The sequence below is a fragment of the Aotus nancymaae genome, unplaced genomic scaffold (assembly GCF_030222135.1).
Source record: "Aotus nancymaae isolate 86718 unplaced genomic scaffold, 86718_ANA_hifiasm-v0.15.2.pri h1tg000046l, whole genome shotgun sequence".
In the NCBI taxonomy this organism is placed as follows: domain Eukaryota; kingdom Metazoa; phylum Chordata; class Mammalia; order Primates; family Aotidae; genus Aotus; species Aotus nancymaae.
This window is the reverse complement of record NW_026988460.1, coordinates 3,081,996-3,196,122: the sequence shown is the minus strand read 5'-3', so window position 1 is coordinate 3,196,122 and position 114,127 is coordinate 3,081,996. Positions and strand designations below refer to the sequence as shown.

Genomic DNA, 114,127 nt, shown 5'->3' with positions numbered 1-114,127 from the left:
GTCCTTGCGTCCTCTTTGTACAACACAGTTCAGTCATGTGTTGGGTCACCGCCTAGAGCAGCCCAAGATCTTGCCCGTCTAAAGGACTTTGCACTTTATTCCCTCTGCGTAGATTGCTGTTCCCTCCCTTTCTATGGTTGATTTCATCCATTAGGTGTTACCTCCTCAGAGAGGCTTTTCCTGACGTTCCTAACCAAGGTAGGTCTCCCTGTGATTCTCTGAAACACAGTGTTCATATCCTTTCACAGCATTTGATGCAGCCAGCAATTATTTATTTGTTTACATCACTGGAAAGTGACTTTATCTCAACCATTCTTGTAGTCCTAGTGCCTAGCACAGCGCGTGGCACAACCAGGTACTTGGCAAATACTGCGTAATAAATGAATGAGTGCAATGTGTCTTAAGCTCGCTGAGCCTGATCTGTAAAATGAGTGGCTTGCAGTAGCTCTGTGATTCTCACACTTAGTTACTCGTCAGAATCACCTGGAGAGCTTTCAACATCAACAACAAAAAAATACAGATTCCTGGGTCCAGTCCTGCATTGCTTCTGGGTGAGGTCCAAAGAGACAATATACTTAATGACTTCCCCTGAAGAATCTGATTCAAAGCCAGATGATCTGTGATGCCCTATCTGGCTCTAATATTCCATCAATTATCCTACAGCTAGCTACATTCTTTTGATATTATAGCTGGATTCTGATGTTAGAAGCTGTTGAGGTGGCAGCAGTGGAACATCATTAAGAGAAAGCATAACTAAATCTTCTCTGTGTCAAATGAGGCTAATTATACCAGCAAAACCCTCCCTGTCAGCATATGGATAAAATGCACAGTAGAAGCAGCTGGGAGAGATTTACCCACTTCCTACGCTCATTCAGCAAGATGCAAGTCAGATGAAGGAGTGCTCCTTACAGAAATTCCTAAATCAGCTTGATCATCAAAAGCATTTGATCACATTAAAACGAATGGAATTCATCAGAAAAGAATTTGAATCTAAAAGCTTACAAGCCACCCTTCAGATAATTTTCTTGGGGGAGCTTCATATTTATATGCAAATTGTGGTTTTCTATTTTCTTTATACACAATTCCATCTAAAAGTCTCTCAGTTTCTTTCTGTATAAGTAACAAGATTTTTGAAAGCTCTTTTGTTTATTGGCATTAATATAATGATTTCTATCATGAAAATGGTTTTTAAAATGTACATGTAAATGTACTACATTATGTAGACATTCCGCATTTTATTGCCTTTGTTTTTCTTTAAATGTTTCTGCAGTTATCTATGAGTTATGAGAATAATACTATTTAACATTTATTGAGGGTTTACTCTGCCATGTACCATCCTACTATATCTATAGATACCGATATAAATAAAACCTCATTTAATTTTCTCAATAATTGCATATGGTAGACACTATTATCAGATATGGGCTAAGTTGCTCAGTATCACTTAAGTTACTCAGGAATGGAGCTGACGCTGAAATCCAGGCAGACTGACTCCACAGCCCCCTCTTTTATATTTAGCTCTGTATTTCCCAAAGTATGAGTTATTTAAGGTTGAGGAATGTTGAGTTAAAAAAAATTGGTTTCTTTAGTGTAGGATTTCTCAGTTTCTCAAAGCTAATTGTGCTTTACAAATATCTAAACACAAATGCAGAATATAACATTTCCCAAGCCTCCCTGAACAAAACTTTTTTTTTTTTTTTTTTTTTTTTTTGGCGGGGACGGGGGTTAGGGAGCTGAGTCTCTTTAGATCATTGTTCGGCAAAGAAAAATCTATGAAATAATGGTCCACAACTCAGTGGTCTACAAAGTGGTCTATCTCCCTGCCCACCGAGGCTGAACTCTTCCCCTTTAATGGAGACTAAAAGGAAGACCCACCAGGGTGTGGTGGCTCACACCTGTAATCCCAGCACTTTGGGAGTCCAAGGCAGCAGATCACCTGAGGTCAGGGGTTCAAGACCAGACTGATCAACATGGCAAAACCCCATATCTACTAAAAATACAAAAATTAGCCAGGTGTGGTGTGCATGCCTGCAGTCTCAGCCACTGGGGAGGCTGAGGCACAAGAATCACTTGAACCCAGGAGGCGGAGGTTGCAGTGAGCCATGATTGCACCACTGCTCTCCAGCCTGGGTGATGAAGCCGAGACTTGGTCTCAAAAAAAAAAAAAAGATTTGTTAGGGGAGAGGCCAGGGATAAGTTGCCAGTACATACCTGTGTTCTTTGAAAATTCTCATTCAAGTAAATTGGAAATACCTTTCTGGGGCATTAATTACATATGAAAAGGCTTTCAACCTGGGAGTGCTCAAGATAAAACACTAGGGTAGGAAGAAAATATTAGAACTTCCATTTCAAACTCACATATGACTTGATTTTTTTCTTTTTCACAAATCTTAATAAAATATCCTTGGACAGATACAGAAGAAACCAAAAACCTTGGATACTTTTGGAGAAAGGAATGGGTTGTCTCAAGTTTCAAAGTTACATATATATGAAATGTTGGAATGGTAACATGTATATTTGTTTGTTTGTTTGAGATGGAGTCTTGCTGTGCCACCTAGGCTGGAGCACAGTGGTGTGATCTCGGCTCACTGCAACCTCTGCCTCCCAGATTCAAGTGATTGTCTGCCTCAGCCTCGTGAGTAGCTGGGACTACGGGTGCCTGCCACCATGCCTGGCTAATTTTTGTATTTTTGTAGAGATGGGGTTTGGGTATATTGGCCAGGCTGGTCTTGAACTCCTGACCTCAGGTGATCCACCTGCCTCAGCCTCCCAAAGTGCTGGGATTACAGGCGTGAGCCACCATGCCCTGCCAACATGTATATTATTTGTAAATATTTAATATACATAGATTGGAGACACATTCTAGTAGGTTGGTGCAAAAGTAATTGTGATTTTTGCTGTTACTTTTAACCTATACATATGAAAAACATTTAATTTTTTCATATTCTTCGGCCCAGCAATTTTGCTTTTTAGAATTTATTCAATTTAAGGAAATAAATTTGTGTACATACAACTATTTAGCTATAGGTATATTTATTAAAGAACTATTTGTGCTTGTGAGAATTGAATACATTCCAAATATCTGACAATTGAGGATTGGTTATATAAATTATAATTGGTTATATAAATTATCTATAAAGATGTGTGTGTATATATATATGCATCTATATAAAGAATCCTAACAGAGAGCAGTCAAAAATTATTTAGTAGTAGAATACATAGTTGCCTAGAAAAAATGAATCTTGAATTTGTCAGTCAAAAAAACAGATGAAAAAGATGATGAATTTGTAGGCCTGAAAGAAAGGACTAGAATGAAAAATCAAAATGTTAATAGTGGTAGCTTCACTGTGAGGTAAGGGGAAAATTTTATTCTCAGTCTTCCTATGTTATCCTAACTCTTGTACAATGAATGTATATTTCTGAATAAGAATATATTCATGGGCCAGGCATGGCGGCTCATGTCTGAAATCCTGGCACTTTGGGAAGCCGAGACAGGCGGATTGCTTGAACTCAGGAATTCGAGACCAGCCTGAGCGACATGGTGAAACCCTGTCTCTGCAAAAAATACAAAAATTAGCTGGGTGTAGTGGTGCATGCCTGTGGTCTCAGCTAGTCAGGAGGCTTGAGCCTGGGAAGCAGAGGTTGCAGTGAGCTGAGATCCACTGCACTCCAACCTGGGTGACAGAGCCAGACCCTGTCTCAAAAAAAAAATAAATATATATATATACACATATACACACATATATATATATACATGATAAAACATATATTCTTGTACCCTTTGTCACACAAATAATAGCATGCAATACACACTATTTTGTACCTTGCTATATTGTATAACCTTGTACACATGTTATTTTGCCCATGTAGGAGTATATCTGGAGGATACATTTCTCAAAGTGGAATTGCTGGGTCAAAGGAAATGAACATTTGTAATTTGGACAGATGTTCCATATTGCCCCTTCAGGGTTTGAAAAAAAATTTATTTATTTTTTTTTTTTGAGACAGATTCTTGCTCCATCGCCAGGCATCAGGCTGGAGTGTGGTGTCACGATCTCGGCTCACTGCAACTTCCACCTCTCAGGTTCAAGCAATTCTCCTGCCTCAGCCTCCTGAGTAGCTGGGACTACAGGTGCGTGCCACCACGCCCAACTAAGAAAAAAAAATTTTTCTTATGGTTTCTTCTAGTACCTTAGTAGTCTGGGTTTCTTTTTTAACATTTCACTTTAGATCCATTTTCATTGATCTTGGGTTAATGGATACTTAATAAGAAAAACAAATAATTTAAAATACTAAACTCCTCACTTATAGTGGAAATTCAAGTGCTGGTTGTCCCCATCTGTTAGATCACAGGATCTAGATGCAAATAGGACATCTTGCAAAGGTTCAGCTTACACAGAGGATGAATGACATAGCAAGACCTGTGCTCCACTGTGCACCACTTTATTTGCTTCCAGAGTCACCTTGTAGTGAAGAGGCAGTCCCTAAGAGCTTGATTTCTACCTTCAAGTGAATTCTTCACTTCAAAAGAACTCAGGTTTCTGGTTGGATTTCCCTTCCGAAATATTGTAAGTTGTTTTAATATTTAAATAAAAACAAGTGGGACCCCCTGGAGTATTGGGGCATGTAGGTATGAGCTGCATTAATTTGTGTATAGCAGTATAATATCATACACAAAGAGAATTAATTTTATTCTTGCAGAGATTCTGTAGTCTCTGTTAGTCTCTGGTGAACACAGCAGCTGTACTGAAATGTCAGATGGATTTGCACAGCTGACTCAAGTTGCCGAAAAGAGAGCAGCATAGTAGTTCCATAAATTGACCTCATCCAGCCAAGCCCTACTTAATATAGATCCAGCAAGAGCTTAGCTGCAATCACTCCTAGCTGCTCAGCAAACCACTGAGGTTCCTGGGAAAAAAAATATCTCAAGGGTGTGTTGACTTGGGACACTTGTTAACTGGGGGACCTTCTTAAGACTTTTTTTTCCTTTCTTTTAAAAAATCATCTTTGATTATTCTTATTTTCTAGTAAAAAAAAAAATATTCAGAAAAAATAATGTCAGAGCACAGCAGGAATTCAGATCAAGAAGAACTTCTCAATGAGGAGATTAACGAAGATGAAATCTTGGCCAACTTGTCTGCTGAAGAACTGAAAGAACTTCAGTCGGAAATGGAAGTCATGGCCCCTGACCCCAGCCTTCCTGTGGGAATGATTCAGAAAGATCAAACTGACAAGCCACCGACAGGAAACTTCAATCATAAATCTCTTGTTGATTATATGTATTGGGAAAAGGCATCCAGGCGCATGTTGGAAGACGAACGAGTTCCTGTCACCTTTGTGAAATCTGAGGTAACCAGAGATTTGTGTACAACAGAGAAATGGCTGCCTGGGATGGGCTGTTAGGTGTCCCTGTTGTAACTGTGATTTCTCAAGACTCCAGAGTTTGGTTCTGCTTTGTTTTGCCATGTCTAGATTAAACCATAATATTTAAACCTACTCCAGACTGAAACTTTCTGAAACACTTACATGTATATTTACAAGGGAAAAATTGGGTAGTTTCTTGCAAATGTCTCTCTTTAAAAATTGCTATTGGGTTTGCTGTGTCAGAAAGCCTGTGTTCTATAGCCACAATATTTAGTGGCTTAACTCATAAGCCAGAGGCAGTTGTCCTTAACTTTCTCTCTCTCTCTCTTTTTTTTTTTATTGCAGGCCCCTTTGAGAAAGTAATGACAGCTCTGTAGCCTCTCTCTCTGGCACATCCAAACATACACAATGTTTCACACACACTGTCAAATATTTCACAGTTCTTCTCTAGTCTGGCCACATACCCTGCAATTAAATCCAGTCGAATAACCAGATAATGGCTTACATTCTCACCATATATTGGCTGTCAGTGATGACATTTAGAAATTGATGGCTAATAAGTGGTTTTGAAGCTAGTTCTTTCTTTGCTTTCTAAAATCTAAAAGCTAGAATTGTTGATTCTGCAAACTTACTGTGCATGAGCATAACTTTTTTAAATGTTCCACTTGAAAATGACTTAACAAAAAGGACAGAGATGCCTCCTAGGTAAAGTCTCTTTAGGTTATGCCTGTTGATGAAGACGCATCTTGTCAAATTACTCTCACACTGGCTGTAATTAAGGAAAGTTGTCAATTTGTTTTACAGTCAGGAAAGTTTAAACATGTACTAAGATTGAAAAGAAACAGCTGGATTGGTCAGGTTAGAGTTCAAGGTACAATTTGCAGATGTTTTACAACTGGAGGTCAGTGGATTAAAAGCCAATTCTATGTGAATGCCAGTTTCAGGGGGTGAAAATGAGTACTTGCCACATTTTTTCCCTTCCTCCAATATAACCTGAACAGCTTGATGGTTGCCTCCCCCTTCTGGTCAAGATGAGAAATGCAGTGGTGAAGACTTCAGGTGGTTAAGGTGACTTGTCACTGTCTCTTCTGACCTATGTCATGAGCATAAAGCTTTTGCTCAGATAAACCTGTGTCTCAGCTTGCTGTACGAGCTTTCAAAAATGACACCTATGAAGCACACATATTGTATAGAAAAGTATTATAATTGATGTGCAATAATCTAATGAACATTATTGATAAAAGACCCATTTTATTTCCCAGATTAAACAATTATTTCTCAATGTCTGCATAATCCTGTTTTATTTTACAGCTTGCTCTGGTTCCTAGGCACTTCCTTTGAAAAGAAACTGGGGCTGTAAACTTGTCCCAGAATAGCCATGGCAGTTTTCAAAGAACTGAGGAAATCAAAATTGAGGTTTTAAATATATATACATATGTGTGTGTGTGTATCTATACATATTTAAACCAAGTTGAATAACCAGAATACATATATATATATATATATATATATATATATTCCAAAATGTCAAACTGATCTAATTTCCCATGCATTATGTTATGTTCTCAGAGGAAGTTTATGTACATTCTATACTAGATTAGTGGGCATTGTAGGACTGTTCATTTTAGGGCAATAATTTCTTTATTCTAATATTTTGTATTTATAATATTTATAATATATTGGAATAATAAGGAAATTATTGCCCTAACTCAGGACTGTTGAGTATAAGATGCCTATTTGGTATATACAAAATCAAAACTTTAATGTATCAATGAACAATTCTATCATGTTTTTGAAACAATTTTTAACTGCTTCTGGAATTAAACACCATTAAAAATATAGAATATTAAAATTATAAAGGTTTCATTTTAATATATGGGATGGGATAAACACAGCTATTTTAAAAAAGCATTTTTATTATCTCCACTAGCTGATGCTCTACTTCATATTCCTTCATCTGCTATGTATTCTAACCCTCATAAACCTCTCTTGTAGGAAAAGACTCAAGAGCATGAAGAAATAGACAAAGGTAATAAAAATATGGCCCAGTATTTAAAAGAAAAGCTCAATAGTGAAATAGTTGCAAATAAAAGAGAATCAAAGTGCAGCAGCAATGTCCAAGAAACAGATGATGAAGAAGATGATGATGAAGAAGAAGGTGATGATGATGACGACGACGATGAAGCAGAAGATGATGGTGAAGAGAGTGAAAAAACGAACAGAGAAGAGGAAGGCAAAGCAAAGGAACAAATTAGAAATTGTGAGAACAACTGCCAGCAGGTAACTGATAAAGCATTTGAAGAACAGAGAGACAGACCAGGGGCCCAAAATCAAAGTGAGAAAAAAATATCAAAATTAGATCCTAAGAAGTTAGCTCTAGATACCAGCTTTTTGAAGGTAAGTGCAAGGCCTTCAGGAAATCAGACAGACCTGGATGGAAGCTTGAGAAGAGTTAGACAAAATGATCCTGACATGAAGGAACTCAACCTGAACAACATTGAAAACATCCCCAAAGAAATGTTACTGGACTTTGCCAATGCAATGAAGAAAAACAAGCACATCAAAACATTCAGTTTAGCCAATGTGGGTGCAGATGAGAATGTAGCATTTGCCTTGGCTAACATGTTGCGTGAAAATAGAAGCATCACCACTCTCAACATCGAGTCCAATTTCATCACAGGTAAAGGGATTGTGGCCATCATGAGGTGTCTCCAGTTTAATGAGACACTAACAGAGCTTCGGTTTCACAATCAGAGGCACATGTTGGGTCATCATGCTGAAATGGAAATAGCCAGGCTTTTAAAGGCAAACAGCACTATCCTGAAGATGGGCTACCATTTTGAGCTTCCGGGTCCCAGAATGGTGGTCACTAATCTGCTTACCAGGAATCAAGATAAACAAAGGCAGAAAAGACAGGAGGAGCAGAAACAGCAGCAACTCAAGGAACAGAAGAAGCTGATAGCCATGTTAGAGAATGGGTTGGGGCTGCCCCCTGGGATGTGGGAGATGTTGGGAGGACCCATGCCAGATTCCAGAATGCAGGAGTTCTTCCAGCCACCGCCGCCTCGGCCTCCCAACCCCCAAAACGTCCCCTTTAGTCAACGCAGTGAAATGATGCAAAAGCCATCACAGGCCCCGAAGTACAGGACAGACCCTGACTCCTTCCGGGTGGTGAAGCTAAAGAGAATCCAGCGCAAATCTCGGATGCCAGAAGCCAGAGAATCACCCGAGAAAACCAACCTCAAAGATGTCATCAGAACGCTCAAGCCGGTGCCGAAAAACAGGCCACCCCCATTGGTGGAAATCACTCCCAGAGATCAGCTGCTAAACGACATTCGTCACAGCAATGTCGCTTATCTTAAACCTGTAAGTAGAAGGAGGGAGAAATGGTGACTGAGCACCCCCAATAGTAAATGCTTCCCAACTCTATTCCCTATTTGCTTTAACACAAGGGGATATCCATTAATTGGGACCAACTGGAAGAAGCCAGTGAGCATTACCAATAGAACTAAATTACTGTTATCCCTAAGGATGTACACCTATAGCACCCGTATATACGTACATCTGTATGACCTCTGTAACAAAATTAGCAGCTAACATTAGGGAGCATTTACTATAGGCTGGAGTCATTATATAAATTAACTCATGGAATCATCTTACCAACTCTATGAGGTAGGTGCTGTTATTCTCCTCATTTAATAAAAAGGAGACTGAGGCTTAGAGAATTTAATAACATGCGAAGGAGATACAGCTAAGAAATGGTAAAGCTGACATTGAAACCCAGTTCTGAGTCCAGAGTCAAGCTTTAATTCACCTGATTCTTTTGACCTCTTCAAGTGCATATTCAAAAGAACACCATTCCAACCACAATGGAGCTATCACTCAGAGATTCCCCAGGAACCTACAGTGAGGAATAAATAAGAATGAGGCCAAATTGGGCCAGTTGTTTGTAGACAATTGAATGCTTCCAAAATACTTAGAAACAGTTCTTTTTAGTAGGTGAGGAGAGACTGTCTGAAATTATATTTGTACTGCTCTCCTTTTAGGCAGATAAATGATGAACTTCAGGTTGGTGTCCGTGAATTCATGGAGTTTTAAAATCACTATTATTTCAGTTTAATATTTACCATGATTAACTATTACTGCTAAGTGGAGAAGTTCTTTTCCTTGCAATTTAAGTTGCAGAAATGAAAATGTTTTGGTCATTATTATGATGGCATTTATTGAGGTTGAAAGATGTGTTCAGTGGCCACAGGTGATTGATAATTAACTATATTATTTTAAAATCTCATGTAATAATGGCCACGAGATTACGTTGACAGAACAGTCAATATATAATTTTATTACACAGATACGTGTTTTTTTAAGACATGTTGAATTTTTATGCGCGCTTGCTGTTTTTCTCCTTTAAAGAGCTTTATATTCTGAAATAATTGCTAACTCTTTCACATATATACATATTATGGTCCTTATTTCCAACTCCTAGAATGGAGAATTATCAATAGCCCATTCTTCTAAGTCAAAGCTGACTTTCATCCATGATTTAGAGAGGCTCTGATTCTTCCTGGAGCAGTGGCCAGGGTGAGAATGCTAGAGGTCACATGAGGTCAGGCAACGGTTCTTTGCCTGCCCTTGGGCACATCATCAAGACTTTCTGCACCTGCTCTTCTCTGGACAGCTGGAACTCCCCTAGGAGTGAATTGGGGTGTCGTTTGAGAGAAGCTAGTTCTACCACTTTCCTGGTAACTAGTCATTGGCAAAGAAAATTCAAGCCACCTTGATGGTTGTGCAGTCAGAAAAGAACAGTCTAAAAAGAATGATGAGAGATCTTTTTAAAAACCTGTGTTAAAGGTGGCATGTAGGTTCAGAGTAGAAGAGTGATTGAAGTTCAAAAGAGTATCTGAACCAACTCCCTGACTTCTGAGTGCTCTGCTGAGCAAATCCATTTTCCCTGGGTCTATTCCATTCTATCCATTCACTTATGCGTTAATCTAACAAATGTATATGTCAGGCGTGATAAGAAGGATTGGGGATGTAGTGGTGAGTAAGTCAGGTTCAGTCTTGACCTCGCACAGAGCTTACAGTGTAGGTTTCATTTTTTTAGCCCCTTTTACTCAACTGAGAACACTGCAGTTTTGGGTCTAGACTCTAAAGAAAAAGACATTAAAATTAATTCATGATGACAATTGCAAGAATAAAACACCCCACCAAGCACTGCATTTTTTTCATATTTTAATCAATTTAAAACTGCTACTAATTTTAAGTGTGGTGGTGGTGGTGGTTTAAAAAAAAAATCTAAGACAAACATGCTACAAACTGAACTCTGACATGCTTTTTAAATGACAGTCTTCATATCATCTTCTACTTTGAAATGGCTTCATTTATTCTGAAGGATTGGCAATTTCTCCTGCCTTCAGTTGCCTGGCTTGGCCTGTGACAGGCATCTGTTTGCCTGTATCTCAGTTATGAAATGTCACACAACTTCACCTGTTTGGTCCTGGAAAACACTTTGGCAAGAAAAATAGGAAAATCCCTCATTGCACTAATGAAAATTTGCTTCACTAACACCAATTTGCTTCCCAGTGCTCTGTTTCTGTGCCTTTCTGCATGTACAATAAATTTCTGTTTTAAAGCCAAAACATAGTATAATCTTTGAAAAGATATTTTAATATTTTAATTTTTATTTTGAGGTCATTTTAGGTTTGCAGAAGGTCAAAAGTTGTACAGAAATTTCTTGCATACCCATCTCACTTTACTACATTTGCTTTATTTATCTTTCTTTAAAAGCTATTTTAAGAGGCAATACATCTGTGTGTGTAGTACCAAGAGCACACGACTCAGTGGAGGTAATGATAGTACGAATAGCTATGATGTGTTCACGCTTGGGTCTGCAGCCAACTATTGTGAAACACCACTGATTTTAAGATGGATTCCAATCTCAGAGCTGTTGAAATGTCCCAAAATATACATTTTGGACTTGAAATACAGTGAACGCTATGAATGGTAATGTCACAAAATCCCGGCAGAAAGGGATAAAACTATCAAATGAGATAAGACAATGATCACTTGATCACTTGATGGAGGTGAAATGAAGGGTTTTGGGGGTTTGGGACAGATGCCTTCCAAATCCCTGGATTTTCAAGAATGAGGTTAAAATTAAAACAATCTTGGTTTGTGTGTGTGTGTGTGTGTGTGTGTGTGTGTGTGTGTGTGTGTGATGTTCCTAACAAGAACATTGTTCAGAAACAAATTTTTTTCTTAGAAAAGTTTTCTTTGTTTGTGTTTTTGTTTTTGAGATGGGCTCTCACTCTATCACCCAGGCTGGAGTACAGTGGCTCAATTACAGCTCACAGCAGCCTCAACCTCCAGGGCTCAAGTGATCCTCCCACTTAAGACTCCCGAGTAGCTGGGACCCCAAATACATGCCACTACACCTGGCTAATTTTTTTTTCTTAATTTGTAGAGATGAGATCTCAGTATGTTGCCCAGGTCTCAAACTCTTGAGCTCAAGTGATCCTCTCTCTTCAGCCTCCCAAAGTGCTGGGATTACAGGTGTCAGCCACTGTGCCCAACAGAAAAATTTTTTAAATTGTGGTTACTGGCTGGGATCGGTGGTTCATGCCTGTAATCTCAACACTCTCGGGGGGCCGAGGCAGGAGGATTGCTTGAGCCCAGGAATTCAAGACCAACATGGGCAACAAAACCAAGTAAGATCCTGTTTCTACAAAAAAATTTTTAAAAGTTAGCTTGGTGTGATGGCATGAACCTGTGGTATCAGCTGCACAGGAGGCTGAGGCAGGAGGATCACTTGAGCCCAGGAAGTCAAGCCTGCAGTGAACCATATTTGTGCCAGTGCACTACAGCCTGGGCAACAGAGTGACACCCTGTGTCAAAAATAAAAGGTATTTTCCTCATAGATTTGGAAATAGCACATCTGAATGATTGGTTTGTATCTTAAAATTCTTTTTCAGACTGGGCATGGTGGCTCATGCCTGTAATCCCAGCACTTTGGGAGGCTGATTACTTGAGGCCAGGAGTTTGAGACCAGCCTGGCCAATGTGATGAAACACTGTCTCTACTAAAAATACAAAAATAGCCAGGTATGGTGGTGCTCACCTGTAATTCAGCTGCTCAGGAGACTGAGGTACAAGAATCACTAGAACCCGGGAGGCAGAATTTGCAGTGAGCAGAGATAGAGCCACTGCACTCCAGCCTGGGTGACAGAGCAAGGTCTCAAAAAAAAAAAAAATCTTTTAAAAATACATTTTGGCTGGGCGCGGTGGCTCACGCCTGTAATCCCAGCACTTTGGGAGGCCGAGGCGGGTGGATCATGAGGTCAAGAGATCGAGACCATCCTGGTCAACATGGTGAAACCCCGTCTCTACTAAAAATACAAAAAATTAGCTGGGTATGGTGGCGCATGCCTGTAATCCCAGCTACTCAGGAGGCTGAGGCAGGAGAATTGCCTGAACCCAGGAGGCGGAGTTTGCGGCGAGCCGAGATCGTGCAATTGCACTCCAGCCTGGGTAACAAGAGCGAAACTCAGTCTCAAAAATAAAATAAAATAAAATAAAAATACATTTTAATGCTTATTCTCTCCTCACCCCATGCTTCTGGCCTGGGATACCTGAAATGAAGTTGCTGGCAAAAAATAAAGGAAAACCCATATACTTGCTTTGCTCAAATGCTTCCTCCTCTAGGAAATTATCCATTCAATTCAGTTCATGAGAAATGTACTCTGTGAGCCAGGTACTGAAAACTGGTAAAGCACGAGGTCAGATCTGCAGGCCTGCATTATTTGGCTTGGGTATCACTGTGTAAGTTTTTGAATGTCACATGCAAAAAAATTCAGATTATCTGGTACCACTTGGAACATCAGATCTGGCCACACTGCCCTTGCATGGAAACAAATTGGCTGTCTCTGTGCATTGATTTCAACCTTGAGAATGCTCATGGACTCCCTTTTTTAATATTTTCTCTCTTTGTTTTTTTGTTTCTGTTCTGCTCACGGACTCTCTAGTTTTGCTCTTTTGCGCTTACTGCCTTGTGCCTGGCATGCTTTCCTCATTTACATGACTTATTTGGCTTCTGTAGAATTTTTTAGTTTGCTCCTGTTGTTTTTAGCTATGTTTTTAAAAATCTTTGTCTTATCTCACAAGCTGAATGTATTAGATAATGAGTAAATCACTTCCCTTTGAGCTAATAAGGCTGAGTCAGTATGATAGCACAAAGACATTGGGCTGGATAGGCCTATCCCTCCCTGACAAATGCGTGATATTCTTTCATCTTCAAAAATGTTGTGGTCTGCTCACTCCTACCATATCAAATGAGTATTTGTACTTTTCACTGAGATAAAATCCCATTTGCAGCAACTGTTTAATTCACCAAGGCCAGCTGCATTTTATATCATATCCAAGCTTCTGTGCCAATCACACAAGATAACTATTTTAACATTCAATTTCACTTAAGGCTTACTCATGTTTATCTGGACTGCTCCCATCCAGTTGACTAAAGCCATTGCTAGATTTTCCTTCAGAAAGACTTCAGTATAATACTCTGGGCAGCTTTAGTTCATCAAAAGACTCCATGACGCATTAGGAGTTGTTATGATTACAGAGTTGAAGTTTACAAACCCTTGAGCATTCAACTTCATCACTGGCCATTTCTTCTTTGCCACATTTATAGGATCTTCTTTCTCTTTAACCAGGTTCTCTAGATTCTTTTTGTAATTTTCTCCTCTTTCCTATCAGGTAATAGGAAATTCCTCTTTCTCTTGTCAGGTAATCTAGAACAATCCCCAAATCTTCCTTTCCCTGTAGATCACTCAGTGTTTTCTTAGCATATTCAATCTGTCCCCAAACCAAACTGCTCATTTTTAGGCCTAGGGGTTGTTTCTGGTTCCCAGTTTTCTGTCTTATCTCCATTTTGTCACGAATTTAGGTCTAAAACTCCGGAGTTATCTTCAACTCCTTTTTTTCCTTCCACCTCTCCTCCCCGTTTTTGGGGCTTCTGATAAAGAAACCAGGATGATCTGTAAGAGCCAAGGCCAAACATAGATCTAGTTTGGAAATGTTATGATTCTTATAAAGGGAGCCTCCACAGGAAAAAAGCAATGTAACATTTGAAGCTTATCCCACAAGAGCACATATAATCCAGGAATTATATAAACCAGAATTGCTTGCCCTTAATGTGTAGTGGGAAAAAATGTTTTTTGTATACTTTTCTAAAGTCCATATAGTGATTCTCAAATGTTATTGTGGATCAAAATCACCTAAAGGGTTACAGATTACTGAGCCCACCAACAGAGTCTCTGATTCAGTAGGTCATGGATGGGACCTAAGAATTTGCATTTCTGACAAATTCCCTGGTAATGCTGCTGCTGCTTATTCCAGAACCACATTTGACAATCACGACTCTGTGACATCCATGGTAAACCATGTCTGCTGCTGTCTTCCCTGAAGGGCCGTGCTTTCCTGCCTCCATAGCACCCTTTGCCTCAAATTACCTTTTCTCGTATCTCTATCTGTTAGAATCTCTCCAGTTTCCAAGGTTTGACTCAAATGCTATTTCTTACACGCGACAAAACATCAGGAGTGCTCTGCCTGTGTATTTCCATTACCCTTTGTCCACACCTCTTTTATAGCACCTCCCACATTCTTCTCCAGGTTCACAGCCCTTCTGCTCACAGTGTACTCTCCTACAGGATTCTGAGTTCTTCAAAGCAGGTCTTGTACATCTGTATCCTGGACACCCACTGAGGTGTTGGTCCAGAGTAGGAACTTAATACAGGCATGCCAAATTAAATAGCCTGTGCTGAAACCAATCTTCCTACCCTGCCCTGCCTCCCAGCCTCTGAGTGTATGCATATGTGACCACTGTGTAATGCTACACACACACACACACACACACAGTAAACATACTTTCTTTAGAAACTAATAAGTGAAGGGGAAAAAGGCTCCCTAACAATAACACAAGCTGATTATCTTTGTTTTATATTTTTATAACATATCTAGCTATTTTTATGATTTCTATCTTTTGTATTCTGCCTAGAAATGGCTTCTTCAGAAACAAAATATGTGCTTGTCTTTTCTTGCAGCTTTTATAGTTTTTGGTTTTCTAAAAATATTTGATATGGATAAATTAAAGGGTTAATTTTTAAAGTAGAAAGCAAAAAGGCTATTTTATTATTTCTTTTCCAAATAATTAACTAGTAATCATTTAGTGACTCATTTCTCTTTTCTCCAGTGATCTGAACTACCAGCTTGGTCATATTTTAAATATGTAAATATGTGTCTGGGTTTACTATGCTGGGTCAGCGCCACATTTTCTTTTAAAAATATTACATTGGGCTGGGCACGGTGGCTCACGCTTGTAATACCAGTACGTTGGGAGATCAAGGCAAGATGATCGCTTGAGGCCAGAAGGTCCTGGCTGAGTTGAGTTATCATTGCACCACTGCACTCCAGCTTGGTTAACAGAGTGAGATCCCCATCTCTCTAATTTTTAAAATTTTTTAATTTAAAATATTATTTTTCAACTCTTCTATGCATATAGAAGCAAATACAGGGAATTACTTATATAAAATGCTTCTTTCTCCATTCCACAATACAAAGAATGTACTGTTTTAACTACTTATTGCAGCTTTAAAGTTATTTTAAATACCTGGCTCATGGTTTCTCTTAACTACTGGTGTTCTCCGTGGGAGAGCCCTACTGGGGTGCAGTCACACCCCTCTCTTCTCAAAGCTTGGCACAAGGGAGGTAGAGGGTCAGAAGCACATGGAAGTCCCCTTGGCTTGAAGGCTGGCAGGCAGCAGCACATCAAAGGTCCTCTCTGGTGGGCAGGACGCTGGGAAAACATTCCTAGCCAAAGGTGGTGGGCTGAGAACTGGCTGCAACAGGAGCCATGGCAGATGACCGAAATGGTTCATCACACTGGCACGTGGACATGAGTAATATAGGTAGAAACATTCCTAGTCATTATTACACAAACTCTGAGTGTCCCCTGGGCATCTTCAGTGTCCTCTGGAAGATACGTGCACGATGGATGAGTCACTTTCCTAAGATATAATGCCACTTGAAAAAAAACTCGTCTTGCCTTTAAGGTTTTCCTATGAGGCAGAAGTATGAAGTGGGTTTGCAGTGTTGGACTTCTATTGTTCTTTTGTAATTTTTTGTTTTCTTTTTGTCCTGGGGGGTGCTTTCAAAAGCACATATATATGTGTGTGTGTGTGTGTGTGTGTGTGTGTGTGTGTATTTTTTGAGACAGAGTCTCACTCTGTCGCCCTGGCTAGAGTGTAGTGGCTCTATCCCAGCTCAAGACAACCTCCGCCTCCTGGGTTCAAGCAATTCTCCTGCCTCAGCCTCCCAAGTAGCTGGGACTACAGGCATGAATCACCATGCCCAGCTAATTTTTATATTTTCAGTAAAGACAGGGTTTCACCATGCTGGCCAGGCTTGTCTTGAACTCCTGATCTCCAGTGATCTGCCCGCCTCAGCCTCCCAAAGTGCTGGGATTACAGGCATGCGCCCAGACTTGTTATAAAACTCTTAAGAAAATCAGGCAGCTGAGCGCAGTGGCTCACACTTGTAATCCCAGTACTTTGGGAGGCAGAGATGGGCAGGTTGCCTGAGGTCAGGAGTTCAAGACAAGCCTGGCCAACATGATGAAACCCCTTTTTTACTGAAAATATAAAAATCAGCTGGGCCTGGTGGCACATACCTGTAGTCCCAGCTACTTGGTAGGCTGAGGCAGGAGAATTGCTTGAACCCAGGAGGTGGAGGTTGTCTTGAGCCAGTATCGAGCCACTGCACTCCAGCCTGAGGGACAGAGTGAGACTCTGTCTAAAGAAAAAAAAATCCCAACAAATGAGGTGAGTCTCATTTTGTTGTTCAAGCTGGTCTTGAACTCTTGGCCTCAAGTAATTCTCCTACCTCAGCTTCCTGAGCAGCCAGGATTACAGTTCTATACCATCATGCCTGGCTTTTTTTTTTTTTTTTTCATTTTTAAATATTTCTAACCATCAGATTCGGTGTGTGCTTCAAAGAGGAAAGACTTGTTTTAAAAAGAACATGTATTTTGCCAGTGTGGTGGCTCACGCCTGTAATCCAAGCACTTTGGGAGGCTGAGGCGAGTGGATCATTGAGGTCAGGAGTTCAAGACCAGCCTGACCAACACGGTGAAACACTGTCTCTATTAAAAACACAAAAATTAGCTGAGTGTGGTGGTGTGCACCTGTAATCCCAGCTACTTGGGAGACTGAGGCCAGAGAATCATTTGAACCCAGGAGGCAGAGGTTGCACTGAGCTGAGATCAGGCCATTGCACTCCAGCCTGGGTGACAGAGCGAGACTCTGTCTCAAAAATAAATAAAAATATAAACATATATTTTATATTCTTATAGTGATACTTTTACCAGCAGTATATAATAATGAGCACTGAAATCAGGCAGACCTGGTTCAAATCCTGCTTTGCCATTTTCTAGCCGTGTGATCTTAGGCAAGTTACTTTCCTCTCTGAGCCATTCCCCTCCTTACAAGGCTTTTGTAGGACGTAATGAGGTAATGTTTTAAAAATAAGTGTTAGGCCAGGGGCAGTGGCTCACGCCTGTAAATCCCAACACTTTGGGAGCCCAAGGCAGGTGAATCACTTGAGGCCAGGAGTTTGAGACCAGGCAGGTCAACATGGTAAAGCCCCATCTCTACTAAAAATAGAAAAATTAGCTGGGCATAGTGGCACATGCCTGTAATCTCAGCTACTTGGGAGGCTGAGGCAGGAGAATTGCTTGAACTTGGGAGGTGAAGGTTGCAGTGAGCCAAGATGGTGCCACTGCACTCCAGCCTAGGTAATAGAGCAAGACTCCATCTCAAAGAAAAAAAAAAGTGTTAACATAGGTTACTCACTTGTATAATAGCCTTATAAATTAGATACTGTTATTGTCATTTTACAGCTGAGAAAACTGATGCCCAACACCACATAGCTAGTACATGCTAGTGCCCGTCTTTGAACCCAGGCCAGCTTGGGCACCTGCCCTCTGATTTCCGTGATGTGCTTTGCCATGCACTCAAAGCCCTTGGAACAGTCCCTCACATTAGTAAATGTCCAATAAATGGTGGCTGTGTTATGATTGTTTTTTTAATCTTGACTTTGGGGGTGCTTTGGCCAGAATTTCAAATCTATTTTGTATCTTTTAAGGCATGTAAATTTTGTAATTTTTGCTGCAAAGCTCTTGAATTTCCAGGATTAATTTCCCCCTTTTCTTCAAATGTTTAAATCACAGGTGCAACTGCCAAAAGAACTCGCATAAGAGGCAGCAGCGTCATCTAGAAGAACAGGAAATGGAAATAATGACTTACGGATTACAGCATGGCGACTATGTCAGCAGCAATACTTTAGGATTCATGTGGCGGAACTGGGAACAATGCTACCATCTGATGGGGTATTTGTAAAAGGCAGAATGTTTGGGCCATGAAGAATTAGGGGCTGAAGAGGAAGGTGGAAGGAGATAAAATATAATATTCAGGCTGGGTGTGGTGGCTCACGCCTGTAATCCCAGCACTGTGGGAGGCCGAGGTGGGCGGATCACGAGGTCAGGAGCTTGAGACCATCGTGGCTAATATGGTGAAACCCTGTCTCTACTAAAAATACAAAAAATTAGCCAGGCATGGTGGCGGGTGCCTGTAGACCCAGTTACTCAGGAGGCTGAGGCAGGAGAATCGCTTGAACCTGGCTGGCAGAGGTTGCAGTGAGCCGAGATCATACCACTGCACTCCATCCTGTGCAAGAGAGCGAGATTCTGTCTCAAAAAAAAGAATATATATATATATACATATATATATATGTATTCAGAGGCAACATTTTCTACTTGCAATCAATTTGAGTGACTTAGGTGAAATTTAGAGTCATGTTTCCAGAAACAGTAGTTAAAAAAATTTTTTTTTTAAACAAACATTCGCTTTATTATTTTCTTCTGGAAAATAATAAATGTAACAGAAGTGTTAACTATGATATTCCCATTTTTTTCTCCTTCCATCTCTTCTGCTGTAATCCATCACATAGTATCTTAAAAGGAACAAACAATGTTTCATCCTATGAAAATGTGAAGGATGAATTGAGCTCCCGGCCCTTCTGATGCTTTGAAATGAGAGAATTGTTCCTTAGCGCTTCTCTGGAGAATCAGTGGAGCTTTTCAGTTTCCCACTCTGCCTGGCTTTCTCCCTCGGCGACTCCCTTGGTATTTTGGAGTATTCTTTCTATAGGAGTATCTTTGAGGAGCAGAACACATAAGCCACAGAATGTGGTGAAAACTAAGTGTCACTAGGAAAAGTAATGGGACATGTAAACCCTGCATATGTGAAAACTTCCTGGCAGCAAGTTTTCGTATATAGGGGGACAATGGGAGACAGCATGCTGTTTTTATAGGAAAAATGTTTTACATAATATAGTTAATGACAAGCTTTTGGTTTTGGCTAAACTCACACACATATACACACTCATATATCATTTACTCTAAGTCTAATTTGATTTTATCACTCTCAAACATCTTTTAAAAGAAACTTACTTACAGGATTAAACTTGAACTATTTATCCTATCCTTCAAGGTGCTCCATTGCCTGGCCCCAATTTACTAATCCTGTCTTATCTCCCACAAATCCTTTATACTCCTCTTGATGAAACATCCTTGTGCACACCCCCTGTGCCTTTGCTCGAATTAACCCTTCCATAAAACACCCCCCAAGAGACTTCCCTCCTCTCCATTAATCAAAGTCCTATCCAGTCTTCAATTCCCAGGTCAGGTCCTGTGTCCTCCATAAAATCTTTCCAGACAACTCCAATCTGTCCTCCTTCCAAGTTCCTAGAGGTGTTAATTATTCTAGTCACTAGGTGCATAGAATTTGAGATTTTTGTAATAGAAGTAGTGTGAACCCTAGAAATTAGATCAAGCTTTGGGCCGGGCGCAGTGGCTTACACCTGTAATCCCAGCACTTTGGGAGGCCAAGGCCAGAGGATCACCAGAGATCAGGAGTTTGAGACCAGCCTGACCAACATGGTGAAATGAAACCCTGTTTCTACTAAAAAAAAAAAAAAAAAAAAAAAAAATTAGCTGGGCATGGCAGCTCATGCCTGTAATTCCAGCTACTTGGCAGACTGAGGCAGGAGAATTGCCTGAACATGGGAGGTGGAGGTTGTGGTGAGCCGAGATTGTGCCATTGCACTCCAGCCTGTGCAACAAGAGCAAAACCCTGGCTCAAAAAAAAAAAAAAAAAAAAAAATTCTAGAAAGCCCCTATGCATTTGTTTGTATAGCCACAGTATTAATAAAGTCAGGAATTTCAAAAAGTGCTGAAAGAGGGTTTTTTTTTGAGACGGAGTTTCGCTCTTGATACCCAGGCTGGAGTGCAATGGCGCGATCTCGGCTCACCGCAACCTCCGCCTCCTGGGTTCAGGCAATTCTCCTGCCTCAGCCTCCTGAGTAGCTGGGATCACAGGCACGCGCCACCGTGCCCAGCTAATTTTTTGTATTAGTAGAGACGGGGTTTCACCATGTCGACCAGGATGGTCTCGATCTCTTGACCTCGTGATCCACCCGCCTCAGCCTCCCAAAGTGCTGGGATTACAGGCTTGAGCCACCGCGCCCGGCTGAAAGAGGGTTTTTATCTTAGATATACAAAAAGAAAAGATGATCCAATGTCATAGCTTATGGCCTCAATACACAGATTTTGCCAAAAGAGGTGAAAACAGTTCACAGTATGCTTTATCTACCACCTGACCCTAAAGATCTTAGTTGCAGATTTTAACTGTTTTTCAAATGTAATCATAATTTACCACATTTATATGTTACATTTTTCTATTACCCTTCCAGAATTGACCACTGGCCATTAGTAATTATGAGTATCTTTTTTTTTTTTATTAGTTTCTCTGTATACATATATTTCGTCATCAGAATTCACCTTGTAGAAAATGAAAGGGGCTAACGTATATAAAACTCATGTCAGGTTTAAAAATAGGACCCCACTAGAATTGTTTTATTCTGGCTGTAAGTTTAAAGTATTCAAGCTTTACTAAACAGTATTTGAAACAGCTAAAGTGTTTGCTATATAGTACGTCTTCACTGTTTATAGGGTCGTCGCCAAGTGTCTCAGATATTTAAGACAGATGTGTGTTAAATAAAGTCTCACCAAAAAAAACCTTTTTTAATCAATTTTATTCTTCATATTTGGGTAAGGGTACAGATGCTGGACCATGTCTGTAAAGTCATGGTGATATCACTGTGCTAAAGATGATGGCTATAGGTTGGCTGAGAATTTAAAATGCAAGAAAGATTAGAAGGAGCATATCACTGCTTCTTATTCTAGGACATACAAAGAGTTTCTTCAGTAAGTACCACTCCAGTTGACTTCACAATTTAATGCTACGGAAACCTAAATGTTTCCACTTCATCTATGAAATCATTCAATTGGCAGGCAAAACATTTTTTATAACCTATTTATAAAAACAGGAACGGACAAAAAGTAATAGAATGTATAAACTCATGCTATCGTAATTCTAATGTCTAGCTATAAAAGCATATGGTTGTGACAATTGCCATCTAAAATTTTTATGAGCTGCAGAAGCTGCATTCCATTTGCATTACCACTTTTTAAAGTCTTTTTGCTTGGTCATCGAAAGATGTTTTTCAAATTTCAAATGATCAGCCATTGTTGTCCTCCTCATACCCCTAAGGAATTAATAAAATGCACATTCATTTCCTTCTTTCTAAATGTTCCAGTTAAAAACTAAACAATAAAAAAAAAATGGGAAACATTATCTTGGACCTTTTTTGTTTTTTCATTGTAACAACAAAAAATGTGCAAGGTAAACAGAAATCAAGTTTGTTTTATTTTTTTGTCTGTTTTTTAACAGGTCTGTCCAGAATAATACAGGTTACAGAGCTGTAACCATCTTAAGGAAAGTGACATTAAGTTTGCAACAAATACCTGCTGGTGAAAACATATTACTACCATTTCAAAAATTTACAAAAATGTAACAAAATATCCTAGACAGCTATTTTTATATGTGTAAACAAAGTATAAACAACTGGTTTAACCAGTTTCCACTGCACATCAAACAGGGCAAAGTGATAGAGATCATCTGATTTTTAAAGAAGAAGAATAAAAACTAATTTATATTCCACACTTAAAATTCTAGGGGATAAGAAACAGGCTAACATGTGATGTCATCTACTTTAACAGCCTTTTCATTTACTCGTATTGTCTTGATACTTTGCAATGATTTTTTATTCCGGTAACAGTATTGTTGCTGTAAAGCCATAATTCTTTTATTTTTTTATTCCCTTAAAGAAATAGTGTGATCTATTTCCCATTAGATTTCATAAACACAATGAAATTTCAGACACAATAGGAGGGTGGTGGTTTTCTTTCCGTCTCTGAGGCCTCCCCTCTGAAACATCAGAGCTGATAATAGTTCGGCCTACACATGCATGCTCCCATAGATAATTGGGTGGTACGTGCACCTCCTATTTCAAAAATACAAGCAGAAAGTAGGTCTGGACAAGGGCAAACTGCAACTCAATTTCTGCTGCAACCCTATCTCAGGTAAGTTATGTTTATTCCTTCATTTTGTTGATATAGTCAGTGAATTTGTTGACGTTTTCTTCCTGCTGTTCTAGAGCATCCAGGACAATGCCCATCGGTGTCCTCTTCAAACCTATTCCTTCCATTTTATTCTCCAGTTTGTTCTTGAAGTTCCGAAGTCTCAACGATGCATGGATAAACATCACTGCAGAGAAGTGACACCTGGTTAACCCCAAAGCAACAACTCTCTTTTACCACATCAATATTACACTCCCTCTCTCCACATTTTCAGTCAACTGCCTGAGTTTACCGTCCAGTCTGCTTCTCTAATTGATCCAAGCTTTCAAATGGCTCCTTGGACTTTATATAAAGCTTGTCATCAAGTCAAACATAGTTTTTTGCCTCATTGAAGGAAAATGCTGTATTCAACAGGAATGACCATAATCTGGAAGCCACACCCTTTCCTTCACACACTGACACCATCATCACCTTGAAGATGTTACCTAAATGCCCTGAAATTCAAAGTGAAGCAATGTGATTCCATCCTACATGAAAATCAACTTACCGGAGGCTTTCCAGAAAAGAACTCTTGCTCAATTCAGGAATTATCTGTATCTTGTTCCCTGCAGGAGCATGTGAGTGAAGTGCACTTTTAAAGTGCCTCCCAGAAGCTTTTCCCCAAGTGTTGGGTATAGAATTCTAGATTTAAAAGTCTAAGGGTTTTATAGAGTTTATGTGGCCCACTGTTCCCCAAACTTGTTTGATTATTTTACCACAGATTCCCTGTTCCCTTTCCTGGACCTCCTCAACTTGAGCCTTAAAGAGACAGGCCTGGGAATCTGTATTTTAAACAGGTAATCCTCTCTCCATATGTGATCTATACCAGTGGTTTTACAACTTCCATGTGCATTCAGATCACCTGGAGAGCCTGCAATTTCATCATCTCCACCACCCCAAATTCAGACTGTTACAACTGAGGGAAGGCTCCAGAAATTCATTATTTTAATAATCACTCTGGATGATTCTGATGTACGTGGATCTTGGACCTTCATTTTGAAAAACACTGATGTGGATTCATCTGGAGGATATCAACCTAGACTGTCTATCAGAAATAGTTGAGGAGCTTTCTAAAAATATAACATTCTTGGGCACCACTGTTGATCCACAAAAGATATGGCTGGGAAATTTATATTTTAAAAAAGTATCCTGGATGATCTTCACAATTATCAGTTTGGGAATCACTTATCTAATCTCCTTATTTTAGAGATGAATGAACTACAGCCCATTTAGGATGACTGGTCCAAATCTGGTTTCCAGCAGTCTAAGAATAGAAATCAGGACTCTTGACTGTCTACCTCTGATACATTTCATTACACTGGCCTGTCACAGACTCTGATACGGAACGGTGTTGAAATTAGCAAGCTGTTTGATTAAATAGCATCATTGAAATACTAAGCCTATAGCACCTTCAGAAAACCTGAAGAAAATTTCAAAAAGTCTGAATTTGTTGGTTTAAATATTTTATCCAATATGGTGTGGGATGCATCCATGAATATTCTGGGCTTAATCTAACAAAGCCCTAAACAAGCAATTAATTTCATTTAATGGTATGAATGCACATGTAAAATGTTACTGAAAGTTAAAGGGATGTGCCTGTCACTTCATACACTAAAATTTTAATCAGATTTCTGCTGATTAGGCTGGGATTTTATTTCTTCTGTATTTTAGGCTTCAAGTGTTTGGAGTCTTAGTAAATAATGCATGTAAAACTTAGAGAATGTCTAGATCTCTTAACCAGAATCTGAGTATTTAGTATCTACATTTTGGGCCAATTGTTTCTATAGACTTACCAAACTCTTAACACTAGTTATGATCTCCTGAGCAAGTAGAGAATAGTTTACTTTCAAATAATAAATACATTAATTCCTGTGTCAGGACAATAGAAATGGCACTTAAAGATTGAGAATAGACTCTAGAATTATACAAATCTGGGGTCTAGTGCAGGTTATACCACATCCCTGCTGTATGACCTGGGATTTGTCTCTGTTCTATTTACTGTTGTGTCCCCATAAGAATGTATGACACGGCTGGGTGCATTGGCTCACGCCTGTAATCCCAGCACCTGGGGAGTCCAAGGCAGCTGGATCACTCGAGCTTGGGAGTTCAGGATCAGCCTGGGCAACATGGTGAAACCCATCTCTACCAAAAATACATAAAGTTAGCTGAGTGTGCACCTGTGGTCCCAGCTACTCAGGAGGCTGAGGTGGGAGGCTCACTTGAGCCCAGGAGGCGGAGATTGCAGTAAGCCGAGATCACACTGTAGCATGGGTGATAGAGTAGACCCCATCTCAAAAAAAGGAAAAAAAAATGTAAGACACATCCCAACAAATATTTGTGGAATTAATGAACTACAAGGCCTTGACTCTACTCAAAATACAAAAATTAGCCAGGTGTGGTGGCATACAGTGGCTCACACCTGTAGTCCCAGCTACTTGGGAGGCTGAGGCAGGAGAATCACTTGAACCTGGGAGGCAGAGGTTGCAGTGAGCTGATATTGGGCCACTGCACTCCAGCTTGGGCAACAGAGTAAGACTCTATCTCAAAAAAAAAAAAATAATAGGTTTTGGAATTCCCATTGGATAATTGCTATTAATTTTTTTATGATGTAAGAAAAAGAAAACTCAGGTTCACTTACACAGCAAAGGAAAAGTGATGCCAAACACAAAGACCATGACTCCTCCAAACATGGATATAAGGAAATAGCTCGCCAGCATGACCACCATAACGAACGTCGTGGGGTAGCGCTTCTTCATCCGGCGAAGGACGTCTTTATTGTGGGCTGCCCACACAAACCCTGTGAACACCAGAACCACCACGATTCCTCCCAGGATCATGTTGAAGGGACTCAGAAACCTGAAATACGGGAAGAAAAAATAAGGGGTGACTAGTTCAGCAACAGAAGCAGCAAAAGGAGAAGGACGAGAAAGACGAATAAAAACAATTACTGAGAATTTACTAATACTTTCTCTAAATTATCTCATTTAATTTCTCATAACCTTATGAAGGAGATACTATTAGTTCATTTCTCAAATAAAGAAACTAAGGCGGCCAGGCATGGTGGCTCATGCCTGTAATCCCAGCATTTTGGGAGGCCGAGGCGGGTGGATCACCAGGTCAGGAGTTCGAGACCAGCCTGGCCAACATGGTGAAACTCTGTCTCTACTAAAAATACAAAAATTAGCCAGATGTGGTGGCGCATGCCTATAGTCCCAGCTACTCAGGAGGCTGAGGCAGGAGAATCACTTGAACCCAGGAGGGGGAGGTTGCAACGAGCCGAGATGGCACCATTGCACTCCAGCATGGGCGACAGAGCAAGACTCCACCAAAAAAGGAAGAAAGAAGGAAGAAAAAGAAGGAAGGAAAAAAAAACTAAGGCACAGAGGTAAGAAAATGGTGGGGAAGGCCAGGAATGGTAGCTAACACCTGTAATCCCAGCACTTTGGGAGGCCAAGGTGGGAGGATCACCTGAGCCCACGAGTTCAAGACCAACCCAGGCAACATGGCAAAATCCCATCTCTACAAAAATACAAACATTGGCCAAGTGTGGTGACACATACCTATACTCCCAGCTGCTCAGAAGGCTGAGGTGGGAGGATTGCTTGAACTTGGGAGGTTGAGGCTGCAGTGAGCCAAGATTGCACCACTGCACTCCCGCCTAGGTGACAGAGTGAGACTTTGTCTCAAAAAAAAAAAAGGTGGACCTGAGATCACACCCAGGCATTTCCCTTCAAAGTAGTCCATATCTCATTAGAGGCCCACAGTTTTGAAAACTAAAACTCCTGAAGGGACTGTGTTTAGCTTCCACACATCCTGGGCTCTAGTACACAGCAGGTTGTGTTAAGGATTTATTTAAATCCTCATAGAAGTTCATAATGGATGAATGTAGACTGCAAGCCACATAATGGCCTCCATGGGCCAGATCCAGTCTATAATCACACTTTTGTCTGGCCTGTACAGTGTTTTTATAAACTTTTACTTTAAACTCATGTGTTAAAAAGTCCATAAAACTTGGGATTTCTTATTCTCCTAAAACAAGAAAATCTAACAGTGTTAGGCCCACTTTCCCACATGTCAACAGCTGGCTTGAATGCCTTTTCATTCAGACAGAATCAATGCTCTTCATTGAGCCCCAGTCCGCAACGCTCTCTACTGCATCATGGACACAGAGGCCCAAAGTGAGGGGCTACTAATCATCGTTTTTCTTTTTTTTTTTTCTTTGAGACATAATCTTGCTCCGTCACCCAGGCTGGAGTGCATTGGCATGATCTTGGCTAACCACAACCTCTGTCTCCTAGGTTCGAGCAATTCTCATGCCTCACCCTCCTGAGTAGCTGGGATTACAGGTGTATGCCACCACGCCTGGCTAATTTTTTGTATTTTAATAGAGATGGGGTTTTGCCATGTTGGCCAGGCTGGTCTTGAACTCCTGGCCTCAAGTGTTCTGCCCACCTTGGCCTCCCAAAGTGCTAGGATTATAGGCATGAACCACTGTACCCAGCCTAATCATTGTTTTTCTAATAGCTGGCCTGAATCGCTCTCTTACATAACCTGCCTGCATTTGAGTTTATGACTCCTCACATAGAGAGTTCATTATAAGTCTTTCAAAATGCCCAAAGTATCATTAGGAGATGAGTTATCAGTGCAGATTTTCAAGCACACAGTTCCAGGTTCATTCTTATATAACAAAGGTCTTTATTATGTGATAGCAATTACACTACTATTGATAATAGAGGAAACACATTATGGAGAAGAAATTTATACCAGGCGTGGTGGCTCATGCCTGAATAATCCTAGCACTTTGAAAGGCCTAGGCAGGTGGATCATCTGAGGTTAAGAGTTCAAGACCAGCTGGCCAACATGGTGAAACCCCACCTCTACTAAAAATGCAAAAATTAGCCGAGTATGGTGGTGGGTACCTGTAATCCCAGTTACTTGGGAGGCTCAAGCAGGAGAATCACTTGAACCTGGGAAGTGGAGGTTGCAGTGAGCCAAGATTCTGCCACTGCACTCCAGCCTGGGTGACAGAGTGAGACTCTGTCTCCAAAAAAAAAAAAGTTGAAATTTCTATAATTAGTATATTATTTCATAACCAGAAATAAAAATATAAAAAAGGAAATATAAAAATATAAAAGCAGCTGCTCTCCAACCCACAACCCCCACTTGGCACAGGCCGACCACAGAAGTCCATCTCTACTTGTCCCATCTCTCCGACAACATTAAAGGAATTTCAATTCATGAGCCACAGTGAAGCTGTTCCTTCTCCAATCCAAACCCTGGTTTTCTGCTCACCCTTCAGATCCTCTTGTGCCAGTCTGTACCACCCCAGTATCCCAAGCTTCCCCAATACCCAGCACACGTGCCATTCTGTCTGCCCTCTTCCCCTCCCTCTTGGTTCTGTTATCTGAGTCTACTTGGCCTCTCTTCACTTTCCTTTCTATTTTATTTTATCTGGATTATTCCCTATCTTTGGAGATAACCCCAGAATTGGTCTGGGAAAGACAAAAATTTCCTTATATGCCTGAGGAAAGAAAGAATTTGATAATTTTTTTTTTTTTAAACTACAATTCCCTTCAGCAGGTTGTAGTAAGTGGAGAGTGAATGAAGAGGACTTAAAACTCTTATAGATTAATACATCTAATCCCAGCACCACAAAAGATTCTAGGCCAGTGTAGTAGCTTACATCTGTAATCCCAGCACTTTGGGAAGCTGAGGTGGCAGGTGGATTGCTTGAGCCCAGGAGTTTGAGACCATCCTAGGCAACATGGTGAAACCCCATCTCTACCAAAAACAGAACCCCACAAAAATTAGCCAGGTGTGGTGGTGCACACCTGTAATACCCACTACTTGGGAAGGTGAGGTGGGAGGATCCTGAGCTCAGGAGGTCAGGGTGCAGTGAGCTGTGACTGTGCCACGACACTCTAGCTTGGGTAACAGAGTGAGATCCTGTCTCAATCAAAAAGAAAAAGATACTTAGAGAAATTGGGAAATTATACCAAATACTACATTACAGTAGGATGAGGAGTTTATTTCCATTTGCTTATTTTTATTTTCATATTTTTTTCAAATGTATTCCTTGTATTTGAAAAAAATATGAAAATAAATATATTCCTTGATGAATTCCTTGGTGTATTGATGTATTCCATGTATTCCTTGATGAATTAAAGAACATTTAAAAATGAACAAATGAAACTGGGGAAAGGCTTCTGAATGTAACAAACCCTTTTACAAAGCCTTGACTTTGACTTATAACCTACCCAAATGTTTCTTCTGAGCCGTAAAGAAAAGCAAAGATTGCTGGGCACTGTGGCTTACGCCTGTAATTCTACCACTTTGAGAGGCTGAGGTGGGCAGATCACCAGGTCAGGAGATTGAGACCATCCTAGCCAACATGGTGAAACCCTGTCTATACTAAAAATAGAAAAATTAGCTGGGCATAGTGGCGTGTGCCTGTAATCTCAGCTACTCAGGAGGCTGAGGCAGGAGACTCGCTTGAACCCAGGAGGCAGAGGCTGCAGTGAGCCAAGATTGCGCCACTGCACTCCAGCCTGGGTGACAGAGTGAGACTCCATCAAAAAAAAAAAAAAAAAAGGAAAAAGAAAGAAAAGATCAAATCAATCAACACAAATAACTCAAATGGAGGATTGAAATTTAAGGAAATTCCTTTGCATACTCTGCAAATAGGAGAGGGCTGGCTGGCAGCAAAGCATCAGAGGGCTCCTACTCAGTTCATTCTAAAATACTTATTAAAATCATGAAGTGAAGCATATAATACAATTCATGTCAAGCTTTTTCTACTTTCCTCTAGACAAGTAAAATAGATATTTAGGTTGAGTGCATAAATAAAGTCCAGGAAAAAGAACAATGAAAAATCCAGGGCTAACTCAATTCCAAATTTGCTTTTCACCTGTTCCTGTTGCTCATGTTCAAGGGAACAGAACAGAGCTTGGAGTCCTATAGCACTGGTTTTAGTTCACAACCTCCCCAGCAACAGTCTATAATTAGAAAGTAACCACGTTTCCAAGCTGGAAAGAACACTAACAAAGTTACTCTGAGCAGAAGTGATTTTTTTCTATGTTCTGATAAAATGCATACCACTCCAATGCTCTGGCACTTACCTGCACTTGGAGCAAAATAGACAGACACACACACACTCTAGAGATTAACAGAAATCCTCAGAAATTTGGAAACCAGTTCTTGCTTGAGATGCTTTAAAAACAGTTGGGCTGTTAATCACACCAATCACAACAAACCCCAAAAACTTTTAGATCAAAACTTTCCATTAATATGCCACTCATCTTTCATGTAGACAACTGGTTCTGGGCTCTGCTGGGTGGAGTTTCACTTACTGGTAGTCCTTGAGTGAAAAAGAGGGCCAGGCCTGGTGGCTCACACCTGTAATCCAGCATTTTGGGAGGCTGAGGTGGGCAGATCACCTGAGGCCAGGAGTTCGAGACCAGCCTGGCCAACATGACGAAACCTCATCTCTACCAAAAATATGAAAACTAGCTGAGCGTGGTGGTCCATGCCTGTAATCCCAGCTATTCGGGAGGCTGATACACAAGAATCATTTGAACCCAAGAGGCAGAGGTTGCAGTGAGCTGAGATTGTGCCACTGCACTCCAGCCTGGGAGACAGAGCAAGACTGTTTCAAAAGAAAAAAAAAAAACAACAACAAGAGACAGAGAAGAGAGAGAGAGAGAGGAGAGAGGAGAAAAGCAGAACATGTGATTTTCTGTCACATGGATATAGGTAGAAACAGGACCTAGTTTTGCAACAGGAAAATCATAATGTTTTTCCGCTGTGAGATTAAAAATATTTAATGCATATGTTTATATATTTAAAAAATGAACATGTATTACCCCATTCCAATAAATAACTAATAAATAGTTTCCTATAATAGTTACACATTCTAGGGTAGTCATTTATGGTTGTCAAAAGGTTTAGAATCCCATCACAGAAATTTTGTAGCAGTCTTCAAAGATGACTCAGTCTAGTCCAATTATACAGATAACGAAACTGAGGCCCAGAGAAGGGAAGAAACACATCCAAAGGGATCCAGGGGACAAACATGAAAACAAGGGTGCCAGTTGTGGCAGCAACTCACAGTAGAACTTATTCTGTATTGTTAACCAGCTTTAGGGACTTCCCCCACATTCTGAGTAACCCTATAACCAAGGATCATCCTGGGAAATCCCTCTACAATCTAAATTCTCTCTGAAACAAGGTGGCTATTAGTGGGTGTGGATACAGGTCCTAAACTTGCCAACGTGATTCAGTAGCTATCTGTATAGTTTTACCACAAGTTGTTGAAAGGGGAAAAAAAAATCTCACAAAATTTTAGAGCTAGGAAGGATCTTGCTAACCCACCTCACTTTACACATAAGCAAGCTAAGGAATATGCAAGTTAAGACATTTGTCCAAAACTACCAATTGCAAAGTTGGTAATAAAAGTTTGCCTTAACAGAAATCCCTAGATCAACTCAAGGGCACACTTGGTGACTCCTGTCATGCTGCAAGGCCAAAAAGAACCACCAAAGAGGCAGTACAATATTTCCTGAGAAGTGCAGGCAGCTTTGCACTAAGTTCCAATTTTTCTAACCGAAAAATCTATTTTTGCAGTGTGGTTCCCGACAAAGACTGACTCACCGAAAAGTGGGGAACAATTTACTCACAGTGGACTTCTCTAAATTGGTGATGTTTCTCTGTGTCCCTTAACCAGCGGGATCTCTGCAAATAGGAACCCGCCCAACCATTTTCTTGCTTCTCATTGTTCTTAGACTAAAAACAGAATTCTTTACACATTCTACAAGGTCTTGCAGGATCTGGCCCCTGCCTGCTTCTGCAGCCAGGGCCGCTGGATATAGTTATAGTTGTGGAGTTGGTGCCTGGCTGAGGGGGTAAGTGGGCCTGGAATCCAGGTCACGCACTCCACGACACAAGGCAAAAATTTGGCTTAGGCGGCATCTGCTAGGACAGGAAGAGGTGCCTTAGTAATTAGCATGAAGGAACTCTCAGGGCTAGCAACTGTCCTACCTGTCAGCTTTGCCACACCATCTCCTGATTCCACCTCCATCCACTCAGGGTTTCTATCTACCCTAGAACTCACCTTGCCTTTTGGCCATCTCAGGACGGGGTGAATCAGGCAAGAGGATAGTTTGTGCACAGACCTCACTCTACCCTCCTTCAGGTCACAGCTCAGTCAGCCTTTCCTCGGTCTCTCTGACCAGAGCACAGCTCCATATGCCTTTTCTTTTCTTTTCTTTTTTCAAAAAAGGTTCTTGCTCTGTCATTCCAGCTGGAGTGTGATGGCATGGTCATAGCTCACTGCAGCCTCTACCTTCCAGTCAAGTGCCCTTCCTCAGCCTCCCAAGTAGCTGAAACTACAGGTAAGTGTCAGCATGCCTGGCTAATTTTAAATTTTTTTTTTTTTTTTTGTAGAGATGAGATCTCACCATGTTGCCCGGGGTAGTCTCAAATTCCTGGCTCAAGTATTCCTCCTGCCTTGGCCTCCCAAAGTGCTGGGATTACAGGCATGAGCCACTGCGTCCAGCTAGCATGCATTTTTTTTGTTTTTGTTTTTGTTTTTTTGAGATGGAGTCTCAAAAAAAGCACTATCCCCATGGCAGTTTCATATTTATTTACATGTGTATTGGATGAATGTCTCTAGTCCCTACTAAAGATTACAGTCCATGAGAACAGGGACTATGATATTTTTTCCCCAGCGCCTAGCACAGTACCTGGCACAGAGTAGGTATTTTATAAATATTTGTTGAAAGGAAAAAAAAAGGTAAATAAGAATCTAGCACATTTTCACGTTATTTAAATACATTCAGCAACTTTCTATGGCCGTAAGTTAAGTGACCTGAGATGTATCTTGGATAAACCACTGTTAAAAGGTTTAGCATCTCATCACAGAGTATTGAGTATACAGCGTTAGTCTCACTGTATACTCAATATTACTTGGGGAAATAATTCCTTCACAGAGCTGTGATGAAAGAGACAAATGAAAAGGCAAAAGTGAGGAAAAATCATCTGAATTCCTACACACATGTAAGGGACAATTATTATGAAATGATAGAATGAAGCAGAAGGGCACTTTGGCTTGCTGGAAGGAGGAACCTTTGTAAGCTTTGCTGCTGGGGGGCCAAGAAGGACAGCAGGAATGGGATGGAAGGAGATTCACACCCCTGCAAAGCCTTCCCTGCGGGCTCCTCTTGCTTTCTGAGTCCTCAGGTAATTCCACAGACTTCTGTGACTGTTTTGGTTTCTCAACATGGCTTCTGTCCTCGCAAGTACTTTTTTTGTTTTGAGAGAGAGTCTCGCTCTGTTGCCCAGGCTGGAGTGCAGTGGTGCCATCTCAGCTCACTGCAACCACTGCCTCCCAGGTTCAAGCGATTTTCATGCCTCAGCCTCCCCAGTAGCTGGGATTACAGACATGCACCACCACACCCAGCTAATTTTTGTATTTTTAGGAGAGATAGAGTTTCACCATATTGGCCAGGCTGGTCTTGAACTCCTGACGTCAAGTGATCTACCCGGCTCGGCCTCTCAGAATGAAGAACTATTTTTGACTACAGGTATAAATGTGGGCTTTGGACACAAATCAGTCTTGAGTAAATGAGACCAGTGTCTCCTGGGCCTAAGGATCATGGAGTAAAGGAGACTGCACAGTAGGTAAAACTGAACGGGATCCTGTCTCTTTTGTCACGGAAAGGTCATAGTGAGATTTTCCTCACCAACTAAATTAGGAAGACCTAGAGGATTTATTGCATTCTTGCCATTTCCGAAATATTTACTGTCCTGTGTAATTTGGCACAAACTAAACACTCGCATCCAAACCAGCCATTGTCTTTTCAGCAGTTGGTATGCTAAAAGTGTTCACACGGGCCGGGCGCGGTGGCTCACGCCTGTAATCCCAGCACTTTGGGAGGCCGAGGCGGGTGGATCACGAGGTCAAGAGATCAAGACCATCCTGGTCAACACGGTGAAACCTCGTCTCTACTAAAAATACAAAAAATTAGCTGGGCACGGTGGTGCGTGCCTATAATCCCAGCTACTCAGGAGGCTGAGGCAGGAGAATTGCCTGAACCCAGGAGGTGGAGGTTGCCGTGAGCCGAGATCGTGCCATTGCACTCCAGCCTGGGTAACAAGAGCGAAACGCCGTCTCAAAAAAAAAAAAAAAAAAAAAAAAGTGTTCACACTAAGGCAAGCCTTAGGAACCTCCAGATTTTCTTATTTTGTTTTCAATAAACAACAGGTTGGACTTGGGTTACAAACCATAAATCTGACGCTTCCCACAGTGATGGAGCTTCAAATAATAGTTGTGTACAAAGCTCTGATTAGACTTCATGAAATCCTTTTTAACTTTTTATTATGGAGAACTTCTAACAATACGTAAGTAGAGAGAATGTATAATGAATCCTCACGTATACTCATCACTGCTTTCAACAATTAGCAACCTATGGTTACTCTTACAACCAATAATTTTAGGGGAACAAAAGTGGAAAAATACTCATTTACAATCTGTTCTTCCTGAATGATTTTAGTAAATTTAAAAAAAAAAAAAAAAAAAGTGAGGCTAGCTCACTACTGTAATCCCAGCACTTTGGGAGGCTGAGGTGGGCAGATCAGTTGAGGCCAGGAGTTCGAGACCAGCCTGGCCAAGCCTACAGGGCTTGAAACCCTGTATCTACTAAGAATACAAAAATTAGCCTGGCATGGTGGTACGTGCCTGTAATTCCAGCTACTCGGGAGGCTGAGGCAGGAGAATCACTTGAACCTGGGAAGTGGAGGTTGCAGTGAGCCATGATCCTGCTACGGCCTCCAGCTTGGGTGATGGAGCCAGACTATGTCTTAAGAAAGCAAAACAAACAAAGCTACTGAGAACTGTCACATGGCAAATTCTTACAGAGCTGTGGAGAGAAGACAGGGCCTGGACAAGTGCTAACGAACTCGGTAACACAGACTTCCTTCCCACAAGTTTCCTGTCTATTTATGCCTCACTAACCCCCAATTTCTGCCTTCTTTTTTGTTCCTCTGAGACAAGGAGAAGCTGCACCAAAGAGACATGAAGCAGATTAGAAGAAGCAGGGCTTTCTGCCTTCCAGGTGTCTCCTTTAGCAAATTGCATAATGAGAGGGAGGGCCAGGAAATCCTACCATACATATATCAATGATGAATGCTTGTAAACCTGAAGTTGTTAGCTTGAAGGTTTTGCCTAAAATTACAGGGCTTGAAGGCATTCTCAGAAACAGGAAGCCATGCTCATTTCAAGAGACAGAGGATGGTATTAAAGGTTAAGTTTTCTGAAGCTGAGCGATATGGATAGAATTCATTTGTCCAAAATAATAATAATAAATTTCCAATGTTGCCACTTAATTAGATATTAAGTGGGTAGGTCAAAAACAGGTCTTGACCTTTTTGAACTGGATTTCCTGTACAAAGCTCTCTGTCCCTAAGCTGAGTAAGAGCTTCTCCTCTCTAAGACAGGGGGCCAGGAATCCAAAATATACTCATTTATCTTACCTAGAATCATTGTAAATCCTTACCTAGGGAAAGGAAACAGAAACTACCAACCAAAGGCTGAAAGTGGCAGGAAACACTGAAAAAAGAAAAAAAAAGCCGGACGGGGAGGGGAGAAGAGAAGTTAAGATAAACAAAGTTACATAAATAGTGTCAAAGGTGTGTCAGGTGTAGCTCTCGCTTGTCATCCCAGCACTTTGGGAGGCCAAGGCAGGAGGATTGCTTGAGCCTAGGAGTTCAAGACCAGCCTGGGCAACATGGCAAAAACCCTTCTCTACAAAAAAAAAAAATACAAAAATTAGCCAGGCTGGTGGCACATGCCTATAGTCCTAGCTACTCAGGATGCTAAGGTGAGAGGTTGACCTGAGCCCAGGGAGGTAGAGGCTGTAGTAAGCCATGACTGTGCCACCACACTCCAGCCTGGGCAACAGAGTAAAACCCTGTCTCTAAAAAAATGTGTGTGCGTGTGTGTGTGTGTGTGTGTGTGTGTGTGTGTGTGTGTGTGTAGGTGTAGTGTCAGAGATTATTTAATGAAAACCAATTATTATTAAATATTTTTATTTATTTATTTATTTACACAGAGTCTCACTCTGTCACCCAGGCTGTAGTGCAGTGGCGTGATCTTGGCTCATTGCAACCTCCACCTCCCAGGCTCAAAAGATCCTCCCACCTGAGCCTCCTGAGTAGCTGGGACCACAGGTGCATGCCACCATGCCAGGCTAATTTCTTTGTATTTTTGGTAGGGATGGGGTTTCACCATTTGCCCAGTCTGGTCTTAAAATTCCTGACTTTTAGATTAAAATTTTACTGTGTGCTGACAGACCTCTTCAAGTTCTATATTCAGAAGAAACTCATAAGCCATCAGAGGAAGACAGACGCCCGCCTCAAGTGCAAATAAATGGGCAGGGAAGGCCAGGAGGATTCTGGGAGGATTTGTGAAGGCTAGTGGAGCTGTACTACTGACTGTATCCTCAGGGCCTAGACAGTTCTGGCACATGATAGGTGCTCAGTGTTTGTTCAACGGGGTAGAAGGATCCGAGCTGTGGGTTAATAAGTAAAATTTAATAAACCTTTCCACTGTCTACATACTCAATGCCTCCCCTATTCCCAACACCTGAGAGTTTTGGAATTTGGAGTCACAATGTACAGGGGAGATCAGGTAAGTCAGGTTAAGAAGGATGTGTTTATGTAGGTGTGTATTTCTGTACACTTGCTGTACTTGTATACAGATTAATTCTAAGGTGTTCAATGTGGTCTTGCTTCCTTTCCACGATGGCAGGAATCACAGTTGTCCTGTTCTTCACTATGTCCTAGCAGTGTCTGAGAAGTTGGTAAGTGATTCATATTCCTTGTCGATTGAATGACTGAAGCAACACAAATAACAGTAATGCTGTAGAACTGATGTTGAAGCTGACTAATCTCAAAAGCGTTTCCACAGGCTTCAGTATAAACACACTGCAATTTGTTCTGTCTGCAATCATTTTAATATATTCTGATCCAGAGCATCCCACAGCTGCCTTACTCTTTTTTTCCTCTACCAACTGGAAACTTGGTTCTTCATCCTTGTAGCATTTAAAGGTACAAACAATACGAACATTTCATAATACCAGATGCTGGGAGCCACAGGCCTAGAACATATTACAGAGCCACCAAGCCACACTCATTTGGAAAAGATTACACTAATGCTCTTTTCAAACAGAATTACCAGGCTTCCAGAAACTCCTTGCCATCTTGAGTAACTGAAAGCATAAAGTGGCAGCTGTCAGTTCCACCCTCCTGCAACACATCCACAGGCCAAACGATCAGGCCACATGGTGAGGAGTTAAGTTAACTGAGAAAACATGGGCTCATTCCTTTAGCAGCTACATGGTTCTGTCTAAGGGAGAGGCACAGATGTATGTACATGAGAATAAATGCATCTTCTCTTGCTGGAGAAGCAGCAGAGGCATTTTTATATGTTGCCAGTTCTGTGTGTGGTTGGTGATTCTGAGGGCACACCAGAAAATATGAGTTTTAATGGCAGAAAATAACTTTTTTTTCAGACAGGGTTTCACTGTGTTACCCAGGCTAGTCTTAAACTCCTGCTCTTAAGCAGTCCTCCATCTCTGCCTCCCATAGTGTTGGGATTACAGGTGTGAGCCACCACACCCAACCAGGAAAAGAACTTTTTAGAATAAGACAGCAATAGTATTACAAATGTTCTAAGAGTCAGGTGTATGCAGTTGAATTTAGTTAATCAAGAGCTTTAGAAAATTTGCAATATGGCTTAATGGAAAAAATATTTCACTTCCTAGTATTAGTAGCTTTAGTTCCAATTAGCCTGTGACCTCAAGGTTTTATATTTCAGAAAGTTAGGGGGTTCAATAGGATCGATGTTTCTCCCTGGCGTGTATATCACAATCACTTAGGAAGTTAGAAAAAAAGAAAAAAACCAGATGCCTGGACCCTGCCAAGAACTATACATTTTGAGTCACTGAAGGTGACACCTGGGCATATAGGTATATTTATTTAAATTTTGTCAGTGTTTCTTTTGAGCCAGACCAATCCAGTGCCTCTCAGATTTGAATGTACCTGTGAATCATCTGAGACTCTTGCTAAAATGTAGATTCTAACCCAGTAGGTCTGAAATGGGGCCTAAGTTGCTTCACTTTCGACAAGCTCTCAGGTAAAAGATGCTGCTGTTCCATGGCTCACACACTGAGTAGAGTTCTCCAGCTCAAATCATTTGGCATTCCATTAAGCACATAGAAATTCTCATCCATAACTAGAATGTATCACATGCTTAGTACTTAAATTGCAAGTTATTGCCTTTGCTTTTCACTTTGAAGATCAAGGTGGAGACTTCCATTGTGTGTGATGTGAAAAGAATATCTTAATGCCAAAACGTCTCACATCAAGGATGCAGAAGGTAAGCCACCGCAACTTCAATCTTAGACACTTTTCCTTCTTGATGTAAAGGATCCAAACACGCTTCCAGCAAAACACAAGTTTTCTAGCCTGCTATTCTTGCTACTCTTTGTAAATAATTCAGTCTCTTCTGATCAGAAGTTCAAACACAGATTTATCTCTATCCTAATCCCTCTTAATCTCCATCTTGGTATGGGCAGTTCTTTCCAGTGTTTTTGGATCTAGACAATATTTTCTATATTCTTCCCTTTCCTTTTCTGAAATCTTGAAGAGCAGGCCTCTGTACCCTCACCTAAGCCAGTTTTCAACATTGGAGAGCTGAGACTAGAGCCCTCCAACAGTGCCCTTGAGGCCCTCCTCACCAGCAGGGAATGGAACTATTGTTGAACACTCTTTTATCCAGGTCACATTTTCACATACACTTTACCAAGACATCCTGAGAAATTCTGAGAGAAGCCCGTGGAGGACCCAGATGAACAGCTTCCAGCACTGCCTTGACCTACCCATCTACTAGCACCACTGAAAGAGGATAGTTCTTTTTAGAATGAGAAGTGTTCCGGAATCAAGGAAGCTCCCTAACCCAGAAGATGTTTGGTTTCTTCCTCATGACTCATTGGAAGATGGAATAGTAGCTAAGAGCACAAGCCTAAGTTTGTGACTTTGGGTAAATCATTTAACCTCTCTGAGCCTCAGGTTTAATGACAAAAATAATAACAGGGTTTCTTAAATTGGATTCTATGACATAATGCAGGTAAAATACTTTGCAAAGTACCTGACACACAGAGCACTCAATACATCTTTATTTACATTATTATATTATAAAGAAAGAAAGGAGAGCAATTTATAGAAAAAACTACTGACTGTTTATAGTTGTATAGAAAACAGTTGAAGGTTATATGCCAAACTTTTACTGAAGTATGAAGGAAATTTCACATTCTATCCACATAATTTTCAAATCAACCTCTATTACTAGCCTATATCTTTCGTAAGTTTTTAAAAATCAGGGTAAGTTTTTAAAACTTCATGGCTACTTTTCACTTTTTCACTTCAAAAATTTCATTGACAACCAACAAGTCTTATTTGAAAGCAAATTAAGGAGGGCCAACACCCCTAAACTACCTGAGTTAGTGGCCTAAGGCACAATACTGACGGAGCTATTTTTAGTCAAAGGGCTGGCCCCTGGCCTTCACAGTGAAAAATGGATTCCACCAAAGGCAGCAAGGCTGCCTCAGCTTGCGCCTGGTCTGGCAGCACACATCTCTGAAAATAACCTTTTTTTTTTAAATTGGTCTGTGTCAAACTTTGCCCCACATCTAAGTTTTTTAAGTTAACCTTAAGAAAATACCTCCATAACTAGGTCACCAGATAAGATGCCTGTCTACTTCTTTGCAAAGAGAAAGAAAAGAAACAAACAAAAACCAAATAACTCATGCAAGCCTATTTACTATTTATTTTGTTTTAAAGACATGTTTGGCCAGGCTCGGTGGCCCCTGCCTGTAATCTCAGTGCTTTGGGAGGCCAAGGTGAGAAGATGGTTTGAGCCCAGGAGTCAAGACCAGCCTAGGCAACATAGTGAGACCCACATCTCTTTAAAAAAAAAAAAATAATAACCAGGTGTGGTGTCACGCACTTCTGGTCCCAGCTACTTGGGAGGCTGAGGTAGGTAGATTGCTTGAGCCCAGGAGGTTGTGGCTGTAGTGAGTTGTGATCGCACCACTGCACTCCAGCCTGAGCAACAGAAGGAGGTGTCTCAGTCTCAAAAAAATAAAAAAGAGAAAAGAAATGTTTTAGTGTTTCAGAAAGCAGCCTGAAGCACAGAGCTGAAGCAGCTGCCTCCGGCCCCGGATCTGCCCCGCCCTGCCCTGACTAATTTGTACGTTGGCTGCCACACTAGTTCACTCAGAGCCTGTGCCCTCTGTACACCAAGCCATTCCGAATGCAATTCCTTAAGCAATGCGGAAGAAGGATCTGTGCGATTGTCTATAGAGTCCCATATGTGGGCTTCCACCTCTGCATGGGGGTGACTGCTGTGAACCATACTTGGAAACTGTGAAGTCTCTCCCTGAAGTCCCCCTCTCCTCTGTGCTGTGTGTTTGCTCCTTTAGCTTCTCAACAACTGCCAGGAGCCCCTGGGCCAGAATTCAAGTCTGATTCATCTTGGTGTGCTTGGAGCTTGGCATGGGGCCAGGCACAGAGAGGTGGCTCAATGTATAAGCCAACTAGCAGCAAGCTGACTGAAGAAGCCACCCTGTTCACCCTTTCCCACACCCTTCAAGTGTAAATTTCTCCCTTTTTTCCCAAGCCAGCTTGCTCCTTCTTCCCTTTACCTCTGCCCTGAAATAGAAATGTCAGACATTTAAGGGCAAGTGAGTCCTTTATAAAGTCTGAGGGTGGCTTTTTCTTTAAAGATGTGTAGGAGATAATCAGCAAGATTGACAATATCACCATCCATCCTGCATAAGCAAAAGAAGCATTTCTTAAAGGGTGAACTCCAAGGAAAGGTGGTTTCTAGGAAAGCAGGTGTTTGTGCAATCTTAAGAAAGGATACTTTGTAAGTATCAGGTATTGAAAAGGCCTTCAGATACATTGAAACCCTAGGCTAGGAAGTCAAGACAGAGAAAGTGACCAGGCCTGGCCACTGCTGGAAGAAAATACCAGAGGGCCACGTTCCCAGTCATGGCAGCCTTCACCCTACAATGGGAGATGCGCCACCAGGAGACACCCACCCTTTTGATCCCAAGCTCAGCTTTACTGTACAGTGTGGCAGGCATGAGGCAGAGAAACCAACAAAGTGCATCGCCCCTTGGTTGCCCTTTCTGCACTACCCCGGGTCCACACCCTGCCGCCCTAGCTAGCCCCAGGGTAGGGTTACACCACTTTCCTCTTTCTTCTTATTTTTAAAAGACAAGGGCGCTACGAATATCTCCCCAGCAAGAGCCTGATCCTGGCACAGGATGACAAAAAAAAACAAAAACAAACAAACCCTCATTTTTCTTCCTTGCTTGGCAAATTTCCCTCCCCTTCCTCTTTTCCCTAGGGACCCCCTCAAGTCTCAGCCCTTGGCGCAGAAAAGGGGACTCCAGGTTACTGAGGCCTCGCCCTGCGAACAAGTTTCCACTGGCTTGGCCGCTTGCAGAATTGTCAGGGCAGGCGCTGAGCGTGGTCAGAGAGCGTTTCTACATCCCGGGATCTTGCAACCTGAGGCCCCTCCGTGCTCGCCCCGAATCGGTGTCCCGGGTGGGGAGACCCCACTTACCCCACGACGGAAATCATCATGGCAGCCACCACCAGGTAGTTGGTCTGGTAATAGAGCAGGTTGCTCACCACGCGGTTGTTCCATTTGGAAATGTCCCTGAAGTCCGGCCGGGCAAAGCGATCGGAGCCCGGGAAGAAATCGTCCCAGGCGCGGAGTGGGGCGATATTAACGTCCATGTTCTTAGCTTTGCGTTCTTCGCCTCCGGAATCTGGCGGCGGCGGCGGCGGCAACCGATCAGCTGAGCTGAGTCAACGAGGTGACAGCCGCTTCGTCTCGATCGGCTTTGCGGTTGGTAGGCAGCGGAGCAAAGGACATTGGGAGCGGGCGGGCGTGTTTGCCCTTCTTTACTTCTAGATTGGCTGTATAAGTGGTTAGGTACAGGAAAACAGGGACCTCGAGACAGGATAAGGGACTGAGTGCAGAATAGAGATGAAATGACAGAAAGCAAACAGCGGAAATCCCCTTTCTGAAGAGAGATGGCAGTGTCTTCTTTGACAATCTGAACACCAGCTGCCTCCTTTGAAATACCTTTTTTAAAGGTTTAACTTAGGAGTGTGTTCTCTGACTTAGAGAAAAATTTTGGCAGCTGTGCAGATGCCACTCTAAGTGAAATGAAATGGAAGGCTACTATAGTGTTACTGGATAACAAGCTGCTTTTGAAAACTACCTCTTACTAACCTCTGCACATCTGAATGCAATTCCCATGTTTTCTCTGTTTCACCATGAGTCACTATGTGTGAAATCAGATTGACAAAACGGGAAAGAAGGTCATGTAGAACAGAAAGGCTGGTTTGTTTTTTTCACTTCTCTTCTTTGTTCTTCATCTCTATTCTCTCAAGGCTGAATTGTTGGACTGCTGTGCCATTCTGATAAAGTGATAAAGTTGGCACGCTGGTCACTTTAGCCCTGAACTGGGCATGTTGCTTACATTTTAAAGCAAACAGTTGTCTGCAGTGAAATAGTTGTTCTACATTTAGCGTTTTGTGAGCAGAATATGCATTCCACTTCAAATGTTTTATTAGTTTTATTGAAAAATTTGGTGACAACTTGCACTGAGGGACCGCAGTATATTCATAGATAAGGTATCCCAGCCCTAAGAACTGGCAAGGGATGTATTCATTGTAAATTCTCTTCTAAGCTTTCAAAAGGTCATCTTTTTTCAGTTAAGGAGCTGATTGTTATAATGCATGAGAAAAAAGTATTTTGTTTAATTGTATAATGTAATAGGTAGAATTCTAAGATGAAGAATTCTGAGATAACAGTCTCTCTAAGCCCATAGTGGTTTAGACAAACTGAATTCACTCTACTCAGATAATTAATTTTCAAAAACTTGGAAAGTAATGAAATATACTAATGCAAAGTCTATAAAATATAATTTAATCTTCCTTGTTGATTCATAAGGCAGTTAAGGAGCTTACAGTGACTCTAAGAAATTACTACTACTGGTGTTTAAGAAAGTTTGGTGATTGCAAAGAATTAGTGCTAAGATATATCTTATGTGCTGCGTTTTAAATAAAGCTTAAAATGTGAAAATATTCCTGAATGCTCACATTCTCTTAATTCTGGAAAAATGGGATGGTGTGAAGTCAGAGAAAGCAAAATTAGAGTCCCAGCTCCTTCCTCTCTGACAGGTGACTTTGAAGAAATTACCTGATCTCTCCTAGCATCAGTTTCTTCATGTGTAAAGTGGGGATAATGGAACATCTGCCACAAAGGTGAGGATAAGTGAAGGAATGTATAGGAAGTGCTTAGTGTATAACAAATGTTCACAGTTATACGTTACTAGTATTGTCATTAATAATAGGCTAGCCCATGATTCATGTCTGCTATTAATAGTGCTTTAATCTGATTTGTTTTCTATGCTTTCATTATAAGCATCTACTGACTTTTCTCTACTTTGCTCCAATTTTATTGTTGTGGTCATATCTGGGTAGATATAATAGGAGGAGAAACGTTGAGAATATTCAGTACAATGCCAACAGGTATTTCAAGTTCTTTTTAGGCTCTAGGAAACCACAATGGGGTATTAAAAAAAAAAAAAAAAGAGGAGAAAGATGAAATCCTGCTCTGCCTTCAAAACTCCTGCAATCCAGTGGAAACACTAGTTAAATATGAGACAGTGAGAGGAGGGCTAAATGGAAATGCACTGAGCTACAGTGCACAGTTACAGGCAGTCAGAGAATGTGGAGGAATTCCCCAGGGCTTCAGAATGTCAAGAAGCAGCACTGTGGGCAAGCTGAATAAATCATCTTGGTCAAAATGAGAGTGGGAACTCCAGTGGGGCCCCACACTGTTAGTGAGATTTATGAGTATTAGAAGCTGTGATCAAGAACTTTATCTTCCAGCTGCTAAGAACTGCATGACCTAAAGCTGTCAAGAATATATTAGTAACAATATGATTACTCCTTGATCACAGGCAATTGATACCCAAGAAATAGTTATTTGTTTAAACCTTAAAAGGGGTTTAAAAAGAAAGAAATTCTAAAAAGACAGAGAAAGGTGTTTATAGTATGATTCCTTTCTCCCTCTCTCCCAAAATATTAACTCTGTTTCTCTCTTTGGGAGATTTTTTTTTTCTCTAAACATTTCTACCTTTGTTAAAAAAAATTTTTAACAGAAATGGACACATGACTCATTTCTTTATTCCAGTAACTGTTTGAAATGCTATAAGTAGCAACTCTTTGTTAGTGTTCATTCTGGGGAGGGAGAGGTCAGATTCACTGCAGAGGTCTTCCTGGAGCTTTAATTTATTACTATTTTTAGAGACAGGGTCTCACTCTGTTGCCCAGGCTGGTCTTAAACTCCTGGGCTCAAGCAGACCTCTCACTTCAGCCTCCTAAGTAGCTGGGTTAACAGGCATGGGAAACCAAGCCCCGCTTCATGGGGCTTTTATAATGGGACTGGTGTGTCTAGATAGGACCATTCAGACTATCTGTCTGTTTAAAAACTATAGCAGATAGTCTAATTGTTTATGGTACGTTCCATTTGAAGTAAAATAAATCTGTTGAAGGTTTTGCTTGCATGTCTCTGTTGCTATCATTACTGGCAAGGGCAGATGGCTATTTCTGATCCGTCAATCAATCTGAGCCAGCAAGAGTGCCTGGTGTCATTTATCAAAATACCACCATAGTGAGTCAGGGTGTTCTTCTCAAAGCAAGCAGATACAGGGCCAGATGCCTTTGCAGACTCCTTCATAAACTAGCTGTATTCTATCCCTAGGCCTCAGTTTCCTCCCCTGTGAAACGGGTGAGATTGGACTAGGTGGTCTCTAAGGTGCCTTTTGGTTTCACCATGTGAGAGGGCTACAATGCTCACTACCACTAATCAAAGGGTATCCAGTATTGTTGGGGGTTCAGGCTACAGGAGCCCATTTTGATAAGCACTGAGGTTAAATCCTCAGTGAAACCATCTGTGGAGTTGTCTGGTCAAGAAAAAGTGGTTTCATAGTTGATGCTGAGATACATGATGCAGAAGGAGGCTGGAATCTCTTGATACGGGCTGTGAACTTTATTCCCACACCCACTGCCTGGCACTAACTTTCAGCTCAATGAATGCTATTGAACTGAACCTAACTGGGGGGGCCATAAAGGACAAGCTTTCCTTAAGGTTCAATGAAAACTAGGACAAGAGGAGATTAAATTTCACAATGTAGTAATGGCAGCTCCATTTATGAGTCCCTATGAGGGTTTATGTACTTCATTTCAGTGGCTCTCAAACTTTACCAGCAGAGAACCACCCCAGGCTTTGCAGAAGGTTGAGGGTGGGGCCTGAAAATTTGTGTTAACAAAAAATTCCCAAGTGATGTTGATCAGAAACTGTATTCTGAGAGCCACTCTGGATTTTATTTATCAGTCTTACAAGGTGAATAGTGTTACGCCTATTTTATAAATGAAGACATAGAAATGTCTAAGGGTCTCATAGCTCATAACTGTGAAGGATTTAAAATCAGTTACTTTTGATTCCAAAGCTCATTCTTGTCCCACTCCATAAAACGAGATGTGTGTGTTTGTATATATAAATGCATTTTTGAACATGATCATTTCCGTCTATCCAGCCATCCAGACTCACATGTATATTTGTATTTTTGACTCTATAAGAAAATAGTTGAAACTTTTATCACTCTTTATCTTGAGGTAACAGGATTATGGGTGTTCTAAATTATTCTTTGATTTTTGTCCTTTATACTTTCTTCTTTGCATCTAAATATAAACATTTATCACAGAAAAAAGGTTTTTTTTTTTTTTTTTTTTTTTTTGAGACGGAGTTTCGCTCTCGTTACCCAGGCTGGAGTGCAATGGCGCGATCTCGGCTCACCGCAACCTCCGCCTCCTGGGTTCAGGCAATTCTCCTGCCTCAGCTTCCTGAGTAGCTGGGATTACAGGCACGCGCCACCGTGCCCAGCTAATTTTTTTGTATTAGTAGAGACGGGGTTTCACAATGTTGACCAGGATGGTCTCGATCTCTTGACCTCGTGATCCACCCGCCTCGGCCTCCCAAAGTGCTGGGATTACAGGCTTGAGCCACCGCGCCCGGCCAGAAAAAAGGTTTTAACGAAATCATTTCATTTTTGCTGAACTTAGATCTAACAGAATGTGACACAAAAATATTAATGTTGATTTGTACAAAGAAAATAATAATCTCATCCCACCACTGTAAACTGATTTAGATAAAGTTATTATTCAAGTGAGTGCTTGTAAAGGCAAAGACTTTGGAATCATCCTGAAAAGCAGAAAGTGAAAATTTCCTTGGTCTTTGTCCCAGAGGAAAGCCTCTGGCATATTGGGATGGTTCTTCAGGAGTTTTTTAAAGAATATACCAATATTTTATATAATTACTCATTAACATATAATTTGTACAAACGCATAATGTATTGTCTACATTTTCACGCTGCATAGCAACATTATGCACAGTATAAGATTTACTTAATTAAGTGTAGGTAATTAAGATTACAATTACAGGGAAAGGTTTTAAAGCCCACGGGAGCCCAAGTGCAGTCAGCCCCGCCCCTCCCTGCAGGCTCTGGCCCTGACCCCGGCCCCGCCCCTCTTTGCCTGCCCCGCCCCTCCCCTCTTCGCCTGCCCCGCCTCTCCCCGCTTCGCCTGCCCCGCCTCTCCCCGCTTCGCCGGTCCCGCCCCTCCCCGCCTCGCCGCTAGGGCACCTGGGAAGAGGCGGAGAACAATATGGCGGATGGCGAGGAGCCGTAAGTACCAGGGGCTGGGTTGTGAGAGAGCGCGGCGGTGGGCGGTTGCCGCCGCCACCTGGGGTCCCCCCACCCCCCGCCCCGTCCCCTCGCCCTCGCATCCCCTCGCGGCGCCCAGTGTGTAGCGTGATGCTGACCCTTCTTTTATTCTCTCTTTCTTTTAGGGAGAAGAAAAGAAGGAGAATAGAGGAGCTGCTGGCTGAGAAGTTAGTGCTGCCGGGAGGCCGGGGTCCTCTTCGGGGACCCCCGCCTCCCCCAACCCCAGGTCTAGGGGACCAGCCGCAGCGGGCCCGGGGGGCTGGGAGAGGGACACCCGGAGCGCAGGCCGCGCGGCCTCATCCCCTGACCCCCGTCCCGCAGTCCTGGGGGCCTGGCAGGCCGTTCCCGGTTTCTGCCCAGTGCGGGCGTCGGGGCCGGGCTACACCGCCTCAGCTCCTGCAGGGGCCCTCCGGGGCACTTGACGTAAAGGTCTTGAGGAAGGAGCCTTGTGCACTCCTCTTTCTCCATCCCAAATTGTCAGAGCCGTGACCCTGTGAAAAGGGAATCTACCTTAAACACACAGGAAAAGGACACAAGACCGTTTTGTGGCCTTTTGCAAACACTGAGACAGTAGTACTAATTGCAAACTTTTAATGATAACTCTACGTGTCAGATATTGTACTAAGCACTCCAGTCATTTTGGCAGAATAATTGGCTCTTAAAAGAGGTTGACCTCAAACAGCCTGTTTTTCCCATTTCAGATGCGTAGTTCTATGCTGGTGAGACAGATTTAATCAAAGTGTTTTCTAACCTGGCCAGTGCCACATAATTTACTCCCCTCCCTGCTTGGGCAGGGAAACTTGCATTGGGTATGGTGAGTTTGTAATTTCCGTGCCAGTTCCCAGTAGCAGCTTTAGTCTTTAGGTATGTCCTTCAGACAGTTGAATTTCAACTGCGAGAGGACTGGAATGGCAAACTTAATTTCACATTCTTTCCTGCCTTTTATTTCCCTCCTCCTTTTACGTGAAATCACAGTTAAACTTTGCTTACCGTATGCCATATATTGTACTGAGTCCTCTATGTGATTACTTCTAGCCTCATGGCCTAAAGAAGTAGCTATGAACGGCCTACAGAGGAGGTTTATGGCCATTAAGAAATCTACTCAAGGTCACAGTGCGGTTAATTGTGGAACCCAGCACAACTCTTGACATCTAAACCTGCGGTTTTTATTGCTAGGCAATACTTCTTGGTCCCTTTTGTAGAAATTGGATATTACAAATATATTTGCAAGTACAAAGTGTGGGGTTATAGGAGGTTAGAAAATTTAAAATAATCACAAGCAAACGTGAATCTTGCATTAAGTATAAAAGAGATGCATTTTGTAGAGGAGTCCCACCTTATTCTGTTGTGTGTTCTAAAGGGTTTCTAGATGCCTATCTGTGGCATAATTGTAACCTAATACTTCTTGTGTTTAGTGGCAGTAAAAACCGCCTCACAGTTTTAAGAGATTCTTTTAAAAAGTAGGACCTCTGCCAGGTACTGTGGCTCACTTCTGTAATCCCAGCACTTTGGGAGGCCTAGGCAGGCAGATTACTTGAGCTCAGGAGTTCCAGATCAGCCTGGGCAACATGGTGAAACCCATCTCTACTAAAAATACAAAAATTAGCTGGGTATAGTGGTACGTGCCTGTAGGCCCAGCTACTTGGGAGGCTGAGGCAGGGGAATGGCTTGAGCCCAGGAGGGCAAGGCTGCAGTGAGCTTCTATCGCGCCACTGCACTCCAGCCTGGGCAATTCAGGGAGACTGTCTCAAAGAAAAAACAAAAAAAGAAAAGAAAAGAGAATATTAGAACCTCTCTTTCTGAGAAAAGTGTGTGAAAATTCCACTCATCAAAAATAATTTTTAGATTACACCTTTCAAACTTGGAAAGGGCACATAAGAAGTATTAAATTTGAAGCATCAGAATTCTGGAAGTTGACTTTTATTCTCTATTGTATCTCATGTTTCCTAATGCAAATGTGTTGAAGCAACAGACTGAGGAAGTTTGCAGTGATTTTTGGTTTTGTAAATACCAAATGTAGAGAAGTCCATTTCTAACGGATAGACCAATATCCTAAGTTGGACCTTGGATTGCGTTAGGAAACCAAAAACATATAGACTGATTCATTTCATCCAGTGGGTGAAATAAAAATAGAAACGTGCAGTTCTTAACTTTAAATCAATTGTATAATGGGCAAGAAAAAATTTCAAAGCATGAACATAACCACATTGAATATTTCCCTTTTTATTTGAGCAGGTGTGATGTGATTACCTTTTCATTTGGGGTTACCATAGTAGTTGTAGGTGTGGTTTTTTTCATACTGATGTTTGCAGCTGAATTTACTGTGTTCTGTGCAGAATGGCTGTTGATGGTGGGTGTGGGGAGACTGGAGACTGGGAAGGTCGCTGGAACCATGTAAAGAAGTTCCTCGAGCGATCTGGACCCTTCACACACCCTGATTTCGAACCGAGCACTGAAGTGAGAAACATTTATTTTTAAATAACTGCTCTAATAGTTTTATGTTTCAAAAATAATAGAATGCTTCCTTTTTAATTTGCTCTTATAATGAAAATACTAATAAAATTGTTTTGTGAAACTAAATTTTTTTAAAATATGAATTTGAATATTCACAACTGATTTTGTTTGAATGACCATTTGAGTCTTCACATTTCTCATGTAATATAAGTTAAAATTTTTCAATAGAAAAATATGACCTTATGTAAAATTTTAAGTTATACTTAAAATTCTAGTTTAAAATGCTCTCTGAAACATACTTCCCTTTTGTAGTACTACCATGAGAAATTAATTTTGATAGGAATATAGATGTACTTATTTAAATTTTGAAATTTGGTTGGAATGAACATCTTAGCATTGAGTATAATTAGTTGCATGTTAAGAATCATGTGAGTACTAAATAATAGAGGCGTAGAATTTTGGACCGATAGTGTCTGACTTAAGGCAAGTGTTCAATTATATGTGACTGACTTTTTATTACAAGGTAGGAAAAGTATAGCATATATTTATATCCTTTTGTATTTACAAAAAGATAATATTTTGAAACAGAAATATTGTGCTACTTCTGTAAATTAATGTGCACACTCTGGGTTTGGCCTAGCGTCTCATCTGAATAAATTTCTCCTTTAATGTTGGGCAGAATTGAAAGTATTTAAAAAACAAAAGGCCGGGCGCAGTGGCTCACGCCTGTAATCCCAGCACTTTGGGAGGCCAAGGCGAGCAGATCATGAGGTCAGGAGATCGAGACCATCCTGCACAACATGGTGAAATCCTGTCTCTACTAAAAATACAAAATTAGCCAGGTGTGGTGGCACATGCCTGTAATCCCAGCTACTTGGGAGGCTGAGGCAGCGGTGAGCTGAGATCACGCCATTGCACTCCAGCCTGGGCAACAACAAAAAAAAATTTTAAATTGTTACTTCTGTTAAATGATTTTATTTTTGCTGTTGAGAAATTTTCTAAGACTTGTATTTGTGTTTTCCTGTTATCTCGTGTTTTGTGAGTTTCACTCACTTTATTCAAAAGGAACTATTGGCCAGGCAAGGTGGCTCATGCCTGTAATCCCAAAACTTTGGGATGCCAAGGCGGGAGGATCACTTGAGCCCAAGAGTTCAGACCACCCTAGGCAACATAGGGAGAACCCATCTCTTTAAAAAAAAATGAGCTGGGCATAGTGATACATGTCTTTGGTTTCAGGTACTCAGGAGGCTGAGGTGGGAGGATTGCTTGAGGGCATCTGGAGGTAGAGGCTGCAGGGAGCTCTGATCATGCCACTGCACTCCAGCCTGGGTGACACAGTGAGACCCTGTCTCAAAAAGAAAAGAAAAAAAGCAACTGTTACTCTTCTTACCTTGTTTTTTTAGTCCTTTAAGCACCTTGGGTAGTGTTTAATCCTGTTTTTAAAATTTTTAAACTTACATTTTTAGGAAGTCAGTTAAATAACTAACTGAATTTGATGTTTTCTATTCCTTTTCAAAAATTGAAAAGCAAACTAAAGATAGTTTTCCTTGTTAAAAAAGTCTTTTAATTTCATACAATAAAAGGCAATTTAAAAACATTAGCAGCCAGACATGGTGGCTCATGCCTGTAATCCCAGGACTTTGGAAGGGCGAGGCGGACAGATCACCTGAGGTCAGGAGTTTGAGACCAGCCTGGCCAACATGGTGAAACCCCCGTCTCTACTAAAAATACAAAAATTGGATGAGTGTGGTGGTTCATGCCTGTAATCCCAGTTACTCAAGTAGCTGAGGTAGGAGAATTGCTTGAACCCAGGAGGCAGAGGTTGCAGTGAGCCAAGATCGCATCACTGCACTCCAGCCTGTGCGACAAGAGCAAGACTCCATCTCAGAAAATAAAACTAACATTGAAACTTTCTGAAATCATTAGAGTTTTAGAATTTCTGGTTCGATAAGAATTCATACATTTAAAATAATTGATCAAATACAAAGTCTTCTCTTTATCCTAATTGCATTTTTTCATGGAAACATCAGAAACTGTTTTAAAGTTTGTTGCTTTATTGACAGTCCTTGTGGTTATTACCCAGCTTTTAATATGCCTTTCCATTCTTTACAGTCTCTCCAGTTCTTGTTAGATACTTGTAAAGTTCTAGTCATTGGAGCTGGCGGCTTAGGATGTGAGCTCCTGAAAAATCTGGTAATATATACGCACATATATATATATACATATATATATATATACACATTTATATATATATAAAATACATATTATTTTCTTTTTTGTGATAAGTAAACCTTGCTTATCTGTCATACTAGGAAATTTCTTGTGACTGTTAACTTTTTCTCTTGAGCCTTTGTTAGATAAGTTTAGCACATCAACTTCCAGTGATTAAAATGATGATAGAACTTTGGAATTTTTTTAACTCTAAAGCTCTCAGCTATAAAATCATTGATAGAATTTCTTACTTCCATTTTCTTCTCTGATCTTTACTAAACAAATTTTGGCATGTCCTCTGGTGAAACGCTCCTAACCTCAGTGAAGTAAATAACAAAACTGGTAATTCATATTTTAATGTATAGTTTCAAATAATTTATTATTTCTTTTGCTTCCCCAAATAACCCAGCTAGGCAGGTAAGGCATTGCTCCATTTTATATAGAGGGAGACTTTGAGGTTTAGAGATGTTGACTGACTTGCCGAAGTTTTTCTGGATTATAGTGATATGCCTGGAATATAATTTAGGTCGTCAACTCTTAGTTCAGTGTTCTTTTTCAGTGAACCATTAGATCATTATATGACCTCATAAGACGATCATGGACTCCTAAGATTTGGGAAAGCTAAACCTTTACTGAACTTATTTCCTTAAATTTGGAAATAAGTCAAGTTAAATATATAATTTGATTTAATTAATTGGTTTCCTTGACTTTTTCTAATCACAAAGTAACTTTTTATAAATCTTCATGAGTTTATTTAACAAAAATGAGTAGAGAGAGAATTGTTTTAGGGTTAATTGTATGCTAGGCTTCTCATTGCTGTGTAGAAAAGTGGAAATGCTAGAATAGACTCTTTAGAAAATAAAGCAGGTCACAGACAGATGGAGTACCCAAATAATTGGCCAAAGAGGTTAAAGTTTAAATATAAACCTAGCCACATTAATTTTGCTAAAAACACTAATGTCACTTGAGTAAAGTTGTAAAACCTTAAATATATTTCACTGTATTTAATGCCTTCCTGGGTTCTGTGGGGATTATGTGTGATCATGGTCTCTGTCTTCAGTGAATCTGAAATTTCACTGGGGAGATAAATCTCTCATGAAATAAATAGCAGTATGTATGATGTACGCTTTGATAGGATGCCAAAATGACAGTACCTTATCAAACATAAACACTCTAGCAGTGTGAGAACCAAAGACTTACAGAAGGAAAGGGTTTATGGAGGATGGGCATTGGTTTTTGTTAGGTATTATAAATGTACAAGTTACCTAAAGCTTATTAAATTTTGAAGCCATTATTTGCAAATGTGATACTAACTAATTTTAAGTGTAAAATAATTGAAGATTAGATCTGAAGATTAGTCACCAAGCAACTTTTAAGGAGAGGCTCTGTTATTTATTACATTATAATAACCCTTTACACAAAAGAAGAAAACTAAGGGTTTTCAATTTACTCATTATTTTGCTTATTTAATTCATTGTAAGCCCCCCAAAGGCTCATTCTAACCAAAAAAGAATATGATACTACTATTGGTTGAGCAAATATTTATTGAGCCTCCTCCCCCATATGCCGAGCACCATTTTAGATGCTAAAGATACAGTATTGAACAAACATAGAGAGGGTTTGCTTTGTGGGGCTCACATTTTAGTTGAATGAAGAAGTAAGTATATAGTATGTCAAATGATGTGAAGGGAAAGGGTTTACAAAAAGGTGCTATTTGAGTACCAAGGTGAGCAAATGAGCCATACAGATATCTGTAGAAAGAACATTCTTGTTAGAGAGAATAGCAGGTACAAAGATGTGAAGTGGAGCTTTCTTGTTTGTTTAAGGACTGCAAGGAGGCCATTCTGGCTAAAGCAGAAGTGGGTTGTGGGAGCATTTTTGGAGAGCATATCAGAGAGATAATGGGAGATGGAGGGGCTTGGAATGAATATCACAAAAGACCTTGGAGATTACTGTAAGTACTCTGGTTTTACCCTGAGTCATGAAGTCATTGTAGAGAGTTATGCAGTGAGAGACTTGACTGACTTTTCACCTAGATCACTGAGACTGATGCATTGAGAATAGACTAAGGGAAAAGCAGGGTGGGGGAAGAAAGAGAGAGATTAATTAGAAGAATATTACAGTCCTCTAGACAGGAGACAACGGTGACTTGGAACAGGATGGTAGCATTGGAGGTGGTGACAGGTGGTCAGATTATGGATATATTTTGAAGATGGAATCAACAGGTTTAGCTGATGGATTGGTGGTGTGCTATGAGAGAAAGAGAGGAATCAGGGATGATACAACAAGGTTTTTAGTCTGAGGGAGGACCTGGAAAGATGGAGTTAATTGCGATGAGGAAGATCTGGAAAAGAACATTTGGTTGTAGTGGTGAGCAAGGGTGCTCAAGTTTTGTTTTGGAAACTATTAAGTCTGAGATGTCTGCTAGATGGTCTGAGATCACCAGAACCAAGCACAAGGCTGCTCCAAATTCTGGCCGGTAAAGTAGGAAGAAAACTGAATGAACTGGAAACCAATTTTTAAAAAGTGTTCAAATTCTCATGAGTGTGGTGACCAAATGTAGAACATGTTTTAGGGTGGAGGAAGTGACCCACCCCGCCTGATACCTCAGAATGGTAAGGTCAGATAGACTGAGAATTGGTCATTGGAGTTAGCAGCATGGAGGTTATTGCTGATTTTGATAAGAGCAGTTTCTGTGGAGTGGTTGGGGCTGAAGTTTGAGAATAGTCAAAAAGCACACCTATGGATAAGTCTTGAAGATTTCTTGGTATAAAGGGAGACAGAAAAATGGAGAAATTATTGTCAAGTTATTTGATCATCTAAGTAAACTGACCAGGACCAGAAAAGCATAATTAATTATTGAGACTTTTTTTTTTTCAGTTTTTTTGCATCTGCTGATAAATTTGAATGTGGTTGTGCTGTTAGAATGCATGGCATTATTATTGAAAACTAACAGGTTTTTTGTTTTTTGCCTTTCCTTACTTTTTAAATTGCTTGCTCTTGACTCAATATCTTTTAAGATACTTCTTTTACATATACAGTGTATCTATGTGTGTGTTTTTATAATACATGTTTTTTAATAGTTACCATTTCTGAATTGTGGCATGCTAAATGTTAAGTAAACTAAGATAAAGCTTGTAGAAATTGCTTTTAACAATATTTAAAAAAACAATAGCAGGCATAGTAAAATTAAAGTATCCATCAGTAGCAGCAAAGCAACAAATTTTACAAATGTGTTTATCGGATTATATATATATATGTAAAACAGTTTTAATCTGTAGAAATTTTGAGTTGTTGTCTTTTGATTATAGATTGTTTGAAACTGATTGGTGGTACACTTTTGACCTGTTAAAGAACTCTGAATTTTATATACCTTGCAAGACTCTTTTTCAGCCATCGAATAGAATCATGCAGAATTTATTACTGAGACTTTGTAGACTTAAGACTACATTGAAAACAAATATTACATTTTTAAATGTGAGGAAACTTCTGCTTAATTGGATTGTTTTTATTCCCACAGGCCTTGTCTGGTTTTAGACAGATTCATGTTATAGATATGGACACTATAGATGTTTCCAATCTAAATAGGCAGTTTTTATTTAGGTAAGTTTAATATCTTAGTGATTTTCTTTTTTTAAGCTCTGATAATCATTTATACATTGCAGTTTAATAATTTTTAAAAATGACTGAGAGGATAATACTAATTTTATTTTAAAAAACAAAACTACTGCTCCCATTTTAGGTAAAGTTTTGCAAGAAACTTTTGGGCATCTTGGTGATAGTAGTTATGTAAGCAAATACATGTTTTTGTTTTTTCAAAGAAGTCTCCTCCAAAGGTTTATGTGATTTTGGGGAATATCCTCAGGTTGACTGTGCACTGAAGAAAGGAAAGAACGGTAGCTCTTCCTCCAGTTGATGTCAGTAGAGAATAGTGGCTGGAGTTTTAGGCCCTAGTGAGACATCAGCGGGGATTTGTGAGTCAAGGTTTGAGTGGTGACTGGAGCAATGAAATTGTGCAGGAGTTTGAGCTTTCTCTACACGGGGAAAGAAAATAGAAAGTCGAGGAGAGAAAAACCGAAACCAATTGGAATGGAACAAAGAGGGATAGTTACCTTAGACATATATGGAATATAGAAAGCATCAAGGAGTGGTTTGTTAAAGATGAGTTTAAGAACAGAAGTAGAGGCCAAGCATGGTGGCTCACACCTGTAATCCCAACACTTGGGGAGGCTGACGCAAGAGATTGCTTGAACCTAAGAGATCCAGACCAGCCTGGGCAACAAAGGGAGACCTCCTCTCTACAAAAAAAGGAAAACAAATTAGCCAGGTATGGTGGTATGCCCCTGTGGTCCCAGCTGCATGGGAAGCTAAGGTAGGAGGATTGTTCGAGCCCAGGATCTCGAGGCTGCAGTGAGTCATACTCCTGCCACTGCACTCTAGCCTGGGCAGCAGAGTGAGACCCTGTCTCAAAACAAAACAAAAAACCCAAAAAACTGAAGTAGGCCATGTATCCAGACATGAAGAAATGTTCATTCATGAATTTAGTATATAATATTGAAGGGTTTGAGTGGCTTAGGCAAAAGTGTGTATTTGTTAGTCAAAGGATACAGATACGGAGAGATAAAGACTTTTTTCCTCTCTCTAGTTAGTAAGGTAAGTTTGTGTCTGTTACTGACAGTGCTCAAATTGTCCTGGGTATATAGGATAAAGTTCAGCTAGCAAAAAAGGCAACATTACGTTTTTGGATAGGCATAAAACTTGTACATTACCTTTGTGGAAAAACTTAATGAGACTGAAGGATGGATTAAACTAGGTTAAGTTAATGAAATGTTGTAATTGCAGTGTGACCTTTATGTTTAACTTTTAAGCTTTATTTGTTTTTTAACCTTTGAAATTTCCCTTCTCTATAGCAAGTTTGTGGGCCCTTTCCAGCCTGTGTCAAATTTTGAGTTGTGAATGCTCTGAAATAGATACCACTGAATTGATTGGTTATTGATACAGGCCATGCCCTTTAATTTGTAGCTAAAATGATTGAAGGTAATGATACGTACCAAGCACTTCTAAACTATCCATACCATTTCATTTAATCTCAGTGACCTCAGGGTAGATGCTTGTGTTCAAGGTTAACTAATTTGGACAGGGTGTCCTGCAAGGATGAGTTGTGTGAAAGGCCATTTTATTGAGGTGGAGCAATTTGATCTCTCATCCTGGAATGCTAAATTAACAAACTGTTCCCAAAAACCATCTAGGAGTTCTTTTGTTTGGGATCTACTGTGAAAGCACATAGAATATATTACTTAAAAGAATCTTAGAAGTCTACTTTGTCCCTTGTATATTCCTAAAGAGTTTGCTGTGTGCAGAGTCATTGAATGTAATACTGAAGTTAAGTTCTCTGATTTATAACAGTCTTTTCTATGTAAGTTAGTACAATGTGAAGATAAAACATTTACCAAAAGTTTTGAATCCAAAAAGAACAGTGCTCTATTGGAGAGAAGAAAAATTGGCCAGGCGTGGTGGTTTACTCCTGTAATCACAGCACTTTGGGAGCATGAGGTGGGTGAATCACTTGAGGCCAGGAGTCCGAGACCAGCCTGGCCAACATGGTGAAACACCATGTCTACTAAAAATACAAAAATTAGCCGGGCATGGTGGCTCATACCTGTAGTCCCAGCTATGCTTGGGTGGCTGAGACAGGAGAATTGCTTGAACCCGGGAGACCGAGGTTGCAGTAAGCCGAGATTGCGCCACTGCACTCCAAAAACATTGACTTGCTAAAGTGTTTTTCTTTGAAATTCCAGATTTTTTCTAATAAGCATACTTGATTTATTATTTTCATTCATTCATTCATTTGTTTATTTATTTATTTATTTAGAGACAGAGTCTCACTTCTTCGTCCAGGCTGGAGTGCAATGGTACAATCTTGGCTCACTGCAACTTCACCTTCCTGGGTTCAAGCAATTCTCCTGCCTCAACCTCCCCAGTAGCTGGGATTACAGGCATGTGCCACCATGCCCAGCCAATTTTTGTATTTTTAGTAGAGATGGGGTTTCACTATTATAGATGGGCCAGGCTGGTCTCGAACTCCTAACCTCTAGTGATCCACCCACCTCAGCCTCCCAAAGTGCTGGGATTACAGGCATGAGCCACCGTGCCTAGCCTATTTCCATTTATTTTAAAAGCATTTACTCTGCGCTAGATATGAAGGAGTATGAAGAGAGTAAGAACATGGTCACTTTCATCCAGATAATAGTCTAGTGGGTATGATAGACATGTATATAACAAGCAAATATGAAAAATGTAATACTGTTCTTATTATGTACATGGAGTGATTTCTCTAAGAAGAATATGGAAATACTAGGAAAGAAAATACCATTTGTACAGAACTTAGAGGAGGGAATTCATATCCTTTCCTGTCTATATGTGTGGTTATTGTCTAAGAGTGACCTTTTGAGGCTTTATGTGTTCAACTTCTTTAAAGTCATGTAACATTTACAATTTTAGCTGACACTTTTGGAATTATTCTTCTTTAAAAACATGGTTACAGCTTCTTTTCTTTTTCATTTTTTATAGTGTCCAGTGAGATTTTTTTTTTCATTTTTTCATGCAGCTTCTTAGGAGACACAAAGTGTGCTACTTAATCAGCACAGAGGAAGAAGGGATAAATGACCGTTCTTGCATCCCAAGGATGAATCTGATTGTGTTTATTTTAGCCAAGACCTGCAGAGTCATTAACACCATGAGTTTGTGAGCTCTGAGAGTGGGATCATTTTTTACAGTGGGAAGTGGCCAGGAAACATAGCATTATTATGCTTTATCTGGGAGGAAGAACACTGTTCAGATTTTCACTTAATTAAAGAAATACTTAATTAGACTTCTCATGTTAATTTGGACCATCAGCAAGCATTGACATTTAAGGTTAAATGACTGTTTACTAAAAGTTATTACTGAAATCCAAATACTTAGGCAAAAATATTCCTTCTAAACATCCTGTAAGTAAACTCACTGTGAATTTATTTTTATATTTGAAAGTAAATTGTGTAGATCCTGTAGATCTATAGTATGAATTATAATTTAAATATAATTTTTCCTGTAGGCCTAAAGATGTTGGAAGACCTAAGGCTGAAGTTGCTGCAGAATTTCTAAATGACAGAGTTCCTAATTGCAATGTAGTTCCGTATCCTTTTGACAAAAAGAAACTTACTTAATTTTTAAAAGCTTTTTCCCTTTATTATAGAAGAGATATGTAACAGAGAATACAGATAAGCAAGAGGGAAAAAAATCAGCAGCAGTAACTTTGTTACTGAGATAACTGCTGGTAAATTTTGCTCTCTATTCATCCAGTCTTTTCTTTATGGTTATATAAATATTTTTTTGGCCCTAATTTTTAACTTAAGTTTATAAAGCCTGTTTCATCATCTACTTTTTTTGCATTATTGCCCTTAGTTTCAGTATCAATTACATATCTCCTTTACTAGATTGTAAATTCCTAGGCTGAATCCAATTGATCTTTATTTCTTTATAGTAGCAGACAGAGTACACAGTCAATATAGTATTAGTCAAATGGAAGGTACCTCAGAGTAAATTTATTTTTACAAGAAATATGTTTTTAAAAAGGAGTATTTACACTGTAGTTTGATTTTAGATCTGGAGAACCTGTGGTATTTTATAGAAAGTCAGGAGATGTGATTTCTATGTAGAAATTTCCACAGAATACAAAATCAACATGTCAGTGAACTTGTGAAAACTATAACTTAAAATACAGTGCCATTTACAGCTACTTACAGAGCAAAATAAATACTTAGATGTAAACTAACAAGATAAGTATGAGATTTATATAGTGAAAAACTACAAAATGCTGATGAAAGAAATAAAAGAAAATGTAAAATGCAGAGATAGTCCATCTTCAAAGACTGGAAGATTAAATATAGTAAAGATGTCATTTCTTCCTAAATTTGTATACATATATACCGTAGTTTCTATTAAAATCCCAGCAAAATTGTTGATATAGACAAGCTTCTTCTAAAATTTATATAAAAAGGCAAAGGAATACCTACTACAATTCTGAAAAAGAATAAAGTGGGAGGAATCACTATCCAAATTCTAGACTTATTATATAGCTATAGTAATCAAGACTCAGTGATATTATCAGAGGGATGCATAGATGACTAGAATAGAATAGGAAAGCCAGAAATAGCCCCATGTAAGTATGGCCAATTTGTTTTTGATAAAGGTGCAAGACAGTTCAGTGGAAGAATCATAGTCTTCAACAAATTGTACTGGAGCAATTCCATATCCATAGGCAAAATGATGAATTTTGACCTAAACATCTTATACAAAATTAACTCAAAATGGATTATAGGTGTAAATATAAAATGTAAAATGGACCAGGCATAGTGGCTCATGCCTGTAATTGCAGCACTTTGGGAGGCCGAGGTGGGTGGATCACTTGAGGTTAGGAGTTCAAGATCAGCCTCGCCAAGATGCTAAAACCCATCTCTACTAAGAGTACAAAAATTAGCTGGGTGTGGTGGCGTGTGCCTGTAATCCCAGCTATTTGGGAGGCTGAGGTGGGAGAATCACTTGACCCTGGGAGGCAGAGGTTGCAGTAAGCCAAAATCGTGCCACTGCACCCCAGCCTGGGTGACAGAGCAAGACTCCATCTCAGAAAGAGCCCCCCCAAAAAAAGGTAAAACGAAAAAGCTTTAGGGTTTTGGTGGAGAGTGCTTAGACCATGTCAAAAGCAAGACCTATAAAAGGTGGGGCATGGTGGTGCAGATCACTGAGGCAGCAGTGATCTTTTATCATGCCACTACCGAGTACTGGCTGCTCGGGAGGCTAAGGTGGAAGAATCACTAGAGACTAGCAGTTTGAAGCTATAGAAGGCTGTGGTCATAAACTGTGAATAGCCACTGCATTCCAGCCTGGGCAACGTATTGAGAGGTCATCTCTAAAAAAATAATTTTTTGTAAAAGCATGACCCATAAAAGGAAAAAAAATTGATATATTGGACTTCATCAAAATTAAAAACTTGCTCTATGAAAGACCCTCCTGAGGGGATGAAGACAAGCTACAGACTGGAGAAAATACTTATAAAGCATCAGACAGAGGACTTATATCTAGAATATATAATGAACTCTTAAAACTCAATAGTAAAAAAATTCAATTAGGAAATAGACAAAAGATATGAAGAGATATTTTACTAAAAAGGATGACAAACTAAGACCACCATGAGATACTGTTACGCATCTATTAGACAAAAAAAAAAAGTCAGTCTCAAAAGGTCTTATACTGCATGATTCTATTTATATAATATTCTTGGAATTACAGAATTATAGAGGCGGGAGGATCACTTGAGCCCAGTTGTTCAAGACCAGCCTAGACAACATATGAGACCCTGTTTCTGTAAAAACTCAAAAAATTAGCCAGGCGTGGTGGCACATGCCTGTGGTCCCAGCTGCTTGGGAGGCTGAGGTAGGAGCATCAGGTAAGCCCGGGAGGTGGAGGCCGCAGTGAGCTTTGATTGTACCACTACACTCCAGCCTGGGTGACAGAGTGAGACCCTGTCTCAGAAAGAAAGAAGAAAAAAAACAGAGATGGAGCACAGATTAGTGGTTAGCAGGGACTAGGCATGGAGGTGAGGATTCGTGTGATGATGACAAGACATGGCAAGAGAGAGATTTTTGTTGTGTTACAATAGTTGTGTGTGTTGCCTGGGGTGGTGGTTACACAAATCTATGTGTATTTAAATTACAGAACTGTAAACATACATTGTACCACTGTTCCGTTCATGGTTTTGGTACTGTACTATAGTTACGTAAGATGTATCTGGGAAAGGTATGTGGTACTCATCTATATTATCTATGCAACTTACTGTGAAATATTATTATTTTGAAATAATAAAGAACTTAAAAATGCAAATACAGGCCCCTGTAGGGAAAAAGGAAGAATTGATTTGTGCGCGGTGGGTGTCGGTGAGTGGGGAACACTGTTTGTCTATCCCCATTATGTGGGTCTGGGAAACTTTGGGTATTTTATAGAAATCCAGATTAGATTTTTTGGTCTGGCTCTTGATTCCCCGATTGCCATTCCTCCAATGTTTGCATTGTTTGTTTTTTGACCTCTTTCTAGCTGTAGCTTGAGTTTCCTGCTTGCCTACCATTCAAAGGGAATAGAGGTCTGAATGGCTAGAATTTATGTTCATAGCTTTATTTGTAGGCAAGAATTAAAAATCTAGAGGAAGCACGTATTGTCCCATTTTTCCCTGTATTGCTCCGTTTTTCTCTGTATTGCTTTTAAAAAAATTTTAGTGGGCTGTTAACTTTAGAGAAGTAGCATAATTTATAAATTATTAAACACAATTGCTCCATTCATTAGAAAAAATAAAACAATTTTTTGCACACATGTGCTATTAAAATGTTAAATGTTATATTGACACACCCACAGTCAATTTTGAATGGAGTTTCCTTTGCAGCGCCCAGGGATGGGAAGACTAATAATAGAGTTTGGTAGGGTAACTTGAAAACTGAGTTAAATGAGAAAGGTAGAAAAAATTTACACTTTGTCTCCTCCCCACAAAAAAAAAAAAAAAAGTAAAATCTTTACCAACTGAAAAAGCTATTGAAATTTTCTATATGTTAAAAACAAAATGAGTTTTACAGTAACAAAATCACTTAGCAAAATAGGAACTATAATGTGCATCTTTCCTTCACTAAAACATTTATTGCATCTCTTCTTGGGGCTGATAATTGAGGACACACACATTCTGCTTTCCTGGGGCTTATGTTTTTATATGAAAACCAAAGTAAAGTAGAAAGTATACCTTCCACCAAAAGCATAAATATAATGACATAGGGGTTTAGGAATGAGAAAAAGTCAGTAGTTAGAAGAATGACAGAAAAGTTTTGTCAGAAAGAAGAGTTGTGTTCATTTAGTCAGATTCCTTGAATTCCACTGATGTGAACATCGATTACTTATTTCTTGTTTTAAATATACACAGAGTGTGTTCCTTATGGCTTTGTTCAATTCATTTTAGAAATTAAAACTTAGCTGTTTAAGTTCCTTTACTTATATTCAGACATTTCAACAAGATTCAAGATTTTAACGACACTTTCTATCGACGTAAGTTTTTTACTTGAAATTAAATTCTCACTAGATCCTTAGAATTTTTTAGTTGGTAGTTATTTGAATATTGCTAGCTATTTGAAGGCTATTTCTTCACTTGCTTTGCTCTCTCACTGTTGGATTTTCAGTAAGGTTGCTGATAGGCTGAAAAGAGAATGCTATTGTTTTAGCTGACACCACTAGCTGCAATTTTCTATGCTGACCTGAATAAGAGTAAAGGAATAGGAGCTCTGAGAGCGTATGTGGGATTACAATAAAAAGTGTTTGTGGTTTTTTTGTTTGTTTCTTAGAAAGTGCAAATTATTTTGTTCAGCTGCTTTTTTTTTTAATTAGTAAACTTAATTTTTTTAGGACAGTTTTATGTTCACAACAAAGTTGAGCAGAAAATTTTTGAAAACTTGAGTTCTCATTGAGTTGTGTTCTCACAAACACACAACCTTCCTAATCAGCATCCTGCACCAGAGTGGTACATTTGTTGAAATTGATGAATCTACATTGAAAAATCATCATGCAACTGCCTATTTAAAAACTAAAGTTGCCTTTTTTTTTTTTTTTTTGGTAGAATTTCATATTATTGTCTGTGGACTGGACTCTATCATAGCCAGAAGATGGATAAATGGCATGCTGGTAAAGACTTTAGTGTTGTTATAGTTCTCTAAAGTTCTTGCTGCTGGGCTTGACATCCCCAATATTAGAATTTATATCATATTTTTGAAAAATTAGAGTTTAATTTTGAATTAAGTATATATACTTCACTGTTTATTGCCAGTCATTGGTTTACAGGTGAGGACACAAATTGTTAGTATTATAATCCCTTGATTTGATACATTGGTGTTCAGTAGCACAAATGACTCATAGGATTACTTGAAAATATACTTCTTTTTTTGAATTCTTATCCCTTTCTCCTGTAAAGCCCTTCAAATTGTTTTCCTAGATATCTCTTCTAAATTACGAAGATGGTGTCTTAGATCCAAGCTCCATTATCCCTTTGATAGATGGAGGGACAGAAGGTTTTAAAGGAAACGCCCGGGTGATTCTGCCTGGAATGACTGCTTGTATCGAATGCACGCTGGAACTGTATCCACCACAGGTAATCAAAAGAACACCTGCATTTCTTTTATAGTATCTTGGCATGGAATTAGGGATTAATTATTAAGTCTAGTCAATATTTAGGGTTTTTAATTAGAGGTAGCCATATTTTTTAAATTATGCTAAGAAGAAAGATAATAAAATAGGAAATTCTGCTCTATTTGAGGAAAGATATGAACCAAGTACATTGTTTCGATACTATTCTGTTTTCATACTTTGTATTTTTTTATTTGGGGAGTAGGTATCAAGTAGAATTACAAAGCTGTATGTTGATGTCAAGCTGTAATCTGTGTGGTTTTCACCTGTATTTATTTCAGGGAAACACAGATACCAGGGATGAGAATGATCTTTCCAAGGATGGAGCTTTTTGATTTACATACCCACTTTAAAGAACACTTGCAATTTTGAATACGAAATGTACACAATTTTATGAGTATTTACTTGGGATTCATTTAACTCTGAATTTGCTTTTTTTTGGTTTGTTTTATACTTAAATATTAGGCAAACATAACAAGGTTCATATCTGAGAATCTGTTCTGCATTTTTCTTCTCATAGTCTAACAAAGCTTAAATTTCATATACCTTGTAAATGTAGGGCAAACTTATCTTTATAGGCAGATCAACCTAAGTGAAGTGACTCAGATGATCTATATTAGTTTGAGAGGCATTTTTAATGGTATACAATGTTTTGAGTTGAAACAAATTATATGTAACTGTTAACGAACTAGATCATAACTGGAAGTTGCATTTTAAAATTATTCATCATTTCAAATTCACTAAAAAGGATAAACTATGACTTTAGGTTAATTTTCCCATGTGCACCATTGCATCTATGCCCAGGCTCCCAGAGCACTGTATTGAGTATGTAAGGATGTTGCAGTGGCCTAAGGAGCAGCCTTTTGGAGGTAATAAATCTAATTTAATAATCTAGAATTACATAAAATACACATTATTTCTGTATTATTCCTTTGGATAATTTCATTAAAAACATTGTTTTGTGATTACATATTTCTGTCTTCTCTCCTCTCTCTCTTTTTTTTTTAAAAAAAACAGAAGGTGTTCCATTAGATGGAGATGATCCTGAACATATACAATGGATTTTCCAAAAATCCCTAGAGAGAGCATCACAATATAATATTAGGGGTGTTACATATAGACTCACTCAAGGTAAGTTAGTGAATTGTCATGAATTATGATGTTGGGACGACTTAGGGCTGGGGATGCTTTTGGGAGAATAATTGATAAGTGAGTTTGGGCAGTACCATCCACCTGAAGTTCAGTAAAGGTACCATGTAATTCATACTACTTATTAGCTAGGGGGAATTTAATAAAATCACTGAATCTTATTTAGGCTGTCAGTCATCTACGTGAAACTGTCTACTTTATCTTCCATGGAATTCATCACCTCTTGGAGACAGTCTATTTCACATTTGGACAGGACTGTTAGACAAGTATTCTGTAAATTGAACAGAAATCATCTTCAGGTTGGGCTCAGTGGCTCATACCTCTAATCCCAGCACTTTGGGAGGCTTAGGTGGGCGGATCACCTGAGGTCAGGAGTTCGAGACCAGTCTGACCAACATGGCAAAACCCTGTCTCCATTAAAAATACAAAATTAGCCAGGCATGGTGGTGCATGCCTGCAATCCCAGCTACTTGGGAAGCTTAGGCAGGAGAATCTCTTGAACCCGGGAGGTGGAGTTTGCAGTTAGCCAAGATTGTACCATTGCACTCCAACCTGGGCAACAAGAGCAAAACTCCATCTCAAAAAAAAGAAAAGAATTCGTCTTCAGTTTGGTCTGAGTATTGTCCCAGTACCATATACAATTTAATTTCCTTTTAAGTAATAGCCTTTAATACACTGAGGACAATGATCACATCCTTGGCAAATTTTTATCAGTGCCATAAACCTCCCTAGTTAGTTCCTTTAACTCTGTTAGTTCATTTTGCATTGCTATAAAGGAATATCTGAAACTGGGTAATTTATTAAGAAAAGAGGTTTATTTTGCTCATGGTTCTGCAGGCTGTGCGAGTATGATACCAGCATCTGCATGGCTTCTGATGAGACCTCAGGAAGCTTTTACTCATGGTGAAAGCCAACTTACCTGGTGTTTCTAGCTTTATTTCATCTGTTGTTTTGGTAGTTATATCCTTTATTTCTTTTTCAAATAGTTGATTAAAATTTTTAACAAGACCAAACTGTCTAAGAACAAGACACTGAGTCATACCTCTAGCCAGGCTCTTTTAGGTTTATCTCATTCTGTTCAGCAGACCTTCTTGAGTACTTTGCTTTTCTTTATCTTGTTCACAAGGATGTCATGAAAAACCTTTCCAGATCCTCTACTGAAGCCTAGGTGTACTATCTTTTGCATTTTCCTGAGTTGATAAGCTAGTCATAGTAGTTAAATTAGGCTACTCCAACATGATTTGCCTAGTAACCAATCATGCTCAATCATAATGATGAATATTTCCAATCTTGTTACACTTTACTTTTTCTAGAATTTTGCCCAAGATCATTACCAAGTTCACCAGAATGAACTTTATCTTCTTTTTGAAAATCTGCCATTTCTCCTGTGATTATTTCCTTGTATTTATGATATTGTAGTAGCATTTTAAAATACTGATACTCTAGTAGCCTCGTTTTAAAATTGCATTTATATTCACTCCTTGTTGCCCCCTGCATTCACCCTACACTGACCTGCTTTGTGTTTCTTGAATACACCAAATTTATTTGTACCTTCGAGCCTTAATACTCCCCAGTTCGTACACCTGGAATGCTGTTTCCTTGGATCCCCTCAGCCTGGCTTCTCATCTGTTAGGAGATCTGGTTAACCAGTTTTCCTGATCATTCGACCTAAAATGACTTCTGAGCCGTTCACCATTTTTTTTTTTATAATTGCTCAGAACTAATTAATGGTAGCCTCATTCTCCTATGCAAAGAATATTTCACACTTACACTGTCTTACATCCTTTGTCTAGGACCAAGACCATCGCCATTGCTGTTTGCAAACAGCTTTTTCCTTAGTTCATTGCATGGCTGGATCTTTCTCATGGTTTAAGTTTCAGCTCAAATTATCACCTCTCCAAGGAGGCCTTCCCTGACCATTCTGTCTAATGGACTGGGTCCATCATTCTCACTCTAACACATGCGTCATTTTCTTCATAGACCTCTTCAATATCTGAGATGTTCCAAGTATTTACTTTTGTGTTGTCTCCCCTATCCAAACGAAAGCTCTATAAGAGCAGATACTTTTTTCACTGCTGATTTGTGCAACATCTAGAACGGTGTCTGGAACATGTATTACACAGGTTTGCTAATTGTTAGAATTCACAAATGAATTCAGTGTGTTCTAATCAGGGACTCTAAACTCCTCGTTTTAACAGGTAGTCTTATTCATCCTTCTTTACCTTTTACTGGGGTTTGGTGTGTACTTTCTAGCCTGATGAATGAGGGCCTCAACAAGGAGTACAGAAACAGAATTGGAAGTGAAGTTGCCCAAGCCAGTGGTTCTATCTATTCTGTGATTTTTCCCCTTGTTCTTAGTATAATAGCAAGTTGCCTTTCTGCCCACTCAAGCTTTTTAGCTCGAAGGGCAAGGGTACGAGTGGCAGAGGTTGGAGAAAGAGGGGAGTCTTTATCATTTTGGCAATGTTCTTACTGGGTAAGAACATTCTTATACTCTTCACTGTTTGTGACTACCACTTCCTCCTTTCAGTACATCTTGCTACATGTGGTTCACTGGAGAGCTTCCAGTTTAACCAGCATGCAGTTTATCTCTTTTTAAATTTCCTCTTCTCCAAAACTATACAGAATGATATGGTCAGAGTCAACTTTTTAAAAAAGCTTTCCAACCTTAACTGTCTTTCTTTCATGTCTTCCTTTCATGTCTTCTTAGGTACTTGCCTTTCTTCCTAAAGTTTTAAAATCTCCCTATACTTGGAGTCTTGAGAACACATCTTGTAGTGCTTCTTCATACTCTGAGATAATATGGCCACTTTTCCTGAAGTTTTTGTCTTCTAAAATGAACAATTCAAATACAGTTGTAAAATGGAATCTTTATTTTGTACTTAAAAAATCGTTTAAGGTAGGGCTTTGTTTATTCCTAATATGTGAATACTGATGTGAAAAACGATGAGTTGAAAGTAGAGAACCATATTTAATATTTTGTGTAGCCTAGGTTGTAGAGTAAAAGATAATAAAGGGCAGTCTTTCTTTTTGTTGAGAATATTTGTGAATCAAATGACTGAAACTGTTATAGGAATAATTAGATAATACTTATTCTTCATGGTGTGTCAGTTAATATCTGTGTTCATATACCAACTCCACCTCTTGCTAAGTATATAGCTATGGATAAATTATTAAATTTCTCTCAGTCTCCCTTTTCTTATTTTTTAAAATTAGAATAATAAAATTAACATGAGGATGTTATGAAAATCAAATAATATCTTATTTAGTCTTTACATTGTGCCTGGAACATAAATACTCTAAATTGTTAACTATTATAATGTTATTATTTCACCTTTATATAGTACTTGAGAGAGTTTTCTTTGCTCCTATAGCTTAAGATTCTGAATATACTACAAAATGATGGGAATGTGAAAGAAGATTGTTTCATGGTTTACATTTATTTTCTTACTTGAAAGTCTAAAAGTCAATTTTTAGAAAATGATATTTAATAATCATGCCTTCTAATTTAAGATAACTCTTTTTAAAAAAAAAAGATGTATGCTAACATGACTGGTAAAAAGAAAAAAAAGAAAAAAGAAATGACCATATTTTAATTTATTATTTTTTCAGGGGTAGTAAAAAGAATCATTCCTGCAGTAGCTTCCACAAATGCAGTCATTGCAGGTGAGGAAAAAAAGACCATCACTTACTTTATTTTGCTTCCTTTGGTTTTTGACATTGCTGCAGCTTTTTATGTTGTAAGAATTTGGTATCTTCTTGGGTGGGTTTTGCAACTAAGCTGTCAAAAAAGAACCAGCTATTAAACTTTGTATATTTTTTGTCTTACATTATGTCTTAAGTTCTCTGCAGTAAAGGGACATTTTTGTTCCATTTGTAGCAGACTGTTCATTAATCTGATAAACAAGAAAAACATGTAATGTTACTCTATTATTTGAATCACACAAAACAAATATAAAATTTGTTGCTTTCTTAGTTTTTAAAAATTGGAGCATATATTTTTTAATGAAGAGCCAATGTAAATTTATCTGTTCTGATTTATAACTGACTTTTCAACATGCCTAATTTCCATTGAGTTAAAGCACCTTTATTTTCTCCCTTTTTCAGCTGTGTGTGCCACTGAGGTTTTTAAAATAGCCACGAGGTAATGGGTTCTATTTTTTATATGTATGTAAATCCATGTTTTGACCTGGTTCAGTTATATAAAGATGAACATTTTTTCATTACAGTGCATACATTCCCTTGAATAATTACCTGGTTTTCAATGATGTAGATGGGCTGTATACATACACATTTGAAGCAGAGAGAAAGGTTAGTAGTGTTAAGAACACATTTTTGATCATGCATATTTTGGTTTTTTTAATATTATTGGTTAGAGATTTGAACAAAAGTCGCCCATACATTTTCTAACTTCCAGAACTCTACTTATTATGTATCTTCTGCTTTATAGCCTGAAATAAATAACTCTATAGCAAAGTAATTTAAAAGAGATGGTCCATTATGAAAAGCAGGCTTTAAAGCATAAAGAGTTTTTCATAGGAAATATGCATGATTATAAAACAAACTGATTTTTTATTTTATTGTTCATAAAGAGACTAGTATTGGTGCATGTGCTGCTGTAATTTGTTGTGCTTTATGTGTGTAGGAAAACTGCCCAGCCTGTAGCCAGCTTCCTCAAAATATTCAGTTTTCTCCATCAGCTAAACTACAGGAGGTTTTGGATTATCTAACCAATAGTGCTTCTCTGTAAGTATTGTAGATTTTTGTTATGTTTTAAAAATCATTTTTGTGATTTTGAAACCTTAAAAAAAAGTCTTTGGATAAAAATGATGTTTGATACTTGTCTCTCATGATTATCTTTAGGCAAATGAAATCTCCAGCCATCACAGCCACCCTAGAGGGAAAAAATAGAACACTTTACTTACAGGTTATCAATGTGTATTTTTAATTTTTTTCAGAAAATCGTATCAAGTTTTATTTCACTTTAATTTGCCTTGCATTAAAATAATTTTGTTTTCTAGTCGGTAACCTCTATTGAAGAACGAACAAGGCCAAATCTCTCCAAAACATTGAAAGGTATTTTTAAATAAGGGTATTTACTAATTGTTTTCTTTCTTTTCTCTCTTTTTGGTGAAAGTAATCAGTGCTTGTTCTAGATTTCCTCTTAATGCCTTTGTATATGGTTAGGTAATAATTACTTACAACTTTAGAAATATTAACAGAATTTAAAAATTGCTCTTTTAATAGAATATTTTAAAATCACTAAGAAATCAAATGTTACTTTGATTAAAGAGGATTGGATTTTGACGTTTATCTAGATCATAATACTCTATAGTTTGTGTACGTGTGTACTATCCTTTCTGTTGGGTTTTTTTGCTTGTTTTAATTATATTTTTTCTGTTTTAGAATTGGGGCTCGTTGATGGACAAGAACTGGCGGTTGCTGATGTCACCACACCGCAGACTGTACTATTCAAACTTCATTTTACTTCTTAAGGAAAATCTGCACATAATAGAAAACTCATGGAAATAATATACTTTGTGGATGCTAAGAAGTTTAATTGATGTCATTTTTAGCAATAGCGTTGCTTCGATTTGACTTTTTTTATATAATGAACCACTGTTTTTTAACTTTGTAACTTTCCCTTGAAGACGGGATTTTGGTGTTGGTGCTTGTAAGCATTTTCATTAATAATATGGGAAATGATACCTGGAGAGAGAGATTATGAGAAAATGTATTGCTTCTTTTAGAGATGGAAACACACACCCTCTTCTGTGTGAATTTTGTTATTATGATCAAAGAATGCATTCCTAGTTTTCATTTGAGCACCCAGATACACAAAAGATGTCCCTTTAAATAAAATAAAGAATTAAGTTTTAAATAATATTAAATATTACAGTCTGTCATCTGGAGTATATTGAACATAGGCTATTCCTTTATTTAATATTCATTTAATTGTGGCCATTCAAATGAATATTAATTATTGCAGAATTTATCTTGTCCATAATAATTTGTAAAAGGTGTTATAGCTGAATACTTGTGCATGAAAATGGGCAATATTTTCATCTGTTTACTTGTAGTGCCATAGAGGCCAATATGCACAAAATTAACACCAAAACATGACTGTTTAAAAATTTTCATGTTCGAACAGTTATCACTGATGCTTTTGCACTATTTATTAATAAAATCATATATTGTGTACTTCTTTCACTGAAATTTTTAAAAGCATATTAAGGGTAATAAGTAGTTCCATGGTAGTATAGGAATATTTTTAAATGTATAGCAGAATTACATCAAATTTTCAATACACTCGAAATAATACTTTTGCTGCAATGATTTCTATAGTAAAAATTTACTGGTTTAATTTAACTTGCTGTATCAATAATATAATGTTTTTGTTTCTTTCTTTTCTTTTTTTTTTTTATTTTTGTGATGGAGTTTTGCTCTTGTTGCCCAGGCTGGAGTGCAATGGTGCGATCTCAGCTTACTGCAACCTCTGCCTCCCGGGTTCAAGTGATTCTGCTGCCTCAGCCTCCCAAATAAGGGATTACAGGTGCCCGTCACTGTGCCTGGTCTAATTTTTGTATTTTTAGTAGAGATGGGGTTTCACCAGATTGACCAGGATGGTCTTGAACTTATGAACTCAGGTGATCCACCTGCCTCATCCTCCCAAAGTACTGGGATTACAGGCGTGAGCCACCATGCCAGGCCATGTTTTTGTTTTTTATTTTTTTTTCCCCAAGATTTGGTATGTTTGATTAGAGCAAATTTTTAACAAAAGGTAGCTTTTATTTACAGAATTTAATGTGTGTGGGGACTGTCCAACCTATGTGGACTCAAGTTAGGATAACCATTAAGCCTGCTAATGTATTTTCTTATTTTCAGTTTATATACAGTTTTTTTTTTTTTTTGAGACAGTCTTGCTCTGTTGCCCAGGCTGTAGTGCAGTGGTGTGATCTCAGCTCACTGCAACCTCCGCCTCCCCTGGTTCTAGTGATTCTCCTGCCTTAGCCTCCTGAGTAGCTGAGATTATTACAGGTATGTGCCACTATGCCTGGCTAATTTTTGTATTTTTAGTAGAGATGGTGTTTCACCATGTTGGTCAGGCTGGTCTCGAACTCCTGATCTTGTGATCCTCCCACCTTGGCCTCCCAAAGTGCTGGGATTACAGATGTGAACCACTGCGCCTGGCCTGCATTTTTCAAATTTTTTTTTTGTTTGCTTCACATTCATAAAATCCCTGATACTGTAAATGACAAATAAACCCTTCTATCTCTAAATTAAATATACAAACAGCTTGAAAACCATACAATTTAAATTGATTTAATCTTGAAGTATAATCCAATGAGACTGAAAACTAAACATTTCAAGTCTTGGACCAAACAGTAAAATACTCGAAGCCCTTCAGGATCCTTTGACTGATTTATGCCAATAAGAGAACCCATTTTTGATGTGGTGAAATATGATGCTCATCTCCAATTACAGTTTCAAGCTCCTGTCGGCCAGCCTTGTCAGGGGCAGGCCCCAAAGCATCAGCTTCTTTTGTAATTTCACTGTCATCGGTAATTTTCTTTAGTTCTTCCATAGCACTCCTGTGCACGTAACCTCTTTCCTGATCATGACATCGTTTTTGTAATTGCTGTTGTTGGTATATCTAAGCTTTCCATCCGGCTGAAATTCAAACTCCAGAAATGTACTGTGGCTTGTCCTTGTGCCCTACATAGTAGCACAGGTAGAAATTGTTAGCCATAGCCATTTTTGTCCCTGGGAAGCCTGCCAAAAACCTAGCCAACATGTTGCCCTGTTTTTGTTTCTTTTAAGTGAATAAGACTTGAAACAAAATTAAGCACAAATACTAAAAAAGTAGGTGCTAGTTTTTTTGTTTTTTGAGATAGTTTTTTTTACTCTTGCTGCCCCAGGCTGGAGTACAATGGTGTGACCTCGGCTCACCGTAACTTTCACCTCCTGGATTCAAGCAGTTCTCTCTCAGCCTCCCGAGTAACTGGGATTACAGGCATGCGCCACTACACCCAGCTAGTTTTTTGTATTTTTAGTAGAGACGGGCTTTCATCATGTTGGCCAGGTTGGTCTTGAACTCCTGACATCAGATGATCCACCCACCTTGACCTCCCAAAGTGCTAAATTACAGGTGTTGAGCCACCGTGCCTGGCCTGGTGCTAGTATTTTAATGTGAGAACATATATATGTTCTCATTCTTTTTGACTTTGATGGCAGTTTTCTGTTCAAATGTTTTTTGATTACTTATATGTCATTGAATTAAGTTTTCATTAATCTTTCTAGCTACATGTTGAATAAGTTTCATTATAAAACCATACAGAATAAATGTATATGCTCTACCTAAAAAATTATAGATGTAGCCTACAATTTTGAAAGTGAGGGAGCTAAAATTCTCAAAGTAGCATTGTCGAGAAGGTGACTGTCTCCATCTGAGAGCTGAATAATAGTTTTAGATGGTTTAGGTCATTTAGCCAAAGCTGTATAACTAGAAGTCTTGGAATTCTAATTGTACAGTTAATTTCAACCTGAATCTGCCCCATATCTCCTCTGTTTACTACTTAGCTAAGCTGTTTGAAAGTACTTGAGTTACTTAGTACTACTTGTGTAAATGACTAAATTGTTAGTTTTAACATGCAAATTTTTATTGTAATTAGATAAAATTGTTGTAAGATGTTATAACTTCTTAAGGGGTTCAATCTGCCTTTTGGATAAAAAAGTAATTCCTTTTTTGCAGGGTTCGTTGCAGTGGGGTAAAATACTCAAATATGGGGGCAGGCATGTAAGATAAATAATCAGGAGGGTATAATAAGATGAGTGATAGAGTCTGTGGCAAACTGGAGTGAGTGAAAATTATTTGGTGACCACTTTAGCTGACTATTTCCATGTCTGGTATTCATATTTTTCAAAAGCAGCTGGAAATCCAAATTTTTGAATGAAATCTGGCTTTTAAATGTTGATAGAATTTTGTCTTTAATATTATTGGGGCCAAACCAAATATAGCTGCAGACTGGATTAGGAAGGCCACCAATTTAAGGTATGTTTTTATGGCCAAATGTTTGAAGGGAATCCACACAGAAAAGATTGTTTTCTTTTTTTTTTTTTTTTTTATAGAGATGGGGTTTCTTCATGTTGGTCAGGCTGGTCTTGAACTCCTGACCTCAGGTGATCCACCTGCCTTGGCCTCCCAAAGTGCTGGGATTACAGGCGTGAGCCACAGTGCCCGGCCCAGAAAAGGTTATATTTTAAGTAATATGCCCAATGCACATTGTTAGGATAATAGCCTTAGTGCTTCCTACCTGTCTTAGTCCATTTGGACTGCTGTAACGAATTGCCATAAACTGAGTGGCTTATAAACAGCAGAAATTTATTTCTTGCAGTTTTAGAGGCTGAGAAGTCCAAGATATAAGGAGCTGGCAGATTTGGTGTCTGGTGAGGGCTGCTCTTCTAGCTTACAATTGGTGCCTTTTTGTGAACTCCTTTGGGCACTTATAAAAGTGGGCTCATTAATAAGGGCTCCATCCTCATTATCTAATCGTCTCCTAAAGGCTCCCCTTAATACTGTCCTATTGGAGATCAGGTTTCAACATAGGAATCTGCACACCGACAGACCATAGTATTAGGGATATTTTTGACTGTAACAATGAGTTTGCTACTATTTTGAGAGAGGTTGTGATTTCTGCACCATGTGTTCCACGGGTGGGCACAGTGTTCATACGTGATCCTCTCTTTTAGGCAAGCCCAAACAAGGATTTCTCCTTATAATACTAAGTTAATGCAGAGCTTTTTAAATATTTGAGACAAAGAGCTAAGAGAAATGTGAGGCCCAAATTTCCCTTTGCAATTACTGCTGGCAAGGTGCAAGCTTTTAGTACGTGAACCATTTTTCTGGAAAGCACACACATGAAAACTGGAATATTCCTTATGGGAGAATCGACTTTTATTGGTAACCATAGCTTCTTGGCTATAAGTACGGAATCAATATTAACAGAAGCCCTTCCGCGTTCCTCGGTAACTAAGGGCAACCCGGCGCTCCCGGATGTGACGTCAACGTTTTTGTCTTTTTGTTTTTCCGTCTGTCGACGGAACTCTAGGCTGTCAGGTTTGGTTGCTGTGTACGTGGAAGAAGCAGGCGCATGCGCACACGGCCTCATTTGCCTCAGCTGTGCAGGAACTGCCGAAGGTAACATCCCGGTCTCGGGGGAGGCTGTCGGGGTCATGGCCACACGCTGACGGAACCAGCCGAGTGGAAAAGGGGAGCGAAGCCGTTCCTCTGCTCCCTTCCCCAGGCCTGAGGCCTTCCCTCTTGGTGCTGCCGCTGCCACTGCCGGCTGAGGAGGGGCGATGAGTTGGTTCAACGCCTCCCAGATCTCCAGCTTCGCTAAGCAGGCCTTGTCCCAGGCCCAGAAGTCCATCGACAGGGTCCTGGACATCCAGGAAGAGGAGCCGAGCGTCTGGGTCGAGACCATTCCGTATGGAGAGCCGGGTAAGAGAGAGAGGAGCAGGGTCCCCGACTCCCGCAGGCTGCTGTTCTCCCTCTGTAGACAGGTTAAGTGGTCTAGAGAGGGGTCCTTCCTTGCTGAGAGAGTTCTCAGGAGGTAATTTCTCCCCAGCGCCTTCCCTAATGCTGCTTAAGCCTTCAAGTCGATCTTTGCCATCTTCTTGAGGGAAAACCTAGCCCCAGGTTCCTCCTTGTCGTTGGTCCTGGGTGCGAGGCTTGCGGAGTTCGATGACAGGGGACTTGGTTGATTTTGTCCTCAGGCCCTCCCTCGACGCAGCTTCCAAGCACAGCCTCCCTGAACCTGAACCTCGAATTGCTTGGCGTCTCAGGCAGTGTTGGGATCCAGGATCTGAAGTACGTAAATCATCAGGGAAGGGAAGAACAATTGCTAACATTTAGTGAACATTTCACGCTTGGTGGCGTGTAATGTGCTTTTATATTGTTCTTGTGGAGACGGAATCTCACTGTGTCTCCCAGGCTGGAGTGCAGTGGCGCGATCTCGGCTCACTGCATACTCCGCCTCCCACGTTCCAGCGATTCTCCTGCCTCAGCCTCCGGAGTAGCAGGGATTACAGGCGCACACCACCACGCCCGACTAATTTTTGTATTTTTACTAGAGACGGGGTTTCACCATGTTGGCCAGGCTGGTCTCAAACTCCTGACTTCAGGTGGTCCGCCGGCTTCGGCCTCCCAAACTGCTGTATTACAGGCGTGAGCCACCGCCCCCAGCCTGTAATGTGCTTTTTAATGGCCATGTCATCTTCGGAACATCTCCCAGAGTGAGCTTGGTTTATATCTGTGTTTTACATAGAGGAAAATGAGGCCTAGAATGGCCAGGTAACTTGCTGTAGGTCACACAGTGGATGCGGGTTAGAATGTGCTGGAGGTATTACCCGGGTAGTCTGTGACCCAAGATATTTGGATTGTATCATATTTTATTTCTGAATATCCAAGACTCTCTTTGCAGTTTCATTGAGCTTAATCTTTCAGGGATTTTCATTCAGTTGCTTTTGACTCTTAAGTCTAAGAAACAGTTTAGCGTTTTGACGTGTGAGGTGAAGATTTGCAGGTGTAGAGGATGTCAACCTTTGTGTGAAAAAGGATAAGAGATATGCTTGACTACTCCTTCCTGGTTTCTGTTCTTAATTTTACATCAGTGAAAAGTCAGGACTTAAATTTGAGGTACCTCATTTTAAGATATTTTGGTCCGTGTGTATGTCATGGTCCTGTTTACTTTTTATAAGATGCCATATAACCTTGCTGGAGTAATTTTGTTTTTTCCTATGTGCCCCAGTTAATTAGAATTACTAAACTTTAGATGAGATAGAATATAAGTTTTAGATGTAAGGGTATTTTTTTTCTGAAAATGACCATACTCTTCAGAATGGTGTAATTTAGATGGATGCCAGATAACCCTGGAATTATATAAAGTATTCTCCAAGAGGCAAAGTTAATTCTTAAAACTATTTAAATTAATCAGTAGACATAATCTTGCCTGTTCATTTGCATCTTTAATTTTGATTTTCTCTGGTTTGTGTGTATTTCACAAATGAATGTAGAACTACGCCTCCAAACTGAAATTTTCTACATACTTTTCATCCTAACTGCATTTGAAGTCTCGTATATATATATACACACATATATATATATATATATTTTTTTTTTTTTTTGGAGATGGAGTCTCTCTCTGTTATCCAGGCTAGAGTGCAGTGGTGCCATCTCTGTTCACTGCAGCCTCCGTCTCCTGGGTTCAAGTGATTCTCCTGCCTCAGCCTCCCGAGTAGCTAGGATTACAGGTTTGTGCCACCACACCCAGCTAATTTTTGCATTTTTAGTAGAGACAGGGTTTTACCATGTTGGCCAGGCTGGTCTTGACTCCTGACCTCAAGTGATCCACCCGCTTCAGCCTTCCAAAGTGCTGAGATTATAAGCATGAGCCACTGCGTCCGGCCTGAAGTCATATTAAAGGATAGATTATACTCTAAGGCCTGATAGTTTTTAGAAACTTTTAGTTACTTGTGCTCTCTCCACCAACTTCTAGTTGTGAATATTTTGTGAATATTTTGTTCAGCCACATTTTAATTTGGGAAAGAAAACATTTTTAAAGAAATGCTTTAAATATTTTGCTGTTTTTTAAATCATGATTATACTGTTTTTAAAAATCAGGATTTTAGTAGTAGCTGTTTTATGACTGATATGATAATTACCTTTTCCCCCAAGAAAATAGTTATCTTCTTTGATAACCCTAGTGTTAATTACGTCTATGTCAAAGAGCAATAGTTATTTAAAAAAACCATACATTTCTGAAATTCATAATGACCTTGTAATTTCTGACATAATTTAGAATTTGGGAACAAAACTTCCTCTTAGAGTAGGTTTGGAAGTGGGATTTAGAGAATTAGCCTGTGATTAAGTGGATGAAAATGCATTTATTCTCTAGAACATACCGTTCCCATCAGTTTAATTTGATCTTTGGGAAAGAGCATTTGTCACTAGTATCTTGGTTTGAGACTTTTGTTTCGTTTTTTTTTTTTGAGACACGTTCGATTATGGCTCAATGTAGCTTCCATCTCCTGGGCTTAGGTAATCCTCCCACCTCAACCTCCTGAGTAGCTGGGACCACATTAGTGCGCCACCAGGCCCAGCTAATTTTTAATTTTTTTGTTTTTTTGTAGAGATGGGTCTTACTACATTGCCCAGGCTTGTCTCGAACTCCTGGGCTCAAATGATCCTTCTAGTGTTGGGATTATAGTTGTGAATCTCCATGCCCACTCAGTTCATTTTTTGAGTGTTGCCCTTTGTCTAGCTCATAACTATTTTATTACTGATATTACAAGTAAAACTTAATGTGAAACTGACTGAATAGGTTGTTTCATTTTTCTGTGACTGCACATGGCCCTGCCTATTCAATCAGTTTCATCTTAGTTTATTTCATATTGATAAGTAAAGCCTGTTATTATGACATGAATTATAGGTATCTTGGGCTTACTGTGGGTTATAAAACATAGACTGTTACTTCCTTAATTTGTTGTAGGGGGGAATAACATACTTGTATCTAATAGGCCAGGCCAGGTCCAATCTTTTGTCTGTCTTCCTCCTTTCTCTCAAGCAGATCCACACCAGTTTTCTTCTTTAAGTCTCAGTATTAACTTGGAAACTAATTAATGATGTAATAAGCAAGGAGTTTAGCAGGTGCAAATTATAGGTTGTATTTCATAGAGTTTTTTTTTCTAAATTTATATTTATACTGATTTATAATGATGATTGAAATATTAATATGTATATGTGCGTGTCTTCTTTTTTAATATTTATTTTTTGTCAAAGGAATAAGTCCCCCTGTCAGTGGAGGATGGGATACTTCAACCTGGGGATTGAAATCAAACATTGAACCTCAGAGTCCACCAATAGCCTCTCCTAAAGCAATCACAAAGCCAGTTCGGAGGACTGTGGTCGATGAATCTGAAAATTTCTTCAGTGCCTTTCTCTCGCCAACTGATGTCCAGACCATTCAGAAGAGTCCAGTGGTATCAAAACCTCCAGCAAAATCACAACGACCAGAAGAAGAAGTGAAAAGCGGCTTACATGAATCCTTGCACATTGGACAGTCAAGAACTCCTGAAACCACTGAATCCCAAGTAAAAGACTCTTCTTTGTGTGTTTCAGGGGAAACTCTGGCAGCAGGTACTTCATCACCTAAAACTGAAGGCAAGCATGAAGAAACTGATAAAGAATTGGATATGAAGGTGCCAACTGTACGTTTGAAAGTATCTGAAAGTGTAATTGATGTGAAAACAACTACGGAAAGTATATCTAATATGTCTACACAGTCTCTCACAGCAGAAACAAAGGACATGGCTTTGGAACCTAAGGAACAAAAACAAGAAGATAGGCAGAGCAATACACCTTCTCCTCCTGTTAGTACCTTTTCATCAGGTACTTCTACCACCAGTGATATTGAAGTTTTAGATCATGAGAGTGTAATAAGTGAGAGCTCAGCGAGCTCAAGACAAGAGACTACAGATTCAAAATCGAGTCTTCACCTGATGCAGACATCCTTTCAGCTTCTCTCTACATCTGCTTGTCCTGAATATAATCGTTTAGATGATTTCCAAAAACTCACTGAGAGTTGCTGTTCATCTGATGCTTTTGAAAGAATAGACTCATTTAGTGTACAGTCATTAGATAGCCGGAGTGTAAGTGAAATCAATTCAGATGATGAATTGTCAGGCAAGGGATATGCTTTAGTGCCTATTATAGTTAATTCTTCAACTCCAAAGTCTAAAACAGTTGAATCTGCTGAAGGAAAATCTGAAGAAGTAAATGAAACATTAGTTATACCCACTGAGGAGGCAGAAATGGAAGAAAGTGGACGAAGTGCAACTCCTGTTAACTGTGAACAGCCTGATATCTTGGTTTCTTCTACACCAGTAAATGAAGGACAGACTGTGTTAGATAAGGTGACCGAGCAGTGTGAATCTACTGAAAGTCAGCCAGAAGCACTTTCTGAGAAGTCAGATGTTTGCAAGGTAACTCTGGAAAGTGGAAGGGATTTTTAGATGTGCTTTTTGGAGATTAAATCATTTGTTTTGAAAAATATTTTCATTGATGCGTAATAATTTGTACAGATTTTGAAAGATAGGCATTTTGCTATTCAGTGTAGCGTTAAGGACCTTGCAGTTGAACAATTATTAATATAATTTGAAATTTCTCTAAGGTAATTTGGTAGAATAGGTTGATACTTCAATATAGTTAAGCATAAAAATTTTCATCTTGTATCTTTATTGTTGAGTCCTTATCACTTTAAAATTCTGTTATGCATATTAGTATGTCAATTTGGAAAGGATTGTTTTCTTATATTAAATGTTTCTTCATCTTTTTTGCAGATAGATGTACCAAAAAAACTAAATGTTATGGTTTTTCTTGTATCAGAATTTTTTTTTTGCATGTTTACATTATTTGTAGCAAATCTTAAATGATAATTTAAGACTTTAATTGTTGGTGCTTTTCTGTTATTAGTATTTTCATTCATATATAAGGAGTATATATCCTTGTATTGCTTCATTTTGCTTTCTGTTTATGTTATTTTTGAGATCGCCTATTGATAGCTAGATTTCACATCAACGAGAAAGAGAAATGTGTCTTAAGTAACAAAAGCCTTGCTTAGGAGTGACAAATTGCTTCTACTTAATACATACGAAAGGAAAGTGATGTAAATTATTTAACTAATATTAAGTCATAGTTTTGGTTTTTCCTGTGATTTTTAGATATAGAAATTGAGTTGGATCTGGCATCTTTAATAGACTTCTGAGATATAGGATGTCTTGAAGAAATGTCCTGTAAGTGCCATGTATTGAATTACTTAATTGTATTAAAAAGTGCCAGATTCTGTTACTTAGGTTAAATATTCACAAAAAAATACTGCACAATAATATTTCAATTAGTAATAGCTATATACTATAAGATATGTAATAGGAGTTTGAATTCTTAGAAACCAGCACTAATTACTATCAGATGTTTTTGAATTTCAGTGTATTTAAGAAGGTAAGTGATTTCTAAGTTCATCTAAAACAAACTCAGGTAAGACTTCATGTTTTTGAGTCCGAAAAGGACCCCTTCCTACCCTTTTTATACTCAAGTTTATCACCGCTTGAGCAGGAACTAAGGAATGAGACATTCTAAGCATTACTTTTTGTTTAGTTTTATACTGATACGTTATGAAGATTTAAAAATTCTTATGGGTTTTCTAAAATTACTTTTAGTATTGATATATGTATGTATGAATGAGACAAGATCTCTTTCTGTTGCCTAGGCTAGCGTGCCATGGTGTGATCATGGCTCACGGGGTCTCTCTCTGTTGCCCAGGCTGTTGCCCATGCAGTGGTGTGATCATGGCTCACAGCAGCCTCGACCTCTGGGGCTCAAGCAGTCCTTCCCCCTTTTCCTCTCTAGTAGCTGCGACCACATGCCTGGCTTTTTTTTTTTTTTTTAATTTTTAGTAGAGATGAGGTCTCACTATGTTGCTAGACTGGTCTTGAACTCCTGGGCTCAAACAGTCCTCCCATCTTGGCCTCCCAAAGTGCTGGGATTATAAGCATGAACCTGTGCCCAGCCCTACTTTTATTTTATTTTATTTATTTTTTGAGACAGAGTCTTGCCCTGTTTCCCAGGCTGGAGTGCTGCTCACTGCAACCTCTGCCTCCCAGGTTCAAGTAATTCTTCTGCCTCAGCCTCCCAAGTAGTTGGGACCACAGACACGTGTCACCATGAGCAGCTAATTTTTGTATTCTTTGTAGAGAGAGATGAGTTTTACCATGTTGGTCAGGCTGTTCTCAAACTCCTGACCTCAAGTGATCTCCCCTCCTTGGCCTCCCAAAGTGCTGGAATTACAGGTGTACGCCACCATGCCTGGCCTCTACTTTATTTATTTATTTATTTGATTATATTTTATTTTTAGATAGAGTTTGACTCTTGTCACCCAGGCTGGAGTGCAATGGTATGAGCTTGGCTCACTGCAACCTCCGCCTCCTGGGTTCAAGCAATTCTCCAGCCTCAGCCTCCTGAGTAGCTGTGATTATAGATGCCCACCACTATGCCTGGCTAATTTTTTTATTTTTAGTAAAGACGGAGTTTTGCCATGTTGTCCAGGCTGGTCTCAAACTCCTGACCTCAGGTTATCCACCGACCTCGGCCTCCCAAAGTGCTGGGATTACAGGCATGAACCACTGCACCCAGACTTCTGTTTTTTAAATGCAACATATCATACTAAGAAAAGGGTACATGTTTCAGGTGAAGAATAATAAAGAAAGCAGACACTTGTATATGTATATCCACTACCTAGCTAAGATATAGTCTTTAAATCTTCTCTTTGACCTCTTTTGATTATATCCATCTCCCTTCTCCTTTTGGTGTATAAGCAGACTATTCCAGATTTTTGCTATTACCAGGAAGCTGCAATAAGTATTCTTATCCGTGTCACCTAGTGCATTTATGCAAGAATTTTCTCCTCTAAAGTATACCTAAAAGTGAAATTTTCTATATCAAAGAGTATATAGATCTCCAACTAAATATTACCTAATTGTTTTCCCAAGTGGTTTCTCAACTTACACTCCCACTAGCTCTTTGGTTGTACTTACTTTTACTCTCCTATCCCCTGCCTAAGAGTACTTCTTGTTCTGCATCCTCTGTGTTCCTAATATTGTTCTTAACTGTTTTTATGAGATAAAGCTGTTTTCTTTATTATAGTGATATACCTGCATGTAGAAATGGTCTTTTTTAAAGCTATGTGTTCTGAATTTTTTGGTTTTCTCCTTATCCAGACAGTTGAATTTCTGAATGAAAAACTGGAAAAAAGGGAGGCTCAGTTATTATCTCTTAGTAAGGAAAAAGCACTTCTAGAAGAAGCTTATGATAACCTGAAAGAGTAAGTATTCTACAAATGTGAATAATGTTACACATTTTCTGGAGGCCTGTATACTTTGTACATATTTAAGAATATTTTTGAAATTAAAATGTTTTGTAATTTTATCATTATTGAAAGTTGTATAGCATTTCAGTTATAACCTTAAAGATTACTTTTCTGCTTTGTCTTTACCGTTTTACCTTTGGCATTGAAGAGAGTCATTTTGCAAAAACTGCAAAGCTCTTTCATTTTTAGTCTTTTAGTATTACAGATTTAAAACATGTATTTAAAGAAAACTGTGTTACTGTAGTTTAAGAAAATACTGGGTATTGGTTTGCTGTAAGGAGCTGATTAGGATAATGTGACACAAAAAGATTCAGAATTGAAACATTGTATTTACTTTCTGTTATTTTTGCATATCAGATACTGGTGACATTTTCACTTTCTAACAGGTTTTTTTTGAGGTATTTTAAAACAAACTTAACAAGGGAAATGTCCTTATTTTTTTCTTAAAAGTTAATAGGCCCAAAACTGTTCTATTTTAATAAGGTATATGTCAGAGAAAAGTTATCTTCCTTTTGAGAACTGAACTCAAGTGTACCTTTGGGATATATAAACACCATCCTCATTCTCAAATATTCTTTTAAATTTAGTGAAATGTTCAGAGTGAAAGAAGAAAGCAGTAGCATTTCTTCCTTGAAAGATGAGTTTACTCAAAGAATTGCAGAAGCAGAAAAGAAAGTTCAGCTAGCCTGCAAAGAGAGAGATGCTGCTAAAAAGGTAATTGAAATTTAAAATAATATTAATTAAACTCTATAACACAGATTTTTGAGGAGTACATTCATCATGTTTTAATAGTGGAAAAAAAGAAGCAAGGTAAAAAGGGTATCATATATTAACATTTAAATCGTAGATTTTTGGCTAGGTGTGGTAGTTCATACCTGTAATCCCAGCACATTGGGAGGATGAAATGGATGGGTCACTTGAACCCAGGAAGTAGAGAATAGCCTGGGTAACATGGTGAGAACCCGTCTCTACTAAAAAATGCAGAAAGTTAGCTGGTTATGCTGGTGTGCGCCTGTAGTCAGCTACTCAGGAGGCCGAGGAGGGCAGATCGCTTGAGCCCAGGAGTTCAGGACAAGCCTAGGCAACATGGTGAGACCCCATCTCTACAAAAAATACAAATATTAGCTAACCGTGGTGCCATGTGCCTGTGGTCACCTGAGCCCAGGAGGTTGAGGCTGCAGTGAGTCATGATTGTACCACTCTACTCCAGCCCAGGTAACAGAGTAAGACCCTGTCTCAAAAAAAAAAAAAAAAAAAAAGGAAAGTTAATTTATGCTTATTTATGTTTTCATGTTAAAACTTGCTTGTATATCTGGATTTAGGTTTTGTATATCATTTTCAAAGCTCTTTTCTCAGTCTTAGTTAACCAAGGTAGTAGATTAATTGAACAAAACTTACAAATTCTTATTGAGAATGTGATTATGGATAGCTTCTTTGGATGGGGGAAAAAATGAGAACTATTCTTAGAGTGAAAGTAATTCTTTATGGTATTCACAGATTTCTTTTTTATTAGGAAATCAAAAACATAAAAGAAGAACTTGCCACTAGATTAAATAGTAGTGAAACTGCAGACCTTTTGAAAGAGAAAGATGAGCAGATCCGAGGGTTAATGGAAGAAGGTGCGTAAAGTATTTAGTTGACTATAGAAAATATTGTTAGAACAGGAAAAGTATTTGCTACATAACTAGCTGATGCTTCCTAATTAAAAATACTGAAAGCAAGGAGGATTTGGACTTAAACTATAGAAATAGTAGGTGACAGTTTGTGGAATAATGAGGAATAAGATATATTGAGACAGAGATATGTGTTCGTAGCTTTTGTTTTTAGGGGTAAAAAAAGTAAGACCCTAGTAAAATAGACAGAAATTTGTGCTGCCCTAAAAACTGTCAACAGGTCTTAAGAGCCTGTCATTTAAACCAAGATATTCAAAGTGTGTTATTCTGGGATTTAGGTAATATCTGAATACCTAGCTTGGGTTCTGTATGATATTGTATTGTTGTGGCATTTGATAGTGAATTTTTCATTGTATTCTTAATTTTTAAATTATTAAGCATTTTTGTCTCTGAGAATATTTAAAATTAACAGAGTTGGCTGGGTGTGGTAACAGTCTCATGACTGTTATCCCAGCACTTTGCGAGGCCGAGGCGGGTGAATCATTTGAGCTCAGGAGTTCGAGACCAGCCTGACCAACATAGTGAAAACCTGTCTCTACTAAAAATACAAAAATTAGCTGGGTGGTGGCGGTGCGTGCCTGTAATCCCAGCTACTTGGGAGGCTAAGGCAGGAGGATGGCTTGAGCCTGGGAAGTAGAGGTTGCGGTGAGCTAAGATCATGCCACTGCATTCCAGCTTGGGTGACAGAGTGAGACCTTGTCTCAAAAAATAAAATGGCCGGGCGCGGTGGCTCAAGCCTGTAATCCCAGCACTTTGGGAGGCCGAGGCGGGTGGATCATGAGGTCAAGAGATCGAGACCATCCTGGTCAACACAGTGAAACCCCGTCTCTACTAAAAATACAAAAAATTAGCTGGGCACGGTGGCGCGTGCCTGTAATCCCAGCTACTCAGGAGGCTGAGGCAGGAGAATTGCCTGAACCCGGGAGGCAGAGGTTGCGGTGAGCCGAGATTGCGCCATTGCACTCCAGCCTGGGTAACAAGAGCGAAACTCCATCTCAAAAAAAAAAAAAAATATATATATATATATATAATAAAAAATAAAATTAACAGCATTATAGAAATTAAAGATCTATTCATGAAATAAATCATTATAAATAGACACTGAATTAATTTATTCATGTAATATCCTGGGAGAGAGGAGGTTTTAGAAAAGATGGTCAAGTGAATTTCTCTTTTTCTTTCTCATTAGTTAAAATTTTTCTAGTTATAAGAGTAATACTTGCTACTTGTAGAAAGTTTTGAAGTTATAGGAAAGTATATAAATAAAGAGGAAAAGTAGATTATAATCCAATATTGTAAGGAACTATTAATTTTTTCTAGTCTTAAAGCATTTTTTAATGTATTTTTAAACATAATTAAGATCATATATTTAATTTGCAATCTTCCTTCTCTTATATATCTCTATACCATTAAATGTTTTTGTTTTTGTTTTTTTCAGAACTAAAAAGGAACTTATTTGTTGAGGGCAAGGGAATGCAAACAATACAAAAATCAAAAGCTTGTCTAGCATTTAACTTTTCTTTCTCTGCTTGTCAAATGGCAGTTAGATTTTATTTGTACACTTGCTAAGGGTCCTGATCTGCTAATGAAATCCTTATATGGGGGAAGCTGTGGGGCACATTCCTTAAGTGACCCTTTGGGACAAATCTTATCAGGGCCGGGGGAATTGCTCGTTTCTGCCTACTTCTTTCCCTGCTTCATGTGTACTACAAAATAGTCATTGCATGCAATGGTGAGGCCTGCAATTAGGGAAAAGAAGCTCTGGAAGCCCACTGCCGTCTCTGCACTGGTCTAGGTCCTTCATTATTTTGTCCACGGCCAGAGGGTCATTTTGATTTTCCAAAAATCCAGGGAACTCCTTTTCCATGAGTACTCTCAGGTCCTCCTTTATTAAGTAGCCTTTATCCCCAGCAAATTTGTGAAATGTAAACATCATGGTTTCTATGGCATGTTCCATTTGAGATGGCATTTTGGTGTGGTCTGTTGAAGCCTTGGCCAAGGTGCGGCAGACACTGGGCTAGCTAGACATGGGGTGGCGAAGCCCCATTAAATGTTTTTTATCATTATTAATGGCTATAATAAAATCCATTATATGGGTATACCATATGTTTTACCGTTTCTAATGTTGTACATTTATTTCTAAAATGTGAATATTATAGTTAGTGGTAAGATGAATATTTTTGTCCTAAATCATTGAACTTAAGTAAATTTCCAGAGAAACTGTAGAGTTTGAGAACAGTTGGAAGCAGTCATTTCATTTGAAAAAGTTGGCTTTACCCAACTTTTTGTTTTTCATTTATTCATCTGATATTTGTTGAACAGTTAGTGTGTCAGATACTGTATTTGATACAATAATAAATATGACACCTTCTATTCTTTAGGAGCTTAGTTTAGTGAGAGGGAAATACAGGAATACAGATAATTATAAAACACAGTTCTGGCTGGGCATGGTGACTCACACCTGTAATCTCAGCACTTTGGGAGGCCGAGGCAGGTGAATCATGAAGTCAAGAGATTGAGACCATCCTGGCCAATATAGTGAAACCCTGTCTCTACTAAAAATACAAAAATTAACTGGGCATGGTGGCACGTGCCTGTAGTCCCAGCTATTCTGCAGGCTAAGGCAGGAGAATCGCTTGAACTCGGGAGGCAGAGGTTGTAGTAAACCAAGATTGTGCCACTGCACTCCAGCCTGGTGACAGCGAGACTCTGTCTCAACAACAACAAAAACCCCGCACAATTCTAAGCACTAAAATGGAAAAATGAAGGAAGAGTTGTTATAATTATTTTCTCAAGGTGTCTTGAAGTTGTTAACTACCTTGTCTTACGATATTAGAAACTGAGGGGAAGGCTAACTGCATGGTTTTCTTATTTAAAAAAAATCATTTAAAATATTAATATCAAATGTTACTATTTTGTAATTTAGTAATTTTGTCAGAGGATGGACTGTTGTCTTCTTTTGTTTAATGAAACTTTTTACAGAGAAAATAGAGCAATTTCACATGGGAGTATTTTGTATTCACAGAGTATTTACATTTCACACAGGTGTATTACATATTGTTTCCACATGCCCCAGAAATATTTTTAAAACTTAAAGCTGAAGAGCTGTAAAACTCAAAGCTTGAAAGCACACTACAATGAGTACCCGATTACTTCATCACCTAGATTCATCAAGTGTTAACATCTTACCACACCTCTTCCATATCTTTCTGCACACACATACGCTACCTTTTTGTCAACCCATTTGAAAGGAGGTTAGAAATACTATAACATTCTGCTCCTAAATTCTTCAATCTACATCTCCCAAGGGGAAGTACATTTTCCTTGACAGGTACACCATAGTCAAACCTAAGAAATCAGCATTAATTCAGAAGTGTAATCCAGCATGTATTTTAATGTTTATCTGAGTTGTCTTAAAAATGTCTCTTATATTTGATCATTTGTTCTGCCCCAGGATCCAAAGTTTGCTGATTGCATTTGGTTGTTATTAGGTCCTTTTAGTCTTCCATCCATCTAGGACAGTTCTCTCTTCTTCAGAATATCATTGAGGACTATGTGGAGTCCAGGGCAGTTGTTCCACAGGATGTCCCATGTTCAGGAATTTGTTATTTCTTCATGATGAGATTTATATCATATTTCTAGTAGGAAATATCTAGGTGACATTGTACACCTACATTACTACATCACATCAGCAGGCACATACTGTCAGGCTGTACTACAGTTGGTGATGCCAAAACTGAATGTTTAGTTAAGGAGTTGACTGCCAGATTTTTCACTTTATAATTAGTAGGTGGTATGTGAAAGTGACTCTTTAAGATCGTGTCAATATCCAGTTTCCCAACATCCTTTTACCCAATAATTTTAACATTCATTGATGATTCTTGTCCAAATTAGTTATAACATTGTGGGTTACAAAATTGTGATTTTAAAAAATGCTGTTAGATAAAACATTCTATTGAGATTTTTAGGGAATGGTTATCTTTTGAGTTTATACTTTTCTACCATCACCAGGGGAAAAACTTTCAAAACAGCAGCTGCATAATTCTAACATCATCAAGAAATTAAGAGCTAAAGACAAGGAAAATGAAAATATGATTGCAAAGCTAAACAGAAAAGTTAAAGAGCTAGAAGAGGAGTTGCAGCATTTGAAACAGGTGAATAGCAGTCATACTTCTCAACATATCTATTCTTCTTACTTCCTGTCAAACAGTTGGCCATGGTTTATGGAGCATTTGAAAAGATTTAATGGGGTAGTAACAGGTAAGAAGAATTTTTCAACCAATAGATAAATGTTAAGATTTTTCAGCTGGGTTGGGTGACACATGCCTGTAATGCCAACACTTTGAGAGGCTGAGACAGTCAGATAACTGCAGGCCAGGAGTTTGAGACCAGCCTGGCCAACAAGGTGAAACCCTATCTCTACTAAAAATATTGAACTAACCTAATACAAAAATTAGCTTGGCATGGTGGTACACACCTGTAGTCTCAGCTACTTGGGAGGCTGAGGCACGAAAATTGCCTGAACTTGGGAGGCAGAGGTTGCAGTGAGCCAGAACAGTCCACCCTGGGCAACAGAGTGAGACTGTCTCAAAAAAAAAAAAAAAGATTTTTCTCCATTATTATAGATTCCTGAAATACAATTATTTACCATGGTGTTATTTCTTGAAAAATACTTTTGTCTGTTTTTATAACATATAGGTCCTCGATGGCAAAGAAGAGGTTGAGAAACAACATAGAGAAAATATTAAAAAACTTAATTCTGTGGTAGAACGCCAGGAAAAAGATCTTGGTCGACTTCAAATAGACATGGATGAACTGGAAGAAAAGAACCGAAGTATTCAGGCTGCCCTGGATAGTGCATACAAGTAAGAAAATGAGCAAATATGCAACCCATTTAGAATGAATTATCAGAGTAGGATGTTGAAGAAATACTTTTTTTATTATCTGATCACTGGCAACATTTATAAACTCAATCTAATTTTTTAAGAGAACTTACTGATCTTCACAAAGCCAATGCTGCAAAGGATAGTGAGGCACAGGAAGCTGCTCTGAGCCGTGAAATGAAAGCTAAAGAAGAACTTTCTGCAGCATTAGAGAAGGCCCAAGAAGAAGCCCGTCAGCAGCAGGAAACTTTAGCCATTCAAGTAAGCAATGGATGATGAATTAGAGTAGTTTTTAAAATATTTGTTTATGTCCTACAAATTAAACAATTTATTAGCTGGTTTGAATCAAACTTTATGTCATGATACATGTGTTAGATTTCAGAGTACTGGATTCTGCTAAATTTAACCACTTGTGTTTCTTAAAACTATTAAAGTAATGCTTGCATAATACCAGTATTGTTTAATTTTTTTGTGAGTTTTAGACCCATTTGAGAGTATTATGAAAGCTAGGAACCCTCTTATGAGAGAAGAGCAAAAATGTATATACATATTGCATATAATTTTGAGAGATTAACTCCTGGCTCATTTATAACATCTGTGGGAGTCCCAGGACCTCAGATGAAGTAGGAAAAACAAAATTTGTGAGGCTTTCTCTTATAAAATCATCAGTTGATGGGCATATGGGTTATTTATACTTTGTGGTCATTATCAATAATGCTGCTATAAATATCCATGCACAAATTTTTGTGTGAACATGTATTTTAAATTCCCCTAGATATTTATCTCCTTGGATTATATGGTAACTCTATATATTTAACTTTTTGAAGAACTGGCAAACTTTTCCACAGTGGCTGGATTACTTTACATTCCCACTGGCAATAGATGAGGGTTTCAGTTTCTCCACATCTTGCCAACTTTTATTAATTGTCTGTTTTTAAAATTACTGCCTTTTTAGTGTGTGTGAAGTAGTAATTGAGTATGGTGTTGATTTGCATTTACTTAAAGACTAATGATGTTGAATGCCTTTTCATTTGCTTATTGGCCATTTATATATCTTCTTGGGAGAGATTTATTAAAATATTCAAATCCTTTTTACATTTTAAAATTGAGCTGTTTGTCTTTTTATTGTTATTATGAGTTCTTCTGCATACTAGACCTTTATCAGATACAGGATTTGTAAATATTTTCTGCCTTTCTGTGGGTTGTCTTTCTTCTTGATAGTGTCCTTGGATGCCAAAAGTTTTTAATTTTAAGGAAGTCTAGCTTATCTCTGTTTTCTTTTTTATTTGTGCTTTTGGCATCATATTTAAGAAACTATTGCTTAATCCAAGTTTATGCAGATTTTCACCAATTTCCTTCTAAGAGTTTTGTAGTCTTAACTCTTACATTTAGGTCTTTTGCATGTGGATATCCAGTTGTTGCAGGACCAGTTGTCAAAAAAACTATTGTTACTGACTTCTATGCCCTTTTGATTTAATTTTAAATTTTGAATATGTAAAATATTTATGAGTTCAAAGTGAGAGCAAAATCTATTCAGACATTTACTTCCAGTTTAGTTGCTCCCATTTCCTTTCTTTGCCTATAGGTAACCATTTTATTAGAGTTTGGCTTACCTTTTCAGTGTTTCTATTGGCAAATGCAAGAAAATATATGTATCTATATATTTACATGTTCTGTATACATACACATTCACTTATACCCTGATTTCTTTTTTTTTTTTTGAGACGGAATCTTGCTCTGTCGCCAGGCTGGAGTGCAGTGGCATGATCTCAGCTCACTGCAACTTCCACCTCCCGGGTTCAAAAGATTCTCCTGCCTCATCCTCCTGAGTGGCTGGGATTACAGGTGCCTGCCACCATGCCCAGCTAATTTTTGTATTTTTAGTAGAGACAGGGTTTCACCATGTTGGCCAGATGGTCTCAATCTCTTGACCTTGTGATCTGCCCACTTTGGCCTTCCAGAATGCTGGGATTACAGGTGTGAGCCACTGTACCTGGCTGTATATCCCAATTTCTATCTCTTACATCCTTTTTACATAAATGATAGTTTATTATTCATACTTTTTATATTTGTTTTATTTACTTAGTAAAATATCCTGATGATCACTCTAGTAAAACAAAGAGGTTTTTTAAAAATATCTTTTTACTGTTTTATAATACTTCATTAGGTAAAGTATTTTCAGCTATTTCTTATTGATGGATATTTGAGTTGTTTTCTGTATTTTGCTATTATAAGTCATGCCATGGTCCATATGTCCTTTGTGTTTCTGCTACTCTTTTACTGGGATAGATAAAATACCAGTAATTTAAATTTAAAATACATTAGAATAATAATACAGGAAAATTGGGGGAATGGGAGATAGAGCAAATATGGCCTACCATCCATAAATTCATCACTTTTTACTATTACTGTCAGTTTTATGTATTAGTGTTTTATTCTGTTTCCATGTATGTATTTTTTATAATTGATGTCATACATATTATAGTTTTTCCATTAATAGTAAATTAGAAATTTTCTCACATGCTTTATACATTTATTGTAATTTTTAATGGTTATATTTATGTTATATCAACATTTGCAAATATAGATTACTAGTGATGGAGATTTAGAATATTGCTAGTTTTGTTTTTGCTAGCCTATTTAATACTGTAGGGACTATCCCTGTGTATTTACAAGTCTGCTTTCTTAGAGTAAATTTCCAAGACTAGGATAGCCAGGTGAAAGGATGTGAGAAGTTTGATGATTCTTGAAACATGTTATAATGTTTTCCAAAAAGGCTATAGTAGTTTATAATGTATGCTCCTGTATATGAGTGGAGTACCTAGCTTTTATAACCCATATAGCGCCTATCACTTTCTGTCCGAAGTGGCAAATATTTATGGATGCATTGTCTTTTCTCCAATATTGTATGGTAATGGCTGTGCCTTATACATATTTGTATGCATTTCTTTGCCTTAACAGAGTGCTTTTCTAAGTAAGCATTGAATATACACTCAGTTTTGGAATTGCTTGATGAATGCAATGTGTGGTAATCATATTTAAAAGTTCGATGGAGGGTCTCAAGTATTATACATGAACAATGTCAACACAACACAAAATGTGTAGTTAGCAGGAAGTTGTAGATAATAGTGTGCCATTGTTTGTGAATGTATTGTTTCTCCTTCTACAGGTGGGGGACCTTAGGCTTGCATTGCAACGTGCAGAACAAGCATCTGCCAGAAAGGAGGATTATTTACGCCTTGAGATTGGTGAACTTCAGCAGGTACTGTCACAGTTTTCTGAAACACAAGTCCAAGAAGTATGTGTCTTTCTAGAAATAAAAAAATGACTCAGTGGGATAATGTTGATGGAACTGAGAGGACTACTATCACACTTAGCATTTTCTGTATTTTTGTGGCTTGTGTGAATAAATCAGAGTGAGCACCTTAAAAATGTATACAAGAAAATATTTTGTTTTTATAAAAAGTAATGTTATCATGATAGATTTGTTATATATATATTCAGTATTGCTTTTCCATTTGTAATGGCTTATTAGTGATTATCAGTCTTTGATTACTGTGGGACAGGTAACACTTCCCGGTTTCTATGTCTCTGTTAATTTTCCGTCAGTTAACATGCACAGGAAAAGGGAGAGGAAATAGAACTTAGATTGATTTTTCTGTTTTTATAAATACTTAAAAATATTTGGATGAAGAGGCAACTACTAAGAGGTTTGGATGAACTCTTTTTTAACCATCAGGTAATTGAAGACTATCTTAGAAATGCTTTTTAAAGAAGCATTTATGTATTTATTTCGTTTATTTATTTTGAGACAGAATCTTGCTCTGTCGCCCAGGCTGGAGTGCAGTGGCATGATCTCGGCCCACTGTACCCTCTGCCTCCTGGGTTCAAGAGATTCTCCTGCCTCAGCCTCCTGAGTAGCTGGGATTATAGGTGTGCACCACCATGCCCAGCTAATTTTTGTATTTTTAGTAGAGATGAGGTTTCACCATGTAGGCCAGGCTGGTCTTGAACTCCTTACCTTAGGTGATTCACCTGCCTTGGCCTCCCAAAATCCTGGGATTAGAGGTGTAACCCACCGTGCCCACCCAAAGAAGCACTTATTTAGATACTCTATTACACAGTCTAATTCTATTGGAAGGATCAAACAGTTAGAAAAATAATTAAGGGCTGGGCGTGGTGGCTCATGCTTGTAATCCCAACACTTTGGGAGGCTGTGGCAGGCAGATTGCCTGAGCTCAGGAGTTCGAGGCCAGCCTGAGCAACATGATAAAACCTTATCTCTACAAAAGAAATACAAAAATTAGCCAGGTGTGATGCCATGTACCTGTAGTCCCAGCTACTTGGGAGGCTGAGGGTGGGAGGATCACTTGAGCCTGGGAAGTGAAGGCTACAGTGAGCCAAGATTATGCCACTGCACTCCAGCCTGGATGATAGAGCGAAACCCCATCTCTAAAAATAATAATAATAATAATAATAATAATAATAATTTAATTAAAAAGCAAATAATTTTCTCTTGGAAAAATAATTCTCCAGGAATCTCTCCTAAAGTTTGGATTTGCTAGTGCTTTTAATGTTTTTATTACCGTCATTGGTAATGACTTAATAATTTCATGATTCAGAGACTCCAGGAAGCAGAGAATCGAAACCAGGAACTGAGTCAGAGTGTTTCATCAACAACAAGACCACTACTTCGACAGATAGAAAATTTGCAAGCAACCCTAGGGTCCCAGACATCGTCGTGGGAGAAATTAGAGAAGAATCTTTCTGATAGGCTTGGTAACTCCTTTAGTTTTTATGCTCAATGCAGAAGCCCTTCCATCTTGTTTACAGAATTAGAATAATGGTATGAAAATGAAATTCATTTGCTCTGGTAGTTATATTTTGTGTCTAATATTTCGATTTTTACCTTTTCTCTTTTTCTATATGTATTTTTAATACCTTTATTATGTCTCTTTCAAACCATTTTTTTCCCATTACACAATGTTATCAGATACTGGCCAAAGTACTTCCATGTCATTCTTTCATTCATTTCTACAGACTGTTGCACTTGAGTTTTTCTCTTGTCCGTTGCTAAATCTGACCCCTTTGTAGCTTGTCTGCAATAGTGTAGGAGGTCGAGATCAGATATGATTCTCATCAGTGGTAGAATTCCAAGAGCGAAAATAGGTCTAAGGAGAGTCAAGATCAACTTTAGAAGAGAGATACTATGGAGTCTTAAGATTCCATATTCTGGCAGGGCATGGTGGCTTACATCTGTAATCCCAGCACTTTGGGGGACCAAGACTGGCATATCACTTGAGTCCAGGAGTTCAAGACCAGCCTGACCAATGTGATGAAACCCCGTCCCTATTAAAAATACAAAAATTAACTGGGTGTTGTGGTGCTTGCCTGTAATCCTAGTTACTTGGGAGGATGAGGCAGAGAATCACTTGAACCTGGGAAGCAGAGGCAGCAGTGAACTGAGATCATGCCACTGCACTCCAGCCTGTATGACAAAGTGAGACTCCATCTCCCATATTCTGCTTTTTTACAGTCATGCCCCAGGTTGCCCTTCTGTGATGTTAATAAAAAGAAAAGTATTGTTCTAAAATGTTTCCCTTCAAGCACAGACAGGTAGTGTATGTATATTATAGATATCCCAGCAGCTAGCAGATTCATGAAAAATTGAAGTATGCCTTTTATACCTGACACTAACTGTAATTTGAGAAATCATGGTATAGTGATAAAATCAGACCTGAATGAGTAAGGAGACATGGACTCAGGGTGTTTTGTTTTGAATCATCCAACAAAACAGTCTGGAACAAGTCGCTTATATTGTTCCAACTCTCTCTGTGCTATTCCTTGTGAATTAGGAGGGGTGAACTAGATTAGTGACTTTCTTTTTTTTTTTTTTTTGCCACGAAAAGAATACAATACCTAGGAAGATTAGTGACTGTCAAATAGTATTCAGTGGACTCTTGGATACCTTTGTGGCTGCTGTCACAGTGAGAGGGAAGCTTGATAAATAATAGGCAGGGCTTCTCAGGCTGCTGTAATGAAAACAGGGCCTCTTTTGTCTATCTTATTTTATTGGAGTTCCATGTAAGATTTGGTCTAGAAAAAGATTCATCTGCTTAAAAATATTTACTGAACTAGATAAACCTTAATGTATATTTAAATTTTTAGGTATAAATGTTAGGTCTGTCATTTATGACAACTTTTTTGAGACCAATGTGAAATGAAATATGAGACATCTGAAAATGATACCTTTTGAAATAAATATTTGCAGTAAATGAATGCTAAAAACTGGTACTTTTGTGGTTTTTAGACGGAAGTCTCCATACCCTCAGGGATGTGTGGTATCATGCTAGCATATAGGCAAAGCCACAGGACCAACATACCAAGCAATGCTATTAAAAAGACCATAGATATTCTGTGAAGCAGAGTGTAAAATGTAAAATAGAGGTATTATTAGCTCTACTTTGGTGGAGAAAAAATATGAGAATTCTTACCTAGGTTAAATCTCAGAATCTTATCCATTGCTCTTTTTTCAATTGAAATTTTTAATGATATACTGTAGATTCACATGCAGTTATAAGAAATAATATAGAAAGGTCCTTTGCACACATTGCTTAATATCTCCAAGTATTAAAATTTTACAATATTAATGTATAACATCACAGTCTTAGTATTGACATGGATACCATCTACTGATTTTATTCAGATTTCCAAAGTTTTATTGGTACTCATTTGTGTGTGTGTGTGTGTGCACGCACGTGCGTGCATATGTATTAAATTCTATACAATTTTACCGTATGTCCATTACTATAGTCAAGAATATTGAACAGTTCCAACACTGTGAGTCCTTCCTATTGCCTTTTTCTTCTTTTTTTCTTAGCTGTTACCCTTTTGGAAACACACCTACCAGTCTCTGAACCCTCCCTCCCCTGTCCCAAATCTCTGGCAGTCACTAATCTGTCCTCTATTTCTAAAATTCTGTCACGTCAAAAATGCTACATAAATAAAATTATACAGTGTATGACATTTTGGGATCGGCTTTTTTCACTCAGCACGATGCCCAGGTTCACACAGTAGTTGTTTGTATCAGCAGTTCAGTGTTTTTACTGCAGAGTGTTATTCCATGGTATGTATGTACCACAGTTTGTTTAGCCATTCAGTGGACAAAGGATGTCCAGGCTGATTCCAGTTTCTGGCTATTAGAGATGAAGGTACTGTGAATATTCACATACAGGTTTTAGTGTGGACCTAAGTTTTCATTTCTCTGGATAAATGCCCAAGTCATGTTTAGTGTTTTTAAGAAAATGCCAAACTATTTCCAAAGTGGCTATATAAGAGTAATCTAGTGTATTCACATCCTTGCCAACATTTTGTGTTATCCCTGTTTTTTCTTTTAGTTACTCAGACAGGCATGTAATCATACCTTGTTATGATTTGAATTTGTATTTCCCTAATGGCTAATGATATTGAACATCATTTTATGTCCTGTTTTCCATTTGTACATCCTCTATGGTGAAATGTCTGTCTTTTACCCATTTTCTCACTAGATTGTTATACATTCCTGATACTAGTCCTTGATAGATGGTTTGCATTTATTTGCTCTCACTCTATAGATTGCCTTTTCATCCTCTTCACATGGATTTAAAAATTCAAAATTTTGAAGAAGTTTGTCAGTTTTTCTTTCTATGACTCTTGTTTTTGGTGTCAAATCCAAGTACTCTCTGCCTTGCTCTAGATCCTGAAGACTTTCTCCTCTATTTTTTCCTAAAAGTTTTATAGTTTTATGTTTTACATTTAAGTCTATGATCCATTTTGAGTTAATTTTCTTGTATGATGTGATGTATAGGGTTTTTTTGTTTTGTTTTTTTGTATGTAGATGTCCAATTGCTCCAGGACCATTTGTTGATCCACTACTCTTTTAATGCATGACTCTATTTTCAAATTAAAATACTTTTGGAAAAGAATGAAAAAGCAGGTATAAGTTAAGATTGGTTCATTTGTCCCAGTAGATAGTCCTGCCTTAGGCAATAAAATGCATCATTAAATGTTTGAAATCAGAATTGACTTGGTATTTTGGTCTCTGGGCTATATGTGTATGTGATTTTTCTTTCTGTCCTATAATCAGGTGAATCCCAGACCTTGCTGGCAGCAGCAGTTGAGAGAGAACGTGCAGCTACAGAAGAACTCCTTGCTAACAAAATTCAGATGTCCTCTATGGAGTCACAGAATTCTCTCTTAAGACAAGAAAACAGTAGATTTCAAGCCCAGCTAGAAACAGAGAAAAATAGGCTACGAAAACTGGAGGATGAGAACAATAGGTGAGCATGGTTTTTAAGTGATATTTTTGGTAGTTCCATGAGATCATAAAGCACTTTTTAAAAGTATGTTGTTGGGCCAGGTGCAGTGGCTCACAGTCTGTAATCCTAGTACTTTGGGAGGCCAAGGCAGGCAGATCACTTGAGGTCAGGAGATCAAGACCAGCCTGACCAACATGGTGAAACCTAGTCTCTCCTAAAAATACAAAAATTAGCTGGGCGTGGTGGCGTGCACCTGTAATCCGAGCAACTCGGAAGCTGAGGCACAAGAATCATTTGAACCTGGGAGGTGAAAGTTGCAGTGAGCTGAGATTGTGCCACTGCACTCCAGCCTGGGTGACAGAGTGAGACTCCATCACGAACAAACAAAGTGTGTTGCTGGCTTTTAGCTTCATAGTACCAAGAACTAAAAGTAAACACTTTTAGTGTTTAAAGTTAGGATAATTAGTAGTAGGATATTATGCCCAGGTACGGAGGCTCACGCCTGTAATCTCAGCACTTTGGGAGGCTGAGGCGGGTGGATCACCTGAGGTTCAGGAGTTAAAGACCAGCCTGGCCAACATGATGAAACCCTGTCTCTACTAAAAATACAAAAATTAGCCGGGCATTGTGGCGGACACCTGTAATCCCAGCTACTCAGGAAGCTGAGGCAGGAGAATCGCTTGAACCTGGGAGGTTCAGTGAGCAGAGATGGCACCATGGCACCCCCACTGTGCAGCCAAGCAAGACTTTGTCTCCAAAAAAAAAAAGTAATAGGATATTATGACAGGATAGTACTGGGGTTCATTGACTGTTATATAGGTTGTTGAGATTGTGTGACGTGTTTTGTATATATTTGGATTTTTCCAGGGAAAGGATTTATACCTTCAATCAAATTTTTAAAAGGGGGCTGTAACACCCCAAAATAGTTTTCAGACTACTCGTTGGAGTTTTATATTACAAGGGTTTTAGTAGCATAATTTAAGCCTTTTCTAAATAAATGTCTGAGTTCTTAGAAACCATAGGGTGTAAAATCCAACTATCTGAGAATATATTAATAGGCAATGGTTAGTATTTTTTACCCTCTGTGTTCTTCCTTGGAAATTTTACTTTTTAAAAATGATTTCTAAAGTAAAATATCTGAACTTTTATAAACGTTTTCATAGAACTCCCTAATAAGCTTTGTGGAATCTGAGCATATTATAGGATGATGATACTCAAAGTTATTTTTATAAAGTCTCTTTTTAAATGAAATCTTAACCCAGAGCACCAATAAATAAAATGCACAAAAGTGGAGATTTTTCACTTGTGGTTTGGTTTTTGAGTGCAACTCAAATGGGATCTGGAAGACACTTGAAAAATCACTGATGTCAATCCGGTAATAAAAATGACTTCTCAATAGGTAGCTGGAGTTAAAGTACTGAGTTTTTAATAGTGTATACTGTCATCTTTTTCATTTTCTGTTTTTTGTTTTTTAATTCTCTTTGGTTTAACAGGTACCAGGTTGAATTAGAAAACCTAAAAGATGAATATGTAAGGACACTTGAAGAAACAAGGAAAGAAAAGGTATTTCCCTTCGTGATCACTCACCTCTTAGGGCTTACATTAGAGAATGGTTGGGGATGGTAGCAAACTAATGAGATAACAAGATGAAATGGGTGATGCCACTGCTTTTGGAACTTGGTCTTTAGTAGTGAAACAAATATGAGTTTCTACTTCCTGCTTCTAACTTTGGGATTGACTTATTATCATGGCATGAATCAGTATCACAGAAATTGTCTAACTTTATTTCTCTCCATTAGACACTGTTGAATAGTCAGTTAGAAATGGAAAGAATGAAAGTTGAACAAGAAAAGAAGAAAGCCATTTTTACTCAAGAAGCAATAAAAGAAAAGGTATTGAATTTCATTTTTGTTTGTTTTTGGTGTAACCATTTAGTAGATGCTGTGATTAATCTTTTTTGTTGAGATGGAGGTTTGCTTTTGTCACCCAGGCTGGAGTGCAGTGGCTCACTGCAATCTCCACCTCCCAGGTCCAAGCGATTCTCCTGCCTCAGGCTCCCGAGTAGATGGGGTTATAGGCACATGCCACCATGCCCAGCTAATTTTTGTATTTTTAGTAGGGACAGGGTTTCACCACATTGGCCACTCTGGTCTCAAACTCCTGACCTCAGGAGATCACCCGCTTCAGCCTCCCAAAGTGCTGTATTACAGGCGTGAGCCACCGCACCCAGCCATGTTTTTTAATTTTAGCTATGCTGTATAATATAAGCTTGTCCAACCTGTGGCCCTGGTTGGCATGTGGCCCAGGATGACTTTAAATGAAGCCCAACAAAAATTCGTAAACTTGCTTAAATCATCATGAGATTGTTTTCATGTTTTTTTTTTTTTTAGCTCATCAGCTATTGTTAGTATATTTTATATGTGGCCCAAGACAATTCTTGTTCTTCAAATGTGGCCCAGGGAATGAAAAGATTGGACATTCCTGCTTTATAAGTATCATTTTTTCAATGTCTGAAATCAACATAGTGATGAATTCTATTATTATAATCAGTGTCCTGCTCGGAGTGGACCGAAAGTAATTTGAGTTTATCCAAAGAGATCTATGATTTCCAGGACTTGAAATTGCCCCTTTTTAAATGAATTTACTCATCTCTCACTGAAACCAGTGCACTTCATTTGGCCTATAGGCAGTTAAGGAGTAAATCTGGCTTGCCTGCTTTCTGGTTAATGAGGGTAATTTTTCTAAAATGAATTTTCTGAGGCTGGACTTGGTGGCTCACACCTGTAATCCCAGCACTTTGAGAGGCTGAGGTGGGTGGATCACTTGAGCCCAGGAGTTGAGACAAGCCTGGCTAACATGGCAAATCCCCATCTCTACTAAAAATATAAAAATTAGCCAGGCATGGTGGCATGAACCTGTAATCCCAGCTACTCGGGAGGCAGAGGTGAGAGAATTGCTTATACCCGAGAGGCAGAGGCTGCTGTGAGCCGAGATTGCATCACTGCACTGCAGCCTGGGCTACAGAGCAAGACTTTTTCTCAAAAATAAGAAAAATAAAAATACAATGAGTTTTCTGTATTGAAAGAATTATAGTGTACTTGGAGTTAGCATAATATATTTAAACTACTTATATGTAAATTTAAATTACCTATTGAACTTATTTGGAATTTTAAAAATACATTAAAAATAAAACGGATAAGCCAGAAATTTTATGGTTTTTAACACTCATCAGTAATTTTATGTTACAGAAATAGGTTTAACTGATAGTATTTTGTATAATATGAAGCTTAACAGAAACACTCTCGTTCCATTATAAAAACCCAACAAAGTACATTATTGTAATAAATGGGTCCTGTGATGATCTAACCAAGTCTATCTACAGTTTTAATTAGTATATATTGTACTTTTTTCTTTTTTTTTTTTTTCGTTGAGACAGAGTTTCACTCTTGTTGCCCAGGCTGGAGTGCAATGGTGCAGTCTCGACTCACCACAACCTCCACCCCCAGGTTCCAGCGATTCTCCTACCTCAGCCTTCTGAGTGGCCAGAATTACATACATGTGCCACCATGTCCGGCTAATTTTGTGTTTTTCGTAGGGACGGGGTTTCTCCATGTTGGTCAGGATGGTCTTGAAGTTCCTACCTCTGATGATCTGCCTGCCTCAGCCTCCCAAAGTGCTGGGATTTACAGGCATGAGCCACTGTGCCCAGCCAAATATTGTACTTTTTTTTTTGGAGATGGGGTCTTGTTCTGTCATCCAGGCTGGAGTGCAATGGTGTGATCTCAGCTCACTGCAACTTCTGCCTCTTGGATTCCAGCTATTCTCCTGCCTCAGCCTCCTGAGTAGCTGGGACCACAGGCATGTGCCCCCATACCCAGATAATTTTTTTTATTATTTTTTAGTACAGACGGGTTTCACCATATTGGCTGGGCTGGTCTCGAACTCCTGACCTTGTGATCTGCCTTCCTTAGCCTCCCAAAGTGCTGCGATTACAGGCATGAGCCACTGCACCCCGCCCAATATTGTATTTTTGATAAGACTTGAGAAGTCATTTTATGGGAAAATTAGAATGAATCTTTAAAAAAATTTTTTTCTTTATTTGATTGTATTGAATTCCTTTGTAGTTTGGCCTTTTTTAAAAGATTAAATCTTTATTCTCATTAACCCTAAAAAATGTTCTTTCTTTCTCTGCTTATCTCTTTGCTCTTTAATCTGAACATAATTTTTTTTTTTTTAACTCCCTAAGGAACGTAAGCCATTTTCTGTTTCTAGCACTCCCACCATGTCACGCTCAAGTTCAATAAGTGGTGTTGATATGGCAGGACTACAGACATCTTTTCTGTCTCAGGTGATGTTTTATTTTTATATGTGCTTAGTTCTTAGAATAATAATAAAGGAAATATGCAAATGTCAAGATTGTCTGTCACCACGACTTTGCCATTCTATAGACAATTCATCCGAATACTTGTGGAGGAGTACTAATTGTAGTGAGAGGAAATATGTGGATGATTTTCTGCCTTTGAGAAAGTTATAATCATTTAAAGCAAAAATTGACAGAACCATTTTTGTTCAAACCTGGTAATGGAACACAAGCTATGATAACCAAATGACTGTGTGTGCTTTCTTAATTAACATAGGATGAGTCTCATGATCATTCATTTGGACCAATGTCTGTATCAGCAAATGGAAGCAACCTTTATGATGCTATAAGGATGGGAGCAGGATCTAGCATTATTGAAAACCTACAGTCTCAGCTAAAGCTAAGGGAAGGGGAAATTACTCATTTACAGGTATTGGAAAAATTAAATTTGCTATGGAAGTAAATGAAGTTTTGGGGCCCAATAAATAGCACTCTTCATTTCCATCTGAATTCTGAGCAAATCGAGAAACAAGATTACATAAGTGGCATGTGTAGCCCAAAATGTATCACATATATCAATGATAAAGGCTAAAAAGGGAGATTAGCTAAGGAAAACAGCCAACTGAACCTGGCTGATTGCCAGAATTAGGCAGATTTGGCTGATTTTTCACAGGAAATGCTGGGCTGGGGCAGGCATCCCATGTGTTACAACCTGCCTACATAAGACATAAGCATCTAGGAGCAGAGAATGCCTCCTCCTTTCAAGCAGCTCTTTCCCAACAGGATAAAGGGAAGTTGCTGAGCTGAGAATGCCTGTTCTATTCAGATTTACCTCCTGGATAAGTTACTCCAAATCCCCCGGGAATGAAGGAATAAAGGGTATGAGAGATGTTAGAACTGTAACACCCTGTATATGGGAGGAAACAACATGAGTTGTTGAGGGAGCATCCTCCCATCTTAACCTTTTTGGCTTTTAAAAAACTTTGTGCAGTCAGAAATGTTAAAATGTTTTACAGGTTGAGCATCCCAAATCTGAAATCCGAAATGCCCCAAAATCTAAAACTTTGAGTGCTGACGTGATGCTCAAAGGAAATGCTGAATTGAGCATTTTGGATTTCCAGATTTGGGATGCTCAACCAGTAAGTACATAATGCAAATATTCGAAAATCTGAAACAAAAAAAAGAAATTTGAAACATTCCTGGTCCAACGCATTTTGAATAAGGATACCTCTTTTCACTGTTAAACACAGTACACTCAGAAGTAGGTAAAATTTCTACTCCCATTATGTACTTTTAGTTATATGAAAATATTACTCTATTAAAGAACTTGAATTGGCAAAAAGTAGATCAGAATAATCTTAATCTCAGATGTTTGTATAGCCGGTATGCTATACAGGGACCTAATTAATTTCTTTGTTAGTGATGAAAGCCTCTATCGATACAACCTACACAGGTAGGGCTATGTTAAAGTATGTTTTTATTTCTTTGGGTTCTTTTAGTAATTTAGAATAACTGCAATATATGTCATTTCCTTAGATTAGAAAAAATATATGCTTGCATGTTTTCAAACAAATAATTAGATTTTCTTCTTTATCTCTGTTGCATAGGAAACCTTATAAATGGTATACCTCTTAGGAAAGTTGGGACCTGTTTTCTGCCACTGTTTCCTTTACTTAAAGAGCTAGCTCAAGGTTATATGTTGACATGTCTATTTAAAAATACACACACATTAAATATTTTTATATTAGCGGGAGTATTAAACAAGATATATTTTGATTTAAACTATTTTGTGGTGATGCTTCTCAGCTAGAAATTGGCAGTCTAGAAAAAACTCGATCAATAATGGCTGAAGAACTAGTTAAATTAACAAATCAAACTGATGAACTTGAAGAGAAGGTGAAGGAGATACCCAAACTTAGAACTCAGCTAAGAGTAAGTATTCTTCACTTAAGGATGAATTTAAGATATTTTAGTTCATTTGCTTTAATCTCATGTTTTTAGTTTATATAAAATGCATATATGTATGCGTTAGTGATTTCTTTGAAAATTAAAGAGTATTAATATTTGAGCAAAGAACTTTAAAAATGAATCTTTTATGTCGCTTATGTCATTACATATTCAAAATAATTTTCACAATCATGTTTAGTATAGGAAAAGAACTATATTTCATTTGGCTAAGCTTCATTTATAACATTGAACTTTTGATGTTACGTGTATCATCACAATTATCGTATCTGGATGTTAGAAGACACTGTTAAGCCATAAATGAGAATGTATTTTCTTTTGATCTTTCCTCTGGGCTAAATGCCAGGTAATACTTATACCACCATGGAACAAAGAAACTAAATTTTTAATAAGTGTGCTTACATTAATGGGAGAAAAGCCATGTATGGGGAGAATTGTAGATTTAGTGGAGAGAGAGGGTAAAATAGATAGCTATCTAGCTTGGTTTTTTTCTTTAATTTTTTTTTTGTTTGTTTTTTTTTTGCTATTTATTTCAACATAGACTGGACTGTGAGTTTAATTTTTAAAAGAGATGAGTATATGCTTTTATTTAAATTGTAGTAGTTTCATTGTTGACCTCTATGGCAATATAAAAATTAAAGATGTTCTGTGTAGTTATGTTAAAAATTGTAAACATACATTTTGCAGGATTTGGACCAAAGGTACAACACTATTCTGCAGATGTATGGAGAAAAAGCAGAAGAGGCAGAAGAACTTCGATTAGATCTTGAAGATGTAAAAAATATGTATAAAACTCAAATAGATGAACTTTTAAGACAAAGGCTCAGTTAACTTGTGAGAATTTAATTCCTGTCAAACTGAATGTAAACATTTAATATCTAAACATTTAATGTGGACTTCCAATAAATTCTTTTATAGAATTAGAAAATGAGATTTACTGTAGAGTGTAAAAATTTTTTAAAAAATTGTTTTACACTATGTAGTAATATTTACAGTTAAATTATTTTGTGCAATATTTGAACTTTATTTTTGAAACTATTCTTTAAAGATTTATTTTTTAAAGCATTCTTTTTTTTCCTTGAACAGCACAGAGATTTATTACTTTATCCTTATATCAGTATGGCTAGGGAAGAAGAATGGTGTTCATATATGTATTGCAGATATACAACTAGTAGTTTCTATAATTTGTGTTTTTATATATATATATATAAAGAACATTTAAAGAGTAATGTTAACATACTGAAACTTTGAAATCTTTCACATTTAAGTTTTCAGCATATCTTAATTATTACTCATGAAAATGTACGTTAAGTGTTTAAGTAAAAAATTAATCTGTGGTTATTAAATTTTAAACTAACTTTTTTCCTTTAAAAGTAAGTCACACTGACACTGTCTGAAATTTAAAGAGTGAGTGATTTAAACTTAAAATAAATTTTGGTCTGAAAATTTATTTCACTCAGCTTTAACAATTAAGTCTGTATAAAATGTGGTACCTTTTGGTACTTATCCAGAGAAACCTGTACATATTCAATGTTACCTAGATGTAATTGGATAGTAGAGAAAATTTATTTATAATGATTTTGCGATGGCATCAATAACATTTAAATGACTTTGAAGAGGCATTATTTTACTACCCTATAAAAATAATCAAAAATAATAAAGTTCTTAACGTAATTTACTCTTTAAAAATTACCTGTTCATATTTTGTAAACCCATATTTTTAGCACATTTAAAAATAAATGTTTGATATAACCTAATATTCATAACAAAATAGAAAAATTATAGGAGTTAACTTGAATTTGGCATTTTATAATTCTGTGTGATTTATCATTTTATTTTTTCTTGAAACTTTAAACACAAGGAAAGCATGGAATAGCTTTTAAAAATAGCTATGCCTTCTTCCAAATGTTATTTTATTCAAAAAGGTAACCAGGCTGTGTTTTCAATCTGTGAAATATTTTGATGCATTTTATTACTGAAAGTTATTTAACTGCCTTTACTTGCACATTAAAACTCTCATTTACAGCTGGGTGCCATGGCTCACACCTGTAATCCCAGCACTTTGGGAGGCCGAAGCGGGTGGATCACCTAAGGTCAGGAGTTCAAGACCAGCATGACCAACAGTTTGGTGAAAGCCCGTCTCTACTAAAAATACAAAAATTAGCCTGGCATGGTGGTACGTGCCTGTAATCCCAGCTACTCGGGAGGCTGAGGCAGGAGAATTGCTTGAACCTGGGAGGCAGAGGTTGCAATGAGCCAAGATTGTACCACTGTACTCCAGCCTGGGTGACAGAGCAAGACTCCATCTCAAAACAAACAAAAAACAAAACAGAAAACTCTCATTTAATTTGTAATTCAATTTTAAACACTAGTATTTTGGAGTATAGCTAGAAGTAAGCCATCTCGAAGAATTTGGAGAGTTTTTCAGGGCAATTCAAATGACCTCATTTTTGTTCTGTTTGTATTCCAGACAGTGTTTCTGTCGTTGGATCTCTGATTTGTAGCATTAATAAATGTTCTTGCAGTGTGAGTCAAATACATAGAATTAATTTTCTTTATTTTAGTGGTAAAAAGCAGTCTAATAGATTTTTGTCAGCTTGACTTTTTTTTTTTTTTTTTGTAATATTCAAGGGCAGAATGACAGGACAGATAAGCAATAAGAAATGTATAGAATTAGAAAATACGATAGTTCCCTCTTATCCATGGGATATATGTTCCAAGACCCCCAGTGAAAGTCTGAAACCATGGATAGTATAGAACCCTTGATATATTGTTTTGTCCTATATATATATATACCTATGATAAGGTTTTATTTATAAATTAGACACAGCAAGAGATAATAACTGAAAGTAGAACAATGCACTGTAATAAAAGTTATGCAAATGTGATCTGTCTCTTTCTCTCAAAATATCTTATTGTACTGTACTCACCTGTAATCAGAGTGTGGTTGACCATGCGTAACTGAAACCATAGAAAGCAAAATCATGGATAAGGGGAGACTACTGTATGCGAAATGTAAGTTACAAAATTCTGTGAAGCATTTGAAACTAGAAGTTTTGAAGTAGTCCCTTTAAAATATCCATTAGTAGAAAAAACTGCAGTTGCAGAGAAAAGATTGCAATAAAACTCTTTCCTAAACCTTTCAATTTTATAATATTAAACATTCTTTTTTCTGAATCCTTATGAACATAAATAAGATCAATTCACTGAAAATTTTAAAGTGTTTTTGAATTTATTTAAAAATGACAAACAGCTATTTAAGTTTCTGGCTATATATTACCATATATTACTCTTACCTACAAATAAATAGCTCATACACTGATCATATTTTGATTGTTATACACTCAGATCTCTCAATACTTCTGTAAGTTAAAGTGAACTTAAACAGTTTCTTGAAAAACTCCAGTAGGTGGCAGAATACCTATTGAATATTCGTTGCTATACTTTGCTGTTTTCTCATTAAAACATCTCTACCCATATTCTAGCAAAATAATAATATTTCAATGGATAGGAAAATGATTTGCAATTAGATGTTTCCATTCTTGAAAGAAAAAAGCTACTGCAAATAATAACATTTTCAAGAATGTAAAAAATGAGTAAATGAAGGAAGGTTGGTTGGTGATTTATAGACAGTTAAGCACAGACTGTAGGTGTCCTTCCAATTCTTGGGAGGCTGAATTGAGTCTACCATTTCTTACATTTCTTTTACTTCTTTTTTGAGAATTGCCAGTTGTACAGTTTAGCATGTGGAATGTACCAAATATATCTATATTGTGACTTAAGATATTCTAAAGTGGATAACTTCTGACCTAGGAAACGAAGTTTGCAGTGAAGTAAGTGAAAAGAATGTTAAGGAAAATTTTTTTCTCCATCTCTTTAGTTGGCATTTATTGAGAGTTTTATTTCATTGTTTATTAAAAGTATGTGATTTATAGTATTTAGAAAATAGAAAAGAAAATAATTGTAGATGTTTTATCTTGTTTTAATACTGTATGTTTAGTATGTATACATTTATGTTCTAGTGTATCATAATTTTTCATTTTCATTAAAAAAGTGAATCCAGTTTTCCCTATTCAAGGTCCATTTTAAACTATAAAATCTTTAATCACATATTTTGTAAAGGGCTAAAAGTATGATTTAAACTACAGATTGATACAATATTTTAATTCTAAATGAAAGATAATGTAAATAAGCATGGATCTGATTGAATAAAGATTTTAAAATAGTAATAGTGTATTTCATTTTTAACAAAATTTATAGTGGTCAATAGCAATGAATGAGGAATGAATATTGTTTTATGAAAATATAACTTGTTTACATTTGAGATTAATATTTTAAGAAAATGAAGATAAGCCTTAATTTTCTATAAGTTATTAGTATTAATATTATTAGTTTTAACTGTAGTTTTTCTTTCTTTCTTCTTTTTTTGACAGTCTCACTCTGTTGTCCAGGCTGGAGTGCAGTGGCACGATCTCTGCTCACTGCAACCTCTGCCTCCCAGGTTTAAGTGATCCTCCTGCCTCAGCCTCCCAAGTAGCTGGGATTACAGGTGCACGCCAGCATGCCCAGCTAATGTTTGTATTTTTAGTAGAGACAGGTTTCACCACGTTGGCCAGGCTGGTCTTGAACTCCTGACCTCAAGTGACCCTCCCACCTTGGCCTCCCAATGTGCTGGGATTATAGGCATGAGCCACTGTGCCTGGCCTGAAGTGTAGTTTCTCTAATGAAGATGTATTTTTGGAAAACACAGTTCTAAGAATTTACTTATGACTAGGTGATCTCTACCCATATTTTAGCAAAATGGTATTTATATTTTAATGGATAGGAAAATGATTTGCAATTAGATGTTTACATTCTTGAAAGAAAAAAAGCTACTGTAGGCTGGGTGTGGTGGCTCACGCCTGTAATCTCAGCACTTTGGGAGGATGAGACGGGCGGATCATGAGGTCAAGAGACTGAGACCATCCTGGCCAATGTAGTGAAATCCCATCTCTACTAAAATACAAATATTAGTTGGGCGTGGTGGCGTGCACCTGTAGTCCCAGCTACTCGAGAGGCTGAGGCAGGAGAATTGCTTGAACCTGGGAGGCGGAGGTTGCAGTGAGCTGAGATGGAGCCACTGCACTCCAGCCCGGCGCCTGGTGACAAAGCGAGACTCTGTCTCAAAAAAAAAATTTTTTTTTTTTTTTAAAGCTACTGTAAAGAATTATTGGTTTCAGTTTTTAATCTTAAACAATATCAAGACATTCTTCTAAAAGTCTTCTTACATTTGTGTATTCAAGTAATAACAGTTAAAGTAAGTTATCCTTTATTTCTGAGTTCATATTGCTTTGATTAAGCTCTAACTTTGGTCCTTTCAAGTACTTTTATTCTATTGCCTTTATACATATGCATTTTACCTTTTAGCAAATTAAGATCTTTTTACAAGATAGACTGGAAATTAAATGCCTTTCTTGTTAATACTTAAACCCTTTTCTCAAAACAAAACAAAAAAAATCAGAATGCTTCAGTAATTCACAAATATGGTAAAGAGAATTTACTTTTAGAACTATCTGGAATTCTCCACACTGCCCTACTCCCAAGTAGGCTAAATTTAATATTTAGAGTCGCAAATAATATTAAACAAGAGAGTAATGGCAGGTTTTTCTGTTTGTTTATTATTAAACATTCTTGCATTTACAGATATGGGCACAGCACGCTAGATGGAGGTGTTCCTTTCATTTTTATAAAATGCCATGCCAATTTATCTCTTTCAAAATTACAATCTTATTTTTAAAAATTACATACTGTTCAAAAATCTGTGGTCAGGTGGGAAATAGGAAGCATAGTCTTTTTTTTTTTTCTTTTTTTCTTTTTTTTGGAAACATAGTCTTATTTTGTTCCAAGCACGGTGTAAGGAATTCACTTCTGTAGGATTATAATCCCATAATCACTGTTCTGAAATCCACAAAGCTCTAAAAAATCATATATATTTTAATACCATTTGTTGTTAAATCCACGTTCGTGATAAAGTCTGCACTGCACTGACCTAGGGTTATGTATAACTTGGTGTGAATACTCATACATTTTGCTGTAGAAATATTGTGTGAGATTATGGGATACTGACCCAAGGCTCAGTAAGGGTATTAACTTAAACGATGGGCATATGTATTCTATTCTATTTTTTTCCTTTTTTTTTTGAGACCAAGTCTCGCTCTGTCACCCAGCTGGAGTGCAATGGCGTGATCTCGGCTCACTGCAGCGATTTTCCTGCCTCAGCCTCCTAAATAGCTGGGAATACAGGCTCATGCCATGACACCTGGCTAATTTTTGTATTTTTAGGACAGACGGGGTTTTCACCATGTTGGTCAGGCTAGTCTTGAACTCCTGACCTCATGATGCACCAGCTTCGGCCTCTCAAAGTGCTGGGATTACTGGCATGAGCCACTGCGCCAGGCCTTAAACTATTTTTTGAAGTTAAGGAACACACAGGGGCCCAAGGATTTTGGAAAAGAAAGTGTGTACTCACACTTGATCATCAAGTCAACCTTTTAAAGTGGATGTCATTATCACCCCCATTTTTAAAAATAAAGGTTAAATCCCAGTCGCGGTGGTTCACGCCCGTAATCCCAGCACTTTGGAAGGCTGAGGCAGGTGGATCACGAGGTCAGGAGTTCGAGACCAGCCTGGCCAATATGGTGAAACTCCGTCTGTACTAAAAATACAAAAGTTAGCTGGGCATGGTGGCGCGCCTGTAGTCCCAGCTGCTCGGGAGGCTAAGGCAGGAGAATTGCTTGAACTCAGGAGGTGGCGGTTGCAGTGAGCCAAGATCTCGCCACTTCACTCCAGCCTGGACGACAGAGCTAGAGTCCATCTCAAAATAATATAATAAAAATAAAGGTTAAGTAACTTGCTCAAGGTCATATGGCAAAGTAAGTGGCAAAGCTGGAATTCTAATTTGTGCAGTTTGGCTCCAGAATCCATGTTTTGAATCATTAACTATGTGGTGCAACTTTTCTTACTGCTTTTCTGTAAAATCATAAGCATATAGATTAGTTATAGCAAAAATTTATTCATTAAAAACTTCAGACGGGGCGCAGTGGTTCACGCCTGTAATCCCAGTACTTTAGAAGGCTGAGGCGGGCGGATCATGAGGTCAGGAGATCGAGACCATCCTCGCCATGGTGAAACCCCATCTCTACTAAAATGCAAAAAATTAGCTGGATGTGGTGGTGCGCGCCTGTAGTCCCAGCTACTTGTGAGGCTGAGGCAGGGGAATCGCTTGAATCTAGGAGATGGAGATTGCAGTGAGCCAAGATCGTGCCACTGCACTCCAGCCTGGCGAAAAGAGCAAGACTCTGTCTAAAAACGAAAAACAAACGCCAGCACCTTTTAATTATGGTCTAACAGTTGGATATATCAGAGAACCGTATACTGTATTCTGCTGATACTGTTAGCAATCTATAAGCTATCCAAAATGTCAAAATGTGAGCAGCAAAGTTGTAACATATTTAGCAAACTTGTAATGCAATGTAAAAGTTCTGACTATACAAAATTTCAAGAATACACAAAAGTAGAATGAACAGTATCGAGAATTCCCATATACTCCTCAGCCATCAACAGTGATTGTTATGGCCCTCTTGTTCATTTATACCTCACTTGTGCTGCTTTTTCAACCCTTCACTGATTATTTTGAAGCAAATTTCAGACATATGATGTGAACATATTCGCATATGTAACTCTAAAATTTAAGGACTTAGAAAATCACCATGTCACTATCACACCTAAAAAATTAACCTAATTCCTGATATTGAATATCCAATCTATATCAGTATTTTCTCAATTGTCTTAAATAGTTTTTTAAAGTTAATATGTTTGAATCAAGAACGAAATCGGCCGGGTGCAGTGGCTCACACCTGTAATCCCAGCACTTTGGGAGGCTGAAGCGGGTGTATCACCTAAGGTCAGGAGTTCGAGACCAGCCTGGCCAACATGGTGAAATCCCGTCTCTATTAAAAATAAAAATAAACTAGCTGGGTGTGGTGGCATGCCCCTGTAGTTCCAGCTACTCAGGAGGCTGAGGCAGGAGAATCGCTTGAACCTGGGAAGTGGAGGTTGCAGTGAGCTGAGATTATGCCACTGCACTACAGCCTGGGTGACAGAGTGAGACTCCGTCTCAAACAAAACAAAACAAAAAACGATATCAGGTTTACTCATTGTAGTTTGTTGGAGTTGTCTCAATTTTTAAAGCTATGCAATCTTCCATCTCTGTCTCTCTTTTTCTTAATTCTTGGAATTTCTATGAGGTTTCTTATTTGTAGAAAAAACTATGTTATTTGTCCTATAGAGTTTCCCTCCATCTAGATGTTGATTTAGTGTGTTCTGCCTCCTGTGTTTAGATCTAAAGGCAATAATTTTTCAACAAATATACTTCATTAGGTGGAAGTGTGTTCTTTCAGCAGGAGACAGATAATGTCTGAAGGTTTCTCAATAGTGATATTGAAATCATTGATGAACACTTCTTGAATCTATTAGTTCATAGAGCTTGTGGAGTGATAGTATTTGTCATTTCTTTTTCACTTAGTAGCTGGAATATTTCTGTAAAAAATTTACTTCAGTTATTTCATTACTTCCATCATATTTCATTTAGGAAAGACAGTGTGCCTGATTCCCTTTGTTTACCAGTTTTCAGAATAAGAGTTGGTTTCCTTCTATCATTAAAAATGGACAGTGATACATTTTTGGTTTGCATGTTTGGTTGATTGGTTGTATCTGATATAATTATTTAAATATATCTGTGCTTCATCCCATTACAGTTATCTTTATTGATGTTTTAAATTATCCTATCTTTGGCCAGTAGGAAGGTTTTCAAAGTGGTTCCTGAGTCCTTTTGATATGACCCTAATAGCCTTTTGATTGCTTCGGTGAGTCCTGATGTAAGATGTTGCAGGCTACTGGTTCAGACCCAAGATCATCCATTGTTCTATGGATTCAGTGTTTCTTTTAATGGGAAATGGTTTGTAGAGATCACAGTTTGAGCACAAAGGGGTGCTTCTTCCTACTGGGTAGCTTGTATCTAGGCCTTTTCAATGGAGCATGTAGGAGAGACTTGTGTTTAAAGATTAACCATATTATTATTTTATGCATGCATAGTTTTACAATGTATGGATAAACCATAGTTTATTCAACCAGCCTTCTATTGGTAGACATTCGAGTTTTATGTCAACTTGAAGAAAATAACATTGATATTTTGGAGAGAAATTCTATTTCAGAATGGCTGTTGCAGTTAGACTCAATCTCATGTTCAAGTTTATCATATCTGTTCCCTGTAAGTCTGAATGACCATTCAATATGTAGCTGTTTAAAATAGCACCATGTAGCCAGGCGTGGTGGCTCACACCTGTAATCCCAGCACTTTGGGAGGTTGAAGCTGGAAGATCACTTGATGCCAGGAGTTTGGAAACCAGTGCTAGCAACATAGCAAGAACCTGTCTACAAAAAATAATAGTACCATGTAGATGTCATACTAATTTGAACCTTTTTGTATGTGACAAAAATAGGATGGTAGCAAGTAGGCTGAGGAAGCTTTTTTTTTTTTTTTGAGACAGGGTCTCACTGTGGCCCAGGCTAGAGTGCAGTGTCTCAATCATGGCTCACTGCAGCCTTGACCTCCCTGGGCTCAAGCGATCCTCCAGAGTAGCTGGGACTACTGGCATGGGCCACAGTGCCTGGCTGGAGGAAGCATTTAAAAAAATTACCATCCTTACTGTCCTTATTAGTGTGGGATGGGTGAAGTATGCAAAGTAATAATAGAGCAGCAATTCTGTTACAGGAAAGGGATCCCCATCCAGACCCCAAGAGAGGGTTCTTGGATCTCCAGCAAGAAAGAATTCACGGCAAGTCTGCAGTGCAAAGTGAAAGCAAATTTATTAAGAAAGTAAAGGATGCGCATCGATGACAGACTGGACAGGGAAAATGTGGCACATATACACCATGGAATATTATGCAGC

The 114,127-nt window shown here is 38.5% G+C and overlaps 4 protein-coding genes and 2 pseudogenes across 12 annotated transcripts; 3 read left to right on the top strand and 3 right to left on the bottom strand.

Annotated features, from left to right (window-relative positions):
• The first annotated feature begins 4,456 nt into the window (after window positions 1-4,456).
• LMOD3 (leiomodin 3) lies at window positions 4,457-19,176 on the top strand. Of its 3 annotated transcripts, none has more exons than XM_012473964.2 (4): window positions 4,457-4,568; window positions 5,029-5,349; window positions 7,360-8,730; window positions 18,643-19,176. In XM_012473964.2, exons 2-4 carry the CDS (start codon window positions 5,056-5,058, stop codon window positions 18,667-18,669), a joined length of 1,692 nt encoding a protein of 563 aa, XP_012329387.2. In that variant the 5' UTR covers window positions 4,457-4,568; window positions 5,029-5,055; the 3' UTR covers window positions 18,670-19,176. The 3 variants fall into 3 exon arrangements, with proteins under 3 accessions (XP_012329387.2, XP_012329381.2, XP_064217964.1); XM_012473958.2 differs by lacking the exon at window positions 4,457-4,568 and adding an exon at window positions 4,852-4,931; XM_064361894.1 differs by lacking the exon at window positions 4,457-4,568 and having other exon boundaries at window positions 4,852-5,349.
• Window positions 19,177-21,549: 2,373 nt separating this feature from the next.
• Window positions 21,550-41,968, bottom strand: ARL6IP5 (ADP ribosylation factor like GTPase 6 interacting protein 5). Its single transcript, XM_012473949.2, has 3 exons — window positions 41,681-41,968; window positions 25,631-25,848; window positions 21,550-23,140 (listed from the first exon to the last, which is right to left on the bottom strand). The coding sequence occupies exons 1-3, from the start codon at window positions 41,854-41,856 to the stop codon at window positions 22,968-22,970; spliced, it is 567 nt and encodes a 188-aa protein (XP_012329372.1). The 5' UTR covers window positions 41,857-41,968; the 3' UTR covers window positions 21,550-22,967.
• A 4,857-nt stretch (window positions 41,969-46,825) lies between these two features.
• UBA3 (ubiquitin like modifier activating enzyme 3) lies at window positions 46,826-71,180 on the top strand. Of its 5 annotated transcripts, XM_012473920.1 has the most exons (18): window positions 46,826-46,880; window positions 47,045-47,086; window positions 49,256-49,376; window positions 51,486-51,566; window positions 55,105-55,187; window positions 58,678-58,758; window positions 62,659-62,702; window positions 63,268-63,332; window positions 63,640-63,795; window positions 64,597-64,699; window positions 64,848-64,961; window positions 68,592-68,645; window positions 69,087-69,123; window positions 69,209-69,290; window positions 69,625-69,725; window positions 69,843-69,906; window positions 70,001-70,055; window positions 70,386-71,180. In XM_012473920.1, the coding sequence occupies exons 1-18, from the start codon at window positions 46,861-46,863 to the stop codon at window positions 70,472-70,474; spliced, it is 1,392 nt and encodes a 463-aa protein (XP_012329343.1). In that variant the 5' UTR covers window positions 46,826-46,860; the 3' UTR covers window positions 70,475-71,180. The 5 variants fall into 5 exon arrangements, with proteins under 5 accessions (XP_012329343.1, XP_012329363.1, XP_012329365.1 ...); XM_012473940.1 differs by lacking the exon at window positions 51,486-51,566; XM_012473925.2 differs by lacking the exon at window positions 47,045-47,086 and having other exon boundaries at window positions 46,846-46,880.
• Window positions 71,181-72,292: 1,112 nt separating this feature from the next.
• Window positions 72,293-72,735, bottom strand: LOC105731941 (protein mago nashi homolog 2-like; annotated as a pseudogene).
• Window positions 72,736-75,128: 2,393 nt separating this feature from the next.
• On the top strand, window positions 75,129-108,367 carry TMF1 (TATA element modulatory factor 1). 3 transcript variants are annotated; one of them, XM_021666764.2, is made up of 17 exons: window positions 75,134-75,480; window positions 78,820-80,021; window positions 82,812-82,915; window positions 83,548-83,674; window positions 84,474-84,579; window positions 88,645-88,787; window positions 89,332-89,498; window positions 89,621-89,777; window positions 92,686-92,778; window positions 94,139-94,295; window positions 97,642-97,834; window positions 99,307-99,376; window positions 99,613-99,705; window positions 102,060-102,161; window positions 102,451-102,603; window positions 103,980-104,105; window positions 104,826-108,367. In XM_021666764.2, the coding sequence occupies exons 1-17, from the start codon at window positions 75,339-75,341 to the stop codon at window positions 104,967-104,969; spliced, it is 3,279 nt and encodes a 1,092-aa protein (XP_021522439.2). In that variant the 5' UTR covers window positions 75,134-75,338; the 3' UTR covers window positions 104,970-108,367. The 3 variants fall into 3 exon arrangements, with proteins under 3 accessions (XP_064217963.1, XP_064217962.1, XP_021522439.2); XM_064361892.1 differs by lacking the exon at window positions 102,060-102,161 and having other exon boundaries at window positions 75,132-75,480; XM_064361893.1 differs by lacking the exons at window positions 103,980-104,105; window positions 104,826-108,367 and having other exon boundaries at window positions 75,129-75,480; window positions 102,086-102,161; window positions 102,451-102,537.
• Window positions 86,314-86,602, bottom strand: LOC135268868 (protein S100-A10-like; annotated as a pseudogene).
• Window positions 108,368-114,127: the final 5,760 nt, after the last annotated feature.

Coding starts and splice junctions, on each gene's coding strand:
- LMOD3 (XM_012473964.2), top strand. CDS start 5,056: ATGTCAGAGCACAGCAGGAATTCAGATCAAGAAGAACTTCTCAATGAG. Junction 5,350..7,359: donor TCACCTTTGTGAAATCTGAG/GTAACCAGAGAT, acceptor CCTCTCTTGTAG/GAAAAGACTCAAGAGCATGA. Junction 8,731..18,642: donor ATGTCGCTTATCTTAAACCT/GTAAGTAGAAGG, acceptor TTTAAATCACAG/GTGCAACTGCCAAAAGAACT.
- ARL6IP5 (XM_012473949.2), bottom strand. CDS start 41,856: ATGGACGTTAATATCGCCCCACTCCGCGCCTGGGACGATTTCTTCCCG. Junction 25,849..41,680: donor ATGATGATTTCCGTCGTGGG/GTAAGTGGGGTC, acceptor CCCGTATTTCAG/GTTTCTGAGTCCCTTCAACA. Junction 23,141..25,630: donor CATCACTTTTCCTTTGCTGT/GTAAGTGAACCT, acceptor ACTTCTCTGCAG/TGATGTTTATCCATGCATCG.
- UBA3 (XM_012473920.1), top strand. CDS start 46,861: ATGGCGGATGGCGAGGAGCC. Junction 55,188..58,677: donor AATAGGCAGTTTTTATTTAG/GTAAGTTTAATA, acceptor TTTTTCCTGTAG/GCCTAAAGATGTTGGAAGAC. Junction 69,907..70,000: donor ATAGAACACTTTACTTACAG/GTTATCAATGTG, acceptor TTTGTTTTCTAG/TCGGTAACCTCTATTGAAGA.
- TMF1 (XM_021666764.2), top strand. CDS start 75,339: ATGAGTTGGTTCAACGCCTCCCAGATCTCCAGCTTCGCTAAGCAGGCC. Junction 97,835..99,306: donor CTGGAGGATGAGAACAATAG/GTGAGCATGGTT, acceptor TTGGTTTAACAG/GTACCAGGTTGAATTAGAAA. Junction 102,604..103,979: donor GGGAAATTACTCATTTACAG/GTATTGGAAAAA, acceptor GATGCTTCTCAG/CTAGAAATTGGCAGTCTAGA.